This window comes from Hevea brasiliensis, chromosome 1 (genome assembly GCF_030052815.1).
Source record: "Hevea brasiliensis isolate MT/VB/25A 57/8 chromosome 1, ASM3005281v1, whole genome shotgun sequence".
Lineage (NCBI taxonomy): Eukaryota > Viridiplantae > Streptophyta > Magnoliopsida > Malpighiales > Euphorbiaceae > Hevea > Hevea brasiliensis.
In genome coordinates, this window is record NC_079493.1 from 109,122,562 (window position 1) to 109,266,740 (window position 144,179).

Sequence of the window (144,179 nt, forward strand, 5' to 3'; positions counted from 1 at the left end):
ACTAGAAATTGTTTCTAGTGTCCTGTTTACATCTCTAATCTCTTAAAAGGCAGAACTTGAATTTCTAATTAATAGAAAAAGCTTTAGAGGCTGTTCAAGGGCTACCATAGGTGTTCTTGGTGTGGACAAGCTAGAGGGACAACATTTGGTGTCCTGAAGACGAATCTCAAAGGCGCAGACACGCTGCAGTGCATCAAGAGGTTAGTGTAATCGTTCTTGATTTAATCTAGGGTTCTAAAATTAATCTGATTAATTTTAAAATCTTAAATGGCAAATACATATCCAAAAAAATATTAAAAGAGTTTTAATATGTTGTTTATCATTGAAATCAAATAGATAAAAATAAATCTTGCATGGTGCATGTGACCCTAGGCGAAAATTTTTGAATTCAATGGTATAATCTTGTGTTTTTCATGCTTCCGTTCCTTCACTTTCTCCGCTGCTTTCATACCTTCTAGAAAGTTATCCTCGATTGCCTTCCATAGACCTTGTAGGATCAAGAAAGATTTAATTTTAATCTTCCACAGATTAAAACTCGATCCACTATCAAACTTCTCCATCTCATACTTTGTTAAAGACGATGCCATTTGTAAACCCTAGGTTTTATGCACAAAGCTCTGATACCAGTTTATTATAACAAGCACGCAAATCTAAGGCACACACACAAATCGCACAATCACACAGTATTAAAAGGAGAAGAAGAATAACACAGAATTTAACATGGTTCAACTGTAAGGTCTACGACCATGGGCAAGACAAGAAAAAAAGTTCCACTATGATGAAAAAGAGCAAGATATAATCAATCAAAACTCTTAAACCTTAACCCCATTGTATTTCTCGAATATCTCACAACTCTATTGCAAATGGTAGAATATTACAATATTTATACTAGTCCATACCACCACAGATCTCACTTTTTTATGCCAATCAGGTAGTATCGCAAAACTTTCAGATCGGATCACAATTCGGGTCCATGAGAAAAAAACATATCCCAAAATTCAAAGCCACAAAAAAATAACAGTATCCAATTGGTCATGAACTTCCACTGACATGTATCATGGTGATGTTCAATTGTTGCTGTAAGAATTAAGCAGAACTTGGTCCAAATGTTAGCTCTTTATTATTTGGTCTATAATTTGAATAGATATTACTAGGTATACATAATGATACAAAGGTTTCAATTATTAAGTGGTAAATGATACAAAGGTTTCAATTGTTAAGTGGTAGGCCAAGAGGAATTTCAGCACAGAGAAAAAAAAAGGTTTTGAGTGTATGCTGAAAGTTTTTGCATTATTTATAAGTGATTAGCAAGGATAACAATCCAGTGCCAAATTTTTCTTTGATTTCCGGAGTCTTCTAAATCAAACAATCTAATTTTCATCAAGAATTTGATAATGGGTGTCCGCTTGCGGAGGATCATTAAATCTAAACAAATTGTAAGGCGGATTCTCCTATGCTAAATAAATTGTAAGGTGGATTCTCCTATCATAGGAAAGTTCTGTTGATGTTTCCAAAGGCAACTTTGTTGTCTATGCTGGAGAAACTCAAAAGAAGAGATTCATTGTTCCAATAGCATCCTTCCTTTCAGAACCTGCTAAGTCAAGCTGAAGAAGAGTTTGGATTCAATCATCCTATGGGTGGTCTCACAATCCTATGCGGTGAACAAGTCTTCACTAATCTCATTTTCTATTTGTAGAAATCTTTAGAGATGATGAAATGATGATTATATCTATAGGGCTAGTTTTCTCTAACTTAATAACCTATGTAGCAATTTTGGATTGAGAAATGGAAGCAAATATATTCCATTTTTTATTGTTAAAATCATGTGTATATCATAGTTATGCAAAATCAATTTGAAGCCAAAACATCTTCAGCTTGTTTCCATTTCTCTCCTCATTTTTCTTGAGTTCTGCTTTTTATGGTGGTCTTGAACATGTAATTGCAAGGATGTTCTGTATATATATATCGCAGTTATTTAAATCTGTTATTGAATTAGCTTATCTGTTACTTCTAAAACTCGAAATGTTTACTCTTCTGTTATTCCATTCAGCTCAGCAAAACCCAAATCTCTCTCTCTCTTTATATATATATATATATAATTTTGCTACGTCAAATACTTTCAAGTCATGGTACCCAAAAAAGGTGGTCAATCATGATTCAAATTAAACATTATTGCAGGTGATATTTATTCTTCAAGAAGTGGTGGCATTTCAAATGATCCGGGCAATGCTGGTAGCTCTAACTGGCTAGGCTGGTGATGGGGAGTAGTAATCGACAACCTTCATGACTATGAGGATTGTAATGTCTGTTTTATATCAAAAGGTGGAAGAAAGAGAAAACAACAACAACAAAGATAGGCTGTAATATTTGTTTTTCACATTGTGTTTTATCCGTAATTTATATGCAATGATTGAATTCACAGAAGATATCTGTAGTATATCCATGGGATATATCTCCAGTACCATTCGGAAAATGCATCGTATCATTTCTTTGATCAATCATGCAAAAGATATTTTCTAGTCCCTCTTTCAAATAAAAGTACCATAGTTTGGCAAAATTAGTTGGTTGATGATGATGGGGATCTGATGGTGGGGAAAGGCTCATGTGAACTTCAGGGTGTCTTGTTAGAAAAATTGACACACTAAAGTTATCATTAAATACATTTGAATTGCTTCAGGCAAGGAAGATTTTACTGTCCTGAACAAGTGCAATATCCCACCATTTTTTTGTAACCTTTTAGTTCATCAAGTAGCTAAACAAGCTGCTGTGAAGTTCACATGAGGGATCTACTTTCTTCAGAGTACCATCACAATTGGATGCTTGGAGCATGTCCCTCCAGTAAAGAAAAAGAATAGAAAAAGACAAAACCTTGCTTAAATAATTAGTATAACTAGTAAAACTCTTTCTCAATTTCAAGTGGATTTTTTAGGCCTCCCTGGAGGTGGTAGGCCATGATGTTTCAGAGAAATGAAAATTGGTGAATCATCCTTTATTATTAATGATTAGGTTGAAGACAAAACCATGTGCCCCTTCATGAGGTTCACTAGACCTTTTCCAAACCATTCGCAAGCTTCATTAGACGATTTCCACTATACCCTTTGTGTATATATTCACATAAACAATTTGATTGAAAAGCAACACAAGTCCTTACTTTCTCAAGCATCAAGAGCTTCTTTCTTTTAAAATTCCTTATTGAACTCTCTTGTTCATCAATACTAAAATATGGGTTTCCGCCTGCCTGTTATTCTTCTTTCTAAGCAAATTCTTCGAAGGTTTTCTTATGCAAACCAGACAGCTTCAGTAGCCATGGATGTGCCAAAGGGATACCTTGCAGTCTACGTTGGAGGAAAGCAAAAGAAGCGATTTGTGATTCCGATATCATACTTGAACAAATCTTCATTCCAAGAATTATTAATCCAAGCAGAAGAAGAATTTGGATATGATCATCCAATGGGTGGTCTTATAATTCCCTGTAGTGAATACATATTCATTGATGTCATTTCTTGCTTAAATTGTTAATGAGACTGGACACTACTGAGCACAATTTTGTAAAGAATAGTTACAAGTACAATGTACATAAACGCATAATCATTAATCAATTATCTTTTATTTCTTTAGTTGACTATATATAATAGATTAGGTTCAACAATTTTCTTCTGCATGATTTTCTTGTATTGCAAAAATATTTTCTGATGACATTCCCTATGTTCTGCTTTAACCAGTGCTTTATATTTTGAAACATGGAAAATCAAGCTGAAGAGTAATTTATGCTTGATTGTACCCAATAGATGGTCTGACGTGACACTTTCATTGATCATATTTCTCACTTGAATGGATAAAAACAAGGTTGGCATTTACTAATAAACACATATTTGGCATTTCTTTGCTTCAAAAGTAGCCTTGGGCCAATGGAGCTAGCTTTATCTTTTATCGAGTTGACTACTCAGGAACACAAGTTATGACAATTCAATTTTAGCATTTTAAAAAACTTTGCACATATATCTTTGAATGAAAGGTTTAAGTCCTTATCTTCCAACCAACACACCCCCCACACTCTTCTTTTAGCCAAAAGGCCAAAATTAATCTTATAAAGAAAAAAAAACCCTTGAAGTATTTAAATAACTAAAAAAATTATATAACTATTCTATTTTTATCAATTTATGTATTAAATTATTTATTAATATTGTGACAACCCGACTCGGGAAAGCGGTCCGATAAAGGCAAGGAGTGGTATAAGAGAGTAAACTCCAGGCAGGCTTCTAGGATGGCAAGACTACCTAAGATAGTGGAATGCGGGGCACAGGAATAAATTGAATCATACATTGAAATGGGAGAAACTAATTACTAGAGGTGCCTTTTGGTGGAATGACCTGGAGAGTTGGAAGAACTCTAGAGTTAAGCGTGCTCGCTTGAGAAAAATGTTAGGATGGGTGACCTCCTAGGAAGTTCTCCATTCCACCTATGGGACAAAACCGTGAGCCTTAGGATGGGGTGGGCAAAAGCAGATAATTCCTCTAATGGTTGGAGCAGGGCATTACAGATGGTATCAAAGTCAGACCCCCTCTAGTAGATGTGTGGTTCAATGACGAACCAAGCAAAAGCTGGTGCGCCTATGATGACCCGACTCAGGAAAGCGGTTCGATGAGGGTTGGGAATGGCACAAGAAAGTAAACTCCTAGCAGGCTTTTAGGATGGTGAGGCTACCTAGGGTAGTGGAATGCGGGCACAGGAATGAATTGAATCATACATTGAAATTGAGGAAACTAATCACTAGGGGCACCTTTTAGTGGAATGGCCTGGAGAGTTGGAAGAACTTCGAAGTTAAGCCTACTCGCTTAAGAGAAATTTTAGGATGGGTGACCTCCTAGAAAGTTCTCCATTCTACCTATGAGACAAAACCGTGAGGCTCAGGATGAGGTGGGTCAAAGCGGACAATTCTTCTAGTGGTTGGAGCAGGGCGTTACAGATGGTATCAGAGCTAGACCCCCTCTAGTAGATGTGTGGTTCACGGATGAACCAGGCAAAAGTTGGTGGGCTTGTAACGACCCGACCCGGCCCGAGAAAGAGGTCCGATGAGAGTCGGGAGTGGCATAAGAGAGTAAACTCCCAGCAGGCTTCTAGGATAACGAGGCTACCTAGGGTAGTGGAATGTGGGGCATAGGAATAAATCAAATCATACATTAAAATGGGAGAAACTAATCACTAAATACGCCTTTTGGTGGAATGGCCTGAAGAGTTAGAAGAACTCTAGGGTTAAGTGTGCTCGCTTGAGAGAAATGTTAGGATGAGTGACCTCCTAAGAAGTTCTCCATTCCACCTATGGGACAAAATCATGAGGCTCAGGATGGGGTGGGTTAAAGTGGACAATTCCTCTAGTAGTTAGAGCAGGGCATTATAGATTTGCAGAATGCTTTTGGAACTAAAATGAAGTTTAGTACTTCCTTCCATCCATAAACAAATGGTCAATCTGAACGAACTATTCAGACTCTAGAAGACATGCTTAGGGCATGTGTAATAGAGTTTAAGGGAAATTGGAAGAAGTATGTATCTTTGATAGAGTTTGCTTATAATAATAGATATAATGCTAGTATTGGCATGGCCCCTTATGAGGCACTATATGGTAGAATGTAACGCCCCTCACCCGTCTATAGTTCGGTGCCGGAGCACCCTATCTTATCCTGTCCTGTCCGTTGTTAATTTTAAACTCCATAGAAAACATGTGGTAATTTTTTTTTATCACAAATTATTTCTATGGAAACCCGAGCAGAGCCTCCTCTGTTTTATTAGCATCTGGCGGGTTCCACTAGTTACCTGTTAAAAATAATTTCATATCCATTCTTATGGTCATATAACATATCATTCATTTTCTCATATAATAAGTCATTCATAAAAAAAAAATTCATATACAGAAATTCACATCTTTATTTACAATCTCAAAAATATCATTACACTTTAATTACATCACCAACTATAATTACATAATGCTTATATACAATGAACCAAAACACTAAGTCTATATATGGGCCCTACCAAAATACTACAACTGATGAGGTGAACTCTAGACTGTAGTAGATCTGGTCAACTGTAGTCGAAACACTACTGTGGTGGCTACTAATCTCCAATACCTACGAGATGGAAAATCCAACGCGCTAAGCTAATTGCTTAGTGGTGCATAATTTTAAAGAACAGTAACTAAATAATTCAAATAATAATTCTAAGTGATATTTTGCAATTCTAGGTCAATTATATATTTTATTGCACTTTCAGAATAAATTAATTATCAGGATCTTATCAGTGTATTTATTCCTTTCTCTGTCTTTTTAAAGTCATATCAGTGTCTTATCTATTTATTTGTTTTATTCTCAGTCTTTTAAAATTATATTAGTGCCCAAGTAACCGATAACAGACTATAAGGCTGGATACATGGGAGTATACTGGTTAAACAGCCGTATGTCTATCCAATATACATCTGTCATGTCAAGCACAAGGCCAGTGGGTAGGCTTTTAAAGTTAAAAATAAAATTAGGCACAATGGCCAACGGGCAAGCATATAGTCTGTAGAAAAATCATATCAGACATATATTATTGATCAATGATTACTCATGTAGGCAGTACTGCTATCTGTAGTCCCTAATTGGTATACCAATTGATCCAACTATATATATATATATAGGCCTAGGTTTACTTTGGGCAAGTAAGCATTATTAATTGTTTAACAGAATTTTCATGTCGATGTATAGTGAGAAAATGGAAAAGTGAAAAAGTGGGTCTCACATACTTATTTCATGTAATTTAGCATGTAGTGACTTATTAGGGATAAGTCAATAATTTATTTCAAGAACCTTTTTTTAGATTCAATTATAATATCTTAAATTTGCATATCAAATTGAGCAATTTATGGCCACTGTTTGGCCTCACTTCCTTCATGGAAGTTGTCCCTCTATGTCTTGTCTTTATTTTCCTTTTTGAATCATGTCATTTGGATTTTTTTAACTCAAGTTATGGCCAAATAACCATAACTGGTTCAGTTGCAAATTCTGGTTCTTAACTAAGCAGTTTTGGTATTACAATTTAGCAATTTATTTGAATAGGTTTAGAAACATTTAGGTCTAGTGTTCTTCATAGGATTTGTTGCCTTATGTCTTATGGTCAGTCATAATTTTTACTTGTAATTTTTTAAGTCATGTAGAATTAGTTATAGCCACATTATTGGGCTGGACTCAAATGTCCTATATTAATAAGATTTTCATTTAGGTCAGTAGCTTTAACCCAAAATTTAAGCTTCTTACATTTATAATTTGAGGTAGTGTCTAAAACAAAGTTAAAGCCTTATTTCTTAGGTTTCCAGACCTATATGGCACACATCAATTGAAGTTTTCTAGTGGGAGATATGCTTAAAAGATAATTCTAGATTCAATAGTCACTTATGCAAATTTCTAGATTTTGTATGCTATCTTAACTTAACTAAATGACCTAATTTTTTTGATTTTTGGGTTTTGGTCAAAATACCAATATTGTAGGTCTATGTCTTATTGAAAATTTGGCACTGATTTAATGTCATTTGGAGTTCTATGGACTAATTTATGGCCTCTTTGCCAAAACTGGTCAAGTTGCCTAGACAAAGGCAATTCTGGGCTGTTTTGGTTCTGGATAGTTTTGGTATCCCAAATTATGCAAGCAATTTGACTTGGTTAATGACATTTCTGGGCTTTGTATTCCTCACAAAAGTTGTAGCCCTATGTCTAAGCTTTCCAATGGTATAAATTTTAGATCATTTGGACCTGTCTAGAGTGAGTTATGGCCAAATGAATGAACACTGTTCATTTGATCAAAATTCTGGGTTCACAATTGGGTAATCCAGATTAGGGCAGAATTTAGGTCACTTTTTAGGCAGAATTTGAACATAGTTTCTTCATAGAAATTTGAGAATTATAGGTCTAGTTTTACCTCTAATTGGCCTCATACCAATTGGAGCCACACAATTTCACTTATGGCTCAAAACATTCACTGCCTTCAATAAACACTCAAACTGCAAGAAAATTGTACACTTCCAATTTCATTCCTCCAACTCCCAAACTACAAATTTACATTCATGGCACTTCTAATATCATCAATTCATCTCAATTCAATCAAATTTCTAGCAATTACATCAAGTCTCCAATAATCAATTCACAACCCTAATTCAAATGGTTAAGGTCAATATACACATTCAATAAATTTTCTAATACATGTAACTTCAATTACTTATCAATCAACATCACTAATCTCCATTTACATGTATGAATTAATCATACTCCTATACTTCTCAAGGCTGCCAAAATGAAGCAATTACATAAGTCTCAACAAATAATCTCAATTTGCCAATTTCAACAATTACACAAAGTCTCCATAATTATCATCAAACCCTAATTCACATTGTCAACCTCAAACATACACTTACAATTAAATTTTAATACATATAATCACCTTAATCAACATCACAATTCACCCTTTTCATACATGAATTAATCAAATTTTCTTCTTGAATCCAATTACTCATTATTTTCTTCCAATTTCTCATCATATCAACTCATCCTAAGCCCAAATCAAGATTTAAAGAAGAGAGGTGGAAATATTAAGCACTAACCTTGTTTCAAGAATTTCTCAACCTTGTGAAAACTCCAAAATTTCCACTTCTTGTTGCTGCCTATAGCCTTCCCAAGGTGTGGAGATAAAGTTTAATGAAGTGGACTTGTAATTTCATGTGGAAAATGGTGGGATTTCAAGCTTGCATGAAAACATCCATGGAGGAATTTGGGAGAACCATATTCGACCACTTGAGTGATTAACGGAAGAAGATGAAGTTAGTGAATGTGTGTTTGTCACTTTATGCCTTATATACTCCACTAAGTTTAATTTAGTTATTATAATAATAAAAGTTTTTATATTTCAAATAATACCCCTTATTTTTCCTTAATTACATTACATGTATAATTTCTTATTTTCATGAAATTTTTAAAATTTAATACCACTCATTTTTAATGGACATTTAGGTCAAATGTCAACTCTAGGTGCCAAATGACCAAAATGCCCCTCTTTGGGTTATAGTCCCACTTTTTCGATAATACCGATTAAATCCCTAAAACGACGGTTCCTTAAATTTTCATTTTTATCTGTACTGATTAACTAAATTTTCTTTGATATTTTTAATGTCATTTATACCTTAGTAGACCTTTAATTAAATCCCAAAAATTATTTCTCAAGGTTCCTCGTGGGTTTAGGGTCGTCAACTGTCTACACAGTGACTTCCCGGTGTGGTAACCCATCGCTACGGTTCCAGCTCATTTAACCTAATTGCATTTCATGTCTTTTATTTTTCCTTAATTTTTTGTATTTTCTTATCATATATTTCATCATTTTATGTCTCCTAACTATCATTTAAGTGTAGTTCCAGACATCCTGGCTATCCGGACAGACATTAGTCGTCGGAACAGTAAAATGTATGGACTACCTACGGTGAGGGTGTTACATTAAAAATATAGAACACTAGTATGTTGGATTGAAGTTGGAGAAAAGAAGCTAGAAGGCCCAAAAATGGTACGACACACTGCTGATAAGATCTAGATGATTAGAAGCAGGTTAAAAGCTGCACAAGATAGACAAAAGAGTTATGCAAATTTAAAAAGAAGAGATATTGAGTACAATAACAGAATTGCACGCTTTGGTAAGCGTGGGAAGTTGAGTCCTCAGTTTATAGGACCTTATGAGATTATAGAAAGGATTAGACCCATTGCTTATCATTGAGCTTTACCTCCAGAGTTATCACAAATTCATGATGTTTTCCATGTATCTATGTTAAGAAGATACAGAAGTGATCCCTCTCATATTCTCCAGAAGCAACCTATTGAGTGGAGAGAAGATTTGACATATGAGGAAGAACCAATGGAGATCATTGACAGAGCAAGGAAAGTTTTGAGGAACAAAGTGGTCCCATTAGTCAAGGTTTGTTGGGGCAATCATTCCAGAAAAGAATGTACGTAGGAGAGAGAAGATGATATGTTGGCTTAGTACCCACACTTGTTTGCTTCACGAGGTACGTAAATTTTGAGGATGAAAATTTTTTAAGGAGGAGAGGATTGTAATGTTCAAACCAATAAAAAAATAATAATAACTATGAAAAAGGAAGAAAGAAAAGTCAAGAGGGGAAAAGTAAAAAAAAAAAAAAAAAAAAGAGATAAAAACAGAATCAAAACAGAGCAGATTGGGTATAAAGCAAAAATAGGGGAAATAAAGCAACAGCAGGGGATTTGAAAACTCTTAACCAAAAACTCAACTCTCCCAATAAAAATTCTACTAAATTACATCACTTTCACATGCCACAAGTCCTTATTTATAGCAGATCCTTCTCATGAGCCATATTTCCCTCTCTCATCTTGTAATCTCTATTCCAAGTAAAGGAGAAGAAGGGGGAGCAGTAGCCATCCTTTTCAATTCTAGTGTCTTTGGTTCTTTCTTTGTTGTTTCTTAATCAAGGTAACACTAATAGCTTCATCCCTCGATGATTTAATAAGTTGTTGATATTCCCTTAGGTTAAAAATGAAACTAAAGAGAGATATGGACAATATAGGTAGTCAAACCTCAACTTCTCTGTACTAGGATTTTCAAGTTGAATTTTCTTTATTTTAGATTTTTAGGCTATATCATGAGCTACCATAGTTACTTAATATTATTGAATAACTTGTAGTAAAGTTTGTTCATTGAAGATTTGAGTAAAGAAATTTCATATATATGTCCTAGGATTTTTTGAGTAAGCTTAACATTAATTTTAATTCTAATTTAGGTATGTTATTTTAAGAATGAGTTAAGGGATTGAAGTTATTATTATTATATTGCTAAATTCTATTTTAAAGAATGGAATTGGTAGGAATTATAAGGGAAGTGAATGGAAATATTATGAATTAGTAAATTTGGGATGGATGGTCAAGCTACTAATGGTTTGAAAATTGTTAGGTATATTAAATCTTAAATAGAAACATGCAAGAAATTTAGCATGTCGTGTGCATAGAAAAAATAGAGTTAAATATTATATCTTTAGTATCATTAAAAGTTATAAGCTAGTGGAAAATTTCAAGTGTTGTTAGAAATAAGAAAATTTATGAGTGGCGGGATGGATTTAAGTTTTATATCTTAATTACTAGGTGGATAATGAAGTGTTTAAAGTATGATGTGGTTATTGTGGAGCCATTAATGGAGATTAATTGTAATTAAATTAGCAAGAATTTTGATGTAGTAAAGGGAAGAAATTTTAGCATGAAATTCTAAAGGAGAAAGAAGTATATATCAAATGGAGAAGGAGAAATAAATGGAAAAAAATATGAAATTTATTATATTATTTAGTGTAGGCCACAGATGGACATTTTAAATTATTTGTGAATGTGTTGTAGCTTGTGAAGAATTGGTTGAGTTCTTGGAATTTTGGAAGACATTCGATTTATACCAAAATGCCACCGAATTCTTTTTTGAATTTTAGATAAATAAATTATGCATTTCATCCTCACCTTTTTCATCTTTAGGATTTAAAAATTCCTTTTTTTAATGTATTACTTTTCCCTACACTTTTAGGAGATGACCCAGCTCCTGTTGTAGATACTAATAGTGCTCCAGTAGTCTAGACTTCCTTAGTCTTTAGTACAGGTGAGTGGATAAATGTTTAACACTGGTAATTTTTATTCAATGTATATTTATGTATATTATTTTTCCTTATGCAAAAATGGGAATGATTAATGGTAATTATGTGTTTATTTATTAAATGAAATGAGATTTAGAAGCACAGCTAAATAAATTACCGAATAAACTCAATATATGCATCGAATAGATATCTCCTCGATGACGGGTGATATAATTTCAGCTCAGCTTATATTTATACTATCTTTGGGACAGCGATTGATATACACATAGCCTTTGGGACGAATATCAGGTGGTCGCCCTTTGGGGGTGGCTCTGCAAATGTGTATGACCAATATATCTATTGCTCTTAGGCTGTTAGTGTCATCATAGAGCCCAGGATGCCAACATTGTTTTCAGGTTGCCAGAGTTTATTATATGCACCTGAGATGCTAGCATGATCTATAGGAAACATATTGTGAGTGTATGAGAATATTATTGATTTCATGATTATTAGCAAATTTATTTCTGAAATTTTTTTTTATAGCATGAAATTTGATTTTATCTCAGTTATATGAATTACAGCAAATGATATTTATTCAGCTGACATATGTTAGCATAGCACCTGATACTATTAAGTACTAAAACCTTGTCCATTTTCCCTTTGTTATTTATTTATCCACTCATTGAGTAGTTGTACTCACCTCTTATATTTTAATATTTCATATTCTTTTTTGTGATCCTTTTATCAGTAGTCCTCATTTGTTAGCATTGTCCTTTCTTCCACTTCACCAGCTGCAGAGTCTAGTGGAGGTCAGGCCAATATATTCCTTTTGTAACTTTTGATCATTTTGGATTACTGCATATGTTATTTATGTGTTTAGGCTGCTACCCACCTAAAGTCTATGTTTGTATTTTTTTTTTTTTTGGTTCCCACGGAGGGAAAAAAAATCATGTGTCCATGAAGATAATATATCTATTTGGCATGAAGCTACTTTATGTATATATGTATATATTTACATATTCTTCCAGGTTTTCTTCCAGGTTTCATATGTCCAATTAGATATATTTTAGGGGAAACTCTATCAGTTTTTCCTTATCACATTTGCCTTTATAGGGTGGAAGGCAGATGTGATAAATATAATTTAATTAAAAATTTAAAATGACTTTTGTCACGTCAAACAATTTGAATTGCAAGTCTTTTTACATAAAAAAACCTCTTATATGTGGCTTGATTTAGATACTGTCAATAATATAGAATAAATTGGATAAAATGAAAGAATACTATAACTATGTGAAGATCTGGATATATATAAATGATTTTTCCCCATCTCTTCTTCCATCAAAAGGGGGGAAAAATCTGACATTGAATTTACAAAATTGTCTTTATTCCTTTTTTCTAATGCTTCTTACAATCTAGTCAAGTAAGAAATTAATTCAATGAAAAAGTCTTTATTGAATGGAAATGTGATTCCACCCATCGGATGGTCAAAGCCGAATTCCTCCTCTGCCATGCTTAGTAATTCTTGAAAAGGAAGGCTGGTTCAAGAATGATACTGGAATTACATATCTCTTCATTTGTTTTTCTCCTACATAAACTGCAAAATAGCCTTTAAGAACACCATTTGAAATTTAATTTGATTGACAAAGAATGTGAGTTGCTTGCCTAATACCGGGCAAATGAATAGCCATAGTTACATGTAATTATTGTGATGATGAAGATAAAAAATGTGAAATAGTCACAAGGGAAGATTTTCTTTTCTTAGTTGGGAATTCATTTGGTCCATTTGAGTATATATATAGTTGTTTGAGATATGAGGAAACCTATGAAAATTTGTGATATTATCACAGGAATCTCAATGGGTATGGATCTGCAAAACAAGAAAGCACCGGGTGGATTAGTTGACCATGCTCTGATACCTAAGTCAATATTGGAAATTTGGAGAATTAGAGTAGAGTTGAGAGAATAAGGGTTGGATCTTGTGTACCTATCATTCCCATATATATATATAGGCATCAATTAGGCTCCTAGTGTTTGAGTTGTGATAGGGGTTTATTTCCAAATATCTCGGACTATCTTGTTAATAAAATCCTTATTGGTCTAGGAGTCATCTTCTTATCAGGATTCTAACTAGTTATGTAAGTATATCAGAATCCTGTCTTGAGAGAGGGGGATCTTCCATGTTCAAATGCCCCTAATACTAGTTGGCGATCATGATTCGGGTGAACATCACTTAGGCAAACATCTCTTGGGCAAACATCATTCGGATGAGCGTGATTTGGGCGAGTAGCTTCATTAGTCCCACCGAGTAGCTTCATTAATCCCCCCGAGTAGCTTCATTAGTCTCCCCACGTGTCCGAATCTTTAGGTTCGAGTATTCTAATTTTGAAATAGATGGCTGCGATGTCACACCTTATCCCTTGCAAGGCACGATATGTTCCCGTAGTATACCTAATGAATTACGAAACTACACCTATCGATAACCCATTAGTTATGCTACAAGGGATTTTAAACAAATCATAGCTTTTTATCTTATCAATTCTTTTGCGAAAAACTGCATGGGAATAGTTAAAATTCAATGTAAACATTCATTGGAAATAATGATAGACTAAATATTACAAATGTTACATTTCCATAAGTCTCAAAATAAAATACAAATAGTTACAAACTCAAAATACTTTAGTAATGCAGTGCTTTTTAATACAAACTGCTCAATATCTGTACATCCATACAAATAGTTACAAAATACATCCAAAGGAATCACAAGGGTATACCTAACGTAAATACCCACAATCAATACCAAAATGCTGCTTCCAAGTCTCTCACTCAGCAGCCTTCTCCTTTCCCTTACCTACGACAACATAAAGAAGCTATCGCTGAGTGTGGTGCACAACTAATATCTTTAAAACTTAAGGTAAAATACAATTTGTCAAAGCATAATAAATCACATTTTTCTTAAGCATGAAAACTTCACAATAGTTCTAAGTCCATAAAAGCCATTTATTAGAATAACATTTCAAATGAGAAATCACACTTCATAAATCACAATTCACAAAGTGTTAGTGTTGCCAACATCAACACACAGTTTAGGCCATGACACAAAATTTCATGATCAGTGCCGTGTTGTACACCACGACAAAGCAATCTCAACCTCACTAACCGTTATTAATGAGGGAAGAGCTAGCTAGCCAATGAGTACTCATGTAGTCTTAACCCACTAACCGTTATTAATGGGAGACATAATCACTATCAATTATCAACTCTAAGTAGCCGTTACTACTGGGGAGTTCCGAAAGGGACTGTCATGCTAACTGTGGTTTCAAAACAGTTTCCAAAAATTTCCCACTCAACAATCACATTTATAAACCAATAAACACATTTAAATTCATCATAATATCCATATAAAGGTGGCAACACCCAAATTTCTTAAATACAAGAGAAAAACTATATTTTAGTCAAACTAAACTTGTTCAAAGCAAACTCATTCAAATAAACACATTCCAAACAATTTACAAGTTTAAAAACGAAGAAAAGGTTAGTTATGCACAAACCTTCAATAATTCTCCTTCCTTGTTACCTACTTCTCCTTATCTATTCTAACTTCTTTTTCTACTGAAAATACACAAATAGAATACCTCAATACTAATCTCAATTACTGCCAAGAACTCATTACATGAATGTCTAATGTATCTTAAGTTAGCTTTGTAAATTTTAGAAAGTTTTGGTTTTCTGGTAGCTTGGTATATTGAAATTTGAACCCAATTTTTACCTAGTTTCATTCATAATTTGGTGAGGTGTTCTTCATGAAAATTGTCCCTCTAGGTCTCATCTTTATTTCTCTTTTTGAATCACCTCATTTGGAGTTGTGTAGCCAAAGTTATAGTCAAATGAATTTTACTGTTCACTTGGGACTGATTGTGGTAGCTTTGATAACTTAAATTTGGCTAACAATTTGATCGGGTTACGTTCATAATTTGGCTCCAAGTTCTGCATATGAAATGTTCTACTATGTTTTAAGTTTTCATCGGTTCAAGAATCACCTAAATTGAATCTTTCTAGGGAGAGTTATAGCTGTTTAAAGTTTACTATTTACATTACTGTTCATGTGCTAGCAGATTTATCAACTCAACTTTGCTCAGCAATTTGGTTGGGTTAAGTTCGTAATTAGGCTTTAAGTTCTTCATACAAAATGTTCTACTATGTTTTAAGTTTCTATCAATTTAAGAATCAACTAAATCAGAGTTTTCTAGAGAGAGTTATAGCCTTGCAAATTTTACTGTTCATATGGTTAATTTGTAGATTTCCAGATTTTCTGTAGATTTTGTGACTCAAATTTGATTAGCAGTTTGATTAGGTTAAGTCCATAATTTAGCCTTAAGTTCTTCATACAAAATTTTTTACTATGTTTTAAGTTTCTATCGATTCAAGAATCACCTAAATCGGAGTTTTCTAAAGAGAGTTATAGCGTTGCAAAGTTTACTGTTTATGTGCCTAATTCTGTAGGTTCCATAATTTTATCTCCAAGTTCAAGCCAAGTTTTAGGCAATTTCTGGGCAATTTCTGGGTTGGCTCTCTTCATGAAAATTCTAGCCCTATGTCTTAAGTTTCATTTCCAATTACTTTCACACCAATTGGAGTTGTGTAGCTCAATTTATGAGCTATCAAACACACTGAACTCAGTGTGTAAAATTCTGCCCTAGGTTCAAATTTTCATTTCTTCAATTACTCCCACTAACCAACCTCAATTCATATTTAATTCACCCAAAATGACTATAGTTTAGCATTGACTCATCCATAGCACTCATAGAACAAAACCCAAAATTTTCAAACACTAAAGTTTGCAATTTTTTCTAATCCTACCATTTCATTACTTCCATTCATCAACCCAATGTCAATTAAAACTAAAGGAAACTCAAATGACCATAATTTAACATTACACACACCAATTTCACTCTCTAGCACCAAAGCTCCAATTTTTCCATGAACCCTAATCTTTCATATTTCATTTTATGCAAATCTCATGCAATTTCTTTACCCCAAGCATGCACACTACTTCAACTAAGCTTGATTTCATCATCAATTTCATTAAAATATATCAAACCCTAATTTTCTCCAAATTAGCCAAAACCCTAGTTTAGGTTCAATGTATGATTCTCATGCTTCTTCATGAAATTTTTTCATAATCAAATTTAATTCAAAGCTTATATAACTAATCTAACATGAAAAGAAACTTACCTTTTGTTGATTTCTTTCCAACTTCACTTTTCTTCCAATTCTTTTTCTCCTTGCTTTTAATCTCTCAATCAAATATCTCTTTGACGTTTTCTTTTAGTGGGCTATGGAATTTATGAAGGGAATTTAAGGGAATTAAAACTTGGGAGGGGAAATCAATGAAGAGAAGAAGTGGAAGAAGAAGAGAAAAAGAGAGAGAGAGGAAGAGAAAGGAGAGGGTGGTGGCATCTTATGAAAAAAAAATGAAGAAGACATTTGTCTTCTTATATATATATTTATCTCCAAAATTAGTTTATTAAAATTATAAATTTTAATTGTGTCATAAGGATAATTAAACTTAATTTTTTATTCCCTTTTTTTTTTTTACATTTACACTTAATTTTTTCTTTTAATTAAATAATTAAATTTAATTATCAAAAACCCATAAGTCCTTCATTTTAATTTTGTCATAATGGAAATGAAAGTTTAAGTTTTCATTTCTTAAATTTTTCCTTATATATTTTTACTTGAATTTTTCTTCAATTTTTACCCCATAATTCAATTTATTAATTTCATTTAATTTAATTGATATTTTGGTCAAAAGTCAACTCTTGAGGTGAATTGACCAAAATGCCCCTCATCGGGTCATAATCCTTCTTTTTATAATACCCAATGAGTCCTTAAATTTTTTGTTCACTTGAATTTTTATTGTGTCTATCTCAATTAATTTTCCATTTATTTTTGGTCCTCAAGGTGTCTTTGAATAGTACTAGTCTCATGGTCCCTTAGGCAAATCCCACATCGGCAAAACACGGAGATGGTCTTGGGTTCAAAAAGTAATGATATATAAAATGGGGTAACTAATCACTAGAGGCATCTTTTGGTGGAATGGCCTGGAGAGTTAGAAGATCTCCAGGTTTATGCGTGCTCGCTTGAGAGAAATCCTAAGATGGGTGACCTCCTAGGAAGTTCTCCATTCTACCTATGGGACAAAATCGTGAGGCTTATGGCCAAAACAGACAATTCCTCTAGTGGTTGGAGCCAGATCGTTACAATTGTTATCAGAGCCGCTCGCGTGTCCTCTTGGGCGATGGTGGGGCAAACCTCAGCAAGGACGCTGAGTCCCGAAAATGGGGGGAGAAAGGTCCCTTAGGCAAATCCCACATCGGCAAAGCACGAAGATGTTTTTGGGTTCAAAAAGTAATGATATATAAAATGGGAGAACTAATCACTAGAGGCACCTTTTGGTGGAATGGCCTGGAGAGTTGGAAGAACTCCATGGTTAAGCGTGCTCGCTTGAGAGAAATCCTAAGATCAGTGACCTCCTAGGAAGTTCTTCATTCCACCTATGGGATAAAACCGTGAGCCTTATGGCCAAAGCTGATAATTCCTCTAGTGGTTAGAGCCCGATCGTTACATGCGATCATACCACATCATCTAGTGACGTGACTAGTCACTTTGGTGGATGAAGTATTACCTTTAGGAGTCAAACGGTTCTTATCCTTTGGGCTTCCCATAGTGCCTTTTTGATAACTGAGGTCATTAAATGACCTCCCTATATATGCTTTGGGGCAGTATCCTCTTCTCATTTTTTTCCTTTGATTTTGAATTTGATAGCTTCCTACCAATTCTTTATTGGTGCTTTAGATTTCATTAGTATCTTCCACCATTTCCTCATCATAAATATTTCAAGGTAATTATTCTTTCTCTAAGTTATGAAATCACCCCGTGACTTTCAAGAGATGCCCAGTGACGTATATGAGCTCACCCTGTTGGATGACAGTCATAGTAATGATCCTGAAGTGGCTGTGAGTACTTCCGGGCAAGCAAGTGATGGGGAAAAAACTAGTCTTCCACAGGTGGGTGAACAAGACGTTAATTTTGCCATGGGAGGTGAGAATGAACTTAGACGCCTAGTTGGGGTGTGTTGTCAGGTAGGGCGGCTCCAGCTAAGGCGAAAGATGATAACGGTCCTATTGCATTAATCAAATCAAAGTTAAAGAATACTGCAATCCATTAGATCTTGCAAAAGTATGATGTGTCGGACAACAACATGTTCCATTATGTACGAGAGGACTTTAAGTTGCATGACCTTATTGTTTGGCCTAATTTCTTTATGATTTGTGAAGAAACATTCAATGCTGGCTTCCATTTTCCTTTGGACCATTTTTATGTAGAGGTGTTAGAGTTTTCTAATATCTGCATCACCCAACTAGTGCCCAACAGTGGGAGGACTCTTATGGCTTTCAAGGGCTAATGTCATCAATACAAAATTGAGTTTGAGGGCTAGAATTTTTGCTTGCTTCTTCCAACTACTTGATCGCCTAGGCCATGAGTTTAATTACTTTAAAAAAAAAAGGGGTGTCATCTTTTCAAGGGTCTCCCTTCTTCAATGAAGAGATGGAAGAACAAGTTTTTCCTCCTGGGATAGGCCTTGGGCATTAGTTAGGGAATTTCCTTTTCTTTTGATTGTTGAATGTGAAATCCAAGAAAAAGGATATCATACTATCTGAGAATGAGCAAATCGCAATTACTGAGCGTAAAAGTTTGGTCGAGGGGCTGCATTTTCCATGGTCGGCGAACATTTACTAGGGTATAGTAGAGAGTGGGATCCCTATTTTTAGTTTGATGATTGGGGATAGGCCTACTGGGGATGCACTTACTGGGGGAGAGCTTATTGGGGAAGAGCCTCGAGAGTCTAGTTATGAAGGTATTTTTCTAAACTAGCCCTCTACACCTAGTAGACTTACTAATTGTCTTTTATTTATATAGGTATGATAGAGTGTTAAGTGAAGAAGAAAGAAGAGCATTAACTGTTCACATCTCGAAGAAAAGGAAAATTAGGAGAGGAGCTTTACTGGCCAAGCCCCCTTCCTAGCAGGCGAGGGATAAACATCAATCATCGGGGGCACTCTATGTGCCCCAAACCACTGACATAGGGGATGCACTTCCTAGTGATGATCATCCCGATCGCCCATGGATGTCTTCACTACTTTCCTTCCTAATCCCCTGGCTCAGATGATGACTTCGCAAAATTCAAAACTATAAAAGACAATTATACATTGACTAGTCTGCTAGCTAAAAAATTGTTCCTTCCTGATGATCGCCACCATTTTGACCAACAGGATGATGATGACCTCATCCTAAAGATGGCAAGTTACAATCTCCGAGCATTATCCACTGCCCAAATGATTCATGAAAAATTTAAGCTATTGAAAGGAACTTATGAAGAGATGCAGTCTCAACATAACTTTATCAAGATGGCAAAGGAAGATGTTAATCACCAAAACTTAAAGCTTAAGAGGCTTCTTGAAGCTGTGGAAGGGCAAGTAGGTGAGATGGAGGTTGAGCTTGCATCTGTAAAGCAGCGCACGCTAGGGATGTTGAATAGTTAAACACCCAGATGAAAGACCAAGAAGAGGCCTCTATGGACAAATTGACTAATACATATTTGGACTTGTAGATAACAGTTATGGCCGATTTATTTGAAAAGCATCCTAGTAAGGACTTTAGCTGCATGAAGGACTCACTTCCTAGGGGTGCTGATTTTGTTGCCTTGAGTGACGAGGACAATGAAGTTTCAGATGATGACCCTGGGGATGCTCAGCAAACTTGTATTTTTGGTGTTTGCATGCCTTTTTTTTTTTTTGGGCTTTTGCCCACCTTTTGCACTTGTGTGAATATTTTATGGAATGAAAATAGTTTTTTCCTATCCCATGTGCTGTCTTTTTTCCTTGATCTTTTTATTTATTTATTTCTGATCAAGAGGACATGGGCTTGATTTAAGCCAGTGGATAAATGCCTTAGTTAGGGTGGGTGAGTGATCATCGGCCTAGTAGGTAGATGGATAACAAATGAAATTAGCCTGGTAAGCAGGTGGATAAACACCTTAGTTAGGATGGGCGAGTGAGTGAAATTAGCTCCGCAAACAGGCGAATAAATGCCTTAATTAAGGTGGGTGAATGAAATCAGTACAGTAGGTAAGCGAATAAATACCTTAGTTAATTTCAGAAAAATTCATTGAGGGACCATTTATAATTCTTTATTGAATTGAGTATATGCCATAATTGCTGAATTACAAAATGAAAAACTATAGGTTAGTGATGCCCTTAAATAAAGCAAGACTACTGATAGAATTTCTTTAAGTTGCTAACTTTCTAGGATCTTGGGACTGCCCTACCATTGAGTTTAGTGAGTTTGTATGCACCAGGGTTGATGATTTTAGAGATGAGATAAGGACCTTCCTAATTTCTTTCAATCTTTCCAGGTCTAACTTTTCCTTTGACCAAATTGACTCTTCTGAGGACTAAGTCTCCCACAATGAATGCTTGCCCTTTGACTTTGGCATTGAATGCTCAGACCATAGTTTGTCTGTACTTGGCCATCTAGATGAATGCTTTATCTCTCAAACTTTCCAGTTGGTTAAGAGTGAATATGAGGTCTTTAGAGTTAGTTGCTCGCTACGGATTTGCTGTTCTGGTACTGAGTACTTGGAATTTAGCTAGGATAATTGCTTCTGCCCCATAAGTTAAGGAAAAGGGGGTCTCCCTAGTGGTTGATCTAGGAGTTGTTCTATAAACCCATAGCACACTTGGTAGTTTATCTAGCCATCTTTCTTTTACATCATCCAGCCTCTTTTTGAGGCCTTGAAGGATGGTTTTGTTAGTTATTCTAGTCATGCCATTTGTTTGGGGATGGAAGATAAAGCTAAAGTCTAGGCTAATCTTCCAGGATGAACAAAATTCTTAAATTTTTTTTATAGTCAAACTATTTGCTGTTATCGGTGATTTATATTGGGGATCCCAAATCTGACAAAGATGCTTTTCTTGCAGAAGTTTATTGCCCTATCGGCTGTTATTCTGGGCATTGCTTTAGCCTTTGTCCACTTTGTAAAATTGTCTATTGCCACAATCAAATATCTCTTTTGCCTTGCAGCTTTTTGGAATGGTCCAATGATGTCGATACCCCATTAATGGAAGGGCTAAGGCTTCCAATGGCTACTTGTTTTTTAGTTGGGGCATGAGGAATAAAGTTATAATCCTGGCACTTTACTCAAGCTCATACTATTCCCCTAGCGTCTTCCAATGCACTAGGCCAGAAATACCCTTAACGGAATGATTTCTTGGCAATTATTCTTGCTTCCTTATTGTTTTTGCATATACCTTCATAAATGTTCGTTAGGACACTGAACCCCTCTTACTAAGTTATACACTTTAGCGAAGGTGGAAATATGATCTTTTGTAGAGCCATCGATTGATAAGTCCATACTCGGACACTTTGCGAACCAATTTGGCTGCTTTAGTGGGTCTTCTAGTAGTGTGCCATCAGCCAAGTAATAAAAGATTAGACTCATCCAAGTCTCTCTTATTCTAATGGGAAGGCTTTATTCCTCATTAATTGTTGGAATTTTGATTTCCTTAAAAGGAATTGGGTGGGTCAAGTGTTGTTCTCCCGCTACTACAAATTTAGCTAAGACATCAGCCTCACTATTCTCTTCCCAAGGGATTTGGAAAACTATTACTTCCCCGCTTGCCAACTAGATTTTGGCAATAAACTTCTTGATTTGAGTCTCATACTTTGCCAGGTTCTAGTCATTAATTTGAAAGTTGCCTTGGCATTGATTGGCAACTAACTGGGAGTCAGAGTGTATTACAACATGGGTGGCTTTGACCTCCCTTAAGATTTAAAGGTCTAATAGTAATGCCTCGTAATCTGCCACATTGTTGGTAGCGTGGAAGACTAGCTTGGCTACATATTATAACTTTGTTATATACAGCCCCTCCAGAATAATTCTGATTCCTACACCATCTTCCCTTGATGCACCGTTTACCCAGACTTTCCACTCTTCTCTACTATCTGCTTTTTTTAGTTCTATGGGAGTCAATTATGCCATAAAATCTACTAAGGTTTGAGCCTTTAGTGCAGGTCTTATGCTATACTAGATGTCATAAGAGTCAAGATAGACTGCCCGCTCCTGTATTCTTCCAGTTGTGTTATAATATTTTTTGTAATGGATAATTGCTTCTGAATTCTATTGTATGTGGCTCAAAGTAAGGCCTTAGCTTTTTTGCAGAGATTAAGACAACAAAGACAAGCTTCTCCAGAGTGGGGTAATTTAATTCTCCCCCTTTTAGTACTTGGCTTGTGTAGTAAATGGGAAATTGTTCTCCTCCTTCTTCCTTGACCAGAATAGAACTAATATTTTCATTAGCAACTAAAAGGTACAAATATAAAGTTTCACCTGGCCAAGGTGTGTCTAGGTGTGGAGGTTGGGTAAGGAATTTGTTCAACTCATCGAACGCTAATTAACAATCTTCTCCCCACTTTATGTAACACCGTGTTGAAAAAAAATTTGAAAATATATTGTAACACCTACATTCTAGAAGCCTTAAGTTTAACAAGGGATAAAAGAGGGACAGTAAGGTAATTAAAGAAGAGACAAAAGAAAAGAAAAAAAAATAAAAATGAAAAGAAAGGAAGTGGAGCAGAAATGGGAAAGGGGAGGAAGATAGGAAAAAAAAATAAAAAAAGGGAGGGAGATGAGATGGTGGAGAGCTTCAACTAGCTTTCTCTTCTCCTTAAAGTAGTTGCTACAACTTTAAAAAAGGCCTAAACGAGTAGCAATGGTAGCAACAAGTGGAGAAACATCTTCTTTTAATGAGAGGAAGAAGGAAAACAGGAAAGAAGGAGATGATAGGCAAATCAATGTCAATCTTAATCAAGTAACTTCATTGCAAGCTTTAGTAGGCCATTTGCATTCTTTTGAGACCAAATATTGTTTGATTTGGAAGTGTATTGAGGGAGATAGGAAGAAATTCTCTCTATACCTTTCCAGTGTTGATTTGGAGAAATGAAAACAAATTTACTCTAATGATCACCACCAATGGACTCCTTAAGTCAAGGTGCTTCTATCAATAGTTCCCATTGAGGTTTTGATGAACTCCGGCCACCATAGCTGGTGATGCTCCGACTAGGCTCCGACGAACCCATGAGGCAGAAGTTCCCTTATTCCTTCTAGAGTGGAGTTTGAGTAATTTGAGGATTAGGATTTGAATGGGTAAACTCTAATTTATTTTAAAATTTTCATTTTATTTAAGTTTATAAATTGGTTTAAACGATTTTATTGGTAATCCGAGAGATTTATTTGATGTTTTAAAAAACTGAAAGTTAATGAATATGCTTGAGTCATAGGCATGAGAAACAAATTGGATATTTTGCTTCTTTAAATAGTGAGTTGATGAGTTCTTATATCTTGCCCATGTTAATTATGAAATTTTTCTAATTAAAATTATGAGAGTTAAGAAAAGAATTTTAGGCGATATAATGCTATGAAAAGAAAAATGTAACTAAAGAAATGCTTTTGTAGATTTCTTCATGTGTTTTGGTTGCATGCTTTATTTGAGTTCCCATATTGTATGACCTATTTATTGATTTATTTAATTTTCAAAGTGTCTTTTAAGAGGCCTTTGAGCTAATCATTATGTATTTATTGTTATAAGCTCAGTAAGATGTACAATTTATGTATATTTGCCATTTTGATTTCTCATTTCTTTTAGTTTGCATTAGTTTTACATAATTCCTAGACATTTCACCCCTTTTTTATGGATTCTAGATCAAAATTTAGGCTTTATATTCTTATGTTTCATTTGTTCACTTTTTTACCGTTTACACTACATAGTAGATGTAATTTCTTTATACTAGGCTAGTTCTCAACATTATGAGAATTTACATTATTTTAAATCAATTTCAAGCCTCCTAAATATGGGGAGTATAATGTGCTTCTTAATGTTAGTTTTTAAAACTCATCCCATTTTCCCTTATTCATTTATTGTTGCCTTGTTGTTCCACCCATTTTGATAATTTATGAAAAATAGGTGACATTCATGTCTTAATTCTCTCACACCTTACTTGTAAGTGTTATAACTAGTAATTGAGTAAGTTAACTAGCCTAGCTACATCATTATTTTGATTCATTATTAATCATTAATTTTTACCCTTATTGTTTTACTGCTAAGTTTAAGATAATGTTATGTATGACTAAAGTAAATCTAAATACATGAGAACACCCAGCTGTGGAATTTCAAACAGTGTTAAGAATTGATTAAGCCACCATACGAGTTGGGTATAATTAAATTAAATTGGTTGTGGTTGTTTCATTGATTTTCTTTATCCTATGATTTAAAGTAAATTGAAATGTGAAGAGTGGTAAAGTAATCCATTATTATTAAAATGTGAATTAAAGATTAAGAAATTTATATGAGTGAAGGCGTTATACCATGGATTGTTGTATAGTGTTCTAAATAGTGTTATGTGTAATGACCCAAACTAGAGGCCATTACCAGCGCTAGGGACCGGATCAGCTTAAGGCTGCCGAAACTTGTAGCAAGCCTAAAACTTGACAAACATGGATACATTCCGGTATCTTACTATTTAAACATACTTCAAACCATTGCACCTTAGTATTTTCATTCATACATAAACATCCAGAGCATAATAATGGTTCATAATTTATCCATAGCATAATAATGGTTCATAATTTGAACCTTAACATACATAAGATCCAAAGTATAATGGTTCAATATGCATAACACAACATATACATCACCATACTTTAAAATATTACATATTTTTAATTTTCTTTAATAACCAGCACAGTACTATCCATTCATAAATTACATGTTCATCTACCCATATATCATACATAAAGGGAAAGTTTAAAGCTGCTCCTGATGCTTTCTCTTTAAAGCACTCTTCTAGTTCTGTAACGCTACACTTGAGGGTTAGGGGAATGGGGTAAGCTTACACAAACTCAGTGAGTAAACTAACCATTAATAATTATATCATTCATTCACACATGTGCAATGCATCATTCACATGGGTTTTCATATCACAAATATTTCAAGTAAGATGGACATTATCATCAATAACTTCCCAAAAATTTCCTTTTAAACATGATCTGTGTCATTTACCCTAGGCAAACTTACAAATCTCCCTTGAAGGGCAAGTTAAAGATCTCCCCATGAGATGTACTTATGGATCCATAACATATGTAACGTTACACAGTCATAACATGGGGTGAGTTAATGGGTCATCCAACATTCATCAACGCACACAAAACAAATTGTTCTATATGCATACATCTTAAATAAATATGACATGATGTATGAGGATACTCATTAATTATCTATAAATAGTTTCTATTTTATTAAGGTTAAAGTTACTCACCTCTTGTAGCCTATCAACCACCTTAGTGGAATGGGAGCTATCCTTGGATCCTTACCCTTTCGAGTCCCTCAAGCCTGATCTTGTAAAATTGGACCTTAGAGCATTATACAAGGTTTTAAAAATCTATATATATCATTAGCATCCTATTCTAGGCCCTTAGGAACCATAAATCACGTTTTGAAGCTTAGAAAAGAAGGGAGAAAAAGTCAGGCAGAACACACTTTGGCTACCGAAGTCTTAAGCTTTCGACAACACTTTTGTCCAGTGCTGACTTCGATTGCCAAAGTCCTAGGTTTAGATTACCAAACCTAGAAATTTTTAGATTTTTTGATAAACTACATGCTTCAGTTGTCAAAACTCTGGCTTTTGGCAACCGAACCTGAAAATTTCTAGAATTCTTGAGTCGAAAACCTACAAATTCCTTCTCCCATCAACACCCAAACTCATTTCAAGGTTCCAAAATAAAATCTCATAAGATATATGCACATCTTTGAGCCTAAAACAACTTGAAAAAATGCTTAAAATCCACATACATTAATCAAAAACTCAAATCCTAGGTTTCCCTCAAACCCATAATAGCATATACATGGATTTCTTCAAATCCATCAAGGGAAACTAGCAATTTAAGGCCCATAGCACTTAAATATAACTATTTTAACAACCAAACATGAGATTTCCTCAAAAACTATTTAAAACAACTTTTCATGAAATTAAAGTTATAGAAACCTCATCTCTCATCACCTTTCTTAGATCTACCCATCAGATCAAGAAGAAAAAAAAGTTACCCCTTTTCTTGGAGCTTGGAAGTGAGTAAATCAAATCTTTAAAGCTTGAAACTACTCTTTCACACTTCTAAATGGAAGAATAGACCTCCAGATCTTCAAAAATCTAAGGAAATCTCTTCAAAGAGCACCTTGCATGCCCTAGTAGTTGAGAAAGAGAGGAACGAAGAAAACCCTAAGTGTTTTTAGTAGAAAAATAGGCTTTTGACCCCTTTTATACTCTCTTTGTTGAGGAACTTTTGGCTGTCAAATGTTTAGCTTTTTGTTACCGAACTCGTTTCTGTCCCAAAGAGCTTTTGGGCGAGAAAAAGGGGCTTCAGCTATCGAAACTCCTTCTGCCAGAAACACTCACTTAAAATTTTTAAAAATAAAACCTTTAAAAATTTTTCTTTCTTAAATGCGTTTTGAACACAATACATATATATAAATATACTTTAACATCTTATCGCCACTCCCTTGTCAGTGAAGTTTTACTTTTCACTAGAATATTACATTAAAGACAGATATTTCAACATCAAAAAATGGTGGGTATTACATTCTCTCCCCTTTAAGAACATTTTTCCTTGAATGTTAAAAAAAACACATAAAAAGTAAATATAACATACCTAGAAAATGTGGCGATAATATTGTATCATAGAATTGTGGGTTTCCCACACGCACACTTCCATGTTGTATTGGTTCCATAATACCTTGACCGTAGGTATCTCCTTGTTCCTCAACTTCCTTACTTGAGTGTCTATAATCCAGACAGGTTATTCCACATAAGATAGATCTTTTGAAATTTCCATGTCTGGTTCACTTATAACCTTGTTCGAATCTGATGCGAACTTCTTCAACATAAAGACATGGAATACAAAATGGATTCTCTCTATTTTTGGTGGCAAAGCTAACTTATAAGATACATTTCTTACCCTTTGTAACACTTTATATGGTCCAATGTACCTTGGAGCTAGTTTGCCTCTCTTTCCAAATGGGATGACACCTTTCATTGGAGACACTTTCATAAGCACCATGTCCCCTTCCTTAAAAACCACTTCTCTTCTATGGAGATCTGTAACACCCTCACTTTAGCTAGTCCGTGCATTCTACTGTTCCAGTGACCAATGTTTGTCAGGACAGCCAGAATGTCTGGAACAAAAATTAGAATAGAGTGAGGAGTCATAAATAGACCAAATAATAGTAAGGAAAAATTTTAGAAATGAAATACAATAAAGTTAAATGAGCCGGTGCCCCGGTGATGGGTGACCAAATGGGAAGTTGCGGTGAAGACAGCTAGTAACCCTAAACCCGAAGGGAACCCTGTGAAATAATTTCTGGGATGCCAGAGAAGAGTTACAGTGCCCTAGGTAGCATTAGAATTCCAAGAAAATGTTAGGAGAATTTTTAAGATTGGTATAGACAGTTTTGGTTCCTTAAGCCAAACAGAGGGCATTTTGTTCATTTCGTCTTCAAAGATGATTTTTTTGCCAACTTGTCCAATTAAGTAAATAAATTATATGAAATAAAATATGAATAAATAATGCTAAAAATTTAATTGAAAATAAGTAGAAAAGAAAAGAAAAGAAAATGAATGAAAATTAGAATTATGACACCATGATTATGTCATTAAAATGCCTCCACCCAATCACATTGTGACACATACTTATAAACCTAATTAAAAGAGATAAAAATGAGTTAAATTGAGAAAACAAATTCTGCTCTTTGTCTTCCTCCTTCAGCCGATTCTCTCTCTCACTCCTCTCACCATTGTTAACCAAACTTCTCACTTAAATCCTTAGCTAATCTTCCCCCATAACCCTAGGATCCCTTCACTAAAAATGTTCCCTACACCTTGAGGAAGCTTTGGGAAGCAAAAATTTGAAGAAAAATTGAAGTTTTACAAGACCCAAACTTAGTTCCAAAGAGGTTAGTGCCATATCCACACTTCTTTCTTTCTTTGATCATTGTTAGTGTAGTGAATTAGGTTAAATTCTTATGAAATTGAAAGAAGATGATAAATAATTGAAGGATCAATTTTTGGAAGCCATGAATTAGGAAAGTGTTTGATGAGTTTTGATGCAAATAAAGATGTTTATGGGTGGCTTTGATGGTGATTATGAGACTTTGAACATAAATTGATGTGTGTGAAGTAGGATTTGAATATTTCAGAAATTTTGAGTTAGGGTTTGAATTAATTTTGGTACCTTGGTGTTATGGCTTGAGATTAATCTTGTTGAGACTGTTTGTTGATCATTTGAAGTGTTATGAATGATAAATTGTAGTTGAGAGTAAGGAGGATTGAATATTAGGAGTGCTTCTCTTATGCAGGAAATTTGGACCTATGAGTCCAGTGTCTTGTTTGAGTTATAACTGAAGTTGTGTGACTCCAATTGGTGTGAGGCCAATTGGAGATGAAACTAGACTCAAAATACCCCATTTCTCATGAAGAAATCCTACCTAAATTTTATCAAAATCTTGGTCAATTTACTGTCCCAATTCGGGTATTCAAATACTAAACTCAGAAAAATGACCAAATAAACAGTACATGTTCATTTGGCCATAACTCCCTCTAGACAGGTCCAAATGACCTGAAGTTTATACCACTGAAAAGATTAGACATAGGACTATAACTTTCATTGAGAACACCAAACCCAGAAATGCCTCTAACCAAATGAAATTGTTGACTCAAGTTAGGATATCAAACTGACCTGCACCATTCTGCCTAGAATTTCCTGGATTAAAGCTCACCCGATCAGTTTGGCAAAATGGTCATAACTTGGTCTACCAAAACCAAAATTCAATGAAACCAGTGGCAAAATTTCTATAAGACATAGATCTACAAAATTGGTCTTTTTACCAAAATCCAAAAACTAAGGGAACTAGGCCAATTAATTAGGTTAAATTAGTATATGAATTCTGGAAATTTCATAAGTGATAATTCAACCCCAGAACACTCATTTAGCCATATCTCCCACTAGGAAGCTCTAATTAGGATAAGCCATGCTGATCTGGAACCCTAAGAAACAGGGCTCCAACTTTGTTTTAGACATAGTCTTTAAACTATGAACATAAGAACCCTAAAATGGAGGTCAAAGTTACTGACCTAAACCTAGACCCTGAGGACACAGGGTACCTGAGTCCAGGCCAGTGATTTGGCCATAACTAATTCTACAAAATTTGAAAAATTGTAATTAAAATTTTTCAGGGACCATAAGATATAGGGTAATAACTTTTATGAAGAATATTAGGCCTAAAAATGATTGTAACATGTCCAATTAATTAGACAAAGACAGACTCCAGAATCTACCTAATTTTGGACCCAGAAAGAGATAGTGAGCCAATTATGGTTATTTAACCATAACTTGAGTTCTAAAACTGCAATTAATATGATTCAAAAAGGAAAACAAATACAATACATAGAGGAACAAATTCTATGAAGGGAGTGTGGCCAAACAGTGGCCACATCCTGGTCAATTTGCCATGTACAGACAGTGCACCAAATCTAAACCTAAAGAAAGGTCCATAAAATAAAATGAATTAGAATAAATTGTTAAGCATAAAAATAACATGAATTAATGAAATTATAAATATTTAATAATACTATTCTGCCCAAAGTATGCCTAGACTCATTTATATAGCATGGATCGGTTGGTATACCAATTAGGGACTACATATTGCAGTACTGCCCACAGGGATAATTATTGACGGACAACATATGTCTAAGATGATTGTTCTACTGGCTTTATACCTGCTCGATGGCCATAGTGCCAATTTTCATTATTATTGGCTTATGCCTACCCGCTGGCCTTGTGCCTGATATGACCGTTGTGTACTGGGTAGACATACGGAATGTCTGACTAGTATACTCCCGTGTATCAAGTCTTTATAGTCTGTCATAGGTTACTTGGGCACAGAAAAAAGTAATAAGCCTTAAATATAAATAAGTACATGAGAAAATTATTTATATGAATTTTATAAGACTGAAGATAAGGTGTATGCACATACGTGAGAAGGCCATTAATATAAATTTCATAAGACTGAATATGAGATACAAGCACAGAAAAGATCCCTATTGACTTAAGTGCTTCCAAAGTTCTAGAAAAATATATAAAAGACTTTAAATACATAAAAATTGATATTTATTTATAAGGTTATACGTGAAATAATTATTTTAAATTGTTTAGTTATTTTTCCTTATTTATGCACCACTAAGTGTTATGCTTAGCGCGTTGGTTCATAAGGTATTGGAGAGCAACAGCAGCAGTAGGGCCTAGACTGGACTTGCACCAGATCTGCTACAGTGTGAGTTGTCACTTCATCAGTCGTTTTGGTAAGGCTCATGTACATATTAGATTTTGCATTTTGGTATTGTGTGTAATTAAATGATGTAAATAATTTTGAATTGTATATAAATTGTAAATTATTGTATATGTAAACTTTATATGAATGAAATGTAATTTATTTTCTTGAAATTGATATGAGCATGAGAAGTGATATGATAAATGAATAGATGAAATGGATAATATATTATTTTAACAGGTAACATGAAACCCACTATGCACTAATAGAACAGAGGGGACTCTATCTGGGTCTCCATAAAAATGAAATGGGATAAATAAAAAAAAAAATTTCTACAAGAGTGATAATAAAGTTAAATGGATATTAAGTTAATATTGTAAACGATAAGACAGGATAGGGTGCTCCGTTACCGAATGTAACACGCCTTACTCGGCTACACTGTAGACAGGAGAGGGGTGTTACAAGATCTACGTAATTTTTCTATCTACTAGCTGCTATCTTCAACCTTGCCCTAAGGGCATGGCTTGATTGGTGACTTCCACCAACTCTATTCCTGCTAAAGCTCTTTCACCTACTTCTTCCCAATAAACAGGAGACCTATATTTCCTCCCATACAGAGCTTCATATGGTGCCATTCTGATGCTTGAGTGATAGCTGTTGTTGTATGCAAAATCAACTAGGGAAAGGTACTTTTTCTACGATCCACCAAAGTCAAGTACACTCATTCTAAGCATATCCTCTAATGTCTGTATGGTCCTTTCTAACTGTCCATCTATTTGAGGGTCAAAAGGCATGCTAAAGTCTAACTTAGTGCCTCACTCAATTTGAAGATAGCTCCAAAACCTTGATGCAAACTGTGATCCTCTATTGGAGACTATTGTTACTAGAGCTTCATTTCAACCTTATTATCTCCGCCACGTACACCTGAGCCAACATATCCACCAAATAGTTAACTCTAATTGAAATGAAGTGAGTAGTCTTAGTCAACCTATCCATTATAACCCATATTGAGTCATGTTTATTTGAGGCTACTGATAACCTGACAATAAAGTCCATGGCGTCATTTTCCCATTTCTACTCTAGAATAGGTAGTCGGTTGAGCATTCATATGGCCTTCTAATGCTCCGGTTTCACTCTCTAATAGACCTCACAAGCAGTCACAAACTGTGTAATCTCTTTCTTCATGGAAGGCCACCAATACACCTTCTTTAAATCTTGATACGTTTTGGTGGCTCCAGGGTTCACACTATACTTAGCATTATGAGCTTCCCTCTTAATGTCTCCCTTGAGTTGGATGTCATTTGGTACACAAAACCTGTTGCCAAACCTTGACCCTCCTTTTCTGTCAAAATGGAACTCATTTCTCTTACCTTTTCTGTACTGCTTCTGCTATTTTCACCAACTTAGGGACTTCATGCTATTTCTCTGCTATTTACCTTAGATGAACTGGTGTCACCTTCATCTGAGCTATCTAGGTACCTTTGGCTGATAACTCCAACAGCAATCTTTCTCTTATCAATTGGTGCAACACCTTCAAAATGGGCCGTCTTTCAACTGATATATATGCCAAACTACCAAATGATTTTTGATTGAGGGCATCTGCAACAATATTTACCTTTCCTGGATGGTATTGGATTGTACAATCATAATCACTGAGCAGTTTTACCTATCTTCTCTGTCTGAGATTTAGCTCTTTCTACTTGAAGATGTACTGGAGACTCTTGTGGTCTATGAAAATCTCACATTTTACTCCATAAAGATAATATCTCCACATCTTTAGAGCAAAAACTACGGCCGCCATTTCTACGTCATGAGTAGGATAATTAGCTTCATGTTTCTTTAACTGTCTTGAAGCATAAGCTATTACTCTTCCCTTCTGCATGAGAACACATCCCAAACTCACTCTAGAGGCATCGCAGTAGAAAGTAAAATCTTCATTGCCTATGGGCAAAGCCAGTACTAGTGCTAAAATCAGACACTCTTTAAGCTTCTGAAAGCTCTCCTCACATTCATCACTCCATTTAAACTTCTTATTCTTCTAAGTTAATCTAGTCATTGGAGCAGCTATCTTAGAGAAATTAGGTATAAATCTCCTATAATAGCCAGCCAAACCTAGGAAACTCTTGATCTCTATCACTGTAGTTCTAAACGATACATCCTAAATAAATATGATATGATGCATGAGAATGCTCATTAATTACCTGTAAATAGTTTTCATTTTATTAAGATTAGAGTTACTCACCTTTTATAGCCTATCAACCACCTTACTCGAGCAGGAGTTATTCTTAGATCCTTATCCTTCTGAGTCCTTCAAGCCCGATCCTATAAAATCGGACTCTAGAGTGTTATACAAGGTTTTAAATATCTATACATATCATTGACATCCTATTCTAAGCCCTTAGGAACCATGAAACCATGTTTTGGAAGCTTAGAAAAGAAGGGAGAAAAAGTCGGACAGAACCCACTTCGACTGTTAAAGTCCTAAACTTTCGCTGTTGAAGTTTAGGCTGTGAAAAACACTTTTCTCCAGTGCTAACTTCGGCTGCCGAAGTCCTAAGCTTCGATTCTTAAACTTGAAAATTTTTTAAATTTTTTGAGAAACTGCATTCTTCGACTATCGAACCTCTGGCTTTTGGCAGCCGAACCTGAGAATTTCCAAAATTCCTAAGTTGAAAACCTACAGATTCCTTCTTCCATCAACACCCAAACTCATTTTAAGCTTTCAAAACACAATCTCATCACATATACACATCTTTGGGGCCTAAAATAACTTGAAAACATGCTTAAAATCCACATACATTAATCAAAAACTCAAATCCAAGGTTTTTCCCAAACCATCATAGCATATAAATAGATTTCTTTAAATCCATCAAGGAAGGCCCCTAACACTTAAACATAGTTATTCTAACAATGAAACATGAGATTTCCTTAAAACTTAAAAATTCTTTTCACGAAATTAAAGTTATAGAAACTTTATCCCTCATTAACTTTCGTAGATCTACCCATTAGATCAAGGAGGAAAGAAAGTTACCTCTTTTTTTAGAGCTTGGAGGTGAGGAAACCAAATCTTCAAGGCTTGGAACTACTCTTCTACACTTCTAAATGGAAGAATTCACCTCTAGATCTTAAAAAATCTAGGGAAATCTCTTTAAAGAGCTCCTTGTATGCCCTAGTAATTGAGAGAGAGAGGAAAGAAGAAAACTCTAAGTGTTTTTGGCAGCAAAATAGGCTTTGGACCCCTTTTATACCCTCTCTATTATGGAACTTTTGACTACTGAATGTTCAACTTTTGGTTGTCAAAGTTGTTTTTGTCCAAAAAAGCTTTCGGGCAGGAAAAAAAGGGCTTCGACTGTAGAAACTACTTCTGCTAGAAACAATCACTTAAAATTTTTAGAAATAAAACCTTTAAAACATTTTTCTTTCTTAAATACATTTTGAACACACACATACATAAATGTACTTACACATCTTACCGCCCTTGTCAGTAAAGTTTTACTTTTTATCATAATATTTCGTCAAAGATAGATATTTCGATATCAGAAAATAGTGGGTATTACAATATGTGTGAAGGTGCTATACCATGAATTATTGTACAGTGTTCTAAATAGATTGATTCATAATGGAAACCATTTATGAGTAAGTATAAACATGCCATCTACTAAAAAAGAAAAGGATGTTTGGAATAAAATTTTAAGATAAATAATAGTGTTATAATTTTCTTACGCAGTTTTGAAAAATGTTAAGTGAAATTATCAAACTTTAAATTTTAAAGTTTAAGAGCTATATCCACCTGATCCTCCATTTTAAAATGGAGGTACATAGCAGCCCTTGAGTGCAATCCAAGGTATATAAATTTTTGTTTTCTTTATTTTTAATGATTTCTTTTTCTCTTGTCTTTTCTCTTATACATGTTTGGGTTGGAAGCACAATTGAGTTTGAGTTTTTCCCTTCGGTAACATTATTTTATTATTTAAATGATGTCACTTACTAGATATACTCCTTTATTCATTTTGATGTCTTTTATATGCTAAACATTTGATTTAATTGTGTAGTATACTAGAATGACTTTATCTATGGATATTTATTTAGAAATTTTCAGAAGCTACATAGATTATGTACATATTTTAGCTAAAAATCAGTGTTCTGTACTAGCATACCTTATTGCTTTGTTTTAGTATCTTAATATATAAATTGATTGATTTTTATTCATTTATTTAGTTATTTGTCGTTTGAGAAAATTATGTTCATAGAATGTATTTATAGTTAGTTAGTCAATTGTCTTGAGGAAACTCTGATAGTTTTGGTTTCAGGTTACATATGTTCTAATTAGGAAGGACAGGTGTGACACTTTAACTGTTTCCTTGCTTTCAAAGTCTTGTAAAAGGGGAGGCATCTTTTGGCTAAGCATGACATGAAATAACCCAATGTGGTGATCTGCCCATTCAATTTCTACACTTTTTTAATGCTTTTGGGTGGCTACATGTCCATGATGGCTTTTATTTTTTTGGGATTAGCCTCTATTCCTCTTTCTGATACCATGTATCCCAGAAATTTTCTAGCCCTTATCTTGAATGTGCATTTTTCTAGATGTACTTCATCCCACCTTGTATAGGACATCAAATGCCTTTACTATATCTTTGGCATGGTTTTCCACCCTTCTATTTTTTATGATCATGTTGTCCACATATACCTCTACCACCTTACCAATCAAGTCTTTGAACATCATATTAACCAGACTCTAGTAGGCTGCACCTGCATTTTTTTAGCCCAAATGGCATTACTCTATAATAATGCACCCCATCATCTGTAATAAATGTTGCTTTTTCTGCATCCCCAAGCTTTATTAATATCTAGTGGTATCCAAAGATTACATCAACAAGTGAACATACAGCGTGTCCTACTGTGGCATTTACCAAACGGTCGATGGTGGGCAAAGGGTAATTGTCCTTGTTAAGATTAGTGAAGTCTACACACATCCTCCACTTGCCATTAGCTTTTTTGACAAGGACAATATTGGCAACCCAAGTTAGTTATTGAACTTCAAAAATTAAACTAGCATCCTTTATTTTTTTTTTACTTCTTTTGATATTGCCTTTTGCCTGTCAGGGGTAAATTTTTCTCTTCTTTTCCTGCACTGGTTTAACAGTAGGATCAACATTCAGCTTACATGTCATTATTGCTATATCAATACCCTTTACATCTTCTGGTGTCCAGGCAAAAGTTTGAATTCTTTGAGTAAGAGTTTGAGTCACATCTTATTTGGCTTGCCCTTCCAAGGCTATCCTTAACCTGATTTTCTTTCTTTCTTCCAATTCCACCATTGATACGGTGTCAGTCGGTTCGAGAGATACTTTTTCTAGTTACTCCAATAACTTGATGGACAAAGTCATTTGGGTAACCAACTTGGTAGACTGTCTATAACACTCCTGGGTAGACTCTGGCTGCCTCTATAAATGGCTATACCTCTGGTTGTAGGCAGTTTTAAGCATAGCATTCCCATGTTGATTGATATTCCACAATCACTTAGTATTAGTCTACCAAGGATGGCATTATAAAAGAAAGGGATTTTTACCACAGTAAACTAAGCATACAATTCCTTATTGTGCTTCTCATCCCCCAAGATTACTGTGAGGTTGGTTGTCCCTACCATTAATATTGACTTATCTCCTAAACCGACTAGTGGGTAAGGGACCTTGGATAGATTTTTTAGCTGAAGGCCTAACTTTTCATACACATCCAAAGTGAGGAGGTTAATCAAACTTCCAGTGTCTATCAAGACTCTTCTTACTTTGTATTTGTTGAATCTGGCTTTAATTACTAAGGGATCGAAATCTGGGGGAGTGATCTTATCTTCTTTAAGACTAAAGGTAATGGAAGACTAGCACAATTGTTTCATGACCATAATTTTTATTGATCCATCGAGAGCCTAGTCTCTCTTCTTCTCCCCTTTAACTGTGGTAGGACCACTAACAATCACGTTTATTATTCTAGTTGGGTCTTTGTCATCGAACTTATTCCTCTCCCCCCTTTGGTTCTATTATTTTTTAGACTTTTTTTCTGTCCCTATGGTCGCCCTTTCTGTCCTTAGAGCTAAATTCTCGATCACCCTTCCTTGTAAAGTGCTTAAGTGTACCATCCCTTTCGTTTTTTAGTTGTCTACATTCATCCATGGTGTTCCTACAATCATTATGAAACCTACAAAACTTGCTTTGGTCTCTTGATTTAGAATACCTGGGGTCTAAATTTCTAGGCCATCTTACTGATTTCCTATTCTTCAAGATCCATATCAACACTCAGGATTGGGACTCGTTCAGGGGGGTATAGTTCTGAACCTATCCCTTTCATTATTAGTTTGGTGTGAGTGACCTTCAAAGTTATTCCTCTGTTCTTTGCCCGGACCTTTGCCCTTATCAAGCTTCTCGATCTGCCTTTCACCTTACCTTTCATCATCCAAGTGAATGTATGTTTTAGCCCTTTCCATTAGCTGGTAATATGTCCATGCAAGGTTTATTTTATTAAGAAATCAACAAACTTGATAAGTGCATAATTTATTAATTTTACTCCCATCACATTTAGTATTTTTAGTGTGTTTTTATGTTTAATTCAATTGGTTAAAATATATTTATCATCTAGTTATATTTTTAGATAGTTGTGGAATAATTGTGTTAAATAGAGAAATTTTCAGCATTTGACTTTTGCTGTATTTTTCAGGTGTTTCTAAAGTTGTGGGTCTCCAAATTGAGTGCTGTTTAATCCAGTGAAAAGCTAAGATAGAGCACTTCAAATGATAAAGAGGGACCAAAGCCCAAATCAGTCTCCAAGATTGACAAAATGAGCTATGGATCTATTGCAAAAGCCTAGATTTGATGTGTCACGACCAGTTTTAGTATTTATTTTGTATCTGGAGTTTTAGATGTTTAAATGAAGCAAACCCAAGCCTAATTGAATCTTAAGAGCCACCTCTACAATTTCTATGAAGGGCTGGATGTGAGATAAGGCCATCTTAATTATGAAAAATGGTAATGAAGTTGTCACTATGGGCTGGACAATCTGTCTAAACTAGTCCCAGTTTTTAGGCCATAACTTGGGCTATAGACCTCATATTTGGGCAAATTAGTACCCGTTGGAAAGCTAAGAAATAGGGCTACAACTTTCCTGAAGAGGGCAGAGCCAGATTCGAAAAGAAAGTCACTGAAAATCGGCCTTGATTTTAGAAATGTGAATGCATGCTAAAAATCTACCTTTTTTTGAATTTCAAAACTTTTCCTAGTTTGGTTCCTATCTTTGGGATTAGGTTTTTGACTATAAATACGTCTTTGGGTAGCAACTAAAAGCATCCCAATTCAGACCTTTGTTCTCCATAGAACACCTTCGTTCTCTATTCTTTCTTTTTAGATTTCTTCTTTATCTTTCTTTATTTTTTCTGCAAGCCATGAACATGAGTAGCTAAGTTTTTAATTCAGTTCAAGGGATTCAAGTTCTTATGTATGATTTGTGAGACCAGGTTCTTAATTTAATTTATGTCTTTTTAAATATCTATTATTTTCTGATTTAATTGTTTTTGATCTGTTGAATGATTTGCTAAAAAGACCTATTAGTTAATTATTTGATTTGATCAATTGCTAGTTCATCCTCATAATCCGTAATTATTGTGTAAGATTGAACATGAGTAGCAATTAGGTTTTATTGATTATGATCCAAGTTTTTGATAATAACCTAAGGAAACAATAGGGTGGATTAAATGATTAATGCTTCATAAATTATTATTCAGCTTAACTACTTCCTTTTCCTAAAGTAGTTATTAATTTGGTGAGGATTGCTTAATACCAACTCAGTTAATAATTAGAGTCAATAAGAGTGTTGGACTCGAATTGATGAGTATAGGGAAGTCAAGGGTTTATCTCGCTGTTTGGTAAATCTACATTAAGTATTCAATAAGATATAATTGTATTTCTTTTGTCTATGATCAAATCAATGCATTAGAATGTGAATTACCTTGGACTGAAGTTTGTTTAATTGGAGAGTTTCTTATTTTTAAATCTTAATTTTGGATTTTTTATTTCTTCTTTGGATTGTGAATTAACCCCCCCCCCCAACCTTTGTTTCTTTTCCATTACACAAGCGCACGAAATTTAATAATTCAGTCTCTAGGGTTCGACCTGGATTCACCACTTACAGCAGAAAATATTTCAAACTTGGTGATTTCAGTTAATTTAATTTCTAGTGGATTCGACACCCATAAAGAATTTTGGCGCCATTGCCGAGGACTGAAATTCATTGGATTTTGTGTCTTCTGTGTTAGAATGTTTTGTTATTAATTTTGTTTGTGAGTTGTTTCTATTTTCAAGTTTTTGAAAAAAAAAATATTACGGTGTTACTGTTTAGTGTTACCGTTCATTAAGAATTTTTGTTGAATTTGGAGGGCGGCCCATACCTATTTTGAAGGAAACGATGCTCTGATCGAAGCCCCACCCTTTTGAGGCCAAATTCGATTGTTTTCTAGGGTTTTGAAGTATTTTTCTGTTTTTACTTTGATTTCTTTTTTTTTATGACAAGAATTTCTCAATCTGGTGAGTTGATCTTTGATCCAGAAGTAGAAAAAACAGCTAAACGGTCGAGAACATTGGCTAAGCAAGCTAGGCAGATTCTGAGTACATCCGAAGGAGTCCAATCTCCAAAGGAGTTAAGTTCGGATTCGGAGTTAGAGTCAAATTTCGAAAACGAAACCATGGCTGCTAGAACTTTGAAAGAGTTGGCTACTCCTGATCTAAACTAAAAGCCTTTGTGTATCCAATACCCTGCTTTAAATGTTGCTTTTGAGTTGAAATCTGGACTAATCCATTTATTGCCTAAGTTTCATAGTCTTACAGGTGAGGATCCACATAAGCATCTAAAGGAATTTCATATTGTGTGTTCCAGCATGAAACCTCAAGGAGTTTCAGAGGATCAAATCAAGCTTCGAGCTTTTCCCTTCTCACTGGAAGGCACAGCTAAGGATTGGTTATATTACCTTCCTTCTGGATCTGTCAACTCATGGAATGCAATGAAACAGATATTTTTGGAGAAGTATTTTCCTGCTTCCCGTGCTGCCAACATAAGAAAAGAAATTTGTGACATCCGACAATATAATGGAGAGAGTTTGTATGAGTATTGGGAGAGATTTAAGAAGCTGTGTGCAAGCTGTCCCCATCATCAAATAAGTGAGCAGCTGTTGATTTAGTATTTCTATGAGGGACTTCTACCAATGGACCGCAGTATGATAGATGCTACTCACGGAGCAGCTTTGGTTGACAAGACACCAGAAGAGGCAAAGAGGCTGATTGCTAACATGGCAGCAAATTCTCAGCAGTTTGGAATGAGAATGGATCACACACCTATGAAGGTTAATAAGGTAAGTACATCTAACCTTGAGAAACAGATTTTTTATTTAACTTCTTTGGTGAGGCAATTGGCTGTAGGGAAAATACAAACTATTAAGGTATGTGGGATTTGTTCGGATTCAGGTCATGCTACTGATATGTGTCCTGCGTTACAAGAGGATGAATCAATGCAACATGCTAATGCAGTAGGACATTATGGACAGCCACAACGCAGGTATGATCCCTATTCGAATACTTATAATCCAGGATGGTGAGATCATCCCAATCTGAGTTATGGGAACCAACCGATGCAAAACCGATACCAGCAGCAAAGACCACAAGTGAATCAACCACCTCCACCTCCGCCTCCCTCAAATCAAGGTATGTCACTTGATGAAATTATTAAGACTTTGGCTAACAATACCCAACAGTTTCAACAGGAGACCAGAAATAGCATTCAAAACATAGAGTGGCAGATTGGTCAATTAGCTTTATCTGTGAGTAAGCTGGAAGCTCAAGGTTCTAAAAAGCTTCCATCACAGACAGTCATGAATCCCAAAAAAAATGCGAGTGATATAATGTTGCGAAGTGGGAAAGAAGTTGATAATCAGACTCCACATGAGCCAATGAAAAAGAAGAAGCAAGGAGAAAAAGAGTCTGAATTTGAGGTAAATACTGAACCTAAACTGAATAAGGTTAATAATTTTGTTCTTCCTCCATTCCCATGCAGGTTGGCTAAGACTAAGAAAGAAGAACAAGAGAAAGAAATTTTGGAGACTTTCAGGAAGGTAGAGGTGAATATACCTTTACTGGATGCGATCAAACAAGTTTCCAAGTATGCTAAATTCCTTAAAGAATTATGCACTACAAAGCGCAAGTTAAGGAATAATGAGAAGATCAGTGTGGGGGAAATTGTGTTAGCATTAATTCAGCGAAAATTACCCCCTAAGTGTAAGGATCCGGGTTCGTTTTTTATTCCCTGCAAAATAGGTGATTCTAAATTTGAAAGTGCAATGGCAGATTTAGGAGTATCTATTAATGTTATGTCAAATTCAGTTTTTCAAACTTTAAATTTGGGTCCTTTGAAAGAAACCAATGTATTATTCAGTTAGCTGATCGTTCTAATGCTTACCCATTGGGAGTAGTTGAGGATGTGTTGGTGCAGGGTGGAGGATTGATTTTTCATGCAGATTTTTACATTCTGGACATGGAGGATAGTGTTCCCACATCAAATTCAGTTTTGATTTTGTTTGGAAGACCTTTCCTAAAAACTGCCAAGACAAAAATTGATGTGGATGAGGGTACCTTAACTATGGAGTTTGATGGAGAGACTGTCAATTTTAATATCTTTGATTCCATGAAGTATCCTGCTGATAATCATTCTGTTTTTTCTATTGATGTTGTTGATACATTTGTGCAGGATGTTTTTAAGTTAAGCATGGAGGATGAGTTAGAAAGAAAATTACATTTGCATGAATTAGAGGAAATTCTCCTTAAAGCTTATGAAAATTCTAGGATCTGTAAAGAAAAGACAAAGGCATTCCATGACAAACTAAGGAAGCAGTTTGTGATTGGGCAAAAAGTTTTATTGTATAATTCCATATTGAAGCTAATGCCAGGCAAGTTACATTCTCGTTGGATTAGACCCTTTGTTGTTACTAATGTGATTCCTCATGGTGCAGTTGAAATTCAAAGTTTAGGAACTAACAAAGTGTTCAAGGTCAACGGTCATGAACTCAAGCTATTTTATGAGGGGTTTCAAGAGCATTCAGTGGATTAAGGAGTTTTGACATGTCGAGCTAACGACGATAAACAAAAGCACTTCTTGGGAGGCAACCCATGGGTGGCTTGTAAGCCACAATCAGATTTATTTTCTTTCTCTTATTTTATTTTATTTTCTCACATTTTTTTTCTCTTCTTTTGCATTTGGGCTTTACATTGGGGACAATATAAGTTTTAAGTGTCGGGGAGGAGAAATTTATTACTGCAATTTCTTTTTAATTATTAAAAAAATAAAAAAAAATAGAAAAAATAGAAAAAATATAAAAATAAAAAAAAATAAAATCTGTTCTCATAAGCTTGATTCATGATTCTTTATTAATTCTCGGAGAGAAGTGTTTTGTCCTTGAAATGACTTTTCTATTTTAGATTGAAATTTTGAGATTTTAGGCAAGGTAATAGTAACTTTAATGATGGATTTTCTCTCTTCTCCATACCATATAGCAATTTTTTCTGCATAAATCATTTAGGTTTGATTAAATGGTGAAATGATTAGTTATGTGTGCTTTAAACTAATGTCATGCATATTTCATAACTTTGTTTAATCTATCACGACACTTTATAATATGTAGATACATAAATTGGGGGAGATAAAAGGTTGAACTTGAAAAATTGCTCCGCTATTTTAGTTAAGCAAACTAACCAGGGATTTTCATGAACCCCATGTCAATTCTCAGGCCAAAAGCTAGCTAGGATATGAGCAAGGTACTTTTCTGAAGGTGACGATTGAAATAAAAATAAAATAAAAAAAAAAAGAGTAACTGTGACAAGAGAGAGTACCAATTTCAAATATTAAAAAAAAAAAATTTATCTCCCCTAAGATTTGCAAAGAGCTATAATTGTTGTGCCTTGATAAATTAGCCTTGTGTTTTGTGTGTATTGACTTAAAATTTTATGGAACTTTAATTGTGTGAGCTTAATTAATTTCAAACCTTTTGTTTTGTGTTGAAAAATTATTGATATATTGGTATGGTGTTGATAGAATTTGTTGTCATGGTTATTACCTTACTTGCCTCTTCTTTCAAATTTTTAATATTTTGTTAGAGAATGTTGTGATTGGGTGAAGTTAAGGAACTTCTAAGTGGAGTTGATTGAGAGTTTAAGTCATGCTTGAGGACAAGCATGGAATAAGTGTGGGGAAATTTGATAAGTGCATAATTTATAAATTTTACTCCCATCACATTTAGTGTTTTTAGAGTGTTTTTATGTTTAATTCAGTTAGTTAAAATATATTATCATTTAGGCATATTTTTAGATAGTTGTGGAATAATTGTGTTAAATGGAGAAATTTTCAGCATTTGACCTTTGCTGTATTTTTCAAGTGTTTCTAAAGTTGTGGGTCTCCAAATTGAGTGTTGTTTAATCCAGTGAAAAGCTAAGATAGAGCACTTCAAATGATAAAGAGCGACCAAAGCCCAAATCAGTCTCCAAGGTTAACAAAATGAGCTATGGATCTATTGCAAAAGCCTAGATTTTATGTGTCATGACCAGTTTCAGTATTTATTTTATATCTGGAGTTTCAGACGTCCAAATAAAGCAAGCTCAATCCCAATTGAACCTTAAGAGCCACCTCTACAACTTCTATGAAGGGCTGGACGTGAGATGAGGCTATCTTAATTGTGAAAAATGGCAATGAAGTCGTCACTATGGGCTAGACATCTATCTAAACTAGTCCCAGTTTTTGGGCCATAACTTGGGCTGTAGACCTCGGATTTCGGCGAATTAGTACCCATTGGAAAGCTAAGAAATAGGGCTACAACTTTCCTGAAGAGGATAGAGGCAGATTCGGAAAGAAAGTCACTGAAAATCGGCCTTGATTCCAAAAACGTGAATGTAGGCTGAAAATCTGCCTTTTTTTGAATTTCAAAAATTTTCCTAGTTTGGTTCCTATCTTTGGGATTAGGTTTTTTACTATAAATACGTCTTTGGGCAATAGTTAAAAGCATCCCAATTTAGACCTTTGTTCTCCATAGAACACCTTCGTTCTCTATTCTTTCTTTTTAGATTTCTTCTTTATCTTTCTTTATTTTTTCTGTAAGCCATGAACATGAGTGGCTAAGTTTTTAATTCAGTTCAAGGGATTCAAGTTCTTATGTATGATTTGTGAGACTAGGTTCTTAATTTAATTTATGTCTTTTTGAATATCTATTATTTTCTGATTTAATTGTTTTTGATCTGTTGAATGATTTGCTAAAAAGACCTATTAGTTAATTGTTTGATTTGATCAATTACTAGTTCATCTTCATAATCTGTAATTGTTGTGTAAGATTGAACATGATTAGCAATTAGGTTTTATTGATTATGATCCAAGTTTTCGATAATAACCTAAGGAAACAATAGGGTGGATTAAATGATTTATGCTTCATAAATTGTTGTTCAGCTTAACTACTTCCTTTTCGTAAAGCAGTTATTAATTTGATGAGGATTGTTTAATACCAACTCAGTTAATAATTAGAGTCAATAAGAGTGTTGGGCTCGAATTGATGAGTATAGGGAAGTCAGGGGTTTACCTCGCTATTTAGTAAATCTAAGTTAATTATTCAATAAGATATAATTGTATTTCTTTTGTCTATGATCAAATCAATGCATTGGAATGCGAATTACCTTGGACTGAAGTTTGTTTAATTGGAGAGTTTCTTATTTTTAAATCTTAATTTTGGATTTTTAATTTATTCTTTGGATTATGAATTAACCCCACCCCCCCCCCCCAACCTTTGTTTCTTTTCCATTACACAAGCGCACGAAATTTAATAATTCAATCTCTAGAGTTCGACTTGGATTCACCACTTACTGTAGAAAATATTTCATACTTGGTGATTTCAGTTAATTTAATTTCTGGTAGATTCGACACCCATCAAGATTGACATTGATGAAACCTTTCTTCAGGGCTTCACAAGCTGTGTCATGGTTTATTTGTTCCACCTATATGGTTTCAAAATTGAACCGCTCTATGTAATTTTAGAGGCTCTCCCTTTCTTTTTGTTGGATTTTTTTGTTGGTTAAAAGATAGTTTTTTGGGTTGGATGCAAGTGATAAATTTCTATTTGAAATCATTTGCTAGTTGGTTAAAGTTTTGGATGGAATTTGCTGAGAGGTGTCGATACCACTTTTGTGTTATACCGATTAGGGTGGATAGGAAGACCCTGCAGAGGATGAAATCATTAGCATTCAAGAGGTGCATGGTGGTTCAAAAGTTAGCAAGGTGACTGTGAGGATCAATCTTTCCATCATATTTGTCCAAACTTAGGAGTTCGAATTTTGCAGGGAATGGTTTAGCTAGAATTTCCTCTGCCTGACGGGAATAGTCTCCTACCCTAAAGTCATCTTCCTAGGCAATCTCTTTCTATACTTTTTCAACAACCTAAGCCAACCTCTATTCAAGACCTTTCTTGGCTAAATTGACTTTTGGATCCTCCCTATTTCTCCTTTTTGAATCAAATTTTGGTCCTTCATTAACTCGAACTGCTGCACTATTTTTTGGGGTCCTAAAATTATCCAGTTGGATGGCCTAGGTTTTTTAGGCCTAAGTTTTCAGCTTCCAATTCTTTGATTCGTTGCAGTATATGTTCTGGTATGAGTTGCATCAAGGCATTATTTGCAACAATGGCACCATTGTTGGTACCATTATCCGTGGGCAGTGTTTCAACATTTGGTGGTTCAACTGGTGGATCTAATGCCATGGTTTGGTGGAGGTGACAACAATTACAAGAAAATTAATTGGTGGTTTTCCACAGACAACGCGCCAATAATATTGTTATAAGAATCTCCACAGGTATAGATCCACTGAACAAAAAAGCACTGGGTGGGTTAGTTAACTACCTCTCCGATGTCTAAATCAGCATTGAGAATTTAGAGAATGAGAGTAAGGGTTGGATTTTGTGTGTGTGTGTGTGTGTGTGTGTGTGTATATATATATATATATATATATATATATATATATATATATTCTTGCTAAGCAAATCCTGTACCAATTTCTGTCTTAAAAAAAAAATCTCTTAGAAAAAGAGATTCATGGTGCCAGTATCATATCTGAATCAACCTGCAATTAAAAATCTACTCAATCAAAGAAGAGACATACATGTCCTTACGGTTAGAAAAATAGGGTTTTTTCCCATTGTGAAAATCTTACTTTTTCGACAAGTAAATTCATTATTTGAGGCTATGCAAGTATTTTATTGCTTCCCTTCTCAATCTGTTCTCTCTCATGGCCAATTAATCACTACTCAATATGAGTTTGTAGTCCTTACATGCATATTCCAGCACCCTTTCCTTTAGGAAAAGACAAATTGGATATTTCAGCTTCAGCATCTTTATAGGAATTACAACTCAAATTGGGAGCTTCATCCGTACTGTTTCAGTACCCTATATTTCCTTGCATACAGGATCAAATCCTAATTGACCAAGAAGAACCTTCTCATCAGTGACATGCTGCCTATTAGTGACCCCTTTTGTTTCCTCTCCTTGAGCAAAACACAATTCCAATGCATCTTTATAAGTAAAGGCTGCAACATTTTCCATTTCAGTTTCATTATTTAAAAAATTGACGGATCAAATTTCGGAGAAGGTCAGATATCAAGTTATGTCATGTATTAGTCTTTCCAGCTGTGCAACACTAGTAGCTACTACTTCTGATAAGATTAATTGGTATCTCTTTGAACAGATTGAGACACCGATAGTACCGGATGTCTCATACGGTCACTAGCACGTAACATATCATCATATGAACTGATGACTTGTTTATCTTTTTTGTGTCTGTTAGTGAAGGGGTTCTATAGACATGGTGTTGGTGCTGAATGCTGAAGGTCAATGAATTCATTTGGTCATGAACTTCCACTAGCATGCGTCATGGTGATGAGCTGAATTTGATCCGCATATTAGTTCTTTATCATTTGATCTTTAATTTGAATGGACTGGCAAGCATATGTCATCATACAATGCTTTCAATTGTTAAGTGGTAGGCCAAATTGAATTGCAGCAGAGAAAAAAAAGGGTCTTGAATCTATCTTAATCTTCAAATTAGTTGGGAGGCAACCATGTGATTGTTTATGAAATATATCTCTGGGGACCACATTGCAATTTCCACCCAGTCGATTTGAGTGTATGGCTAAAGTTTTTGCCTTATATATAAGTGATTAGCAAGGACAGCAATCCAGTGCAAAATTTTTCTTTGATTTCCGAATTTCCAAATTCAAACAATCTAATCTTGATCAAGAATTTGATAATGGGTATTCGATTGCCAAGTATTGTGAATGCTAAACAATTTGTGAGGCGGATTCTCCTATCACAGGAAAGTTCTGCTGATGTTCCTAAACGCCACTTTGCTGTCTATGTTGGAGAAACTCAAAAGAAGAGAATTCCAATATCGTACTTGAAGAATCCTTCCTTTCAGAACCTGCTGAGTCAAGCTCAAGAAGAGTTTGGATTCAATCATCCTATGTGTGGTCTCACAATCCCATGCAGTAAACAAGTCTTCACTGATCTCATTTTCAGCTTGTAGACATCTTCAGAGATAATAAATTGATTATCATACCCATAGGACTAATTTTCTCTAACTTATTAACCTATGTACCATATTTGGATTGAGAAATGAGAGTAAATATATTCCATTCTTTTATTGTTAACATCATTTGTGTATCATATTTATGCAAAATCAATTTCAAGCCAAAATATCTTCAGCTTGTATCCATTTTTCTCCTCCTTTGTCTTGAGTTCTGCTTTCATGGTGGTCTTGTACATGTAATTGCCAGGATGTTCTGTAGATAATCTAAAGATGGAAAAAATATACATATTGCAGTTACTTAAATCTGTTACTGAACTAGCAAAACCCAAATGTTCCATTACTTGTTTAATTTGCAGTAAAGTTGAACCTTAAAAACAAAAAAAGCTCTTCATTGAATATTCTAATCTCTTAATGTCTTAAATATATATTAAAACTAGTCATTTTTCTCCCGTATTATACAAATTATTTATTATATTATTTTAATAATGTAATTTAATATTTATTTTTTTATATTTTATATTTTAAAAATCATACTAAAAAATTTTTTAAATAATAAAATTCTTAATTAATTGCCATTTTATTTTAACGTCAATAAATAATTTTTTAATAGCACTGATATAACTTTCTATTTAATAAAACATGTAAAAATATATACATTTAGTTTTAAATTTCTGAAATAAGATGAGTAGATTATTTTATATTATTTTTATATTACACCATTAAAAATAAAAAGTACTTAAATTTATTATAAATAAAGGCAAAACCTAGAGATTTTAAAGTATATATATATATATAAGTAGAGTTTTATAATGATCGAAATTGTAAAATTAAGAATTTTAAAATTCTAAATTGATAGTAAAATGAATTTTAGACAATTATTATTTGTTTGTATGAGATAAGATTTTAGTAGTTAAAATTTGAATATATTTATATAAAAAATAATAATTTTTAGTGTTATAAGCTATTTTTTAAATAAAAATAAAAAAAAATTAAGATAAAAAAAGGCTATGCCAAATGACAATTTTTTAAGTTAGTATACTGAGTTAGGTGGTTTACTCTTGTGAAGTCATTTTTAAGGTTCAACTTCAATATATATGTAGATATGTATTTTTGGTTTCTTATATTTGCATAATCATATTATAAAATGTTGTTAATGATAAAATTTTTATTTAATTATAATTGTATTTCAAATGTTAATAAATATATAAGTTGATTAATAGATTGTTTTTTAAATTACTTAACATATACCAATAAAATGATAAATAAAGTAAAAAAAAAAAAAAAAAAGAAACACATTTATGTTATATGACGATTTTTTATGTATGATTATGAAAATTCTTAGACATTAAATATAAGAAAAGTATTTAAAATTATTTTAAATTTTATAAATAATTTGTATTGAATAATTATTTAAATATATATTAAAATAATTTTTTTAGAAAATAATTAATCCTTTTTTAATCTAACTGAAAATTTAACTAAAAAATTATTTTAGATGTATAATATGATTAAAAGAATTTTATGATATCTAAAATTATAAATTTAAAAATTTTAAAATTCTCAAAAGATGTAGTAAAAGTAATTTTGAATAATTATTATATTTTCGTATGATATAAAATTTTAGTAGTTGAATATTTAAATAAAAAAGTTGATATTTAATATGATAAGTTAATTTTTTATATAAAAATAAAAATGAGACTTACGTCACATGACAATTTTTTAAGCATCTTATTAAGATAATAGGCACAATTTTAATTATAAAGACAAATAAAGGCTCAGCTTTATTATAAACTAGCATGTATCCGCGCAAGTTATGCAATTTGTATACCAATATATATTAGTTTAGTAATATTTTGTTTAAATCAATGACTGAATTAAAATTTTGAAATGGTGGCTCTAGTGAGTAATCTTAATATTGAGAATCAACATTTTTATTATATTTTTAATTGTTTATATTTATTAATTTTACACAATTATTTAATTAAATAATTTTCATTATTATTTGAAAAATTAACCAAACAATGAATGACACTTTAGTTTGATATTGAAAATTTTTATATAATATTTTACTGTCAAATTATCGTCGAAAGATGTATAATGTGAATAGGCACACATGCACATAAAAGATATGCATATATATAAGAGATATTGAACTCTTTCTGTTTTTTTTTTTTATGTGCAATGATTGAATTTATAGAATATATCTATAGTATATTCATGGGATATATCTCTAGTACTATTCGGAAATGCAGGATATATGATTTGTTTGATCAATCATACCAGTCCCTCTTTCAAATAAAAGTACTATTGGTTTGGCAAAATGAGTTGGTTGATGATGATGGGGATCTGATGGTAGGGAATGGCTATCCTGAACTTCAGGGTGTCTTGTCAGAAAAAATGATGCATAAAGTTAAAACAGATGGATACATCTGACTCATTCTCATATGAGTGTAATTTCATTGAATACTAAACAAGCAGCTGTGAAGTTCACATGAGGGATTCCCTACCTTCTTCACAGTCCCGTCACAACCGGATGCTTGGAACGTGTCCCTCCAGTAAAGACTAAAGAAAAAGATTGCAAAAGACAGCACCTAGCTTGCTTAAATAATTAGTATGAACCTGTCAAACTCTTCCCAATTTCAAGTGGATAAATCTTTTAGTCCTCCTTGGAAGTGGTAGGTCATGATGTTTCAGGGAAGTGAAAATATATGAATCAATCCTTTATTATTGATTATTAGGTGGAAGACAGGACCATGTGATCCTTCATGAGCGTCACTAGACCTTGTCCAAGCCATTCACTAGCTTACGTTAGAGGATTTCCACTATACCCTTCAATGTTTCTGTATATATACACACAAACATTTAGATTGAAAAGCATCACAAGTCCTTACACTCTCAAGCATCAAGATCTCCTTTCTTTTGAAAGTCCTTATTGATCATTCTTTAGTTCATACATACAAAAATATGGGTTTCCGTCTGCCTGCTATTCTTCGTGCCAAGCAAATTCTTCAGAGGTCTCCTTCTGCAAACCAAACACATGCTGCATCAGTAGCCAGCGATGTGCCAAAGGGCTACCTTGCAGTCTATGTTGGAGAAAAACAAAGGAAGCGATTTGTGATTCCTATATCATACTTGAGCAAAGCTTCATTTCAAGACTTATTAATCCAAGCTGAAGAAGAATTTGGATATGACCATCCAATGGGTGGTCTTACAATTCCCTGCAGTGAAAACATCTTCGTTGATGTCATTTCTTCCTTAAATTGTTCATGAGATTGAACACTGAACACAATTTTGTAAAGAATTAGAGTTACAAGTACAATGTACACAAAAGCATAAGCATTAAGCACTTATACTTTTATTTCTTTAACTGACTATTATAGATTATGTTCTACAATTTTCTTCTGCATGATTTTCCTGCATTACAAATACATTTTTTTCACCAGAGGCAAGAACCATTATGATTTTCCTGCATCATGCCCTGAAAGGGAGAACAAAATATGGAAACATCTAAGGATCTATAGCAATTATGCAAATTGTTCATGCAAAGCAAAATATTTCTGATTCCACTCCCTATGTTTCGCTGCTTTAACCACTCCTACTTTTGAAACATGGAAAGTCATGTAACACGCCAGTTCTAATTGCGTAAAAGTCATGGTTATGATAATAGATGTATATGTGGAATAGGAGCTAGGGAGAAAATTTTAGAAACAAGTAGGAAAAGGAAAAAAAAAAAACACTATCTACCAATTTTGGATTGAGAAATGACAGTAAATAAATTCCATTCTTTTATTGTTAACATCATGTGTATATCACAGTTATGCAAAATCAATTTGAAGCCAAAATATCTTCAGGATGTTCTGCAGAGAATCTATATATATATATATATATATATATATATATATATATATATATATATATATAGATTCTGTTATTGAATTAGCTCATCTGTTCTTGCTAAAACTCAAAATGTTTTATTATGTTATTCCACACAGCTCAGCAAAACCCAAATGTTCCATTCCCTCTTTAATTTGCAGTAAATTGAAACCCTCAAAAAAAAATCCCAGCAAAACCCAAATTAATGTTCCATTCCCTGTTTAATTTGCAGTAAATTGAAACCCTCAAAAAAAAGAATCCCTTCATGGAATAATCTAATTTATTTATGTCATGGTTATATAACACTTTCAAGTCGTGTCACCCAAAAAAAAGTTAATCATCATTCAAATTACACATTAATGCAAATGATGATATTTGTTCTTCAAGATGTCATGGCGTTTCAAATGACATAATGATGAGATCAGTAGTTGGCAACCTTCATTAATCGCGAAGCTCGTTTAATTTTCTCACTTGACACATCTAAATGATGATATAATGGGATGTTGCTGTCACATTTTTTTTATTCTTCCCAATTATAAGAGGTTTTAATGTCTACTTTTCTATCAAAAGGTGGAAGAAAAAGAAAACAACAAAGATAGGCTGTAATATTTGTTTTTACATTTGGTTCTATTAATAATTTTATATGCAGTGATTCTCATGTAAGATATCACGCAGTATATCAATGGGATATATCTCTAATACTATACGGAAATGCAGGATATATGATTTGTTTGATCAATCTTACAAAATATATATATATATATATATATATATATATATATATATATATATATATATATATATATATATTTATTTATTTATTTATTTTCTAGTCCCTCTTTGAAATAAAAGAACTATGGTTCGGCAAAATTAGTTGGTTGATGATGGTGGGGACCTGATGAAAAGGAATGGCTCATGTGAACTATGGTTTTCTTGAGGAAAGGAATATTAATTTTGTGGTCCTGAAAAAGTGAAACAAGCCACCATTTTTGAAACTTTTTAGTTCATCAAGTAGCTAAACAAGCTGCTGTGAAGTTCACATGAGGGATTCCCCACCTTCTTCAGAGTCCCATCACAACTTGATGCTTGGAGTGTGTCCCTCCGGTAAAGAAAAAAGATTGAAAAAGTCAGCACTTTGCTTTAATAATTAGTATAAACCTGTCTGTTATGGTCCCGGCTAACGGATCTAGTTATGGGTCGATGGGTAGTAGGAGGGGTTGGTGTTTGGGTGTTTGGGTTAGGGTGTTTCCTTGAGCGACCTATGGTGGAAGACAAGAAAAAGTCAGACTCGTTAAAGGGAGCCTGAAACCTCAGTCAAGAAGACTTAAATTGGGTTTTAACAGTCTGTTTTATTCCATCAGATTTGCTGAATATATACAAGTGCAGAAATTACTACTCCCTACATACAAGGAGCACTACTTCTATATGGAGGAATAACCCCCCACTAACAACAAGAAAATAGGAAAATGGAGGAATACCCTCCTACAATGCAGGAATGTTGAAACAGAATCAAAACAGAAAGAGAACAACTACTGCTGACTAATTCAGCCACTCAATTACTGGTGACTTGGATTTAGGACCATGGGTATAACGGGAATATACTTGCAAGGGTTTGGTAACATTACTTCCCACCCCCAATGGAAGCTTGTCCGCAAGCTTAAAGTCTGGAAACTTGTCTGTTATATGCTAGACCCTTTCCCACGAAGCATCTGCTGGTGAAGAATGACTCCAATGAATTAAAACCTCTGGAATTCCTCCTTTGATAGGATGGACAGGATCCTCCAAAAGAATGGTAGGTGGTAATGTTGGAGTGACAGGCTGACCGGCATGATAGGGCTTGAGATAGGAAACATGGAAAACAGGGTGGATCTTGGACTCTGCTGGAAGGTCTAGTTTATAGGCCATGGTGCCAATGCATTCCAGAACCCGAAAGGGTCCGTAAAACCTTGTGATTAGTTCTTTTTGCAACTGACTGTTGTCTATACGCCTTTAAACGCAGCAGGACCATGTCACCAACTTTAAATTCTAGCGAGCGGTGGGACTGATCATAAGTGGCTTTCATCTTGTTTTGGGCTTGTAACAGATTTTGGCGAAGTAGGTGCAGCATGTCATCCCGTTGGCGCAGAAGAGTATCAACCGCTTCAATTGAAGAACTACCATGCAAGTAAGATAATAGTCGAGGAGGTGGTCGACCATAAACAGTCTCAAAAGGTGTGGATTTAAGTGAGGCATGGTAGCTGGTGTTGTAGCAGTATTCAGCCCAAGATAACCAATCAATCCACTTTGATGGCGATGAACTAGTGAAACAGCGGAGATACATTTCAACAGTACGGTTCACAACCTCTGTTGTGGATGGTAAGAGGAATCAAACACGACTTGGTCCCACATAAACGGAATAATTCTTTCCAAAAGGAACTTGTGAAAGTCACATCCCTGTCACTGACCATAGTTTCTGGCAACCCATGTAATTTAAAAATGTTGTCAAAGAATTTGCGAGCAACACTTACAGCGGTGTACGGGTGAGTGAGAGCCAAAAAATGTATGTACTTTGAGAACCGATCAACAACAACCATTAAAACATTCTTTCCGCGTGAAGTGGGAATGCCTTCTATGAAGTCAATGGAGATATCAGCCCAAATTTGAGTGGGAACGGGCAAAGGTTGAAGGAGTCCCGCCGGTTGTAGTGTGTCAGTTTTATGCCGTTGACATACATCACAAGAACGCACAAAATCCCTTACGAAATTTTTCATCCCCTGCCAATAGAAATCTCTAGTGATTCTGTATAATGTCTTCTGGTAACCTTCATGACTTTGGTTGTGAAGAGCACTAACAACCAGCTGAATTGATGGGGAATTGGGAGGCAGGTAAACTCTGTTATTGTAGAAGAGTAACCCATCCCGAAAAACCCATTTTGAAGCGACTGTTCCATTGGTAATTGCAGAGATTTGTTGCTGAATCACTATGTTCCTTCCGAATTTCATCAAACAAAGCGAGTTAAGGCATGGAAACGACCATAAGGATTGAATCATCGGCATTCCGTCGAGAAAGAGCGTCGCCACCACATTAGATTTGCCACCGTATTCAACAATAAAGAAAAACCAGGAGCTTGCTAATCCAATGTTGTTGAGTTCTTGAGAGATGGCTCAAGCGTATATTTCAATGTATAATGATCTGTCCGAACAATAAATTCACGTCCCCACGGATAGGAATGCCAATGCTTTAGTGCCTTCACTAAGCCAATCAATTCTCGCCGTAGTTTAAAGATTTTGATGACGAAGCCGCTGAAATATGCGTTGTGTTGTAACAAGATGCTCCAATCCGCGTCACATTCTATAACAAAAGTTAGATCAAAATTCGGTAGAAGCGGATTGGAGTAGATGTCAAGTGCCTTTAACTGGAATGCATCGATAGCGTGATCGGAAGTTGTTTTTACGCATAGCGGTGAGGCGACAATGATGCCGGCACAAACTTGCGATAATAACCTGTGAGCCCTAGGAATCCATGTAACCCACGAATGGTGTTGGGCTTTGGCCATTCTAATACAAAGAACTTTGGGTGATCCACTGCACTCCTTGGGAAGAAATAATATGACCCAAATAGGAAATCGAGATTGACCGAAGACACACTTCGACCGTTTCAGACCAACTGGTTACCTCAGAATAATTGGAAAACCAATGGTGGATGTGTTGATTGAAACCAAAATATCGTCAAAAAGACGAGTACAAATTTTCGTAAGTAAAGTTGGAATACCTCGTTCATTAGGGCTGAAAAGTTGAGGAGCATTGGATAATCCAAACGGCATCACCAGAATTCAAAGTGTCCGTGGTGAGTGCGGAAGGCGATTTTCTCTATATCGGGATGCATCCCCACCGAAAGTAACCCGCGGCGAGCATCTAACTTTGAGAAGAACTTAGCTCCACCCAATTCCTCCAATAATTCGTCAATAACCGAATAGGAATTTGTCTTTGATGGTTTTGGCGTTTAATTCTCTGTAATCAACACAAAGGCACCAGAACCATCACTTTGGGAACCGTAATCACCATGAGAATGGGGACGGATTATACCTCGTAACATTGCCATTGCTTTTCAATTTCGTCCTTCGACCATGAGGGTAACGGTATGGTCGAACTACCACAGACCCGGGGATTAGGGAATACGATGATCACAAGATCGGAGCATTGAATAAAGAAGCAAATTCCGCCAATAATTTACGGAGTTGGATGTCCATGAAATCGCATGTTGTTCGGAAGAGCTTAAAGAAGTAATACTGCAATGTCACTAAGTGGCCTGTTGATAGAAGCTCATGCTCATAACGGTGAAATCCAATGGGTCCCAAGGTTCGAAGCCAATTAACCCCCAAAACCATATCGAAATTGGTTAAGGGTAAAACAAACAAATCAACCATGAAAGAATTAGACTTCAGAAGGACCGGAATTCCCTTACAAATACCTGGGCTAGTAAGTTGCTCGCCATTGGCAACGTGTACCTTTAAACCATTCATTTGTTTACCACATTCGGTTCCTCAACTTTTGCGACAGAAACAAAACTGTGAGTGCTCCCGGAGTCGATGAGGATCAAGACTTGCCCAAGCATCCAACTGCCTATCAACCTCATGGACTGGGGATTACGAATCCCAGTAATGGCATTCAAAGAAATTTACGGATCACCGTGAAATCCTCTACATCTTAGTCTCTTCCAAATCAATCCGAACAATTTCTTACATTGATGGCCTCGAACAAACCGCTCATCACAATTAAAACAGAGTCCTTTCTTTCGCCTCTCCTCCATTTCATCCCTCACTATCCGATTGGCGTGGTTGTCGTGGAATTGCAGTATCCTCGCGGTGAAGAACGTGGAAACTTGCGTTCATACAGTAGAAATGCTCATAGCATTAACCAAGTCGTGGGATGGTGAAGCTCCACTTCAACCGCAATGGAGTCTTGTAAACCACCGAGGTATAATTGGACCTTGTGTTGAGTGAGAGTTCGGCCGAGACACAAGAGCCTCAAACTGATTTTGATAATCCGCGACCCCATTTGCTTGATTTAGCTAATTCACCAAGTTTGTTGATTGGAGGCCCAAAACGGAGGTTACATTGGTGAGAAAACTCACCAAGAGGGATTGAATGTCATCCGCATGTACCAAAGTTGGGCAATTCCTTCGAGATGGTATGAAGCTAAACGACCATCTCTTCTTCCGAGTTTGTTGGTCTTGAAAGAAGTGTTTGCAACGGTTTAGCCATCCAAAAGGGTCATCTTTCCCATCATGGCGCGGAAAATACTTTGTGAATTTGGTACAAACGAGCTTCCTCCATTTTTCAATTCCCTTATCTCTCCGTAAGCTTGACTTCCTTTGGAAATCCTTTTAGTGGATTCCCATTCTGAGTTAGAGCATCGAATTTGGCGTGCAATTCCTTGTTGGATTGTTGCTCGGCTAATAACAAGTTAAAGAGCTTAGCCATGGTCTTGAGCAGAATCTCCCATAACTGCAGCTCGATACCAAAATGGTCCCGCGGATCTAGTTATGGGTCGATGGGTAGTAGGAGGGTGTGGTGTTTGGGTGTTGGGTTTAGGGTGTTTCCTTGAGCGACCTATGGTGGAAGACAAGAAAAAGTCAGACTCGTTAAAGGGAGCCTGAAACCTCAGTCAAGAAGACTTAAATTGGGTTTTAACAGTCTGTTTTATTCCATTAGATTTACTGAATATATACAAGTGCAGAAATAACTACTCCCTACATACAAGGAGCACTACTTCTATATGGAGGAATAACCTCCCACTAACAACAAGAAAATAGGAAAATGGAGGAATACCCTCCTACAATGCAGGAATGTTGAAACAGAATCAAAACAGAAAGAGAACAACTACTGCTGACTAATTCAGCCACTCAATTACTGGTGACTTGGATTTAGGACCATGGGCATAACGGGAATATACTTGCAGGGGTTTGGTAACACTGTCAAACTGTTCTCAATTTCAAGTGGATCATTTTGTCCTCCAGGAAGTGGTAGGTGATATCTGATAGAAATGAAAATTTGTGAATCAATCCTTTATTATTGGTGATTAGGTTGAAGACAAGGCCATGTGATCCCTCGTGAGCATCACTGGACATGGTCCAACATGGTCCAAACCATTCACTTGCTTACATTAGAGGGTTTCCACTATACCCTTTACACTATTGGGGAAGGTTTTGGAGGTAAGATTTGGGTTTTGAAAGTAATTAAAATTAGTTAATATATTTGGGAGCATAGTTGTTTTGATGAAGTAAGGTTTTTGAGAGTTTTTACTTCTTCAAATTTACTAAATTGATGGATTTTGAAATTTTGAATAAATAACAATTTTATATTTCCTATATTATTCTCTTTATTATTTTTTTAAATTAAATATTTTATATTAACTATGTTATCCTCCAACAATGCTGAAGTTGGAATGTTCAAAGGATCAAAGATGGATATTATTTCAAATTTTTTTTTTATATAAATGTTATTTTTCATCTTGTTGGGTTATTGCACTTCTTGCTGCATTTGCTTAGATTACATTTTCTTATGTTTATTTTTAATTTTATTTGAAAAAATGGTATGAAATTTATTTTAATTTTTTTATTTAGTTTTTTCTTAAATTTTATTTGAAAAATCATATTTATTTAAAAAATAAATATGATTAATTTAATATTAAAATATATCTCTTTACATAATAAAGATATTTTTATAATATCATACTTTATTTTACCTTCTCATTTAATAATTTCAAATAATATCAAATTATTAAACCATCATTTGCTGTAACTTCTACCCATACAAAATAAAATTAAAAAATCTTACCTCAGTTTCCATATGTACATATACACACAAATTAACATGCAGATTGAAAAGCAACACAATTCCTTACATTCTCAAGCATCAAGATCTCCTTTCTTTTGAAAGTCCGTCTTGATCTTTCTCTTGTTCATCCATACCAAAATATGGGTATCCGTCTGCCTGCTATTCTTCGTGCTAAGCAAATTCTTCAGAGGTCTCCTTCTGCAAACCAAACAGCTTCAGTAGCCATGGATTTGCCAAAGGGCTACCTTGCTGTCTACGTTGAAGAAAAGCAAAAGAAGCGATTTGTGATTCCGATATGATACTTGAACAAACCTTCATTTCAAGACTTATTAATTCAAGCTGAAGAAGAATTTGGATATGATCATCCAATGGGTGGCTTTACAATTCCCTGCAGTGAAAACATCTTCATTGATGTCATTTCTTCTTTATAATTGTTCATGAAACTGTACACACTTTTGTAAAGAATAGAATTACATGTACACAAATGCATAAGCATCTTCAACAGGCTGTTGTGTTCAATTTTCTTCTGCATGATTTTTCTGTAGTACAAAAATATCTTCTGATTCCATTCCCTATGATCTTCATTTTCAAAATTGAGGATCAACTTAACTATTTGTATCATTCATTTTAAAATCGATTGATTCATTCAGAATTGATCGATTAATTTAAAATTTTTCTCCAAAATTAGATGAATAAAATTAATTTTTTAAAAAAATAAAAAAAAAATATCTGAAAGTATCTATGATATGCAAAATAATTCAAAATCCTTTTATATGGCCATTTAATGAATAATGCAAATAAAAAAATGAAATTGATTAAATTCAAATTCAGACAAAAGAAAAAACTTAAATTAACCTATATATAAAAAATAATCCAAACAATTGAATATCTACTCATTTTGCTCTTCATAATATTTAAATAACTAAAAGTTATATATTTAGAGAGTATTTGGCATAGCTTATGATAATCAATTTATAAGTATCTAATGCTTAAACAATTATGTGTTATCAAAAAAATTATGAGTATATTTATTATTAAAATAATTAAAAAAAATAATAAATTGAATTTATGATGAATATTAAATATTAAATTAAAATAATATAATAAAATATTTGATCGAATTGACTTGTAAATACATAATTTATAAATATCATAATAAAAAATTAGATCTCCAACTTAATTTTTTTTTTAAGTTATAAGCTTAACTTTAATTTTTTTATAAAATTTATAAACTCAATTTATAATTTTAAATTATTATAAATTTATTTATTTATTTATTTTTAAAGATTATAAATTAATTTAATTAATTTATATAAAAAAATTAATTTGTAAGAGATGGGATGGTCCAATTTTCACGTGAAACTTGAGAAATAATAGAATAAGCGGACGTGAAATTCAATTAATTGGACCTTATACGGGACCCATGAAAGGTCCATCGCTGACCTGCAACTTTCATCGCAGAAGGAAAATAGATGGATCGTTGGTCCGTTGGAGATTGATACGTACCATTCAGATTAGACTCCGCATGAATGATTGCCCTGTATTTTCCCAATCCGAGACAGGTTTTGATGAGAAAAGGCGGTGGCAATGGCTATCAAATTTAATGAAATTTGTAAAAGATTCCACAAAACCTGCATACCATTTTTAGCCAAAAATGACTTACCAAAAAATTTTCCCTCAATTATTAATTAAAAATAATAAAAAAATATTAAATTTTTATTTAACAAAAAATAATTAAGTATTATTGCTAAAGAAGAACATGAAAATTACAAATTAACTTTTTATCTACTCATTACTATTATATCTAGACAATTATATAAGATATTTTATATTTATTCTAATTTTTTTAATATATAAACTTATTGTACTCTTAGTAATAATACTATTGTTATATAAATGTCCAATATTATGGGACATGTGAATTTATTTTATATTCATTATTATATTGTTTATTGGTATATATGTTTGTCAATTGTTATAAATGTATTAGCTATTAGATTTTTTTAATTCTGCAGAAAATTATAATGTGTCCTGGCAAACTCCACCAAGAGGCCTCTTCACCACTTATCTATACTTAGATTTTCTCACTCCCAACTCAAGTACCCAAGTCATCACATTATACACTTGCAAACCAAACTTTACCTTCTTCTCCTTTATTATTTCTGCTATTTTTCAGCTCATAGCAATGGCTATTAGCTTTGCTGCTTCTTCAAATTTACTAAATTGAAGGATTTTGAAAGTTTGAATAAATAATAATTTTATATTTCTTATATTATTCTCTTTATTGTTTTTTTAAAATTAAATATTTTACGTTAATTATGTTATCCTCGAATAATACTAAAGTTGAAATATTCAAAGGATCAAAGATCGATATGATTTCAATGTTTTTTAATAAATATTATTTTTCATCTTGTTGGGTTATGGCACTTCTTGTTGCATTGGCTAGATTATATTTTCATATGTTTAATTTTTAATTTTATTTGAAAAAATGGTATGAAATTTATTTTAATTTTTTTATTTAGTTTTTCCTTAAATTTTATTTGAAAAATCATATTTATTAAAAAAAATAAATATGATTAATTTAAATATTAAAATATATCTCCTTACATAATAAAGATATTTTTTTAATCTCATACTTTATTTTGCCTTCCCATTTAATAATTCTAAATAATATCAAATTATTAAACCATCATTTACTGTCAAAATAAAATTAAAAAATCTTACCTCAGTTTCCATATGTATATATACACACAAATTAACATATAGGTCGAAAAGCAACACAATTCCTTGCATTCTCAAGCATCAACATCTCCTTTCTTTAGAAAGTCCTTCTTGATCTTTCTCTTGTTCATCCATACCAAAATATGGGTATCCGTCTGCCTGCTATTCTTCGTGCTAAGCAAATTCTTCAGAGGTCTCCTTCTGCAGACCAAACAGCTTCAGTAGCCATGGATTTGCCAAAGGGCTACCTTACTGTCTACGTTGAAGAAAAGCAAAAGAAGCGATTTGTGATTCCGATATTATACTTGAACAAACCTTCATTTCAAGGCTTTTTAATCCAAGCTGAAGAAGAATTTGGATATGATCATCCAATGGGTGGTCTTACAATTCCCTGCAGTGAAAACATCTTCATTGATGTCATTTCTTCCTTATAATTGTTCTTGAAACTGAACACAATTTTGTAAAGAATAGAATTACATGTACACAAAAGCATAAGCATTAATCAATTATTTTTTTTATTTCTTCAACAGGCTATTGTGTTCTTCAATTTTCTTCTGCATGATTTTTCTTTAGTTCAAAAATATCTTCTGATTCCATTCCCTATGATCTTCATTTTCAAAGTTGAGGATCAACTTAACTATCATTCATTTTAAAATTGATTGATTCATTCAGAATTTATCTGATTAATTTAAAATTTTTCTCCAAAATTAAATGAATAAAATTAACTTTTTTAAAAAAAAATTATCTGAAAGAATCGATGATATGCAAAATAATTCAAAATCCTTTTGCACGGCCATTTAATGAATAATGCAAATAAAAAAAAAAGAAATTTATTAAATTCAAATTCAGACAAAAAAACACTTAAACTAACATATATATAAAAAATAATCCAAACTCAAATGAGCCCAAACAATTGAATATCTACTCATTTTGCTCTTCAAAATATTTAAATAACTAAAAGTTATATATTTAGAGGATGTTTGGCATAACTTAAAATACTCAATTTATAAATATCTAATGCTTAAGTAGTTACGTGTTTGATTAAAATATTAAATAATAAATAATTAAAGTATTTATTAAAAAAAATCTATAAATATATTTATTATTAAAATAATTAAAAATAATATTAAATTAAATTTATAATAAATTTTAAAAATTAAAAGAGAATAATATAATAAAATATTTAATTAAATTAATTTATAAATATAAAATTTATAAATATTATAATAAAAAATTGAGTCTTCAGTTTATTTTTTTTCTTTTAAGTTATAAGTTTAACTTTTATTTTTTTTATAAAACTTGTAAATTCAATTTATAATTTTAAAATTATTATAATAAATAAGTTAATTTATTTTTAAAATTTATAAATTAATTTAATTAGTTTATATATATATAATAATTTGTAAGAGATGAGATGCTCCAATTTTCATGTGAAACTTGAGAAATGACAGAATGAGGCGGACGTGAAATTCAATTAATTTTACTTCATAGAGGACCCGTGAAATTCAATTAATTCAACTTCATCGCTGGCCTGCAATGGATCATAACAATTGCGGTAGGTTGGAGATTGGTACGTACCATTCGGATTAGAAGTTGCCATCAATGATTGCCCTGTACTTTCCCAATCTGGGACAGGTTTTGATGAGAAAAGGCGGTGGCAATGGCTATCAAATTTAATGAAATTTGTAAAAGATTCCACAAAACCTGCATACCATTTTTAGACAAAATGCCTTATCGAAAATTTTCCTTTCCATTATTAATTAAACATAATAAAAAAATATTAAATTTTTATTTAACAAAAAATAATTAAGGATTATTACTAAAGAAGAACATGAAAATTACAAATTAACTTTTTATCTATTTATTACTATTATGTCTAGACAATTATATAAGATATTTTATATTTATTTTAATTTTTTAATATTTAAACTTATTATATCTTTAGTAATAATACTATTTATACTGTTATATAAATGTCCAATATTATGAGACATGTGAATTTATTTTATATTTATTATTATATTGTTTATTAGTATATATGTTTGTTAATTATTACAAATTTATTAGATATTAGATTTTTTTTTTTAATTATGTAGAAAATTATAATTTTTTTTAATTTTATTTTTAAGGATAATTTAGAAAATAAAGACAAATGAATTTTAATTTTAAATTATACTAAATATAAATTATATAAAATTTAATTAAATACTATATTTTAAATTGTATCATATCAATAGAAATAAAATTTATTTCAGATAAATTTCAAAATTTGTGGTCGGAATTCAACCAACTCTATGTTAATTTTCCTAAAAAGAAATTGCTTGCCAGGATCATGTGATTCTGGGGTTACCTTAGTCTCCTAGCAAACTCCACCAAGAGGCCTCTTCACCACTTATCTATACTTTAGATTTTCTCACATGCCCTTTTTTCTATATATACACATTCATCATCCCATTCCCAACTCAAGTACCCAAGTCATCACATTATCCAATTGCAAACCAAACTTTCCCTTCTTCTCCTTTATTATTTCTGCTATTTTTCAGCTCATAGCAATCGCTATTAGCTAGCTTTGCTGCTGTTGCAGATGCTAAGCAAATAGTTCGCCAATCAAACTTGCTTCCGAATCAATCTACTTCTAGTTTTACAGATGTTCCAAAGGCTACTAAGCAGTATATGTTGGAGAAGGCCGAAAGAAGAGATTCATAGTTCCAATATCATTGTTGAATAAGCCTTCATTTCAAGAATTGTTAAAGAAGGCTGAGGAAGAATTTGGGTTCAATCACACAATGGGGAGCTTTTTTCCGATTCATGGCGAAGGAAAAAAAAAAATTTCTCCATGCAGGGTTTGTGGAAAAATTTTTCCCAACTAAAGGTAAATTGCACACAAAAACGCAGCCCAAAGGACTGCATGCATTGGAATTATTGTTTAGCCATTGCTTTTTTTTTTTTTTTTAGAATTTTTAATTATTTATAAGATTCTTTATAGGTGAAATATATATATATATATATATATCTTGCAAGAATTTCTCAACATATATATGATTAAATATTTTCATATTTTTAATTTACTCAAAAATTTTAATTATGATAATTCAATCTTAATTTCATTTTATGAATTTTTCTAAATTGAATTTTCAACTCCATTTTCTTACTAATTTATGAATACCATAAGTTTATATATATATATATATATATATATATATATATATATATATATATATATATATATATATATATATATATATATATATATATATCTTGCAAGAATTTCTCAACATATATATAATTAAATATTTTCATATTTTTAATTTACTCAAAAATTTTAATTATGATAATTCAATATTAATTTCATTTTATGAATTTTTCTAAATTGAATTTTCAACTCCATTTTCTTACTAATTTATGAATACCATAAGTTTAGCACTTAGGATAGAGTTGATAAAAGAAAAGTACAATTATACTATAATACTCAATAAAAAAAATTATATTCATCAGTTGGGGGTTGAAAAGTTGGCCGCATGATCGGACATAATTAATTTTAAATTTCTTATAGTAATATTATTTAATTAATATTAAATTAAAATATCTCAACTACCCACCATCAAATAAAATCAATCTATAATTAGAGTGATGAAGATAAATTAATATTAGAAAAATACATCCAAATTCAATAGTCACGATTTAAATTTAAACTTCAAAATAATTTCAAAAATGTATTAAAATAAGTAAATTTATAAATTTTTATTTTTTTAAAATTTCGCAGATATTATAATTCACCAAACAATGACGTTAAAATCTTAGTAATTAAGTTATATATATATATATATATAAGTTTAATATTTTATTTATTAATTATTTATGTAAAATTAGGAAATTTCTTTTCTTTTTAAGTTTTCACTATAATAAATCAAAATAATTTCAAAAATGTATTAAAATAAGTAAATTTATAAATTTTTATTTTTTTAAAATTTCGCAGATATTATAATTCACCAAACAATGACGTTAAAATCTTAGTAATTAAGTTATATATATATATATATATATATATATATATATATATATATATATATAAGTTTAATATTTTATTTTTATTTATATTTTTCATACAAGTTAGAAACTATTATGTAATTAATCACTAAAATTTATTATAGTGAAAATATTTTATTTATTAATTATTTATGTAAAATTAGGAAATTTCATTTCTTTTTAAGTTTTCACTATAATAAATTTTAGTGATTAATTACATAATAGTTTCTAACTTGTATGAAAAATATAAATAAAAATAATAATATTAATAATATATATATATATATATATATATAAAGAGATGGACCCATTTCTTCTGAATTAAAAAAATCTTTATTATGGATAGTTAAAAATTTTATTAAAACTTGCTAACTTATATGCCGATAATAATAATAATAATAATTTTTAAGAGAGATGGACCAACTTTATTGAATTGGAATTTTAGGGATAATTAAACATTCTAAATTGAATTTTCAACTCCATTTGCTAACCCATCCCATGCCTGTAGGTTTTTACCTCAATCCACCATTTTGAATGTTGGTTTTGTTCAAAATTTTAACACTTCAACAGAATTTACCCTGACTTGAGAAAAAGCTTGCATGGAAAAAAAATTTTTTTTTCTTTCACCATGAATTGGAAAGAAAGCTCGATTCCCTGCAAAGAAGACGTCTTTATTGATCTTACTTCATGTCTGAACGGATCATGATATGAAAATCATCAAACACAATTTTGTAGATTGTACACATTGTTTTTTTTTATATAGCAACTGAAAACTAGAAATTCTATGTGAGAGGAGATGTCAATTTGAAGATACTAATTGGGATTAGATACATGGAATTGTCTTCTGGATCATAATTGAGATTCAATTCCAAATGCCACATTTGAAAGATGGTCTTGGAGCTTTTCTTTTTATTTGTTGTTTGATTTTTTTTTTTTTCATTTACACTAAAAAAATACAGATTAGTAACATATTTTTTCCATTGCTAATCAATAAAAATCCGTTGCTAAATGATTTATTAATGTATTAATTTACAACTAATTTCTATTCGTTGTAGCGAATCTCATTGCTAATTCACTTAGCAACAGATTTTAGCCTCCATTGCTATTAGTAATGGATTTGGCATTGGATAATTCCATTGCTAATAGCAACAAACAACGTTTTCAGTTACTAATTTAAATAATTTAAAAAAATAAAAAATTGGCAAAAAAATAATTTGTTATTATTTGTAACTAATTTAGTAACGAACTTCCATTGCTAATTTGAACTAATTTATAATCCATTGCTAATTTGCTTGTTATTTAATATTACATATATTTAATTTTAATATTAAATTTTAATATTAAAATTTAAAATTTTATGTAATACCCCATACCCAGTCAATAATAAGTTGAGTCAGGAATGCCACAAACTGTGTTGAAATGCATAATATTTTATTTAAAACATTTTTTAAACAATAGAACAAACCATGTTTAACATCATTTTAAATCCATCCATAATAAAAATAGATCATTAAAAAGATAAAATTTGCAATAACCATTATAAATTACATAAAAGATAACAAGTTTGATACAAAATGATTTACTTGATTACATAAACTATTTCTAATGTACATGCCAACATTTTACAACTTTTCCAAGGTTCAATGGAAAAGAAAATTACAAAATATTTGATGTGCTTCGTAGCTGATGCAAACTACTGTAGCCCCTCCATTGGCGACTGCTCTTTGCTACCTGCGCGTGGGGAAAATCCAATGTGCTAAGCTTATGCTTAGTGGTGCTAAACTCATCCATAAAAGAAAAATATGCAAGCATGAAACTAATATGCAGATTGAAACAACAATTTCTATAATGTTAACAGCCATACATATTCATGAACAAGATGCAAAGAGATAAAGAAAACATATCATATGACAAATATTAATCAATTTACATCATATTACTTATGTCTCAGCCCATATAAACTCTTAGCAGGATCGCTTAACTAGATGAGAAAAAACTATAACTGTAGGGCACGGAGTGCCAGAACTGTAGGGCTTAAAAGCTAAGAACTGTAGGGCACCATGTGCCAATATTATGTATTATGTGGTTGCAATATTGCTAAGTCTTATGGCATGCCACACATTATATTAACCTACGACTTCTACCGAAGTTTACTAGGATTAAGAATACATATTACGTTCTTTTACAATTATCAAGTTCATGTACTTATTTCATATGCTCATCTTTGCCATACATAGCCAAAATTTCACTTAATTCATTTCAAACAAAGTTTATTTCACAATTTGATGAGAAATACTCAAACAAACCTACATGAAAAGTGTGTAGCTTAAAAATCACTTTCTGCAGAAAAATTGACCATATGAATAGTAACATTCAAAATTTTACCAAAATTCATAGAGACAGAATTTTAATGCCAAACTTTTCAGAAATTGACTTTCATATGTCTATTTTGATTTCCAATTAGAATCATGGAAAAATATATTTTACAACTCAAGATATAAGCAGAAGTATATAAGTTGTTCAGAAATCTATTTCAGTGTACACAATAACAGAAAAGTATGAATTCCAATAAGAAACAGCAAAATTAATTCATGGCCATAACTACAAAGTTTTAAAGATCTCTTTAAGCTTTCCAAAGCTGTAAGAATCACCCTATTTGGAGTATTCTAGTTCAAGTTATAAATTTTTAAATTCGAGTCCCCTGTTGCTGGAATCTGTCAAACTAGTTCTAGAATTGAGTAATTAAATATTTTGGCTTCAAAATCTATTCTATCATCAAAATTAAGGCTAACACTGAACTATAAAGTTTTAGGGCACTTCAAAGTTTTATTTGCCGCAAGAATCACCTCATTTCAACTTTCCTAGATCAAGTTATGAATTTTTAAATATGACTGTCCAGTAGCCTCACCCAACACAGATTTCAGATTTCAATCCCTCAAACCCTAATTTCATCTAATTAGCAAATAACAAGAAATTACACATAGAAACATGGTAATAAGGATGAGTTTAAGTACTAACCTCTAGTAGAATCACTTAATTCCACTTCTCTTTAACTCTTCCACTCAAAACCCTAGAAGGATATGCCTACCTTCAACTTCTTCAAAAGTTGGTTTTCTTCTTCTTTCTAAGGCTTGAATTGATGATGTTTAAGGTAGAAATCTGCTAGGTTAATCTTCTTGGTCTTCTTCTTCTTCAATTTGGGAGAGTTTGGCTATGGAGGGATGAAACAAAATGGGAGAAGAAGGTTTCAATTAGGGCAGCAGAATGGTGAGGTGGATAAGGCCAAATTTTCTTTTATCCAATGGTTAAAACAAGTTTTTATCCAATGGTCCTAATCCCCCTTATACATTCTACCCCAAAACTTTCTTATTTACTTCAATTTAGTCCTTATTTCTTTTAATTTACCCCTCAACTTTTTAATGACATCTTCAAGTCCTTTCTTCCTTACAAAAAAAAAATGTACATATAATTCTTTATAAATAACTTTCATGTTAAAGTTCCAATGTCAATATGATAACTCTTGCAACATAAATAGATAAAATTTTAGGGTAGAATTGAGAATGTTACATTTTAATATTATAACTAATTTATAAATTTTAATTGATACATAAATTTTTACTAATAGTTATTATGGATACATTATAATAAGAGTAAAAAGTATTATTCAAAAAAATTAAGGTGAAAAAATGAATTGAAGGAAAATTATATTAATGAAAATGGAAAATGAAAGGTAAATAATAAAAGTGAAGAAAATGATAGGAAAAGTGAGAAATGAAAGAAATGATAGAAGAAAATGGAATGGAAGAAAAGTGAAGAAAATAGAAAAGGGAAGGAATTAATGATAGAAAATGAAATAAAAAGGAAGAAAATGAAGGAAAAGTGAAAAAAATGAAAGAAAAGGGAAGTAAAAAATTAGATATTTGGGAAGAAAATTAAAGTAGATAAAGAAAAATTAAAGATATGGGAAGAAAAGGAAATAAAAGGGAAGAAATTGATGATAAAAAATCAATATAAAGTGTAAAGAATGAAAGAAAAGTAAGAGAAAATTATAGAATAGGGAAAAAATTGAAAGAAAAGAGAAGAAAGATTGCAATAAAGAAAAGAAAATACGTGAATGAATGATATGACAAAGGGAAATGTGGTGTTTGAAGAAATATATATATGCAAATTAGTAATAGATTTAGCAATGGATTGTAAATCCGTCACTAAATTTAAATATTAAAATTTATTTTTTCCACTAAAAAACGCAACAGACTCCGAAATTCTGATAAATTCGTTGCAAATTAGCAACGGATTTCGGAATCCATTACTAAATTTAATTATATACACTTTTGAATTTTTAATGGTGAGATTTTTTTTTTCTTGTAAAATTAGCAACAAAATTTAAAATCTGTTGCTAATTTGATAAAACAATTTTAATAATCGTTTACAAAATATATAAAATCATTTTTTTTAATTTACTAGAGTAGTAACGATTAACAAATCCGTTGCTATTAGAAATAAATTTTATAAGTCCGTTACAAAATTAACAACAAATTTTTAAATCCGTAGCTAATAATAGCAAATTAACAAATCTAGTTGCTAAATTTATATTCAAACAATGTTGATTTGCAATAAATTTTAATAACAAATAAAATATTGCTCCATATAATTTTATTCTAAAATTGCAACAATATAAAAAATCGATTGCAAAATTCATTGTTTTTAGCAATGAATTTAAAAATCCATTGCTAATTCTCATTTTTCTTGTAGTGTTAAGATTAGGCATCATTTTGTTAAATAGAAACTTGCAACCTATATGGACAATATTTGATCCATACATTCTGATAAAAGGGTTGCTTTTTTTTTTTTGTTTTAATCGAAGGATAAAATGGTTACTTAGATATCTATCTATAACTATATAAATATAATAAAACTGCAAACTTTATCAAAACATAATAAGTGACGCTTTATTAGAATTTTTTTTTCATATTTGTCTATTTTACCCATATTCTACTAATAATTTTATAGCATCAATTGATGACAAACATATAAGGCATTTAATATAAAAAAATAATGATAATAGTTATTATTTAATTAATACTAGGAAAATTAAGAGTCATAGTTATAAATTATATAAACCAAAACCACCTTTTTGTTGTCCACTATAATTATAAAATTATGTACTTAATTTATTATAATAAAAAATTATGACAATAGATACAATTTAATTAATACTAGGAAAATTAAAAGTTATAGTTATAAACTATATAAATTAATATCACATAATAAAAATCAAATTACACACCTCCTAATGCAATAGAAGATACAATGTCCAATCAAAATTTTTTCTCAAACTTGCCAATGATATTTTAGTAACCCAAACGTTGGAAAAAATTGAAGAATAATTTGCATAAATATCACTAAGATAATCTTCATCTTATAAGAATTTATTTATATATATTTTATTGGCATCTTATTATTTATTTTTTATATTCATTTTCAATTTATATTTATTCTTTGTATTTTTTAATATATTTTCACAATTGTTTTACAAGCTATTCTTAGAACATTTTAAATACAAAAAAAATTAAGTATAAATATATTGGAAAAGCTATGTAGCCATAATTTTATTCAGTCAAATAATATACCAATAATAATTATATTCGCGCAACGCACGGGCAAAAACTTGTAAGATGATGTATTTTAAAATAAAATAATGCAACATATCAAAATTAAAATGATCTATTTCATGGCAAAGAATATTTAAGCTTACAATCATATCAAAATTGATAGTTTCATTATCTAACCTAATATTAATGGAATCCAAGCTCTTACTATTCGAAATTTGGGAATCCAATCATCTATTGTCAGATTCAATTATTGTATCAAGCTATAAGTATTTCTATCCATCTTCTTAGTTTTTCTGTAAGGAAAAAAAATTAAGGACTTGGAAATCAATAACAATGTAATGTTTTCTTAGTAGCTCAATTTAATAATTTTTTTTTAGCAGCTAGACAATAACGTTAAAGGCAAAATTCTTTAACAAATTGCTATTCATGAGAAAAATGTTACAAGTGGCATTCTATTTTATATATATATATAAGTCCATTTTGTCTCTATTCCCCTAACAATTTTACATTAATTGATTACATATAGTGACTTGCAAATACTATAGACCTATAAGGCATTTAATAAAAAAAAATTATGTCAATAATTATAATTTAATTAATACTAAGAAAATTAAGGATCATAATTATAAATTATATAAACTAAATCAAACTTTTTATTCTTCAATATAGTTATAAAATCATGTACTTAATTTTTTATAATAAAAATTTTTTTTGACAATAGTTACAATTTACTTAATATTAGGAAAACTAAAAGTAATAGTCATCAACTATATAAACAAATATCACACATAAAAAATCAAATCAGTTATCTCTTAATGCGAATAGAAGATATAATGTTTTAATAAAAAAAATTTTTGACAATAGTTACAATTTACTTAATATTAAGAAAACTAAAAGTAATAGTCATCAACTATATAAACAAATATTGCACATCAAAAATCAAATCAGTTATCTCTTAATGCGAATAGAAGATATAATGTTTTATCAAGATTTTCTATCAAACCTACCAAATGATATTTTAGTAACCAAGGTATTAGAAAAAGATGATAAACAATTTACACAAATATCACTAAGGTAATCTTCATCTTATAAAAATTTATTTATATACATTTTGTTGGTATCTTATTATTTATTTTTTTGTATTTATTTTTAATTTATATTTATTCTTTGTATTTATTTTCTTTATATTGTCACAATTCTTTACAAGGTATTCTAGAAATAATTTAAATAAATTAAGTATAAACATACAGGAAAAACTATAAGTCATATTTTTATTCAATTAAACAATATGCTAATAAGCCTAGTTTTGAATATGTAAGTTTTACAATTCTGGCATATTTTTGAGGCTTCAAGAGGCTAGCATGTATCGAAACTAAAATGGGGATTTTACTGTTCCTCCACATGACATGTGTGGCTACAATTACAAACAGTCACTTCACTGACAAAAGTAATTTAGTAGAAAATAAAATGGGGATTTTATTGTTCCTCCACATGATATGCAAGGAGCATTCCTTTGATGTTGGGCATGTTGATCTACAGTATTCATGCCAGGTTTATTTGGCTACTTATGTTGATACCTTATCCTGCGGCAGCAGTCTTGCTCAAATGCCGTGCCTTAGCACTCACATTCCCAATTTGTCATTGCTGAAAGCTACTTGATTTCTGAGATTTAACAAGTTCAAAAAGACTGGAGTTGAAGGCCAATTTCAGGGGTGAACTATATGGCTAGTCCTAGAAACTTGAAATGTCCAACAAAAGTACTAGTCTTTACAGTTTCAGGATTTCATTTGTTTCCAAACTTAACAGCATATTCTTGCTCTGAAAATTTTGAGTCACTTTCCTTGATTGTGTATGCAATAGAAGCTGAAGCACATGTCCCAAACACCTCCCTGGCCTACAAATTAAAGTTGTTCTAAATCCTATTGTGAATGTATATCACAACATTGATATTAAAGTCAACCAAAAAACTCTCTCTGAGCGTTTTTTTTTTCTTATTTTCAAAATATTCAAGAAATAAATTGCCCCCTACTTCAGTCTACAAAAATTTCGCTTTCCATGCTGATTTTGGAAATATTTTTGCTTTAGTTCAAAATTTGCTGACTTCTGATATATTAGTGTTGGATTTGAAGGAGAAAAATAAAGAACATTTTATTGAATAGAAAGAAACTCTTTGTATAACTCTATACACAATCTTAATTGATGTACTGTTATATAGCACTTAACTATAACAAAATAAAATAAAAATCTCATCTAAATTTCAACCATTAGTTAAGATTAGATCACTACTTAAAGTTTAAAATGTAACAATTTAAAAAAATGAAAACTAAATCAAATATGTTTGAATTAGATTTAACATTCTCTCTCTTAATTCTAACATAGACTCAAAATAATTTATTTATTTATTTTTTATTTATTTTTTTGATTGGAGCACTTCTCTCCATCTGGCAATTTGGGTGTTGGAGCACTTCTCTTCAGCCGATAAATTTGTGTGTTAGAGCACTTCTCTCCAACTGACAATTTTGGTGTCATTCTCACAATTTGTTGATGTACTTCTCACCAACATTTGCTTCTGATTTTCTTAGAGCACTTCTCTCCAAACTTCAAAAAAGAGATTCTTCCTCTTGTGCTTAATTTGCTTCTTCATTTTTAAACCTACATTTTTTTAACAAATGCCCAAATTTTTTCAATTAAAACATTGTGGTTTGCCTTTATGCCAATAATTCTTTTCTTCATGATTAAACTTTTTACAAATACCATATTGTGAAAATTTTTTCTTTGCAGATGACTTTGCTGCTAGAAAGCCTCCCTCAATTATTCCTTCTTGTCTGATTGCTCTTCTTTGCTCCATAGCCTGCAAAGCATCTATTAATTCTGCAATAGTTATTTGTGAAAAATTTGCATGAACCTCAAGTGAGGAAATTTTTTGCTGAAACTTCTCACGGAGGCTAACAAATATTTTTTCTACAATTCTTTTGTCAAGAAATTCTTCACCAAGCAGTCTAATTTTGTTGGCTATGGACACGAGCTTAGTGCAATAGTCTTTGACATTTTCAAACTCTTTCATTTTTTGAATCTCAAATTCTCTTTTGAGATTTAAAATTTGCATGAACCTTGTTTGATCATTGCCTTCATACTCCTTCTTGAGTAAATCCCAATCTTCTTTTGTATTTTCACAAGCCATAATCTTTATGAAAATGGTTTCAGAAACTAAAGATTCTATACAAGTTTTTGCCATGTATTCCTTAGCTCTCTCATCATTTTGAATTTTTATGTGAGCAAGAGTTGAATTTTCTGGTAGTGGAGTAGGATCAGTATTATTTTCTACTGAATCCCATAAATCAAAAGCTTGTAAATAGGACTTTATTTTGATAGCCCATATTTGATAATTTTCTCCTGAAAAAATATGGTTGAAGACAAGGAGAAATTGATTAAGGCCATTGGTGAATCAAGGATTTAAAGGTTTGCCCATAGGATAACCTGACTCTGATACCACTGTTGGATCAAAAATTAATGTGGAAGAATAAAAGAATACTTTTATTGAATAGAAAGAAACTCTATGTATAATTCTGTAGACAATCTTAATTGTTGTACTGTTTATATAGCACTTAGCTCTAACAAAATCAAATAAAAATCTCATCTAAATCTCAACTATTAGTTAAGATTAGATCACTACTTAAAATTTGAAATACAACAATTTAAAAAATAAAAATTAAATCAAACATGTTTGAATTAGATTCTAACAGATCTCTCAAACTCTCTTTCTAGCCCTCTCAAGTTCTCTCTGCACTTTCTCATTCTTCCAGCAGCAAACTCTTCCTTCTTATAGTGAAATTTGTTTTCTTTTGTCAACTAATGCCATTCTTGCACCATGCTTAGGTATGGCTCTTTTCTTTTCTTGTACATATAGATATTCACCAACTAAAATCTCATCAACTCCAACAATTAGTTTCCCTTCGTACAACTAGGCTTTGCTTTATGATGCTTGACTATGACTATTCTGCATTCTTTGATCCCAAAACATTAATGTAGTTGCCGCAAGCATGTCCCTTAATTAACCGAAGAATCAATTTATGAACGTAACTAATTGTCTTAGCATGTGCCTAATTCAAGTATTAGTCTCACATCTGCTTTAACAAAGTGGCCATTCTTCTGAACAATATCCAATCTTTATGAGGACATCAATTGGCTTATCTCTTTGGTAGACATTGCATAATGGATATGAATCCTCATTACCCAACATTTTGTTGATTAGTCACAAGGCAAGACCATGTGAAGTCCACATAGGCTCTTTCCAAAGCAGACTCTAACTAACCATTTCTACCTACTCAATAGATATGAATTCATCTATATATATCCACACCAGGCTCAAGTACCTAGCAACAAAAGTCAGCAAACAACAAACCATCCTCCTTGAGTTCTTTTTCTTGACTCTCTTCTACAGATCCATCAAAAGAAATATCTTGGCTAGAAATCTGGCTGCTGTTCTTGCCAAGCAAATCATGCACCGATCTACTTTTGCTGCAAACAAAGCAACTTCAATAACTTCGAGTATACCTAAAGGTTACTTAGCAGCGTATATTGGTGAGACAGAAAAGACGCGATTTGTAATTCCAATATCGTATCTGAAGGAGCCTTCATTTCAAGACTTGCTAAGTAAAGCAGAAGAGGAGCATGGTTTTGTTAACAGCTAGTGAATTGAAATATGAAACTGTAATATACAAAATGATTGAGTAGACACATTTGTATTGAAAAATTATCACCAAACTAAATGCATAGTAGGTCCCTGCCTTGCGCAAGTAACTTTTCAATACTCAAGAAGATAGATCTTTTTCACAACAATGTAAAAACTCAATGAATTCATACATTGAAATCAATTGGTAGCCATGCTAATACTGTTCATTCAAAACGTCTGTTTTTCATTGCTTATTAACACAGATTCAGTAAGTCTGTAATTTCCTTATTTACAGTATCGAGGTGCTTATTGTAGTGGACAACAAAATTAGACCACATGAGGGGCCATGTCAGAATTCTTAGAAAATGGGGCGTCCTGGAACCCATGCAAGTTCAAAAACAGTGGCTGGAAATCTTTGCTTCAAAGTTCAAAAGCCAACGTGACCTTTGAAATGAGGTGGTTCTACAAGGGAGAAGCAGCCACCTTTGAAAGGAGGTGGCTGGAAATCTGGATGAATAGAGAAGTGGCATTTCGTGTGGTGTGTGATCACAGATCAGAGACAGAGGCACTTGAAGTACACATGGCTTGTCGGGCTAATTTCAATTGTACTCTTCATTGGGGTTTGTCTTCCAAGTTCATGCCCCACAGCCATAAATGATTTCCTGCCTAGAACTTTATAGAAACATTTCAGGAAATAACAAGATTTTCCTGTCAACTTCACCTTAATTTACCTGACAAGGAATTGCCAGAGAGGACCATTTGATCCTATGGTTACGTACCTATGTCTCCTAGCAAACTCCACCAAGAGGCCTCTTCACCACTCATCTATACTTATAATAGATTTTCTCACATACACTTTTATCTGTATATACACATGCATCACCCACATCCAACTCAACTCCCCAAGTCATCACATTATCTACTCGCAAACCAAAATTTCCCTTCTCCTTTATCATTTCTGCTATTTTTCAGTTCCCAGATAGTTAACATAAACAAATAGCAATGGCTATTCGCTGTCCTGCTATTACACATGCTAAGCAGATACTTCGCCGATCAAACTTGCTTCCAAATCAATCTGCTTCTAATTTTACAGATGTTCGCAAAGGCTACTTAGCAGTTTATGTTGGAGAAGGCCAAAAGAAGAGATTCATAGTTCCAGTATCATTGTTGAATAAGCCCTCATTTCAAGAATTGCTAAGGAAGGCTGAGGAAGAATTTGGGTTCAATCATCCAATGGGTCGTATCACAATTCCCTGTAGAGAAGACATCTTTATTGATCTAACTTCATGTTTGAACGGATCATGATATGAAAATCATCAAACACAATTTTGTACATTCTACATATATTTTGCCAATGAGATATGAAGATAATTATAGTCCTTCTTTTAATCAATAGTGCCTGCTACTCTGATCATTTCCAGAGACAGGTTAGCTTTCTCTGATTTATTTTCCAGTCATTTCCACATATCAATTTAACCGTAAATGCTGAACTAACAGGTCTAACTAAATCTATAGCACATCTCCATAGCACTATTCTTGCTAAGCAAATCCCGTGCCAAAGTATGTATTAACTACAAAAAAAAAAAAAAAAAAGCTTCCGTAACAGCAAAGGTTCCAAAAGGATTTATTACCGTCTATGTTTGAGAAACTTCGCGGTAGCAGTATTATATCTGAATCATTCTGAAATTAAAGCTCTCCTGAAAAAATCTGATGAAGAGTGTGGCATTGATCATCCAACGGGTGGCTTGCAGTAACTTGTAAATTCATTATTTGAAGTTATATAAGTATTTTATAATTGCTTCCCTTCTCATCTTGTTTTCTCCGTGAATCACGTAAATGTCCCTATGTGAGGTTTCCCCGTTCCGGAAACGTTTCCGACACGGAAACGGCTGGAAACGCAGAGAAAACGCATCAGGGCCGTTTCCGGTGGTCATGCGTGTCGGGAGCAGGAAACGCGTTTCTTTAAAAAAAAAAGGTTGAAAAAGCTGCACCAGCTGCGTCATAGACAACAGCGTTTTAGAAGGAGGAGGAGGAGGAGGAGTCGACGACTCACCCGGTCGGCGCAGGTGGCTGGACCATCGACGGCGCAGGTGAAGTGAACTGAAAACCCTAAATGTTTTTCCCTTCTTTTTTGTATTATGTTCCATCTATCCTCAGCTCATGAACTATTTTATATTCCTGCTGTCTTCGGGTTGAATCCTCTCACACAAACGTATCCTGAAATTCATAAGTATATGCAATTAAGGAATAGTTTTGCAAATTTATATTATGGATGAGCAATCATATATCAAGTTCAATCAGGAAGGATATAATATATCAAGTTCAATCAGGAAGAATATAATATATATATATATATATATATATATATATATATATATATATATATATATATATATATATATATATATATATATATATAATCTGCATTCAATTTATCCTGTAGGTTGTTCTTCCTGCAATGGCTGGTCATCATTTATTGTCGAATATTAGATCATGTCACAAGTATGTCCCTAATCTAAACATCACTTAGTCAAGCATAGTCCTATTCCAGGTGGTCACTTAGTTATCCTTCTATATCAACATTACTCAACCTTCCATTTTCAATGCTTATTAGCAGGTCCCCCGTTGGGTTGTCCCGGCAGTTGTAGACAATGTGAAAGATATGAATCCTCTGGCCCCTAATTGAGTAGTTGGAGGACAAAACCATGTGATGCCTTCATGAGCTAAGACCCCTAGCAGACACAAGCAAATGGTTCTCAGCCAGAGACTCATTTTGCAGGATAGCCAGCAGGAATCAATTCTTCTATATATACCAACTAACTGATCTTGAGCAACTTAAGCATTCACATTCTCTGGTGATTGTTTTTCCATAAGCATCAAAATTCTTCTACTTTTCTTAACAGAGATACATCAAGAAACATACAGTGGGAGTCAATTTGCCTGGTGTTCTTGCTAAGCAAATCTTCCACCAGTCTTTATTGCCTGCAAGAAAAGCATCTCCAACTTCATTTGATGTCCCAAAAGGATTTATTGCAGTTTATGTTGGGGAGGCCCAAAAGAAGAGATTTCTGGTACCTGTATCCTACCTGAATCAGCCTTCATTTCAAGATTTGCTTAGCCTGACAGAAGAGGAGTTTGGTTTCAATCATCCAATGGGTGGTTTGACAATTCCCTCCAGATTGGATACTTGCAATGCTGTCATTTTATACTTGAATAGATCATAAGAGACAACACTTGAATAATTTATGGCTGGAATTGCCAAATTCAATTGTAAATATGTGTTTTTACGGGATTAAACAATTTTACCCAAATAAGAAAATTTATTAGTTATAAATTGTTGCTTTCTTCTTGCACACTCAGTGTTTTATGGTTTTCATAGTTCCTTCTCTTTTGTCAAACCTATTTCTTGTTTGTTAATTGAATTGGATTTTCACATCATCCCCATAATATAGTTGAACTGACTAATTGACAAATTACACCTAGTTCAATGGCAGAATTTATCGATTCATTATGAAATATATTTATATTAATCAAATTAGATTTTCCCAGCATAAACATCTTCAAATTTAGCAAATTTGAGTTCTATTATCATCTGAAAGAGCCTTGAATTCAAACTTTGCTAAGTAAAGCCGATATATTGGATTTGATTATCCAATGCTTGGTTTGAGAATTGCTTGCAAAAGACGATACTTTCCTTGATGCCATTTCTAAATTGAGTAGATCGTAAGTGAAACCATAAATCACCTTTCATTATAGAGTACACCATTTTACAACTAAGAAATATCTTTATATCTAGATTCTAGCCATTCTTCCTACACAATCGATGCTTTTCTCTTTTTTAGCTTTCTTTTTTTTTTTTTTTTCTATTATATGTTTGGAACTTATTTTTGACAGTCATTTCAATGTCTTTGTTACATCATATACCCATAATGACAGAATGGACCGATATCAAAGCTGAAAATCATCTGGCATGCATTGCCTTTATTAAAAAATTGAAGCATGTACTCTAATTGTCGTCAGCAGCATTATTCTGGCTCTCTTTCAGACTATAGAACATATGCTGTGTCTTAGCACCCACATTTCAATTGCTGAAAACAACTTGATTTTCTGAGATCTAATAAATTCAAAAGGCATGTGGATTTAATGGCTAATTTCAGGCGAGAACTATATTAATGGCTAGTGCTAGAAGCTTGGATTGTCTAAGAAAAGTACTAGTCCTTACAGTTTCAGGATTTCATTTGTTTCCAAACTTCCTAGCATATTCTTGCTCTGAAAATTTTGAGTCACTTTCTTCTTTCGAAATTATAAAATACTTCCTGTCTTCCCTTCATTGTTTATGCAATAGAAGCTGAATCACATGTCCCAAGCATCCCCCTGACCTACAAAAGTAGTTCGAAATCCTACTGTGAATGTATGTCAACATTAGTTATCCTATTGTTCATTTCTAGTCTTTAGCTTGTCCTCCATTGGTTTATCTCTTCAGTTGTAGGTCATGGTGTTGATCTTAGCTTGTCCTCAGGCCCCCTAACTCAGTGATTGGAAGACCAGACCCTGGGATCCCATCATGACCTAAATCCCAAGCAGAACCGGAAAATAACTTTTGCCTTGAGCATGTCCAAAATCGAAGTGGCACTTGTTTTTTGCATTGTATAAATCAATGTTGAGTACCCATCTGTCCATTTCCAATCTTCTGCTAGTCCTCCATTGGCTTTCTCCATAGTTGTGTTTGTACGCCTTTTGTTCTTCAACAATTGAAGCAAAAGAATTACTTCAGTCCCATGTATCTATTGATTGCTGGGAAAACAGGACCATGTGATACCCAAAGAGCTTTGTTATGAGCAGACCACCCCAGACAATGGATCTTGTCCACTAACAAATGATTTTTTAAGACCCTCCCATGTCCCAAACATACAAATTCTCATACTTGGGTCACAGGCAACTCAGCTCAAGTGTTCACATCCTCCACTGGAGCCTTTTCCTTTGAACAACAAACCTCTTGATTTTCTTCCACACAGATCCATCAATAAAATATACCATACTATGGCTATTCGTTTACCTGGTGATCTCGCCAAGCAAGGACTCCGCTGGTCAGTACAGTCTATAATCAAATCTGCTATGAGGTCTTCAGATGTACCTAAAGGTTTCGTACCCGTTTATGTTGGTGAGGCTGAGAAGAAGAGATTTCTGGTTCCAGTCTCCTACTTGAACCAGCCTTCGTCTCAGTATTTGCTAAGTAAAACTGAAGAGGAGTTCGGTTCACCATCCAATGGGTGGATTGACAATTCAAGGCAGGGGAGACACCTTTACCCATATCACTTCAAGTTTGAATAGATCATAAGAGAAGGCTCTTAAAGCCATTCACTGAAGAGTGTGCAATGTAAGTACCTTTTTACTCTTTCTTTTTAATCTGAAAAAGCTTTATGGTCAGGATTAAAAAAATTTCACCAGGTATATGAGAAAAATCAAATAGATTTTGTTTCCCCTTTCCTTGCTAGTATATTATTTTGCTCCTAATGCAACTCTTCCTTTGCTATATGCAAACAACTATGTGTCTGAATTAATTGATCTGAAAGACAAAAACTTAAAATTAAACCAAGTGACAGTGAATCAAAATTTAATTCTTAACCAATCCTTTGCTCGCCACTAGTCAGTTTCCAGAATCCAGCTGCTCCTTGAGTCACTAAATTTTTTTAACTGTGAATTGGGATTATGCTCACTCTGAACACACCATAAAAAAATTCAGTTTCAGCTGAGCAGCCAAGAGATTGACATTAAAATCAACTAAAAATCTATCCGAGTGTTTCTTGTTCTTTTTTTATTTCCTATCCTTTTTTCAAAATATTCAAGAAATAAATTGTTCCCTTGCTTCAGTCTACAAAAATTTATGCTTTGCTTAGTTTCATACCAATTGCCTCTCATTATTTGCTTTCCATGCTGGTTTCACATTTTATGTTCATTGTTGATTTATATTTTTTCCTTTAGTCCAAAAATTGCCCATTTTTTCTAACACTAATATCTTTTAACCATCCTTGTATTGTGACATGCAATTGAAAGTTTCTCAGGCAACCAAAAGATTAGTGAGAAAAGGCAAGAAATTAATTAGTTGGATACAGGTCATAAATTGAAATGAAGTTACATATGCAGGGAAGAATGTAATTCAACATATATATGTGTTCTCATTGCTCTCTTAAGAATTTCCCAGTGGTTTCCCTTCGTACAACTAGGCTTTGCTTCATCTTGATTGGCTATGACCTATGTAGCACGGAAACAGAAACGCGGACACGGGGAAACGCGGAAACGGACACGGGGAAACGGCATTTTCAAAAATATAGGAAACGGAAACGTGGGGAAACGCGTAAATATAAAAAATATAGGGATATATTTATAAATAAATAAATATATATATATATATATATATATATATATATATATATATATATATATATAAAGTCCTAATTATAACAAATTTAAATATTAAAAAAAGAAAAAAAATAATAAAATTAATTATTTGATTAATTAATTAGATTATTTATATATTTATAATTATAAATAAATGAAATAATAAATATATAGAATAATAAAATTAATATTAAAATACTGAAAATAAAGGTTTAAAGTTTTGATAGAGTGAAAATTGAATAAAAAAAATAATAATGATTAAAAAAAATTTTCAAATAGGAAATAATGTATTAGGATTCGGGGAAGGAGAGCCATCCAAGAAGGAGCAGCGCGGCAGCGCCATCGGGGACCAGTCACCTACCATGCCGGCACGTTGCCCCCACCAGGTACACCTCCTCCTTCTCCTCTTCTTCTTCTTCTTCTTCTTTCTTTGCCTTCTCCTTTCTTTCTGGAGGTGCGCGACTTTTTTTTTTTTTTTTTTTTAAGAAACGCGTGTGAAACGCGTTTCCGATTTCAAGGAATTACGGAAACGACCCGGAGACGTTTCCTCGCCGTGTCCTAACGTTTTCGGCAAGGAAACGTTTCCAGAACGGGGAAACGCTGCCGCCTCCCATTTCCGTGCTACATAGGCTATGACAATTCTACATTTTTTGAACACATAATATTAATATAGTTGTCGCAAGAATGTCCCTTAATTAACAGAAGAATCAATTTGTGAACGTAACTAATTGTCTCAGCATGTACCTAATTCAACTACCGGTCTCACATCTGCTTTAACAATATGTCCATCCATCTGAACAATATCCAATCTCTAGGAGGACATCAATTGGCTTGTCTCTTTGGTAGACATTGCATAATGGATACGGAACATCACTACCCAACATTTGGTTGATTAGTCACAAGGCAAGACCATGTGAAGTCCACATAGGCTCTCTCCAAAGCAGACTCTAACTAACCATTTCCACCACTCTGTACATATGAATTCATCTATATAAATCCACACACCAGGCTCAGGTACCTAGCAACCAAAGTCAGCAAACAACAAACCATCCTCCTTGAGTTCTTTTTCTTGATCCTCTTCTACAGATCCATCATCAAAAGAAATATCATGGCTAGAAATCTGGCTACTGTTCTTGCCAAGCAAATCATGCACCGATCTGCATTAGCTGCAAACAAAGCAACTTCAAGATCTTCAAGTAGACCTAAAGGTTACTTAGCAGTGTATGTTGGTGAGACAGAAGAGAAGAGATTTGTAGTGCCAATATCCTTTCTGAAGGAGCCTTCATTTCAAGACTTGCTAAATAAAGCAGAAGAGGAGCATGCTTTTGATCATCCAATGGGCGGTTTGACAATTCCCTGCAGGGAAGAAACTTTTATTGGTGTCACTTCTAGCTTGAGTAGATCACAAGGGAAGGCATATTAATCTGATCTCAGAAAACAATTTTGTGAGGCAGTAATGGCCATATCAATGTAAATACTTTCTTTGCTATAGAATGAAAATGATTGTCATATTATAAATATGTGTGTGTGCAATTTACACTTTTTTTTCTTGTCTCCCCTCTTTTGTTAACAGGGAATTGAAATATAAAACTGTAATATACAAAATGATTGAGTAGACAATTTCGTATTGAAAATTATTACACCAAACTATATGTATAGTAGGTCATTGTTTGTGTCCCTGCCTTGCTAAAGTAACTATTCATTTCTCAAGAAGAAAGATCTCTTTCACAACAATGTAAAAACTTAATGAATTCATCCAATTCAAAGCAATCAGTGGCCATGCTAATACTGTTCATTCAAAACGTCAGTTTTTCATTGAATATTAACACCGATTCAGATTTTATAATATTTTAATTGATATAAATTTTAATATTTTTATTAATTATTTTTGAAAAAATTTTATTAATTTTTCTAAATATTTATAAAATGATACTATTACCCCTCAAATTTTTTATTGGTCTTTAATAATTTATAATTTATATATTATAATATAAATTAAATATTAAATTATTTTATTGTCGTTAAATAATTACTAAATTTTAATTAAAAATTAATATTCAAACTTTAATATTTACAAATTAAAATTATTTTTTATTTTTATTTTTCTCTCGCTCTCCTTGTATGGGTAAATTTTTTTTTTCTTTATTTTCTCTCTCATTGCTCTCTCTCCATTATTTCATTTAAATTAAAAAATTATATGATTTGCATATATATAAGTAAATAAAATTAGTAATGTCAAATCTCATGTAAATTTTGGATGGATGAACTTAAATATACATTTATTTTTATATGATGTATTTACTTTATTGTTTTATTAATCTCTAATTTTTTATATCTATTTAAATTTAATGATTATTTTTTTTTAATCTTATATTATTATACCATATAATCCAGCTATTTGGAGTTTATATTTATTTTGTGACTTTGAATCAGCAAATTTTATATAAGGATTTAATAAAATGTTTTGATGCCAATTGATTTTTTTTATTTTTTAAAATAATATAATTTATATTATGTAATTATATAATTGTAATGCTTTTATTTATTGTAGAGATTTTATTATAATTTTTTGAATTAATAAAAAAATTCTTATAATTTGATATTTTGTTTTATTTTATTTTTTATATATTTTACATTATATATATGTGCGTGTAAGTGTATAAATAATTTTATTGATATATTATTTTTAGCTCGGCCCCTTCAATAAAAATTTTTTGGCTTCCTCCCTGCGCAGATTATTTCCTTATTTATAGTATTGAGGTGCTTATTGTAGTGGACAATAAAATTAGACCACATATGAGGGGCCATGCCAAAAATCTTAGAAAATGAGGTGTACTGGAACCTAGCAAGTTCATAAACAGTGGCTGGAGATATTTGCTTCAAAGTTCAAACACCAGCCTGACCATTGAAACGAGGTGGTTCTAAAAGGGAGAAGCAGCCACCTTTGAAAAGAGGTGGCTGGAAATCTGGATGAATAGAGGATGAATAGAGAAATGGCGTTTCTTGTGGTGTGTGATCACTGATCAGAGACAGGGGCACTTGAAGTACACATGGCTTTGTCGGGCTAATTTCACTTGTACTCTTTATTGGGGGTTTGCCTTCCAAGTTCATGCCCAAGAGCAATAAATAACTTCCTGCCTAGAACTTTATAGAAACATTTCAGGAAATAACAAAATTTTCCTGTCAACTTCTCCTTAATTTACCTGACAAGGAATTGCTAGACAGGACCATTTTATCCTATGGTTACCTATGTGGCCTAGCAAACTCCACCAGGAGGCCTCTTCACCACTCATCTATACTTACAATAGATTTTCTCACATACCATTTTATCTATATATACACATACATCACCCATACCCAACTCAAGTTCCCGAGTCATCCTTCGACCGAAAAAAAAAAAAATAACGTCCCCTAGTCATCACATTTTCTACATGCAAACCAAACTTTCCCTTCTTTTCCTTTATCATTTCTGCTATTTTTCAGCTCCCAGATAGTTAACATAAACAAATAGCAATGGCTATTCGCTTTCCTGCTATTGCATATGCTAAGCAGATATTTCGCCGATCAAACTTGCTTCCAAATCAATCTGCATCTAATTTTACAGATGTTCCCAAAGGCTACTTGGCAGTATGTGTTGGAGAAGGCCAAAAGAAGAGATTCACAGTTCCAGTATCACTGTTGAATAAGCATTCATTTCAAGAATTGCTGAGGAAGGCTGAGGAAGAATTTGGGTTCAATCATCTAATGGGTGGTATCACAATTCCCTGCAGAGAAGACATCATCTTACTTCACGTTTGAACAGATCATGATATGAAAATCATCAAACACAATTTTGTACATTGTACACATTCTTCTTTTTTTACCAATGGGATGTGAAGATAATTATAGTCCTTCTTTTACTCAATGGTGCCTGTTACTCAATGATCATTTCCAGAGCCAGGGAGTTTTCTCTGATTTTTTTCCAGTAGTTTCTAAATATCAATTTAATTATTAAAACCCATAATGCTGAATTAACAGATTTAACTAAACAATGTAGCACATCATCCAATGCTTAGTTTGAGAATTGATTTGCAAAAGATTATCTAAATCATTAATGACAGAAATGGCTGATCTAATAGCTGAAAATCATCTGGCATACATTGCCTTTCTTACAAAATTGAAGCATGTCATCTAATGCTTAGTTCACAAGGTATCACTTGATTTGTTTGAGCATTCCTTTGATGTTGGGCATGCTGTTTTACGGCATTCATACCAGGTTTATTTGGCCACTTACATTGATAGTTTTTCCTGCAGCGGCATTCTTGCTTAAATGCCGTGCCTTAGCACCCACATTCCCTATTTTTCATTGGTGAAAGCAACTTGATTTTCTGAGATTTAACAAGTTCAAAAAGGCTGTGAGATTTAACAAGTTCAGGGGAGAACTATAATAATGTCTAGTCCTAGCAACTTGAAATGTCTAACAAAAGTACTAGTCCTTACAGTTTAAGGATTTCTTTTGTTTCCAAACTCACTAGCGCATTTGTTATTTTTGTGTGGCCTGAATGTTGGATATGCCTTCATGCATCCGAATTGTGATCTGACTGGAAAGTTTTAGGCTGCAACCCCATTTGAATAAAGAGTTAGGTATGTAATAATAGCAGAGGGGCACGGCCCAATAGGCCTGGGCCCCAAGCCCACCATTGATTTCATTGGAGGTTATTGGTCCATGCCCCAAGCCCACCATTGATCTCGTTGGAGGTGCAGGGAAGTTGTTATAATATTCTACCTTTTGCAGCAAAGGCATGATATATTCGGGAAACACATGGGGTAAGGTTTGAAAGTTCAAAATGATTGTATCTTGCCAGAACTTTTTCTTTCGTCTTGCCCATTGACATAAACTTTACGGTAGAACCACATAAATCTTGTGTTATTTTTACTCTCTTTTCTCATATTGTTTGATTGTACGATTGTGTGTGTGATTTAAATTTATGTGCCTACTATAACATCATTCTTGTTCTAAAAATTTTAAGTCACCTTCTCCTGAAATTATAAAAATACTGTTGTTGTATACTAGCAAAGACAAGAAAAAATGACTTGGAAAGTCTGATTCTTCATTTAATAAAATGCTTGCTTGAATACAAGTGCAAATGTAAATGAATTACAAAAAAAAAAAATTGCTAAAAACTAGCTAAAGTTGTCCACTAATAACAGAAAAAAAAATGTCATCAGCTACATTAAAAAATAGAATAACAAACTGAAACTAAAAGCCTAAAAACTTGGTCTTCTCCTATGATTCTGGTAACAACTTCAGCAGTTGCAGGTCCTGAAACACTATCATCACTCCTCCTGGATCAGGAACTGCAAATTCCAAGCTTCTCTCGAAGAAGCTCAAATCTGTTCACATGAAAAGATTTGATGAATATATCAGCTATTTGCTCTTCTGATCTGTAATATAGTAACTTCACCTCGCCACCTTCTTGTATTTCCCTAAGAAAATACAATCTAATATTAAAATGCTTGGTTTTCCCATAGAAAACTGGATTATGGGAAATGGCTATGGCAGCCTGATTATCCACAAACACCTCAATACTACCTTTTTGCTCCAGATCAAGATCATTTAAGATCTTTCTTAGCCATAGGGCCTAGTTTGCTGCTGTAGTAGTAACAATAAACTCTGCTTCGGCAGTTGATTGTGCTATAATGTCTTGCTTCTTTTAGCACCATGAAAAACAACCAGAACCAAAATTAAAGCAATATCTAGAAGTGTTTTTAATATCATCCACTAATCCTGCCCAGTCACTATCAGAATATCCCTGCAACTTGAAATTCTGACACTTTGTTTACTTAATGCCATAATCCAAAGTTCCTTTCACATACCTTATCACACTTTTTGCTGCTTTCATGTGCATTTCACTTGCACAATTCAAGAACCTGGATAGCACACTCACACTTTGCAGAATATTTGGTCTGGTGGCTGTGAGATACATGAGACAGCCAATAATACTTTTATAGATTCCTTCATCTACTTTGTCTAAGCTGTCATCTTTCAGCAACTTTTCTTTTGGATTCATTGGCGTGTTCATTGCTTTACACTCCTCCGTCTTAAACTTTTTCAGTATTTCTTCTGCATATTTCTTTTGACAGATAAACATAGCATTTTGGGCTTGTTGAATCTGCATCCCAAGAAAATAAGACATCTCTCCCAAGTCTGTCATCTCAAACAATTTCTTCATTTCTATCTTAAACTCCTCAATTAACTCAGGATTGCTACCTGTCATAAGAAGATCATCAACATATAGTGAAATAATCACAATATCAGAATTTGATTTCCTGACATAGAGTTGATTCACTTATGACTTTTTTTTAAAACCCAAGCCTTGCAGATGATCATCAACTCGACTATACTGAGCCCTTGGAGCCTGTTTTAAACCATACATGGCTTTTTTTAATAGATACACTTTATCTTCATGTCTTTTTACTGCAAAACCTTGAGGCTGCTCCACATAAATCTCCTCCTGCAGAAAAACATTTAGAAAAGCAGACTTAACATCTAATTGAAAGATCCTCTAGCCTTTTTGAGCAGCAATGGCTAGTAGGAGTCTTATAATGTCAAGTCTAGTAACTGGAGCAAAAGTTTCTGAGTAATCAACTCCAAAAATCTGTGTGTACCTTTTAATAAGAAGTCTTACCTTGAATTTGTTGACAGAACCATCAGCATTCAATTTAGTTCTGTAGACCCACTTCACACCAATGATTTTTCTGTCTTAAGGCTTATCCACAAGCTACCAAATCTTGTTCTTCTGAATCATTGCAAGCTTTTCCTCCATTGCAGCCTGCCACTTGGGGTTTGAAATAGCCTCCCCAAATCCAGCAGGCTCTAAAATGGCCATGTTGCATCTCTGATATATTTCAGAGAGCAACCTTGTTCCTCTCACAGGCTGATCATCTATGTCTTCATTAGCATTCTGTAGACCATATGGAATTTGCTTTTATTTACCTTTCTCCCAATTCCATTGTTCATCCTCCATGAAAAATACATCCCTGCTTATCAGGATCTTTCTTGTATCTGGTTGGAAAATCCTGTAAGCTTTGGAGACTGTGCTATATCCAATGAAAACACCTGGTTCAGCCTTCTTATCTAACTTGTCTTTCTTTACCTGTGGAATGTAAGAGAAACACAAGCACTAAAAATTTTTTAGATTTTTTAAGGAAGGTTTATATCCATTCCATGCCTCAAAAGGTGTCTTGCCCTCTACAACTCTTATAGGCAACCTATTCAAAACAAAAACAACAGTGTTAGCTGCTTCTACCTAGAAACACTTTGGAAGGCCCTTCTCACGCAATAAACACTTGGACATTTCCATTATTGTTCTGTTCTTCCTCTCACTAACCCTATTTTGTTGTGGAGTTTATGGGGCAGTGAGCTGGTGTTCGATTCCAGCTTCTTCACAAAAACTATTAAATTGATTAGATGTGTACTCAGTACCATTGTTTGATCTTAGCACTTGCATTCCGCAGCCACTTTGATTTTCCACCACAGCTTTAAACTTCCAAAACACTCCTGCTACTTCAAATTTGAACCTGAGAAAATAAATCCAACACATTCTTGTCATATCATCAATAAATGCTATGTAGTATTTGCTACCATTAAGAGATGTAGTTTTCTATGGTCCACATAAGTCTATATGAATTAGCTGGAGCTTCTCAGATGCCCTCCAGGTTGTCTTAGCAAAAGGTAGCCTTATTTGCTTGCCTAGCTGACATGCCCTGCAACTTGAGAGCTCCTCCTCTAGAGATGGTAGTCCCAGGACTAAATCATTCTTTTGCATGTATAAGAGTGCCCTGTGATGGAAGTGTCCAAGCCTCTTATGCCAAACTTCTACTGTTGTCACTTGGTTAGGATATGCAACTTATTTTTCCTTCATTGGATTAAAGGAAAAACTCTTGCCATTCATCTTGACATGAAAGACCTCTTGCCCGTTTGCATCAATAATCATACACTTCTTAGCCTCAAAGATGACCTTAAAGCCACTCTCTAGCAACTGGCCTACACTTAGCAAATTCTGATCAATCTCAGGAACATAAAGTACATTTAAGATAAGCTTAGTACCTGAGTAGATTTCAATTGCTACTGTTCTTTTCCCTTTATAGCAATATAGTCACCATTGCCTATTTTGACTTTTGAGGTTGTAGTTCTATCCAAGTCTCTGAAAAGTTCCTTATCACGAGTCATATGGTTTGTACTGATTCACTTGAATTGTATAAATGTTTTTAAGCACATTTGTATTCTAAATCATAGCATTTAGACAAGTATTTTCATGCATAATAGTTGATTTCGTTAGTTTTCATAAATTCTATTGCCAAGCCCTTAATTATATATTTTCTGCGTTATTTCAGGTGTTTTGGTAAAGCCCCAAAGGATGGATGTGCAAAAGGAAAGCTTAGAGAGGTAAAAAGACAAAGAATTACTACTGATACAAAGTACACGGCTCGTGTAAAACAAGCACCAGACCCGTGTAACTCCCTGCCAGAAGAAAGCCAAGAGAATCGATGAGAAACACAAGTACACGGGTCGTGTAAGTAGACCCTTGTAATCTGCAGGGACCCGTGTAAGTCTCTGCCGAGCGCAAGCTTGAAGAACCTTAGGGGAACAAAAGTACACGGCCCGTGTGATCAGGCCCGTGTAGTTAGCACATACCCGTGTAACTTTCTGTGCCCAAACAAGACTACGCGATTCTACTCTAGCAAGTTACACGGCCCTACTTTGCAGGACCCGTGTAGTGACACACGGGCCGTGTATTATGCTACAGCCTGTTTTCTGACTGGAATTCCCCTCCTGTTTTCTGATTCGAACGAAACTCCTAAAGCCTTTTGGACTCAAAATGACCTAACCCTAGAGCAACCAATATAAATAGAGAAGAAAACACCAGGAAAAGGGGGTTGGCCACTGTCATCGGGAATGCTGCTGAAGGTTGTTGTTGTCGTGCTCTACATCAATACCAAAAGAAGTCTTTCAGCTGAAGCTCCACAAGATCGAAGCTGAAACTCTCTTTGGTTCCTTTGTTTCATCTCCTTAGACAGAATTTTATTATTTTATTTCTTTTGCATAACTCTCTTTTTATTGTTTTTACTTTTTATCATGACATTTGCTGAACTCACCATGAGTGAGTAGTTTTCTTATTCTGGATTTGGGAGAGTAGCTCTTGTAATTATTATTATGGATGAACACTGAGTTTTATTTATTGGATTTGAGATTCATTTCTTGATTTAATTTCTTGTAATCTCAATGCATGCTATGTGTTGGTACCCACTTAGATATGATTATAGATGTTAATTGAAGGACTGAAAGGTGAAGATTAACATTAGAAAATCGAGATCTTAAACCTAGGAATTCTGACCTAGACATAGGCTGATACCTTTGTGGAACCTAAAAGTTGGTCAAAGGTCTTAAAGGATTTTAATTGATTTGATCACCACGAAAGTAGGGTTCGAGTTAATTAGAATACACCCTAGATGCCTTGAGAGAGGATCTAGGATAGCTTAGGACTGATTTCCATCAAGGAAAATGATCCTCAATTCAATAAATAAACGAGATAACATCCCTAGTATGATTCAAGTGTGAAATCTTAATTCCAGAATTGCTTCAAATAAATCATTTCGTTTTAAGTTTACCATTTTAGTGTTTAAAGTTAACAAACTTCATTCCCTAAGTGTTCGATAGCCTAGACAGTCAAGATTTCTGTGTAGATTGGTACTTGCTAAACAAAATTCCTCGTGGGAACGATACTCTACTTATCACTTTATTACTTGTTAGCGATACGTGCACTTATGGTAATTGCAAAATAGCAAAACAAGTTTTTGGCGCCATTGCCGGGGATTTTTATTTTTAGTAATATCAAGCGATAGGCGATTTAGCTGATTTAGGCAATTATATTTATTATTTAATTTTATTTTACTGGTTGTATTTCTTTTCTTTTCTCTTAGGTACCCGATCTGGTATATAACCAGAACAAAGCCAGAAGAAATTTTGGACTGTGATCCAGAAATAGACAAAACTCTAAAAGCCATCAGCAAGGAAAGGAAACATCAAGAGCACGGTTAAGGAGATCCTGAAATCCCAACCATGGCCGATAATAATGACAGACCAAAACTCTTGAGAGATTACGGAGCTCCATCTGTCCAAGGATTTCAGCCCAGTGTCACTAGACCCACAGTGGAAGCTAACAACTTTGAATTAAAACCAGCATGGCTCCAAATGATCCAACAAACCCAGTTTGCAGGTTCACCAATAGAGGACCCACACTACCACCTCCAATGTTTTCTTACCTTATGTGATACATTCAAGATGAATGGAGTGTCTGATCAAGCAATAAGACTCAGAGCATTCCCATTCTCCCTTTGAGACAGGGCAAGGAAGTGGTTACTTTCTCAACCGGCTGGAACATTCACTACTTGGGAAAATCTCTCCCAAGCTTTTCTAGCAAGGTATTTCCCACCTGCAAAGACTGCAAAGCTGAGACTTGAGCTCAACACCTTCAGATAAAAGGAGGGAGAATCACTCTATGACTCATGGGAAAGATATAAAGACCTACAGAGGGAATGTCCACACCATGGCATAGAAGATTGGCTATTGGTGCAAAATTTCTATAATGGATTACTACCCTCTACAAGGAGCACAGTTGATTCAGCTGCAGAAAGTGATCTAATGGAGAAAACAGTGCCACAAGCACTTGAACTCCTAGAAAAGGTTGCATACCATAACTATGAGTGGTCAAACGAAAGAGGAAATGCAAGAAGAACTGTAGGAGTCCTGGAAGTAGATGCCCTAAGCATGATAAATGCCCAGTTTGATAAGCTCACAAAGAAACTTGAAAAAATGCAAGCCAACGCAGTTGGTACAAATAGTCAACATGAGGGCAGCTACAAAGGAGGATACATGAATTCAGAATACAGCAATTTCAACGAACCTACAGAACAGATGAACTATGTGAACAATGGAGGAAACTTCAACCAAAGGCAGCCAAACAATCCGTATTCAAATACTTACAACCCTGGATAGAGAAACCACCCAAATTTCTCATGGTCCAATCAGCAGAACCAGCCAATAAACAAGCAACACGGGTACAAACCTCCAGCACCCCCTGGATTTCAGAACAGAGGTCAGAACCTTGCACAGCCATCGCTACCTCTCCAACCTCAATAACCTGAACCGAAAATGACCATGGAAACTATGATGGAAGGATTCCTAGCAGCTCAACAACAATAAACTGAATTGATTAAATAGCTAACTTTCAGAATGGACCAACTCGCTACCCATAATAAGATGCTAGAGAATCAAATTGCTCAGCAAGTAAGTTCTTCAAGTAAGACTGTTGGCAAACTGCCCAGTCAACCAGAAATGAACCCAAGGGAGCATTGTAAGGCAGTTACATTGAGGAGTGGGAGAACTCTAGTACAACTAGAGGTAGAATCGACAGAGGAAACCATAGAAAAAACTAAAGACCAAGCAGAGAAAAAGGAGGAAGAAGCTAAGAAAGATCAAGAAGAGGAAGCAATGAAGACAAAGAAATTACCAGAACCATACCAGCCTCCCCTACCTGTTCCTCAGAGATTTCACAAAGCCAAATTAGACAAACAGTTTGGGAAGTTTTTGGAAGTTTTACAGAAACTTTACATTAACATCCCCTTCACTGAAGCACTTTCTCAAATGCCATCTTATGCCAAATTTCTTAAGGAAATTCTATCAAAGAAAAAGAAGCTAGAGGATTATGGAACAGTAGCTCTAACAGAGGAATGCAGTGCCATTCTGCAAAACAAACTGCCTCCAAAGTTGAAGGATCCAGGAAGCTTCTCCATACCCTGTATCATTGGTAACAAGAAAATAAACAAGGCCCTCTGTGATCTTGGAGCAAGCGTCAGCCTAATGCCTCTATCAATATGCAAAAAACTGGAGATCGAGGAACTGAAACCCACAACAATCTCATTGCAATTGGCTGATCGATCCATTAAATATCCTGTAGGGACACTTGAAAACATCCCTACCAAAGTGGGCAAATTCTTCATTCCAGTGGACTTTGTTGTCCTTGAGATGGAAGAAGATGTCCAAATTCCCATCATCTTGGGAAGACCATTCTTGGCAACCGCCGGAGCCATCATAGACGTCAAAAATGGACGATTAACCCTCAAGGTAGGAGAAGAAGAAGTGGAGTTCAACTTGTTCGACACAATGAAACACAATTTGAACCTGATGAATGCTTCAAGATTGACATAATTGACGAACAAGTTAAAGAGGAATTTCATCAAACACATCCTAAAGATCCTCTTGAAGCATGTATTGTATGCAGCCACACAGTGGATGATGAAAATACTGAAATAGCAGCATGTGCACAATAGTTGGCAGCTCCTCCACCCCTACCTTTAGCTAAGGCTTCCGAGATGGAAGATTTGAAGGAGGAACGAATCGAAGGTAAGCTCCAGGAAAACGCCGAACAGGTAGAGCTTAAACCTCTCCCATCTTCGCTAAGGTATGCATTTCTGGACTCAAATTCTAAATATCCTGTTATAATCAATGCTAGCCTGTCTAAGTTAGAAGAGGAAAAATTATTGAGAGAACTTAGGATCCATAGCAAAGCATTAGGATATAAAATAGAAGACCTGAAGGGAATCAACCCTTCGATTTTCATGCATAGGATACCCATGGAAGAAAATAGTAAACCCACAATCGAACACCAAAGAAGACTTAACCCAAACATGAAAGAGGTAGTCAAGAAAGAAATTTTAAAACTTCTAGATGCAGGTATCATATACCCAATTTCCGATAGTAAATGGGTTAGTCCAGTACATGTAGTTCCTAAGAAAGGTGGGACAACTGTTATCCGTAATGCAAGCAATGAACTAATCCCTACTAGAGTAGTCACTGGTTTGCGAATGTGCATAGATTATAGAAAATTGAATGGTGCCACCAGAAAAGACCATTTCCCCCTCCCCTTCATTGACCAAATGCTAGAAAGATTAGCGAAACATTCTTATTTCTGTTACCTAGATGGGTATTCGGGATTCTTTCAAATTCCTATTCACCCAGAAGACCAAGAAAAGACAACATTCACTTGTCCCTATGGAACATTTACATATAGGAGAATGCCTTTTGGCCTTTGTAATGCCCCTGCTACCTTTCAAAGGTGCATGATGGCTATCTTTTCTGATTATATTGAAGATATTATAGAAGTTTTTATAGATGATTTTTCTGTCTATGGAACTACTTTTGATGATTGCCTAGCTAATTTATCCAAGCTGTTGCAAAGATGTGAAGAGTCAAACCTAGTCCTAAATTGGGAAAAATGCCACTTTATGGTAAGGGAAGGTATAGTTCTGGGACATTTGATATCAGAAAGCGGAATTGAAGTAGATAAGGCGAAAATTGAGATCATTGAAAACATGCCACCACCAACGTAAGTCAAGGGAGTACGAAGCTTTTTGGACCATGCAGGATTTTACAGAAGATTTATCAAGGACTTTTCCAAAATAGCTAAGCCACTTACTAACTTGTTAAACCAAGATGTTCCCTTTGATTTTGATGAAAATTGCCTTGTCTCCTTTAACAGAATCAAAGAGGCCCTGATATCGGTACCAATAATGCAGCCACCGAATTGGGAGCTACCATTTGAGGGTATGTGCGACGCGAGCGATTTTGCAGTTGGAGCAGTGCTCGGGTAAAGAAAAGATAAAAAGCTCTATGCTATCTATTATGCTAGCAAGACACTCGATGATGCACAAATCAATTATGCTACCACAGAAAAGGAATTCCTAGCAGTGGTATTTGCAATGGACAAATTCAGATCTTACCTCATCAGGTCAAAAGTCATTGTATTCACAGACCATGCTACAATCTGATACCTTATGAACAAAAAGGAAGCAAAACCAAGACTGGTTCGATGGATTCTACTCCTGTAAGAATTTGACCTTGAAATAAAGGACAAAAAGGGATCTGAAAATGTAGTAGCTGACCATCTTTTTAGACTAAAACTAGAGTACATGGAAGATTTCGAAGATTTGCCAATTGACGATTCATTTCCTGATGAGCAATTACTTGCATTCTCCAAAGCTCCATGATACGCTGACTTTGTTAATTTTCTTGTATGCAAGGTACTACCTCCAAACATGACTTATCAGCAAAGAAAAAAATTCCTACATGATGTGAGATATTACTTATGGAAAAAACCACTACTATACAAGAGATGTAATGATGGGCTGATAAGACGGTGCATACCAGAAGAAGATATGGAAAGTATCATTTATCATTGCCATTCATCACTATATGGAGGACATTTAGGCACTTCAAAGACCGCAGCTAAGATTTTACAAGCAGGGTTTTACTGGCCACATTTATTTAAGGATGTAAGATCCTTTGTGCTAGCTTGTGATCAATGCCAAAGAACAGGTAATAGTTTAAGAAGGAATGAAATGCCATTGCATGGTATACTTGAGATAGAATTGTTTGATGTATGGGGAATAGACTTCATGGGACCATTTTCCTCTTCCCATGGAAACAAGTATATCCTGGTTAGAGTTGATTATGTATCAAAATGGGTAGAAGCTATTGCAACGCCAACCAACGATGCAAGAGTGGTTACCAAGTTCCTTAAGAAGAACATATTCATAAGATTTGGCACACCACAAGTGATAATCAGTGATGGAGGAAGCCACTTCTGCAACCAATAATTCGAAACACTATTGAAAAGGTATGGAGTGACTCACTAGGTGGCCACACCTTATCATCCTCAAACCAATGGTCAAGTAGAAATATCAAACAGGGAACTAAAGCAGATCCTGGAGAAAACTATAAACAGATCCAGGAAGGACTAGTGCATGAAGCTAGATGATGCACTATGGGCATATCGCACTGCATATAAAACCCCAATTGGCACAACACCCTTCCGACTGGTTTATGAAAAATCATGCCATCTCCCCGTTGAAATTGAGCATAAAGCCTACTGGGTAATTTAGGTACTAAACTTTGACCTCAAGGCTGCTGGTGAAAAAAGGCTCTTACAACTAAATGAGCTGGAAGAAATCCAACAAAATGCATATGAAAATGCCAAAATCTTTAAGGATAAAACCAAAAGATGGCATGACAGGCGCATAGCAAGGAAAGAGATAAAAGAAGGAGATCTTGTCCTCTTATTCAACTCTAGATTGAAACTCTTTCCAGGGAAGCTGAAATCAAGATGGTCCGGACCTTTCAAGGTCACCCAAGTCTTCCCGCATGCAGCAATAGAGGTATGGAGAGAAACCTCATGTGCATTCAAGATCAATGGGCAGAGGCTAAAGCCTTACTTTCAGGGAGAACCCATAGAAACGGGAGTAAATTGCACTCTCAGTCATCCTATTGACAGACCATAAACAAGTAAAGTCCAGCTAAAGACTATAAACAAGTGCTCTTTGGGAGGCAACCCAAAACTTTTCTAAACTTCTCTTCTTTTCTTTTTATTCAATATTAAATTTTTATTTCGTACTCATTAGCATTTCATTTTGTAGGATTCTTGAAAAGGGGAATAGAGATCAAAAGAGGAAGGGAATCACCAAGTCAAAACCACAAAAGGGAAAATTGAACAAAAACCGGGGAAATAAATCTACTGCTAATCTTTGCATCCATTTCATGTGTTAGAATTATAAACTTTTCATTTGCCAAGGATTTGAGAAACCAAAAACTTACACGGGTCGTGTACTGATAGTATACGCCCCGTGCAACTTTCTGGAAATCTATAAATTCCATGCAATCTCAACCCTTCGGGAGGCAGAAAATTACACAGGTCCTATATACCAAATGACACGGACCGTGTAATGTCTCTAGCAGAATAACTGAGAGACAGAAGGTTACACGGGGCTCCTTGAATTTTATACGGGCCATGTAACATATCCAGTAAAGAAATTCGAGAGACAGGAAGTTACACGGGTCCCATAGCTCATTTACACGGGCCGTGTACTACGATAGATTTGAAAAATTCCAGGTAGAAATTTGCACGACCCTACATGGCGGGACCCGTGTAGTGATACACGCCCCGTGTATCTCGTCGCAGACGCGACTCTTGGGGCACGAAATGCGTGAAACGAAGAGTCCTAACGGCTCTTTAAATACACCCCTAGCATTAAAACCCTTCATAAACACAAAACCCTTCATCTACTCCCTTCCTAGCCTATAAAAACCTCTCAAATCTCATCTCCTTTCACCAAAATCATACTCTTCTCCTCCCCAAAAACACACCCATGGCTCCTGCAAAGAGATCTGCAAGAAGAATCGGCTCTTCTTCACGACAAAGAGGAGAATCCTCACCTTTTCCAACCCAGCCTCCAACCTAACGCCCAAGAACGAGGGAAGCCACTCAACAACCATCTCAACAAGCCCCACCCCCACCACAACCACAACCACAGCCCGCTCCACAACCCGAAATCTCTATTCCTTGGGGATTTCGAGACGACGCCCACAAAGCAATGTGTACCCGACTTCATTCACGAAAAATATCCTCCACCAAATACATAGACTTTTCGCTTTTAGAGCAAATCGGGTTGCTAGAAGAAATCAATGGGCTACTTGACAGCATTGGGTGGACAAGGTTCGCCCAACTCCAATTTTCGGCCTACAAAGACACAACGCTGGAATTTTTGGGCAGCTTCAAGGCCAACTTATTGCCCACCGACAGGGAAGACAGGGGCAAAATCGAGTTTCACCTACTTGGTGTAGATCGGGTAATGAATATGGACGAATTCAACGCCATCTTCAGCTTTGATAGTACCGGCCACCAAAAAATCCCAAGAACCCGCATGCTGTACAACAACATAAACTTTTGGGATTCCATTGCACCAAACACAGAGCCCTACAACTCCAGTAAATCCAAATCAATGGGCATCACTAGTCCGGCATTGCGATACATGCATCGATTTGCCGCCCTCACCATAATGGGCCGTAGCGACAGCCTCGGCGTTGTCAACGCCAGTGAGTTATTTTTCCTATGGTGCATGGTCACCGGGCAGCGGTGCAGCACTGGCTTTTTCCGGTGCAACCATCTCCGACGCCTTTGCCATCAGCCTACTGGGCACATAGTGCTTGGAGGCCTTGTCACCACCATTGCCCTCCACTTTGGCTTTATTCGAGGACATCACAGACTAATCTTTGTTACTGGAACATCGAGAATTGATCAGACTATTTGCATATCCATGGGGATATGTAAGAAGGTGGGCAACAAATGCTACTTAGTGGACGCCAAAGGAAACACCATCCCTCGAAGAGACGAGGCAAGGGAGGGACCAGGTGAGACTTCACAACCCCAAGAAGAAAGGCAAGAGCGGATTTTCGAAGAATCCCCTGTCCGAGTGCCTCCATACACACCACCACCGACAGACCCGATCCTTGCATACCTGCAGTGCATGGAGAACACAATTTACGGCAGGATGCGAGCTATTGAGGACAGCCTCCAAGAAGCACATAACAAGCTGGACATTCTAATGGACAAACTAAATGAGGAGGATGAGGAGGAAGAGGAGCAAGAATCACCATCATCATCATCAGAGGCCTTTTAGAGATAGGACTATAGGATATGATCTTCATTATAATATCTTATATGCCCTAGTCCTAACTTAAAACCATAGGTCTCTTTTATTTGCTTTATGTTCAAAAATTTTTCATGCTTAATAAATATTATGCTTCCTTAAAATTTTTTACGCATCATCCAATCTTGCACATTATATTGACATCGAGGACAATGTCTGATTTGAGTTTGGGGGGGGATACATTTGCACTTGCATATCATTACATGCAAATCATTGCATTGTTTAAATCCAGCTACATTATTCTTGTGTGTCAAATTCAGCTACATGAAAATGTTTGGATTGTAAATTGTGAAACTTAGCACTATAACCAAAATTTTTGTAAGCTAATAATTGGACTCCACGGGAAAGAGGAATGAACATATCTAGATGGGCAAAAAGGGATTCTAACATGTTGTTTGTGAAGAAGCAAATCTCTTTTATGGAACTAGACTGGCTAAACCTCTTCATAACTATTAATTTATCACATTAAACTTATAAAATTAGGAGAACAAATTTTGAAACACAAGCAAACTCAAGAATTGCTTCACTAACTCTAGAACATATCTCTCGGACCGATCAAGGCGAAATCCTAGCATACGTTTGATGAAGAGATGATTAAGGCATTCTTTGATATAACCTTACTAAGCCTTAGCCACCCCTAATTAAAATATATCCCTTGTAGCCAACTTGAAGCCTATATTTATCCCTTAGAATTTATTACTTACCCATATTATTTACCTAGCCCCTAACCTAAACACCTACCATACCCTTTTGAGGAAGCAAAATGCATAAAGAAAATGAAGAGAGGATGTGGAACTCAAGAAAGAATGCGAGTGCAAATAAAAAAAAAGTCGCAAGAAAAGTGTCATGGAAGCATTGTTGATAGTATAAAAAAAAAAAAGCCAAAAGCCCTTCCTTTTCACACAAAATATGTAGAAATAAACTCAGCATACTTAGATTTTATGCACACATGCTATCCTCATATTTGCATTCCCTAAAATCCTTTCATTGGCAGCCAAGTCATTACCCCCTTAGCCCCATCACAACTCTTTTAAAGACCTTTTGATCTTTTGAAAAGCACATGCTATATTAGTGGAGACAGAAAATTGAGATATGCCTATGGAGTTAGAATTGAAACACCTCATCTCAATTACTTACGAAAGAGGCAGAATTGGGGGAGTTAGTGTTTCTTAATTCTATCCCGATAAAACAGGTTGTTTGTGACTTATTAATGGTCTTGTATAGAGGAATAATTAGTCGAAACACCATAAAACGAGGTGAAGTTCCAAACAGGCAGCTGTTAGAACCCTTATGCCTTGAAAGAGGGAAATCGGTATGAAGGTTGGAGGAGTTCAATTCTATGCTTATTAAATTGATGGTTGTATTCCTAAGTATCCCCTGAAATATGCTTTAAACCAGAGTTTTGTTTTGCTTGAGGATAAGCAAAAGTTTGAGTTTGGGGGTATTTGATACACTTGAATTGTATAGATGTTTTTAACTACATTTGTATTCTAAATCATAGTATTTAGACAAGTATTTTCATGCATGATACTTAATTTCATTAGTTTTCATAAATTCTATTGCCAAGCCCTTAATTCCATGTTTTCTACGTTATTTCAGGTGTTTTGGTGAAGCCCCAAAGGATGGATGTGCAAAAGAAAAGCTTGGAGAGGTAAAAAGACAAAGAATTGCTGCTGATACAAAGTACACGGGTCGTGTAAACCAAGCACTAGACCCGTGTAACTCCCTGCCGGAAGAAAACCAAGAGAATCGATGAGAAATACAAGTACACGAGTCGTGTAAGTAGACCCGTGTAATCTACAGGGACCCGTGTGATCAGGCCATTATAGTCGGCACATACCCGTGTAACTTTCTGTGTCAAAACAAGATCGCACGATTCTCCTCCAGCAAGTTACACGACCCTACTTTGCTAGACTCGTGTAGTGACACAAGGGCCGTGTACTATGCTACAGCCTATTTTCTGACTCGAATTCCCCTCCTATTTTCTGATTCGAACGAGACTCCTAAAGCCTTTTGGACTCAAAATGACCTAACCCTAGAGCAACCAATATAAATAGAGAAGAAAACACCAAGAAAAGGGGGTCGGCCACTATCGTCGGGAATGCTGCTGAAGGTTGCTGTTGTCGTGCTCTACATCAGTACCAAAAGAAGTCTTTTAGCTGAAGCTCCACAAGATCGAAGCTGAAACTCTCTTTGGTTCCTTCGTTTCATCTCCTTATACATAATTTTATTATTTTATTTCTTTTGCATAACTCTCTTTTTATTGTTTTTACTTTTTATCATGACATTTGCTGAACTCACCATGAATGAGTAGTTTTCTTATTCTGGATTTGAGAGAGTAGCTCTTGTAATTATTATTATGGATGAACACTGAGTTTTATTTATTGGATTTGAGATTCGTTTCTTGATTTAATTTCTTGTAATCTCAATGCATGCTATGTGTTGGTACCCACTTAGATATGATTATAGATGTTAATTGAAGGACTGAAAGGTGAAGATTAACATTAGAAAATCGAGACCTTAAACCTAGGAATTCTGACCTAGACATAGGCTGATACCTTTGTGGAACCTAAAAATTGGTCAAAGGTCTTAAAGGATTTTAATTGATTTGATCACCACGAAAGTAGGGCTCGAGTTAATTAGAATACACCCTAGATGCCTTGAGAGAGGATCTAAGATAGCTTAGGACTGATTTCCATCAAGGAAAACGATCCTCAATTCAGTAAATAAACGAGATAACATCCCTAGTATGATTCAAGTGTGAAATCTTAATTTCAAAATTGCTTCAAATAAATCATTTCATTTTCAGTTTACTATTTTAGCGTTTAAAGTTAACAAACTTCATTCCCTAAGTGTTCGATAGCCTAGACAGTCAAGATTTCTGTGTAGATTGGTACTTGCTAAACAAAATTCCTCGTGGGAACGATACTCTACTTATCACTTTATTACTTGTTAGCGATATGTGCACTTGTGGTAATTGCAAAATAGCGAAACATGTACGACCACTATCAATTAACCAACTTTCACTCGAACTACCACTTACAAAACAGGTAGCTATAAACAAATGTTCTTCCTCTTATTGATCTGCAATTTGAGCTTCATTTGATTATTGTGTCGCCTTTTCCTTACAAATGATCTTTGCATGGCCAAGTTTGTAGCATTTTTTGCATCTCATATCAGGTTTTCTCTAGCACTTGAAGTGTGGATGATTCCTTTTTCCACAATGCTGACAAGGTGGATATTTTCCCCCTTTGTTGCTACTGCTAGTGTTGCTGTCACTTGTAGTAGCTTCAATTGATGTAGCATTGTTATTCTTTCATTTTTGTTTCTTGCCTTTGACTCTAGAGTTGGATTGTTGCCTTGCTTGTAAAGCACCTTCAAGAGTTCCTTCATCCCTCATTAGCCTTCTTTGTTCCTGTGCTTGCAAGGCATTTAATAGCTCTGCCAAGGTAATCCTTGATAGATCCTTTGCATTCTCTAGAGATGCAATAGTAGCTTCAAATTTCTCCAGTAAGGTAACAAGAATTTTATGTACAATTCTATTGTCAGAAAGTTCAGCGCTAAGTAGCCTTACCTTGTTTGCTAGACTGATAAGCCTATCTGAGTACTCTTTGATAGTCTCAGATTCCTTCATTCTTTGTATCTCAAATTCTCTCACCAGGTTCAGGACCTTCATACCTTGAATCCTCTCATCTCCTTGATACTCTTCCTTTAGAAAATCCCATATTGCCTTGGCTGAGCTGAGTGTTATAATTCTAAAGAAGATGGTGGGAGACACTGAAGCATAGAGGTTGGCCTTGGCCTTAGACTTCCTGGTCTTTTTCTCCTTGTGATTTTTGATCTGAGCCAAAATAGGATTACCTGGTAAAGGAGGAATTTCATAGTCCTCCTCCATAGCTTCCCAGAGATCACATGCATCCATGTAGGCTTCCATCCTGACTACCCAAACTTGATAATTTTCTCCTTCAAACACTGGTGGAGCAATTGCTGAGAATGAGGTTTCTCCATTCATCTTTCTACATGTTTTTTTTTTTAATGGGGGTTCAGAGATAGTGTTTGGGGTTCACTCAGTTAATAAATTCACAAGCTACACACAAGTCCCTTAAGAATAAAAAAGCTATGATACCACTGTTGTTGTGTATTAGCAAAGACAAGAAAAAATGATTTGGAAAATCTGATTCTTCATTTGATAAAATGCTTGCTTAAATACAAGTGCAAATGTAAATGAATTACCAAAAAAAAATTGCTAAAAACTAGCTAAAGTTGTCCACTAATAACAGAAAAAAAAATGCCATCAGCTACATTAAAAAACAGAATAACAAACTGAAACTAAAAGCCTAAAAACTTGGTCTTCTCCTACGATTCTGGTAACAACTATAGTAGTTGCAGGTCCTGAAACACTGTCAACAAATACTTCCTTTCTTCCCTTCATTATGTAAGCAATAGAAGCTAAATCCCATGCCTCAAACATCTCCTGACCTATAAAAGTTGTTCCAAATCCTACTGTGAATGTATATCAGCATTAATTATCATATTATTCATTTCTAATCTTTAGCTTGTCCTTTATTGGTTTATCTCTTCAGTTTTAGGGCATGGTGTTGATCTCTGTAGCTTGTCCTCAGGCCCCGTTGCTTAGTGGTTGGAAGCCTAGATCCCGTGATGCCCTCATGACCTAAATCCTAAGCACACCCAGAAAATAACTTTTGTCTTAAGCATGTCCAAAATCAAAGTGGTACATATTGAGTATCCATCTGTCCATTTCCAATCTTCTGCTGGTCCTCCATTGGCTGTTCTCCCTAGTTGTGCTTGTAGGCCTTTTTTCTTCAACAAATGAAGCAAAAGAATTACTTCATTCCCATGTACCTATTGATTACTTGGAAGACAGGACCATGTGATACCCAATGAGCTATGTTTTAAGTAGACCACCCTAGCTAATGAATCTTGTCCATTAACCCATGATATTTTATGACCCTTACAAGTCCAAACCATATAAATTCTCATACTTTGGTCACAGCCAACTTAGCTCAAGTGTTCACATCCTCCACTAAAGCCTGTTAACAAACCTCTTCATTTTCTTCCACATAGATTCATCAACAAAATATACTATACTATGGCTCTTCGTTTACCTAGTGTTCTAGCTAAGTAAAGACCCCGCAGGTCATTACAGTCTACAAACAAATCTGCTATGAAGTCTTCAGATGTACCTAAAGGTTTTATGGCAGTTTATGTTGGTGAGGTTGAGAAGAAGAGATTTATGGTTCTAGTCTCCTACTTGAACCAGCCTTCATTTCAAGATTTGCTAAGTAAAGCTGAGAGGAGTTCGGTTTTCACCATCCAATGGGTGGATTGAAAATTCCATGCAAGGGATACACCTTTATCCATGTCATTTCAAGTTTGAAAAGATTATAAGAGAAGGCTCTTAAAGCCATTCCTTGAAGAGTATGGAAATTTTTTTGAGAAATTGCAACTCAATGTAAATTCTTTTTTTTTTTCTCTTTCTTTTTAAGCTGAAAAGCTTTGTGGTAAGGTCTAAAAAAATTTTACCAAATGAGAAAAATTAAATAAAATTTGTTTCCCTTTTCCTTGCAAGTACATTATTTTGCTTCTATTGCAACTCTTCCTTGGTTATATGCAAACAATTATATGTCTAAATTAATTGATCTGAAAGACAAAAACTTAAAACTAAACCGAGTAACAATGAATCAATTATGATTCTCAAACAACCTTTTGCTCATCGCTAGTCGGTTTCCAAAATTCAGCTGCTCCTTAAGTTACTATAAATTTTTTAAAATATAAATTGGGATTATATTTCTCTTAAATTACAAAGTACACTACATCTCTCTATGCACATTATGTAGTGCTTATACTTTCTCTGAGCACACCATAAAAACTTCAGTTTCAGGTGAGCAACCAATAAATATTGACTATCTGAGTGTTTCTTCCTTTTTTTTCTTTTTCTTTTTTCCTTTCCTCCTTTCAAAATATTCAAGAAATAAATTGCTCCCCTACTTCAGTCTATAAAAATTTATGCTTTGTTTAGTTTCATACCAATTACTATGAGGCAACCTTTCATTATTTGCTTTCCATGATGATTTTTGACATTCTTTTGATATCCTATGCACATTTTTTGTTCACTGTTGATTTATATTTTTAGCTTTTGTCCAAAAATTGCCCACTAATATCTTTTTACCATCCTTTTATTATGGCATGCAATTGAAAGTTTCACAGGCAATCAAAAGATTAGTGAAAAAAGGCAAGAAATTAATTAGTTGCATACAGGGCATAGATTGAAACGAAGTTATATATGTAGGGAAGAATGTAATCTAACCTATGTATTCTCAATGCTTTCTTTAGTGTTTCCCAGTTATTGGTTTACCTTAGTACAAAACCTTAGTACAAAGGCTTTGCTTTATCTTGATTGACTATGACAATTTTACATGTTTTGAACACATAATATTAATGTAGTTGTCGCAAGAATGTCCCTTAGTTAAGAGAAAAATCAAATTGTGAACGTAACTAATTATCTCAGCATGTACCTAATTCAAGTACTGGTCTCACATCTACTTTAACAATATGTCCATCCATCTATCCATTCTCTAGGAGGGCATCAATTGGCTTATCTCTTTGGTAGACATTGCATAGTGGATATGAAACCTCACTACCCAACATTTTGTTGATTAGTCACAAGGCAAGACCATGTGAAGTCCTCATAGGCTCTTTCCAAAGCAGACTCTAACTAACCATTTCTACCCACTCTATACGTATGATATAATCTATATATATCCACACACCAGGCTTAGGTACCTAGCAATCAAAGTCAGCAAACAATAAACCATCCTCCTTGAGTTTTTATTGTTAATCCACTTCCACAGATCCATCAAAAGAAATCTCACAGCTAAAAAACTAGCTGGTGTTCTTGCCAAATAAATCATGCACCAATCTGCATTAGCTATAAACAAAGCAACTTCAAGATCTTCAAGTAGACCTAAAGGTCACTTTGCAGTGTATGTTAGTGAGACAAAAAAGAAGAGATTTGTGGTTCCAGTATCCTTTCTGAAGGAGCCTTCATTTCAAGACTTGCTAAATAAAGCAAAAGAGGAGCATGTTTTTTTATCATCCAATAGGTAGTTTGATAAATCCCTGCAGGGAAGAAACTTTTATTGATGTCACTTCTGGCTTGAGTAGATCACCAGGGAAGGCTTATTAATCTGATCTCAGAAAGCAATTTTGTGAGGCAGTAATGGCCATGTCAATGTAAATACTTTCTTTGCTATAGAATGGAAAAGATTATCACATTATACATTTATGTGTATCAGCAATTTTGTTCAACTTACTTAACAGTGAATTGAAATATAAAACTATAAAGTACAAAATGATTTAGTTGACAAATTTGCATAAAAAAATTATTAGATTGTATAGTAGGTCAGTGTTTATGTCATGCCTTGCTAAACTAACTCTTCATTTCTCAAGAAAATAGATTTTTTCACAACAATGGAAAAAACTCAATTATATGAATGTCATCTATTCAAACCAATCGCTAGCCAAGCTAATACTGTTCATCTGTAATTTGCTTATTAACTATATTGAGGTGGTTACTGTAGCAGACAACAAAATTTGACCACATATAAGGGGCCTTGTCAAAATTCTTAGAAAATGATGTCTCCTGGCTGTGGCACCCAAGTTCAGAAAAGGTGACTGGAAATCATTACTTCAAAGTTCAAATACCAACCTGACCCTTGAAATGAGGTAGAATTTCAAAAGGGAGGAGCACTTGCACTTGATTCTGTAAGGCTTAAAATAATTTGAATTACAGGTCTTTTTACATAAAAAACCTCTTATGGCTTGATTTAGATACTGTACCAAACAAGGCTTGTAGTAATTTAGAATCAAATGGATAAAATAAAAGAGGACACTAATAATGTGAAGATCTGGATATATAGAAGTGATTTTTTCCTCGTCCCTTCTTCCATCAAAAGGGAAAAAAAAATCTACATGATTTACAAAACTGTCTTTGCTCTTTATTACTAATGCTTCTTGCAATCTAGTCAAGTGACAACTTAATTCAAAGAAGAAGTCTTCATTGCATGGAATTGTGAGCCCACCCATTGGATGGTTGAAGTCGAAATCCTGCACTGCCTTCCTCAGTAATTCTTCAAATGAAAGCTGGTTCAAGAATAATACTGGAATTACATATCTCTTCATTTGGTTGAAAATGCTGATTTGGCAAAATAAACAGTTTCATTTAAAACTTTTTCAAATAGTACAATGAGCAGACGTGAAATTCAATTAATTATGCTACATAAGAGGACCCATGAAAGGCCTCTGGAACTTTCAGCCAAGAAGGAAGACAGATGGATCAGAGAAAAAATGTAGTGGGTTGGTAATTAGTTCCCCCATTCAGGTTAGACATTGCTAGCAATGATAGTCCTTTACTTTTACTTTCCCAATCTGGGGCAGGTTTTTATGGCAAGCAATGGTGGCCAGGTAGGACATAGTTTCATGCACTCTTCACTGGGGTTTGTTATTATTTTTATGTGGCTTGAAATTTGGATATGTTTTCATGGACCCGAATTGTGACTCAACTTGAAAGTTTCGCGCTATTACCTGGTTAAGATAAAAAGTGAAATCTATGATGGTAGCGAAGGGCACAGGTTAATAGGCTCAGGCCCAAAGTCCATCACTGATCTCCTTGGGGGCATAGGGGCAACACCTCCGCAGTATGAACCAATATAAATATTGTAATATTCTGCCATTTACGGTAGAGTTATGAGATATTCGAAAAACAAACTAGGGTTAGGATTTAAGAGTTCTGAGTGATTGTGTCTTACTCTTTTTCATCATAGTGAAACTTTTTCTCTTGTCTTTCAACAGGAAGAAATCTAAGGTCAGATCTAAGTCAAGAATAAAAAAGGCTATCTGTTTTGAGTGTGGGGAGCAAGACCATTACAAGAGAGATTGTCCCAAGTTGAAAAATAAAAAGGGAAAGCAATTAGAAAGTTCTATGAATGTGTTGACAGGTTTAGCGATTCTAATGGTGATGATAGTGCTGAAAAAATTTTATCCGTGAGTTCAGATCATGGACAGAATTTTTAGATTCTTGATACTGATGCTACTTATAACATGTGTTTACACAGAAACTGGTTTATCACTTACAAATAGATAAGTGATAAGGTGTTTTTGGGAAATAATCGTGCATTACTTGCAGAAGGAATTGGAAACATCAGATTGAGGGTGTTTGATAGAGTTATCAGAACTATAGAGTGTAGGTATGTTTCAGGACTGAAAAGGAACCTGATTTCTCTTGGGACACTTAGCTCTCATGGATTTAGATACCATGCAAAGAATGGAGTTCTCAAAGTGTGCAAGGGCTTTATAGTAGTCATGAAAAGCAGTTTAGTTTTAGAATTATATTTTTTTTAGGGCAGTATAGTTTCAAAGGCAGCTGCAGTAGCATCCGAAAGTAATAATCATAATCAAACTCAATTGTGGCATCTATGTCTTAGTCCTATGAGTGAAAGAGGTTTATCTGTGTTGAGCAAGCGAGAATTGTTGGAAGGGTAGAAAATAGAATCTATGGACTTTTGTGAACAATATGTATTTGGCAAACAGGACAAGGTGAAGTTCGACAAAAAGGCAATGTGCAAGACCAAAGGAACGGGGGATTATATCCACTCAGATCTATGGGGTCCTAATAGAATCCCTTCCAAGAGCGGTGCCAGGTACTTTATGACTTTGATTGATGATTACTCTTGGATGGTATGGGTGTATTTCTTAAAAACAAAAGATGAGGGATTTTCAACCTTTGTAAAGTGGAAGACGATGATTGAGAAGCAGACAAAAAAGAAGGTCAAGTGTTTTAAAATTGATAATGGGTTGGAATTTTGCAATCATGAATTTGATGCATTGTCACACCTTACCCCTCTGTAAGGAATAACATGATCCCGTAGTATACCTAATAACTTACCAAACTTCACCTACCGATAACCCATTAAGTACACTACAAGGGATTTTAAAACCATTTTCTTACTTTTTGAAACTGGTGAGTATTTTTGGTAGAAACTAAAAACATTTAATTGAAGTTGAAAAGCTATGTAAAATTTTTGACCAATTTTATTTTTTTGCAAATTCTGAAAAAATTTTGGCAGAGTGCTGGCAGTAATTGAGAAAAACCAAAAATTTACCTGTGGAAAAATACTTCTAATAATAGCACTTCATCAAATCTCAACCACCAAATCACTCAGTCAACACAAATCTATCCAATCTCCACAATTCATAACATTTGCAAGACAGTTTAGCAAATCCATTCACATTGCATTTAAAATATTTGATTACATTCACAATTTAGTTCACAGACATAAAAAGCCAAGAGACCATATTATTACATATGGCTGTACAACTGCTCAGTTACAAAAGTACATATGACTACAAAATTATTTACATCAAGAAATTACAAGGGTATAATCAAATACCCGTACAAAAGTCTCTGGGTAGTCCCCACAATCAGCAGCTCACTCTGCTGCTTTTTCCTTGCCTCTATCTACGACAGTAAAAAAAGCTATCGCTGAGTATAAAAATATTCAATGGTGCACAATAAAATGTAAAGGCATAATATAAAACATTTATGAACAATTCACAGTTCAAAATTTTCACAATCATATTCCACAAATTTTTTTTAAAGCGTCTTTTAGCACAATTTTGGTCAAACAATTTAATAAACACAGTGTTGCCAATCCATACACAACTTAAGTCATGACACAAAATTTCCGATCAATACCGTGTTGCACACCACGACAAAGCGATCTACAATTTCACTAATCGAAATCAATGAGGGAGGTGGCTAGCTAGCTAATGAGTACTCATCCGATCTCGACCTCAGCTGGTAAGCCACAGAGGGAGGAAAATAAATGATCTCAACCCCATAAATGAAGAAGGAATAATGTGATACTGTCATGCTAAATGTGAATCCAAAATCAATTTAAAACAATTATTTCTAATAGTTTATGAGAGATCCCAAACAATTTCCAAAATCATTTTTGCAGTCACAAAGTGGCAACACAATTCATAAATAACACAACAATTTCATAAAGCATAGCAATTCAAATTTTCAATTGGAAAACAATTACATAAATTTATTGTGCACATACCTGACGTGAGTCGCCTCTAGGCCTTGACTCAGTCCTTTGTCCCTTCCGGGTCTTTTTCAGCTGAAACACACAATTGACAGTGTTTCAGTATCTAATCTCACAATAAATCCAATAATTAATTCATATATGCTAAATTCTAGCCCCAATATGCTTAAACTAACGCTCTTGAAAATTTTCATTTCGGGGTTACTATTCATGATACTATTCAAGTTAAAATGTTGACTTTCTTATGCTTAATAGGTATGGGAAATCCAATTACACCCACATACCACATTTTGGATGCCTAATTTATTGGTTTTGATTGTTTCTTTAAATTTTAGGTCTCTTAGGTACAATTTCAAAATTTTCAAATTTAATGTCCTGTTTTGTACTATTCCATTGATCATATTGCTGTGGGAATTTGGAAAAGTATTCTTCATAAATCTTGTTCCTTATTGTCTTAACTTTACTTTCCTTTTTGAATCACTCCATTTGGAGTTTTGTAGCCCAAGATATGGCCATTTGAACATAGCTGGCCGGATTGGTTTAACCCAGATTTCTGGGCACCTAATTTGGTTCTGGCAGTTTTGGACCATTAAATTTGGGTGGCAAAATAACTTAGATATGGGCAGAATTTGTGTTGTTATTCTCCATGAAAGTTGTAGTGCTATGTCATACCTTTCCAATGCCACAAAAATCAGGTCATTTGGACCTGTATAGCCTAAGTTATGGCCAAATGAACAGATCATTTGGTCATTTTGGTACAGTGGCAGTGCACTACACCAAAGTTTGACCTAATTGTTCACTATGTTATGGTCATTTTCTGGGCATGATTCCTAAATAAAAAAATGTGCCATTATGTGTCTATTTTCATCCTTAATTGGCCTCACACCAATTGGGTTGATAAATTTTTAGTTTTGGTCCCTGAAAGGGACCTAGGTCAAGCTGCTAGAATATGAACACTAACCAATCCAAATTACAATTTGGTTCTACCAATTCACACACACCACAAATGGTCCCAATTGACCATTTCTCAACTCAACTAAGGTCAATTGCATCAATTGACCAATTTCTCCAATTTTTCCCAAATTTTCAAAATGTTCAAGAACCCTAATTACATAAGTTTAAAATCTAATGAAATCAAATTGTATATCCATGATCTATATACATAATTCAACCTAAACAACCATTCAAATGCATCAAATTCATTCAATTCAAACCCCACCTATGGCTGGCCAAATTCCATATTAATCCCCCCCATGGTTGTTTTTGTTTAAATTTAAGTGACAATCTAAGTTAAATTAACTTAATACATGTGCATCAAACTAAAATTTCAAATTATATTTCTTACCTTTACTTTGAACTTCAATCAATCAATTTCTCCTCTCTTTTCTTTTTTCTTTTCCTCTTCAATCTCCTTCTCTAGTGTAGATTAGAAGCTTTTTAGGGTTTAGGGTTCAATTGGGAAAGCTAGAATCAAATTATGCAAGCTCGATTCCTTCATCAATGGTGGCCATCAATGGTGGTGAGGGGTGGACACATTCGACCAGCTGGATAGGGAGAGAGAGTGAATAGTTTTTCTTTTTAATTTTTTGTGTATTTTTATGTCTTTTATACATATTTTGACTTGGTCAAAATTGATGGGAAAATAAAATTAATTTTGACATCACAAATGATGTCATCCACATGATGCTAGGGGTGTGCAGTTTTCGGTTTAAACCGAAAAACCGAACCGAACCGATTAATTCGGTTCAATCGGTTCGGTTTTAAAAATTAATCGGTTCGGTTCGATTTATAATTTTGATAATTTCAGTTAATCGGTTCGGTTATTTTCATAAAAAAATCAAAAAAACCGAACCGAACCGAAATTATTAATATATATAGGAAATCAAAAAAAATCGAATCAAATTGAATCGAACCGAATCGAACCAAATCGAAATCAAAGAAAACTGAACCGAACCTAAAGATTTTTGAGTTTTGATTTCTAATTTTTTTTGTTTTTATGTTTTTATTATTTGGATTTAATGTTAAAAATATGAAATTTTATAAATTTCGGTTTGATCGGTTTAAAATCGAACCGAACCAAAATTTATCGGTTCGATTCGGTTCGGTTTTCTCTTATCAATCTGTTCGGTTCGGTTTTTAAAATTTTTTATTTTCGGTTTTCGGTTTTATCGGTTCGGTTCGGTTCGGAACCGAACCGACCGTTTGCACACCCCTACATGATGCAATAAAGCTTTTTCAATTTCTTTTTCTTTTTCCTTTATTTTTCAATAGTTTCTTTAAATTAATTCTCAATTTCAAAATTTTCGTTTCTCCGATTTTATTGGACAATTAGGTCAGGAGTCAGCTCTAGGGGTGAATTGACCAAATTGCCCCTCGTTGGTTTAATCCAGTTTGCAAGTTATTCAATATTTCTTCCGAATTCCTGACGTAATTATTTGACCTGCTTAACAATTTTTTTCTGTGATTTTCTCTTTTCCATTGTGTTTGCAATAGTCCTAAGGACCGCGGCGTCATATTTTCCTATTCAAAATTTGGGTTAAGACTGACCTCGCAGTCACTTCCCGGGAAGGTCACCCATCGCTGTGACTCCCAGCTCATTTAACCTTTTTATGTTCTATTTTTCCTATTTATATTTACCTATCTGGCAATCACTAATTATTTGCATTCAGGGCTTATCTAGATATCTTATACATGGTTCTACTTCCCTTAATTGTCCGAACCGACACTGATCACCGGAACAGTAAAATATATTAAGCCATGCAAATAGGGGTGTTACATGCATTCTGCAGTAATGAAGGTACAGTGAGACACCACACTTGTACAAGGACACTACAACAGAATGGTATTGCAAAATGCATGAACAGAATGCTTTATGATAAAGCATGAAGCATGCTCTCACATTCAAGTTTGGGAAAGGATTTCTGGGCTGAAGCAATTAATATAACCCATTTCTTAGTTAATAAATCTCCATCTACAACTATTAGGTGCAAAACTCCTTTTGAGATCTGGTCCGAATCACCTACTTATTAATCTCAGCTAAGAGTGTTTGGTTGTCCTGCTTATGCTCATATGAGAGACAGTAAACTTGAGTTGAAGGCAAGAAAATGCATATTTCAAGGGTATGCATTAGGAGTGAAAGGCTATAGGTTGTGGTGCAATAATCCAAAGTCTCTAGGATTAATTATCAGCAGAGATGTGACATTTAATGAGTCTGCTTATTGAATAGTCAGAGGGAGAAGTCAATAGCAGAATCAGATCACGGTGTCAGAAAACAGGTGAAGCTTGAAATTGATACTTCAGCAGTTCAGTATAGTGATTCAAAGGATGAGGTGCAAGATCCTGATCAACAAGAGGATGCACCTGATCAATAGCAACATGAACCATATAGCATTGCAACTGGAAGAGAAAGAAGACAGATTAGACTCCTACAGAGATATGCATATGCAGATCTAGTTGTATTTCCTTATTAATTGCTAAAACAGCTGATGTGCATGAACCCAACAATTACAGAGAGTTATTTCTTATTCAGATGTAGATTAGTGAGTCAGTGCTATGGGTGAAGAAATTAAGTCTCTTCACAAGAATCAGACTTGGGAGCTTATAATATTGCCTAAGGGACAAAAAGTGGTAGGTTGCAAATGGGTGTTCAAGAAAAAGGAAGGCACTCTAGGGGTTAAAGCACCTCGATATAAGGCAGTGCTGGTAGTAAAAAGCTTTACTCAGAGGGAGGGGATTGATTTTAATAAAGTATTTTCTTCAGTTGTGAAGCATATTTCTATTAGAATCTTTCTTGCTATGATTGCTCTTCATGATCTAGAGCTTGAGCAACTAGATGTGAAGACAACATTTTTGCATTGTGAGCCGGAGGAGAAAATTTATATGAGTTAGCTTAAGAGATTTGTCATTCCAGATATGAAAAACCATGTTTGCTTGCTTAATAAATCTTTATATGTTCTGCAATAGTCACCTAGGCAGTGGTACAAAAGATTTGATACATTCATGGTTCGTAATGGCTTTATTTATAGTTCACATGATAGTTGTGTGTATCATAGGAAGCTTTCAGATGATTCCTTTGTTTATTTATTGTAGTATGTGGATGACATGCTTATTGCTGCTAAAAGCATGTTATAGATTAACATTCTAAAAAAGCAATTGAGTGATGAGTTTGAGATGAAGGATTTGGGTACTGCAAAGAAGATATTAGGAATGGAAATTACTAGGGATAGAAGTGTTAGGAAGTTTTTCTTATCTTAGTAGGCCAGTATTGAGAAAGTGCTTAAACGTTTCAACATGAATAATGCTAAGCCTATGATTGTTCCGTTTACTGCCCATTTTAAGTTATCTACAGGCATATCACCAAAAACAGATGAGGAGATGGAGCACATGTCCAATGTTCCCTGTTCAAGTGCTGTTGGTAGCATCATGTATGCTATGGTTTGCACCCGACCTAACATTTCACATGCAGTTAGTGTTGTGAGTAGATACATGGCATGTCCTAGGAAAGAGCATTGGTAGGTAGTGAAATGGATTCTGAGGTATTTGAAGGGTACTACAGATATTAGTCTAACATTCGACAGAGCCAAGCTAAGTGATTTAGTTATTGGCTATGTAGATTAAGATTTTGCAGGGAACTTAGACAAGAAGAGATCTCTAACATGTTATTTTTTTACTCTCTCTGGAAGTGTTATCAGTTGGAAGGCAATAGTACAAGCTATAGTTGCATTGTCTACCACAGAGGCTGCATATAGGGCTTATCAGAGGCAGTAAGGAAAGCTTTATGGTTAGGTTTAGTGGGTGATTTTGCATTGATACGGAATAAGCCAATAGTATTTTGTGATAGCTAGAGTGCAATACATCTCACAAAGAATCAAATGTACCATGAGCAAACTAAGTGCATTCATGTCAAATATCACTTCATTCAGGACATTATATCTCAAGGGACTATAGTTGTGCAAAAAGTCTCTACAAATGATAATTCAGCAGATATGATAACCAAGGAAGTCACATTCAGTAAATTTAGACATTGCATAAACTTGGTTAGTGTTTGTAATGCTTAGTAGTGCCCTTATAAGGGCATATGGCTAGACAGAGTGTTTGTGGTTATTTTGTTAATGATGGAGGGAATTCAAGCCAAGGGGAAGAATTGTTATTTTTATGCGGCTTGAATTTTAGATATGTCTTTATGGACCCGAATTGTGACCGGACCCGAATTGTGACCCGACTCAAAAGTTTTGCACTGCAGTCCAATTAGGATAAAAAGTGAGATTGTGGTGGTAGCGAAGAGCACGGGCCAATAGGCCTAGGCTGAAGCCCACCACTTATCTTTTTAGGGGTGCAGGAGCAACACCCCCATGGTATGGACCAATATAAATATTATAATATTCTACCATTTATGGTAGAGTTATGAGATATTTGAAAAACATACTGGGGTTAGGGATTAAGAGTTTTGATTGATAGTATCTTGCTCTTTTTCATTATAGTGAAACTTTTTCTCTGGTCTTGCCCATGGACGTAGACCTTACAGTCGAACTACGTAAATCCTGAGTTATTCTTCTTCTCTTTTTTTATACTGTGTGATTGTGCAATTGTGTGTGTTCCTTAGATTTGCATGCCTATTATAACATTTGTCTTCCAAGTTCATGCCCAAGTGCCATAAATGAATTTCTGCATATAACTAAATAAAAAAAATTTTAGGAGATAATGAGATTTTCTTGGCAACTTCTCCTTAATTTTCCTAACAAGGAATTGCTTGATAGGACCATGTGATCCTTGGGTTACCTATCTCCTAGAAAACTCCACCAAGAGGCCTCTTTAACACTCATCTATACTTATAATACATTTTATCACATACCATTTTATCTATATATACACATACATCACCCCACACCAAACTTAAGTCCTCAAGTTATCACATTACCTACTTACAGATTAAACTTTCCCTTTTTCTCCTTTATCGTTTTTGTTATTTTTTAGCTCCCAAAGAACTAACATAAACAATTTGCAATGGCTATTCACTTTCTTGCTATTACACATGCTAAGCAGATACTTCACCTATCGAACTTGCTTCCAAATCAATTTGCTTCTAGTTTTACAAATGTTCCAAAAGGCTACTTAGCACTATATGTTGGATAAGACCAAAAGAAAAGATTCATAGTTCTAGTGTTATTGTTGAATAAGCCTTCATTTTAAGAATTGCTAAGGAAGGCTGAGGAAGAATTTGGGTTCAATCATCCAATGGGCCGTATCACAATTCCCTGCAGAGAAGACATCTTTATTGATCTTACTTCATGTTTGAATGGATCATGATATGAAAATCATCAAACAAAATTTTGTACATTTTACACATTTTCTTTCTTTTTTTTTTTTTAACAATGAGATATAAAGATAATTATAGTCCTTCTTTTACTCAATAATGCTTACTAATCTATGATTATTTTTAGAGCCAGGGCAGTTTTCTCTGATTTATTTTCAAGTAATTTCTAATATCAACATATCAACTTAATGATACCTAACAGATTTAACAAAACTTATAGCACATCTTCATAGCACTATTCTTTCTAAGCAAATCCTATGCCAATGTCAGTATTAACTACCAAAAAAAACCTGCTTTAGTACTAGCAAATTTTCCAAAAGTTATCGGTATCGTATCCAAATCAACCTAAAATTAAAGCTCTACTGATAGAAGCTAAAGAAGAGTTTGGCATTGATCATTAAACTGATGGCTTGCAATAATTTGTAAATTCATTATTTGAATTTACAAAAGTATTTTATTACTTCCCTTCTCATTCTGTTCTCTCTCATGGCCAATTAATCAATACTCAATATGAGTTTTTAATGCTAGGAAAATAAAATTTCTCTAAGCAACTAAAAACTAGAAATTCTGTGTGAGAGGAGATGCTAATTTGAAAATAATAGAGATTTGACACATTGACTCGTCTTCTGGATCATAATTGTTATTCAAATCCAAGTGCAAAATTTCAAAATGGCCATCATTTTATTAACCTTGTTAGCAAGGCTAACAAAATGGCTACATTAATCACCATTTGATTATGTCTCTTAATTAATGGAAGAATCAACTTATGAATGTAACTTGTTGTCTCAGGATGTATCTAATTCAAGTATTAGTCTCACATCTGCTTTAACAATATGTCCACCCATCTGAATAGATATCCAATCTCTATGAGTACATCAATTAGGTTATCTCTTTGGTAGACATAGAATAATGGATATGAATCCTCTCTACCCAACTATTTGTTGATTGTGCAAGACCATGTGAAGTCCACATAGGCTCTTTCCAAAGAAAACTCTAACTAACCATTTCTGAATAATGGATACGAATCCTCTCTACCCAACTATTTGTTGATTGTGCAAGACCATGTGAAGTCCACATAGGCTCTTTCCAAAGAAAACTCTAACTAACCATTTCTGCCTAATCTATACATTTGAATTCATCTATATATCCACACACTAGTCTTAGGTACCTAGCAACCATCCTCCTTGAGATCTTTTTCTTGGTTCTCTTCTACAGATCCATTAAAAGAAATATAATGGCTAGAAATATGGCTGTTGTTCTTGCCAAGAATCATACACCGATCTGCATTAACTGTAAATAAAGCAAGTTTAAGATCTTCAAGCATAGCCAAAGGTTATTTAGTGATGTATATCAGTAAGATAGAAAAGAAGCAATTTGTAGTTCCAGTAACATATCTAAAGGAGCCTTCATTTCAAAACTTGCTAAGTAAAGCAGAAGAGAAGCATGGTTTTAATCATCCAATGGGCGGTTTAACAATTCCCTGCGGTGAAGAAATTTTTATTAATGTCACTACTAGCTAGAGTAGATCATAAGAGAAGGCATTTTAATCTAATATCAAAAAACAAATTTGAAAGGCAATAATGGCCATGTCAATGTAAATGCTTTCTTTACTATAGAATGAAAAAGATTATCACATTATATATGTATATATGTTCAATTTTTTATTTTTTATTTTATTTCTTTCTTTTATCTTGTCATTTTTAACCTTGATTTTATCTTTCTTTAGCACAAAATCATAGACCAAACTATTCACAACGTTCTACTTTACAACACTAAGATACCCGGTGTTATTGACAGTAATTTCGACCACATATGTATGGACCCATTTATGAGATTTTAATCGTCATTGCTCGTTGGATGTCTTGGCATATGAAATTTCATGGCTGGAAATGATGATATAGTCATCTATCCATATTAATTGCCTTTATAACAATATTGCCTCTCAAAGGGATTATTAGTGTCACTCACTTCATATGCTTGAAGGCATATCAAAAGTTAATACGGTTTATTTATGTTCAAAGGTAACAAGCGACTCAAGAAAACTCCCAATAAAATACCATAGCTGATGATTGGTGCCATATCTAAGTCTTGTGAGTTAACCATATATCCATGGAAATTCTTAATCCGACATTGCGGTACATGTCACATCATTTGTAACACTCCAGATTCAACTAGTTCAAATAACTTTCAAACCCAAATCACATGGTTCAAAATGGTTAATTCAATCTTTTTTCTAAAGTTAGTAATAAATTCATTAAAATATAGAAGCCTACATGATATAGTACACCCTAAAAGTACAAGTTTTCAAAAATTCTGCATCATTTAAGATGGGGTCGGATTCGGATTCGTCATTTAGGGTAATCGAACAAGGTGTTCGGATAAAGAGCAAGGTGTTCGGATAGAGGACAAGGTGTTCAAATAGAGCATAAGATATTCAGACAAGACACAAGGTGTTTGGATAAGATATAAGATATTTGGACAAGATATAAGGACTTCAGATAAGAAATGACTATCTTAGAAATCAGATGCAGGTTTTTAGGATGCACTATATCCTATATGAGAATATCGCCTAATAAGGTGTGGTATTTTTATAATATATGAAGGAATATAGTTGGATATGGGTTGGCATGATACCAAGTATAGTCGAAAGGCATTATCCCTTGCTTTATAAATAGGAATCATGACAATAGCAAAGGTATGCAATTTATTCCTTTAGTATTTTTAGTACTTGCTTCCTCTTTAAACATTTACTAACTTGAGCATTGGAGTGGCCTTTCTTAGGACATCAACCTCACATCTTCTCTTACTATATGTTGCACATCGTTTGATAACCCAAGAACCACATGTAACATCAATTAGCACCATCTGTGGGAATAATCGCCAAGCTTATTTGGCTAATTCCTTATTTTTCAATTATATTTGCATTGTTGTTTATTTTCTTCAGTTCTCTCATTTTCACCGCCATTCATTAATTGATTTCTGATTTATTTAATGGCTGAAATAAGAATGCATTCCTCCAGGGTGGTCTCTAAAACTACCACTAATAATGCAGGCACTTTAACAAAAGGTGGTGAAGCCCCTATGATCGTTCATACTCAGGGAACCTTGCCAGTCAGAGCCTCAGATTCATCTCAAGATCCTATGTTCCTAAAGATTAAAGAAATGGAGGCTATGTTGGCATTATTAAGAAGGGAGTATGAATAATTTAACAAGGGAAGTGCGCCAGCAATACTAGCACCATCACCTCCTCCTCCTCCTCTACCAGTAGTAGTTCCTATACCTTGTGATGATCATCCATAAGAAACCAAATCTAGAGACAATAGGGGCAAATCAAAGTTAGAGTTCTCTAAGGAGGAGGAATCTGATAGTGAAGGAAGTGCATTGAGCCAAAAGATTGCCAAACGATCAAGAAGTATCAAAAACATCCCAACGATGATGATTTTATATTGGGTGATAGTTCCCCTTTTTGTAAGGAAATATTAGCTAAAGTTTTCCTACCTTAGTTTAAACTACCTACTCTGGACAAATATGATGGCACAACTAATCCCAAGAGTCACCTTGCTAATTTTTTAACTACTATGTTACTGCAAAATGTTAACAGTTATATTTTATACAGGGTTTTTCTGACCATATTGACAGGACTCACCCAAAGTGGTACCAGCAATTGTTAATGGGATCAGTGGAAAGTTTTGATCAACTGGCAAGCTATTTTAAGGAAAAGTTTATCAATTGCATTCCCCCACGAAAGCTCTCTTCTGATTTCAGAAAGATTAGGCAGTTGGAAGGGGAATCTCTCTGAGATTATATTTCAAGGTTTAATACTGAAGCCATACAGATTAAAAATCTCAACCATTAAACAACATATGAAATAATAAAAGAGGGATCCAAGAATTTTAAGTTTATTGATTCTTTAATAAAAAATCCAGTGTGGGATTATCAACAATTAATGGAAAGAGAATAGCAATATATTAGGTTAAATGATGAACACACTGCCCTCAAAGAAGAAAGGAGGTCAGCATAGAGTAATGATAGACAATAGAAAAAAAAAAAAGAATTTATGGTGGCGATAAGCAATCATACAACTAAGATTAGGATTTGGATAGGACAAAGGAATGGTACCAAACTTACACACCTCTCAACGAGTTAAGGGCGAAAGTACTCATGTGGATTTAGAAGACTAGTCAAGATATCAAATGGCCAAGGAAGCTCAAGCCGAATAATGCTGGAAGGAGAGATCAGAACAAATATTAATTTCATAATGGTCATGGTCATATAACTGATGAATGCAGGCAACTCAAAGATGAAATCAAATGATTGATTAGGGAAGGAAATCTAAAGAAGTTTTCCAAGGATAATAAAACACATAACAGGCAAGAGGAGAGTTCAATTAACAAAGAGCTAACTAAATTCAATCTAAACGAACCTATTGGCATCATAAATGTCAATGTAGGAGGACCAAATGATTGCAACTATAGGGAAAAAAAGACCAGTAGAAAGCAATAAGGTTCTTTCAGTAGAAAAAGAGGCTTTAAATTCAGATCTAATCACTTTCAAGGAAGCCAACTATGAAAAGGTAAGACGCCCTCATACTGACCCTTTGGTGGTAAATATTTTGTTAAATAGGTACATTATTAGAAGAACTTTGGTAGATACCGGTAGTTTGATAAATCTTATAACCTTCGAGGTATACGAGAAGCTCGATTTGCAAAAAAAGGATCTCACCAAGGTGGGATATCCATTGGTTTGGCTTGGGTTACAAAATAATACCAGTCACGAGAATGGTTAACCTCACTATTGGCTTAGGAGATGGTACCATCCTAAAAGGAACATTTATGCTAAATTTATGGCCATTGACATTCCATTATCTTACAATGTTATTTTAGGTAGACTTATCTTGAACAGCAATGAAATTTTGATCAACATGGATTGTCTTTGCATGAAATTACCCACACTATGAGTCATTGCGGTAGTAAAGGGTAGCCAAAAGTCAGCTCAGGAATGTTATAAGCAGCCCATGAATGCAGCCATTAGAACTACATTTCCTATTAATCTTTTAGAAAAGCCAGAGTCCCATATCTCACCTAAACTAGAAGACAAGGTTGAAGAAATATAGTTATCTCCAAGTAAGAAAATAAAGCTTAGCATAGCTTTACAGGGATCAGGCAGAGAAGCAGTAATTAAAGTTTTGAAGGGTGAATACTTTTGCTTAGAGTACAGAGGAGGTAAAAGGTATTGATCCTTCGATAATGATGCACAGCCCAAATGTCGATCCAACCTTTAAGTCGGTCTAGCAAAAGAAGAGACAAATTGCACCAAATAGGTAGCAAGTGGTGATCGATGAGGTAAATAAATTATTGAAAGTAGGAATGATCAGAAAGGTCAAATATCCAACATGGGTGGCTAATGTGGTTTTGGTTAAAAAAGCTAATGGTAAATGGCAAATGTGTGTTGACTTCACTAATCTCAATAAGGCATGTCCTAAAGATTATTACCCGCTGCCTATGATAGATCGCTTAGTAGATACAACCTCGGGACATGCTGTTTATTCATTAGTGGATGCTATTTCAAGTTATTTACAAATCAAGATGGATCTAGAGGATAAAAAGAAGACTACATCCATCACTGATTCAGAGGTATACTACTACAAGGTGATGCCATTCAGTCTAAAAAATGTTGGGGCTACCTATCAGTGCTTGGTAAACAAAATGTTTGAAGAACTGATCAGGAAAACAGTGGAAGTTTATGTTGATGACATGATCATTAGAAGCAATATAATGGAAGACCATGCCAAAGATATTACAAAAGCCTTCAACATCATCGACAAAGTTGGTATGAAGTTAAATATAAAAAAGTGTACTTTCAGAGTCAAGGTCGATAAGTTTCTAGGATACATGGTAATGAAAAGAAGAATTAAAGTGAACCTAGAGGAGATCTGAGCTATCATGGACATGCAGCCACCTAAAAGCATCAAAGAGATCCAAAAGTTGAATGGTTGGATAATAGCTTTAGGGCAGTTCATGTCTTGTTTAACTCGAATATGTTTGCTTTTCTACCAAGCACTAAAAGTAAGGATGCAATTTAAATGGGGCAAAGACTGTTAGGTAGCTTTTAGCGAATTAAAAGATTTTTTAACTAACCCACCTCTCCTTGACTTGCCCAAGTAGGGCACAGTTTTGTTTTTGTATCTTACAGTCACTAAAGAAGCAGTGAGCTCCATTTTGGTTCAGGAAAACAATGGTGAGCAAAGACCAATTTATTACACCAGCCAGGTTTCGAAAGCTACAAAACTCAATTACCCAGCTCTGGAGAAGCTCACCTTTGTAATGTTATCAGCAGCCATGAAGCTGAGACCATATTTCGAGGCTCATATAATAAAAGTTTGAACCAATTATCCATTATGGAAGATCTTCCATCCGTTAGAGACATCAAGTCGACTAGTAGCATGGTTGGTTATATTGGGCACCTATGACATCAGATATGTAACACCCCTAACCTGTCTACAGTATAGCAGAGTAAGGCGTGCCACACGGTGTGCCAAAGCACCTAGTCTGTGATTATCTTATTTTTTGAATACTCAATTTGGTTTAGGAAACCATTATGTAAAATTTACATCATGATTGTTTATTATTTTATGTTTTGATAAAACTGAGTGTTGCAAGATTTTTAATACAAATCCGGCAAAGTGCCATCTATATTTTGAACAAACAGTCCTTCTACACCTGTTAAAAATAGTTTAATATAATATTCTCAAAATTCCAAATTTGTACATAATCTCAAGGTCTCAGTATTTCAGTAAAGTCAATAGACTTTCACAGTAGTTAAACAGTCCCATAGTACAGTCCATAATATTTATAATACATCCAGATAATCCTCATGTTATTTAATATGTACAAATTATTACAAACCTTAAAGTTTCATAATATTACATATTACAAGGCCAAATTTCAAAATACAAAAGATGTGCAAAACACAAGAATCCCTAAGTCCTACCATGTATGCAATGCAGTGTAGATGACTCTAGACTCCTGTGCAGATCTGATGTCTTACCCCGTCGTAGGCCGGCTGGGCTCCCCAGCTGTGTCTCCAATAACTACGCATAGCAAAAGTAACGTGCTACGCAATTCTGCTTAGTAGTGCCAATTATAAAGAGAAATACACTAAAATAGAATAATTTAATCATTTATGAATTTATGGTGTCAATATTCTTTGCAGTCTAATATTTTAGTAATCTTCACTAAGATTATTCTTTTATTGCCGTTTATACTTTTATTTGCTAATATTTCATTTTTACTTAATTTGGTTGTACTGTATGTCACTACACTTAATTTAGTTGTCTAAATTTAATAATGCTTAAATTAACTGCCCATGTAGCCTATACACTGATCAAATTGGATCAACGGTTGAAATAGCACCGGGTACCTAGTACCTCGAGCCGTCACACCATCAGTCACAAAGTATCTCTTAGTGTGCAAACAGTGTGGCTAAGAAGCCATATAATCAATCAGGCAATAAGCCAAGTATAATAATACAATCCATATAGCCATAGGCTATTAAAATCCGTATAGCCATAGGCTATTAAAATCACAGTGTGGCATAATAAGCCATAAAACACAATATGGCATGAAGCCATTTACAGTACAGCTGTCAGTATCCTATTGGCATGCCAACCTATCCAAACAAGTCAACTAGGTAATACTAGGGCATTTATAAGCTTAAATATTTAATTCTTTATTTTTAGGGTTTCTAGGTCATTATGCCTTTCACTGGTCAACAAAAATATTGACCCTTTTTATACATCATGGATAGGTTGATTCTAGTATCAACATATCATAATTTGTATTTCAATATGATGCCAATATAGTACAATTTACAATTCTCACAAGTTGCCATTTATTGCCAATTTATTTCTAGGCTTTATTGTATAGTATTGTTAATTTTTCAGTTTTGGTATGCTAGATTGATCTAGCTAAATGTCCTATTTTCATTGGTTTTTAGCTTCTAGTCAAAGAAGCAAATTTATAGCTCTATGTCTTATTGAACTTTTGGCACTGATTTCAGGTCATTCTGAGTTGTATGATCAATATATGGTCAATTTACTAAAGTTGGACAGATTGCATTTTTAATGCAAAGTTAGGTCGATTTTAGGTCAAATTCAATTCTGGCAGATTTGGTACCCTAGCTTGGGCAAGCAATTTGACTTGGTTCTGGTCATTTTTGGGCTTTGGTGTCTTCATAAGAGTTGTAGTTCTATATCTAAGCTTTCCATTAATATAAATTTCAGGTCATTTGGACCTGTTTTGAGTGAGTTATGGCCAATTGAATGGCTACTGTTCATATGATCAAATTATGGGTTTGCAAAGTTATAATTTCGGATTAGATCAATTTTAAGGTCAGTTTCTGGACAAAATTTTGGCAACATTTCTACATGAAAGTTAGCCTATTTTATGTCTAGTTTTACCTCCAATTGGTTTCATACCAATTGGGGTCCTAATTTTGCACTTATAGCTCAATTTATCTACTACTAACAACAACACAACCTGCATATGAAAAATGCACTCCCAATTGGCAATTCTCTTCCTCCCAATACTATAATATTGCAGTCATGGCACTTCTATACCATTCATCACAACTCAATTATGTCAATTTGGGCAGAATAGACAAGTGTTCAATGCACATATTACAACTCTAATTCTCAAAGTTAAATTCAACACAATATTTATATAAAATCACTTACTTTCTTGCATACAATTCCATTCTCAATTCACATACGCTGCCCCTAAACCATCAATGCCATAATTCATCAATTAAATTCAATAAATTAAGCACTAATCCATACTACTCAAGGCTGCCAAAAATGGCAGTTTGCTAAAGCTTTCACAATTGCTTTCCAAATCCCTAAATTCAATTGTTCAATCACCATACATGGTAATTAAGTTGTTAACACTTCAATTTAACTCAATCAACCCCAATTCCCACTAATTAGATGTAAGAAAGACTCAAGTAACTTGAGCTTCCATGGCTTCCTTAAATAGCATAACTCAATAACTCATCAATTCTATAAATTTTTATCACCAATCAACTCACTTCAACCTAATATCCAAGTTTACTAAAGAATGGGAGGAAAATTGGACACTTACCTCTTGAAAGCTTTCCCCAAACCTCACCAAATCCTTCTTTTCTTGCTCCCAAAAGCTTCCTCAAGTTGAGTGTGCAAGCTTTAATGAAGAAACCTAGTGAAAACAATGGCTAAATGTGGAGTGCATAGAGCATTCTTCAATTTCAGCTATGGAGGTTGCAATGGTGTTTGTCTCGGTTGGTTTGTTTCCAAGGTTGAAGATGAAAATTTCTATCCCAAATTGGCTTATATATGTGTCCCAAAATCTGAGTTAGTGGAGCACTAACCATAAATTAATGATTTAATTACTTAAAGTTTCATAATTTACACATTTGCCTCATTTCTTTCACTATTTATATAATGTATCACATTTTTATTTTTCATAATATTTTCAAAGTGTAATACCACTTATTTTTAATGGACATTGAGGTCAAAAGTCAACTCTTGGTGTTAAATAACCAAAATGCCCCTCTTCAGGTTGTATTCCTAATTTTTCAGTAACACCGATTTTTGTCATTTTCTCAATTTTTCATTTTTCTTTGTACTAATTCATTAATTTTTTTTGGACATTTCTAATGTTAATTACACCTCTATAGGCCTTTAATTATGTCTCAAAAATTATTTTTGAGGGTTCCTCGCGGTCCTGGAGTCAGCAATTGCCTCCGCCGAAACTTCCCGGTGCGGTCACCCATCGCTACGGTGCCGGCTCGTTTAACTTAGTTTCATTTCCTCTCTTTTATATTTCCTTAATTTTTCTTGTATTTTCTTTTTATTTATTTCATCATTTTATGCCTGTTTACTATCACCGAAGTGTAGTTCCAGACATTTTTTACTATCTGTATTCTGGCTATCCACATTTTGACTATCTGTACTCTGGCTGTCTGCCCGGACAACCTCAGTCATCGGAACAGTATAACATACAGATTATGTAAGTGAGGATGTTACAAGATACACCTTTAGAATGGCTTTAAAATCTCAGGCATTAGCTGATTTCATTGCAGAATTAATGCCATCACTAGAAACAAATGACTAATTAAAGAAGAACCAGAAAGTTGAGGTAGATGGAGCTATAGGAGCTATAAGGGTTGAATCGGAATTATAATGGAAGGTCCTCACAACATCAATCTCAGATATACAACTCGGTTAACTTTCTACACCATTAATAATATCACAGACTATGAGGCATTCTTGATGGCACTACGCATAATGAGAAAGATAAGAATATTGAATATTACCATTTTTTATGACTTATAATTAGTTGTTAATCAATGTTAAGGAAATTTTCAAGTCAAGGACCCTAATCTGGGTAAATATGAGGTAAAAGTCTAGAGGCTATTGGCAGAAATCTAATCCAACCAAAGTGAAATTACAATTCTTCAAATTCCCAAATTAGAAAATGATGAAGCAAATGTAATGGCCAAAATGGCTGCAACAGGTGAGCAACACTTGACCCAACCACTTCTCTTCAAGGAGATCATTTTCCTGACTATCGATCAAGAGGAATCATTGCCAATTGACATTAGAAGTACATGGATGACTATATTAGAAAATGGAACATTACCCAATGATCCTCTTGAAGCAAAAAGGATAGTGCAGAAGGCTTTTGGTTACAGTGTCTTAGATGGATGGCTTTATCAGAGGTCCTTTTTGAGGCCTTGGTTTAGATGCATAACTCCTGAGGAAGGAATGGTGATCTTGATTAATGTTCATAAAGGTCTGTGCAATAGTCATAAGGGTGGTCAGACCATTGGCAAGAATGCTTTTCAATAGGGCTACTCTTGGCCTTCAGCAATGGATGATGCAAAGGAGTTGGTACAAAAATGTAAGAAGTTTCAAGAACACAGCTTCATCCCATAAGTTCTAGCTGAAAAGTCGTGTGCTATTGGGAGCCCATGGCCATTTTATCAATGGGAAATCGACATCTTTAGCCCATTTCCCAAAGCTTTGGGGTCTCGCTAATATGTTATAGTAGTTATTAATCATTTCATGAAATGGGCTGAAGTATAGGCTACACAGCTCATCATTACTGATAAGGTGATCACTTTTATCAAGCAAAGGATTTTTTATACATTTGGCATTCTTAAGGTGGTCATTACTAATAATGGCATGCAGTTTGAGAGTAATAAGTTTAGGGCTTTTTGTTCAGAATGGAATATCGATCTTTGGTTTGCCTCTAATTATCATCCTCAAACTAATGGGATGAAAGAAGTTACTAACCATACCATTTTGAATGGTTTGAAGAGGAAACTGGACAAAGCTAAGGGAAGATGGCCTAACAAACTACTATATTTTTTTATGGGCATGCCAAACTACTCCAAGAATAACAATGGAGGAGACACCATTCTCTTTAGCCTCTGGTTCAAAAGCTATTATTCTAGCAAAAATCAGTGTACTCAGTGCTAAAATTAAGAATCTCAAGGTCGTAGCAAATGAGGAAGACCTTATTCAACCTATATCAAGTGGAAGCCCTAAGACAATGCATTTGCATTCGCATGGCAGAATATAAACAAAAGATGGCTTGGATGTATAATTAGAATGTTAAGCACAAGTCTTTCATGGTAGGAGACTTGGTAATGAAAAGAGTGGATGTCTCAGGAGGAGTATCCGAGGCTGGTAAGCTAGGCAGTAATTGGGAAAGTCCTTAAGTTGTATCTAAAGTCATTCGCCCTAGATCTTATAAGCTTGTGTATCCTAGTGGTGGTGACCTTCTACAGGTATGGAATATCTGTAACTTGCAAAAATTTTATTAATAAAGACTTTTGCACTTCTTTCATTTTTAACAAGCAATTATCAAGGCGACCTCTCGCCCATCTTAAAGCCCCAAAGAGGCACTAAGGCAACCTCTCGCCTATCTTAAAGCCTTAAAGAGGCATTGAGGTGACCTTTCACCCATCTTAAAGCCTTAAAGAAGCACTAAGGTGAGCTCTCACCCACCAAAAGCCCTAAAGAGGTCCCAAGTCGACATTTTGCCCATCTAAAGCATTAAAGAGGCACCAAAAGTAATATCAAGGTCAACTATTAACAAAATTCACCTATGGAGTTTGGGTAAAAATTCATTATACCGAAGGTATTACTTAGAGATTAAAAACATTAAAATCTTTATTTGAACTGAAGGAGCGGAAGCATGTAAATGGTTAGATTAGAACATTGAATTCAAAAAAATTTCTTCTAGGGTCTCATGCATCATGCGAGATTCATTATGTACCTAATTGATTTCAATGTTCAATTACATATTAAAACCCTTTTAATATATATTAGGATCTACATTTGCCATTTAAGATTTTTGAATTAACAGATTAATTCATTAGAACCTTAGATTAATACAAGAACTTGTGCACTAACCTTTTGATGCACTGTAGATGTGTTTGGTACCTTTGGGAAGTACCTAGGACCCCAAATGTTGTCCCTCTAGTTTGTCCACACCAAGATCACCAATGGCAGCCCCTTGAACAGCTTCTCAAGCCTTGCCAACTAATTAGAAATTAGGAATTTGCCTTTAGAGAGGTTGCAGATGTGTATAGGACACTAGAAACAATTTCTAGTAATTTTAATTCAAAAGAATTTGGTCAATTCTCTTTGAATTGATGAGAAAAGGTGAAGAGGAGAGGAGAGCATAAGGCTGGTGGCACCTTGAAGAAAATAAGAAGAGAGTAGCTGATTTCTTTATTTTCTCATAACATCACATTATATAATTAGGTCATCACCTAAAACCCTTGCCACATGTCATCACCTGATTGCATCTTAATTTTAATTGACCTAATCACATTAAGCCAAGTGTCAAAGCTAGACTTAATCTTGACTTTGAGCATCTTGCATGATAGGAAGACAAATGACAAACCATGATGCCATGTGTCACCATCTCATGGTGCCACATGTCATCCTGTGAAATGACCAAATTATCCTTGTGTTGTAATTTTGAGTTTTCAATCAAAAATAATTATTTCTCCTCTTCTAATCAATTTATATCAAATATAAATTAATTAATTGATCTTCATTAATTAATTTCTCACAATTAAATTCATATTTAAACACTTTAAATATAAATTTAACTTATACTATACATCCAATAACCTAGATTTGGTTTCAAGCCATGCTAAGGACTTTGCAATCTAATTGCAAACCAAACCTATTTAATTAATCAATTAAACTCTTTAATTAATTAATTAAATCACATTTAACTTGGTGATTACTTGTGTATGTGTGTGACTCACTAGGCTCATCACTAATTGGTAATGAGATATGACATCAACTCTTAATATCATTAGAACTTTTTCTTACCATAAATGATTTCTCTAAATCATTTTAGGCACCTCATAGACCATGGTTAACACCTAGCATAGCATGCCATGGCCACCCAATCAGTAATAAAGAATGCCTTAAATGAACCTATAATCATATGTTACCATGCACTAGAATCTCTCTGTTACAAAATCCCAATTCGAGCTAGAGTCATAGTTTATGTCAAATCCCATTTGCTATGAATATTATGTTCTCTTTTAATTCTAATTCTTGATTAAAAAGATTTTCTCATCAGAAACTCTTTTTCTAATTAAACCTGTCTGTCCTGGCTAGGAACTTGAAATATCAAGAACAATTAAATGAACATAGGATATTTTCCCTATTTACTTAGGGTAACAAATTCCATCTTGATCAACACCTACCTCCATATATAACTAGTAGGAGCCAACACATGCCCATATACCCATACATAGTACAAGTATGAAAGCAGTATCAAACTCAAACCACCTATATACAAGATAACTGTGTTATCTCAGGTCTAAAGATTATATGCACTGATATGATTTATGATAATGCATTGACAAGAGTAAACTCCATGTGCTTATCATAAGTGTCACTGGTTCGGCCTACTTATCATGTATAAGTGCCTATCATGTTTGTTATATGGCATGAGACTCACCATTCCATCTTATTTATATCTCATATAAATACCTTGGGAACAAACATGAATACAATCTTTATGGATAAGTCATGTCCTATGTGAAGTATCCTCGATTGTGAACCAATTTATGATATTTTGTGCTAGAAATACTGTCATTCATATTCTTAACAACTTAAGAATAGAATTTCTAACAAAATATCAATGAACCTTTTCTATTACACATAAATATATTATATAAACGGAAAAGTAAAAATGTCTTTTTATTAATAAAATATGCACAAGATACATACTAAATGATATGCTCTAGGGCATACTACTAACATGAACTCGTTAAGTTTGGATGTTAATCTTGTTTAGTTCAGACATTGATTTAGTTCATTTGAAAAATTTTGCCAACTAATGGAGTTTGGGAAACAACATGAAAGATAAAAATGCACTTCATTAATAAGAAAAAGTTTACAATTTAAGAGGTGGGGTGATTAGTCCTGATTTGATCAAATACATAAGGATTTTGGGATCACGTAGCCACCCCACCCTAACTCTCCTCAAAAGCTAGATCATCCATCTAGGAGAAGTCTTCATTGGGATATCTCTTGACTAGCTCCTTCATTAAATCACCATGTGCATCCACATAAGCCGTTGCCACCCTTTCATTTGCTTTAGCCTCTAAGGTTTGAAGGTGCTTCTCTAATTTAGTGGCTCTTACTTTTTCTGTCTCTAAGGCAGCCTTCTCAATTTTTAGCTCTTCCTGAAGTTGGTTAATGGTTGCATCAGATGACTTGGCAGTAGTAGAGAGCACTTCAAGTTGAATGGTTTAGGCATTGAGGTAAGCTTTTAGGGCTTGGTTTCTTGATTTAGCTTGTTAAAAGTGCCCTTGATTTTGGCACACTTTTTCCCAGACTACGTGATCAGTGGTTATGGCTTCCAGCTTCAAACTGGCGGAGTAGAGTAGTAAATCATCTAAACTTTTTGGTTCCATTTGTTTCCAATCTTCGGACTAGCAGATGGTAGCACTAACCACTCGAATTAAGTCCTTGTTGTTCTTCACTATCCTATTTTCTCCAATGGACTATGCCAATATCTGCGAGCCAAAAAGGTCAGAATGGTACAGCTAAGTACGGGACCAGAAGAGGTTAAGGGAGCTACATTCTCATTTGTTAAATGAGTGGGTTTGGGTGGCAAGCCCACAGTAAGAGGAATGGTTGGAGCTATAGAAGGAGGCGACTTTTTGTTTCCTGTCTTTTTGGCTGGTGGAGTTCAACCCATTTCTACTGCTCATTTCTTTTTCAGCTCTCAGATGAACCGAGCAATCTCTTGCTTTTGGTTACCCACCATTCCTACATAGAAAAATAGTTAGTAAGTATTAAAGTTCATGAGATACAAGAATAGGTTAATACCATATGTGGAACCAACGTCAACCATTTAAGAGGCGTATCCATTTTTGCAATATTGGTGCTGAACCACCAATTCAGTTTGGCCTTCATAACATTGGCAACTTTGAAGTGATATCTTTTTCCTTGTTCCTTTAGCTTGACTATTGAGACGTCTTCTTCAGATTCAGACTTAAAATTCTTTTTGTTTTATCAATTGTATAAATCCAATTATGGGGAATTCCTTCCTAACATGTTCTCTTTTTGCTTCAGAAATAAAATAGCATATTTTCCTATTCTTTAGGGAGGAAGGGAGGTATGTAAACAGTTGGCAATTCATTTAAGCTTGAAAAAACTAGAACTCATTATTTTTCTTACCTCTTTATTTTTTCGTGAACCTAGGCAATATAAACTAGTAAACACTTTCTCAGTAGCAACCAATTGCTTGGCTCGACACATGGCCCGAAAACCCACCAATAAATGGTAGGAGTTGGGATGGAGTTGGGTGATTGAGAGTTGATAGTAATGGAGTACTTTGACATAGAATGGGTCCAATGGGAACCTTAATCCAGCTTTTACCTATTCTTCATAAATGATTACCTAATCTCCTCCTTCAAAGTGGTGGTTGGCTTGTAAGTGATCTTTATAGGCCTCCGTTTCATATTGTTTTTCAGGGATATGATAGATGGTCATGAGTGTGGGCAGTTCAATCGGCTCGATTCAAATGCAATCTCATCGATGCTAAGTAGTTCAACCACAGTTTTCTTGGACTTTTTCTCCTTTAAAAATGGTTTGATAGGTGTAATGCCACCTTCATAGCTGGTACCAGTGGCATTGCCACCTTCGTTATTAAGACCAGCCACCTTCTTTTTAGTTGTTGAAGGCTAATTTTTGGTCACCATTGCCCCTATAGACTCATCAAATCTACTAGAATAGTCGATGAAAAAAGGTTTAGAGGTCTCTTTTATTTCTTTCCTAATCATTTCAATTGAAAAAGAAAATAAAAATGGAGGAATAAAGCAAGGAAAGCAAGGGTTATCGATCTGTGCTCGTTAGAGGTTCACTAGAGGGTAGAATCAAAAAAAGAAAACCAGTTTCACGATACGATGAGGAAGGTATGAGGAAGCAAAATGACTTTTATCATATAGCGGGCATTTATATAGATGGTAATAGGGGCTCTCAAAATTCGAATTAACCACCAAAAATGCATCAAATGCTAAAAGGGTAGACGACCTTTCAGACTATTGAGGCACAACCATCAAAGGTCATTAATGCTACCGCACTTATGATGCACGTGGCCTAATGCATGGAAAAACTCCACAGTAAATTAAACCTATAGATTCAAAATAAAAGGGGGGACTAATAATATAGTATGCCCCAAAAGTACAAGTCTTCAGAAAGTTTAGATCATTTAAGATGGGGTTGGAATCAAATTTGTCATTTAGGATAATCAAATAAGGTATTCAGATAGAAAGTAGGGTGTTTGGATAAAGGACAAGGTGTTCGAACAGAGCACAAGTTGTTCGAATAAGACACATGATGTTCGGACAAGATATAAGATGTTCAGACAAGACATAAGGAGTTTGGATAAAAAAAGGACTATCTTAAAAATCGGATGCAGGTTATTGATATGTGCTATATCCTCACCGATAATATTGCCTAATAAGATGTGGTATTTCCATAACACACGGAGGAATATAATTGGATATGAGTTGGCGAGATTCTGAGTATAGCGAAAAGGCGTTATTGCTTCCTTTATAAATAGGAATCATGACGATGGCCAAAGTATGCAATTTATTCCTTTAGTATTTTCAGTACTTGCTTTCCTTTTTAAGCATTTACTAACTTGAGCATCAGAGTGGCCTTACTTAGGCCACTGACCTCATATCTTCTCTTGCTGTAGGTTGTCCAAGGATCATTTGAATAACCCAAGAACCATAGGCAACATCATTACAGAATCAAGCCTGCAATCCAAATATAGAATAACCTAGAACAAACAAATGAAACATCCTAGGCCCAAGCAAACTAAAGCCCGATAAGCCTAATCACCTAAAAACTTTTAAAAAGAAAAACACTAAAGCTTAAATTCTATCAGCCATAGGTGATCTGACTTGTGAGATCTGAAACCAACAACAAGGAAGGCAGAAGACTATAATGTCGATTAGAAAACACTTAGGCTAACTAAAAAGAATAGAAAAGCACAAATACTCCACCCAAACAAAGAAATAAAAGTGCCAATAAAGCTATAAGGAGCCAACCCTTTCTCTCTCTCTCTCTCTCTTCCTATTTGTGTCTCTCTTCATCTCTTTCTCTCCCCCTTTTCTCTCTCCTTATTTTCATCTGCCTAGCTTATGTTTCTTTCATGGTCTATCCCATGTATGTCTCTTTCTATATTTCTCAAATGAAATTCCAAAATCCAAAGTAAATTGCAAGATTCATAATTTCATAAGAAAGAGAGATGAAAAATGAGGAAAGAAAGAGGCAGAGTGAAAGAAAAAGGAAGAGAAATATAGAGAGACGCAAATAAGGAGGAGAGAGAGAGAGGGGGGGGGAGAGTGAGAGGGAGAGAGAGAGAGAGATAGGGCTAAAAGGATTTTATTTGATTATTTCTCTCTCCCTCTCCCTCTCTATATATTATAATTATATTATTAAATAATTATAATATTTAAGGATTTCTTTGTAAAAAAAAAAGGAGAAAGTACACTTCCTATCTCATACTTTTGCACTTTTGGCACTCAGGGCCTGACTTTTCCTTCTTCTTTTTTTTTTTGGCAATTCAAAAGTTGAGCTTTCAATTTTTTACACTTTAAGTGTCAAAATTAAAAAAGTATTAAAATGCTAATGTGGCACTAACATCAATGCCACATTAGCTTTTTTTTGCCACATCAACACTTAGTCAATATTTTTTAACACTGTTAATCATTTTATCTTTTAATTACTAATGGTTATAGATCACAAATCATCAAATGCAAAAAATGAAACCTTGTCTCATTTAATAAAAGTTCTAAACCACAAAATACCTAAGTGTATTTTCTCAAAAAAGCATTAACCTTTTGTTGCCCATCATCGCATTAACCTTTTGTTGCCGATACTCGAGTAGGTCCCACATATAAATAGATAATTATTATTTTTTATTGGTAAGGTATATAAATGCTCTGGCATAAGTCAGAATTTTTCTTAGGTAGTGTTTGGTTTAATTGAACAAAAAACATAGAATTCATTTCAAATGAATCCCACAGTTTGGTGTGACATAACTTGAAATGTAGAGTTCAATTGAATTCTATATAGTTTATGTTTTGTATAATTTGATAATTGAAATTCATATGTCTCCACCTCTTAAAACTCTTAATAATAAAATTAAAAAAAATTTATAATTTTCTACGCTATTAAAAAATCTTGTATTTAATAAATTTATAATAATTAACAAAAGATTTATATAACAATATAAATAATGACAGTGTATAATAAACTTAACTATTAAAAGTTAGTACAAAGTATAGAATATTTTATATAGTTGCTCAAACATATTAATAGTAAATAGATAGAAAACTAGTTTATGGTATTTATCTTCTATTTTAGTATGGAGTTTGATATATCATCGCAAGCCAAAAAGCCTTTCAACCAAAAGTTCATTATTCTTCAAGAAGTTAAGCAAAAGATGAAATAAGTAGAAGGAGAATGATTGAGTGAAAATTTTTTGATCAGGGTATTTTTAGACTTCAAAATATATTATTATATAAGTTATATGGAATTCATTTCAATTTTTTTCAAAATTGATAAAAATAGGTATTAGTTTTTTTTTTTAAGACAAAATTGGTTTTAATTATAACCAATTCTATATAATTGAATTCTTGGAATTGAAATTTATTTTTTTTTTTCAAACCAAATGCACTAAATATGAAATTCCACAAAATTTTATGAAATTCAATGTTTAGTTTAATTCAATTCTATAAAATTTTATGAAATTCAGAATTTAATTGAAATGATTCATTTGAAATGAATTTCACTATTTAGTATGATTTGTCTTAATGCATAATTTAATTGAAATTTATGTAATTTATATTTGGTATAATTTTATTATTGAAATTCATTTGCTCTCATTTTGTAAACTACTCTCAAGAGTAAAATTTAAAAAAATTATAATTTTATACTCTATAAAAAAAAACTTATATCTAATAAATATATAACAATTAACAATATATTAGTAAATATAAAATAAATTTACATATCTCATAATATTAGAGATTTATTGTAAAAGATTTTTCACATTATAAAAGTAAACATTTATTTCTTTAACAAAGTAAAAAATATGGTATACATTAATATACCTGATGATCTCTTAGTGCGATTTACTAGTTACCACTGCCTCGCCTGTCGCCTACTACTTGACAAAGAATGAAAGCTATCACGAGCCAATATCTCAGTGGTGCACAACATTAACAAAATGCAACTTTAAATCACAAATCATAAGTCATATAAATAGTGGATACTTAAAACCATAGTTAAATTCAAAGACAGTGAATGTCAATAAGAATTTAAACTCCATTTCACAATATCACAATAAATATCAATAAATCATACACACACACAGCTTAATTATGTTGCCAAAGTTCAATTCATCTCAAAAGCCGATGCTTGTGAGGAATTCAATTCATCTCAAAAGCCAATAGCTAGTGAGGAAAAACATAGCTACTAGCAATAATATGAGTACTCATTCTATTCGTCCTCAACAAGCACACACCTCAACACTTCAGCCAAAGAGGGAATTCAATTCATCCCACTAGACAAGCTAGCGAGGAATTCAATCAATATACATGATAGCTGTGGTTTCAAACCATTTACAATGCTTTTCAATCAATAAGTATCCATCAAATATCATTCAAATAATTTTTCACAATTTAAAACAATGATATACAAATAGTCATAATTTATTTCAATTGAAAATTCAAAAGAAATAACTGTTGTGCACAAACCTCTGATAACTATCTCTTGGCCCTGACTCAGTGTTTCCTTCCCCTTCCCTGAGTCTTTGCTAACTGAAACACACAATTTGAAGTGTTTCAGTACTCATTTAAACTGTCTCTAACAATAAGGCTTAATAATTAATTTATTGAATTCTATTATTTCCTTAGTCAACCTAAGATGTTGACCCTCGATGCATTTTAGGTGAATTAGGTTTTAATGTTACCAATATGTCTGTAACACCCTCCCTGTACCAACTCCGTACATTCTACTGTTCCGGTGACCGGTGTCGGTCCGGACAGCTAGAACGTCCGGAAAAATATTTAAACTAAAGTCAGGAACCATAATTAACACAAATATTAATAAGAACAATTTGGTAAAAATTTTAGAAATAAAATACAACCGAGTTAAACGAGCCGGTGCCCAAGCAATGGGTAACCAGAGGGAAGTTGCGGTTCTCGCAACGAGGAGCCCTAGACCCGGGGGAAAAATTATAAAATAATTTTTGGGACTCCAGAGAAGGATTACTGAGGTTCCCATGGCATTAGAATGCCAAGAAAATACCTAAAAAAATTTTTCAATCGGTACAGACAATTTTGACCCGTTAAGCCAAACAGAGGGCATTTTGGTCATTTCGCCTTCAGAGGTGATTTTTGGCCGACTTGTCCAGTTGAGTAAATAATTAATATGACATAAAATATGAAGAAACATTACTAGAAATTAAATTGAAAATGAGTAGTGGAGGAAAGGAAAGAAAATGAGGAAAAAGCTTATTTATGACATCATGGTGATGTCATTAAGAAAATTTTGACCAATCACAATTAAGCCATCAATTGACTAACTAATAAAAAGACTAAATGAAGACTAAATAACCAAAAAATTGCAGCAGCCACCCCCCTTCCTCATGCAGCCGAAACCCTATTCCCATAGCCACCCTCCATTAAAGCTTTTTCAAGCTTTAGATTTCCATCATTTCCACCATATTTCCCTAACCCCTTTCATTAAACCTTGACCATATCATTTGGGGAAGCTTTTGGCAGCCAAGAAGAAGAAGGAAAGTGAAGTTTTGAGCTTGAGAAAAATCTCCCTACAAGAGGTTAGTGCATGTATGTAGTTAAAACTCATTAATTCCATGATTGAGGCTTGTAATGGATGAGAAATTGTGAAATAAATGAAATAAATTCATGTGTATGTCCACCAAAGAATTTGGCAGCCCTAATAGAGGAATGGTTTTGATTGTTTTAATGGACTTAAAGTGAGCTAGAAATGGTGTTTAAGGTGTGAATATGCATGGATGTTGAGTTAGGGTGCTAATTGAGGTTTATGGGTAAATAGCATTGGACATTAGGGTTTTGAGAAGAAAAAAATTGACTTGGCTTATTAAACTGTTAAAGAACAATCTAATGGTCAATAAGTGACCATTTGAGGTATGTTGACCACAATTTGGACTGAAAAATGGTATGGCAAAGTCAAGGTGTAAGCTGCCCTAGGACAGCAGCAAATAGACTGAAATTTCAGTCCGATTACAAAGCCATAACTTTGGCTGTGTTAGTCCAATTGGTGTTTGGCCAATTGGACATAAAACTAGGCTTATAATGGCACATTTTTGCTGAAGAAACCATGCCCAAAAGACCAAAGCAAGAGGACCAAAACTTGGCCCCAATCCGGATACCACATCGATTCTGCGAAATTGACCAAATGAAGCGAATCGTTCATTTGGCCATAACTCACTGTAGATATGGTCAATTGACCTAAAAGTTTTACAGCAACAATTTAAGACATAGACAAACAACTTTCATGAAGGAACCTATCCCAAATTATTGCCAGAACCTAACCCAAATGGCAGTGGCGATCCTTTCATGTTATCAGAGATATGGTAATTTCTGCAGATTGGCAATCCGGCCAGCTTGGGTTTTTGGGCCATATCTAGAGCTAAAAAACTCCAAATGGAGTGATTCAAAAAAGGAAATTCAACTAGACAAAATAAGGAACAACTTTCATGTTTTCCATTTTTTCAAATTTCCACTGTAACAGTGTGTAATGGAGCAGTAAACTTAGGCTCCAAAACTAAAATTTTCTGCCCTCTTGGTTTTAAGTTAGAAATGGAAATGGCAATCAATTCCAACAAGTTTTAAATACAAAATGTGGTATGTTTGGGATGTTAAAACCAATACACCTATTTTCTATCCAAAAGTCAACATTTTTGTTGACCAATGAGGTGAATAGTGACACCAAAACTTGAAATGCACAAATTGAAGAATTTAAAAGTTTCAAATGCCCTAGTATACCTAACAAGATTGGTTTGGATAGTTTGGCATGCCAATAGGGTTCAGTTAGCAAGATCGCACATGGCAATATGCGTTACGTGATTTCATGGCTTTTAGCCATTCGACTTTGCATTGAGATTTGGCCTTGTGCACGAAATTATTTACTGACTTGGTAGTCGCTCATTGCACCGAGAGATGCATATGTGACCGATGGTGTGACGGCGAGGTACTAGATACCCGATGCGGTTACCCATTATCCATCCGATGCGTCTAGTGTAGGTTACTTGGGCAACCAAATGAATGAAAGTGAACAAAGTTACTGAATTAATGTATATATAACCATACTAAACAAATGAATCATACACATTCACTATATACTTGTTTTCTTGCTATTTTCTTTTATTTTATTATTGCACCACTAAGCATTATTGCTTAGCGCGTTGCTTTTGCCACGCGTAGGTACTGGAGATACAGATCGTGAGCCCAGTAGACCGCAGACTGGGTGAGTCCATCCTGCAGTTCTGCACAGTGTCCGTGTCACCTCGTCACCTGCAGTGCATTGGTAGGACACTAGATGTCATTTTGTCATTTTGTAATTAATTTTTATTTTCTCATATGTATTTGGGATTTATGTAATGTATTTTGAGGTTCATGTAAATAATAAAGATTTATGGTTATGTATGGAAGTAATTTGAGTATTTAATTGTTGTTTATATATGAGAACCCTGAGAAAGGGATGTTTGAGAAATGAAAAGGTTGTTGAGACCTGAAATTGAAAAATTGTTGAGATCTTGATATTGAGTTTAGTGATGATATTGGAGTTGAGAATGAATGAATTTGTTATTGGAAGTGTTTTTAACAGGTTCCGAAGAACTGTTTTCTCCATTTTTAGCCGGTACTCCGCCGGATTTTCTATAAAATTTTCGGAACCTCAAATAAATAAAAATTTTGCTAAATGGCTTAAATAAAGTATATTTCATGAATTATATGCAAAAGCATGATATAAATTAATTAAGGTATATTAGAGTGTGCCGATACACCGTGTGGCATTACTTACTCAGGTATACTGTACACGGATAAGGGGTGTCACAATGTCACATTTGTAGCCTTTCAGTATTGGTACATGTTACCAAATTCATTTCTAAGTATGTTGCATTTTATTGTAATTTACTGGATTTCGGTATACTAATTTGACCTAGCTGGATGACCTAGTTTCCTCGATTTTCGGGTTTCGATCCAAACTACAAACTTGTAGGTCTATGTCTTATTGCACACGGGGCAAAATTTCAGGTAATTTTGAGTTGTGTAGACCAAGTTATGGTCAATTTACCAATGCTGGACAGAATGTACCAAAATGGTAGGTTTAGGTCATTTTTAGGTCACTTTTGGTTCGGCCAGTTTTTGGACTTGAACTTGTACAAGCTATTTGGCTTGGTTCTGGCCATTTTTGGGCTTTGGTGTCCTCATAAGAATTGTAGATATATATCTAAACTATTCATGGTAAAAATTTTAGGTCAATTGGACCTGTTTTGAGTGAGTTATGGCCAAAACACTAACTGCTGCCCAAATAGTCAATTTTCAGGCTTTTAAAGCACTAATCCGGATTTGGTCATTTTTCAAGTCACCTTCTAGGCAGAATTTTGGTAAGCTTCCTTCATGAAAGTTGGCACATTTTGTGCCTAGTTTCACCTCCAATTGGTCTCATACCAATTGGAATCACACACTTAAGGTTCTAAGCCAAAACATACACTGTCCTATTATACATTGTTCACAATTTACCAATTACACATCCTATGCTTACCAAGTCACTCTTCCATGCCAATTCTGGTTTGTACTATAACATTAACACATTTAGCAACTCATTTTTTATCATTTTGGCAGCTTATAACTATTCTCAATATGTACACTATAATCCAGAATTTTCCAAGTCCAATTATAACAATTAAATACATGAATGCACCTCATTTACATGTCCAAATTCAAACCTTAATACACAAATACATGCTGCCATCCATAACAACATAATTCAACAATATAATTCCATAAACCAAACCATGAAACAACACATTTTGATCTTCTTCATAAGGCTGCCACAAGTTTCCACATAACCATCAATTGCCATTTTCACTTTTTAAGCTTCCAAATCATACCTTACACATGGAATTCAAGTATAATACAATCAAATATTTAAATCATAATCCAAACCACTATTTACATGCAAGTATAAACTGTTCTTATTGAAGTATAAAATGTTCTTATTGAAGTTCCATTAACTCATCAAACTTCAAAAATCCTTCCACAAATCAACTACTCACAACACCCATTCAAAGTTTAATGAAACAATAATTAAAAATACATACTTATCACTTTTGAAATTCTTCAAAACCTCACCAAAACTTAATTTTCTTACTGCCTATCTACTGCCCAAGTTGTGTAGAACAACTTTAGTGAAGAAATCAAGTGGAAAAGGGGCTTACTTCATGCTTGCATGGAGCTTGGAAAAGATTCGGTCATGGAGGTTTCTCTTCCTCTTGGTTTCGGCTGGTTTTGGCAAGGTGAGGAAGATGAAGTTATTTTCTGCCACAATATGTTTAGTGGTCCACTTAAGTGGATTTAGTGGAGCACCATTAAACATTTTAATGTTTGTTTATTCTAAAGTTTCCAAATTCTCACATTTAACTCCTATCTTTTGCTATTTAAATTATGTACCATCAATTTAATTTTTCATGACATTTTCTAAGTGTAATATCATTTATTTTTAATGAAAATTTAAGTCAAAAGATAACTCGGGGTGTCAAATTACTACAACGCCCCTGTTTGGGTTGTATTCTCAATTTTTCGGTAACACCGAGTTTTGTCGTTTTCTCGATTTTTCGTTTTTCTTTGTACTAATTATTTAATTTTTCTTTGATATTTCTAATGAAATTTATACTTCAATAGATGTTTATTTAAGTCCTAAAAATATTTTCCAGAGTTCTCCGTGGTCCAAGGCTAGTCAATGGTCCACGCCGCAACTTCCCGGTGCGGTCACCCATCGCTATGGTTCTCGGCTTGTTTAACTTGTTTACATTTCATTGCTATTATTTTTTTTTTATTTTTCTTGTATTTTTTTTTCTTGCATTTCATTATTTTATGTCTCCTCATCAATATTTAAGTATAGTTCTAGGCATCCTAGCTGTCCGGACAACACTGGTCACCGGAATAGTAGAACGCACTATCGAACGTAGGGGTGTTATAGTCTAGGTGGCAAGCCCACAGCAGGAGTTGGAGCTACAGAAGGAGGCAATTTTTTGTTTCCTGTCTTTTTGGCTAGTGGAGTTCAACCCATTTTTCCTGGTCACTTCTTTTTCAGCTCTCAGATTAACTGAGCAATCTCTTGCTTTTGGTTACCTATCATTCCTACATAGAAAAATAGTTAGTAAGTATCAAAGTTCATGAGATACAAGAATAGGTTAATACCATATGTGGAACCAACGTCAGCCATTTAAGAGGCGTATCCATTTTTGCAATATTGGTGTTGAACCACCAATTCAGTTCAGCCTTCATAACATTGGCAACTTTGAAGTGATATCTTTTTCCTTATTCCTTTAGCTTGACTATTGAGATGTCTTCTTCAGATTCAGACTTAAAATTCTTTTTTTTTTTTTATCAATTGTATAAATCCAATTATGAGGAATTCCTTCCTAACATGTTCTCTTTCTGCTTCAGAAATAAAATAGCATACTTTTCTATTCTTTAGGGAGGAAGGGAGGTATGTGAACAGTTGGCACTTCATTTGAGCTTGAAAAAACTAGAACTCATCATTTTTCTTGCCTCTTTATTTTTTCGTGAACCTAGGCGATATAAACTAGTAAACACTTTCTCAGTAGCAACTAATTGCTTGGCTCGGCACATGGCCTGAAAACCCACTAATAAACAGTAGGAGTTCGGATGGAGTTGGGTGATTGAGAGTTGATAGTATTGGAGTACTTTGACATAGAATGGGTCCAATGGGAACCTTAATCCAGCTTTTAGCTATTCTTTATAAATGATTACCAAATCTCCTCCTTCAAAGTGGTGGTTGGCTTATAGGTGATCTTTATAGGCCTCCGTTTCATAGTGTTGTTCAGGGATATGATAGATGGTCATGAGTGTGGGCAGTTCAATCGGCTTGATTCAAAAGCAATCTCATCGATGCTAAGTAGTTCAGCCACAGTTTTCTTAGACTTTTTCTCCTTTAAAAATGGTTTGATAGGTGCAATGCCACCTTCATAGCTAGTACCAGTGGCATTGCCACCTTCGTTATTAGGACCAGCCACCTTCTTTTTAGTTGTTGAAGGCTGATTTTTGGTCACATTACCCCTATAGACTCATTGGAGCTACTAGAATAGTTGACGAAAAAAGGTTTGGAGGTCTCTTTTATTTCTTTCCCAATCATTTCAATTGAAAAAGAAAATAAAAATGGAGGAATAAAGTAAGGAAAGCAAGGGTTACCGATCTGTGCTCGTTGGAGGTTCACTAGAGGGTAGAATCAAAAAAAGAAAACTAGTTTCACGATACGATGAGGAAAGTATGAGGAAGCAAAATGACTTTTATCATATGGCGGGCATTTATATGGATGGTAATAGGAGCTCTCAAAATTCGAATTGACCACCAAAAATGC

General features: G+C 34.1%; 10 protein-coding genes, 1 non-coding gene and 1 pseudogene across 11 annotated transcripts; 10 read left to right on the top strand and 2 right to left on the bottom strand.

The window, feature by feature from the left end:
* Nucleotides 1-3,222: 3,222 nt before the first annotated feature.
* On the top strand, nt 3,223-3,519 carry LOC110641039 (auxin-induced protein 15A-like). The gene has a single exon (XM_058146825.1). It carries the CDS (start codon nt 3,223-3,225, stop codon nt 3,517-3,519), a length of 297 nt encoding a protein of 98 aa, XP_058002808.1.
* A 36,712-nt stretch (nt 3,520-40,231) lies between these two features.
* Nucleotides 40,232-40,338, bottom strand: LOC131169660 (small nucleolar RNA R71). The gene has a single exon (XR_009140553.1). It is a non-coding gene; the product is annotated as a small nucleolar RNA R71 (small nucleolar RNA).
* Nucleotides 40,339-47,438: 7,100 nt separating this feature from the next.
* On the top strand, nt 47,439-47,887 carry LOC110641045 (auxin-induced protein 15A-like). The gene has a single exon (XM_021792640.2). The coding sequence runs from the start codon at nt 47,500-47,502 to the stop codon at nt 47,773-47,775; it is 276 nt and encodes a 91-aa protein (XP_021648332.2). The 5' UTR covers nt 47,439-47,499; the 3' UTR covers nt 47,776-47,887.
* Nucleotides 47,888-50,615: 2,728 nt separating this feature from the next.
* LOC110641029 (auxin-induced protein 15A) lies at nt 50,616-51,145 on the top strand. Its single transcript, XM_021792624.2, has one exon. It carries the CDS (start codon nt 50,743-50,745, stop codon nt 51,046-51,048), a length of 306 nt encoding a protein of 101 aa, XP_021648316.1. The 5' UTR covers nt 50,616-50,742; the 3' UTR covers nt 51,049-51,145.
* A 3,615-nt stretch (nt 51,146-54,760) lies between these two features.
* Nucleotides 54,761-55,186, bottom strand: LOC131183262 (uncharacterized). The gene has a single exon (XM_058153797.1). It carries the CDS (start codon nt 55,184-55,186, stop codon nt 54,761-54,763), a length of 426 nt encoding a protein of 141 aa, XP_058009780.1.
* Nucleotides 55,187-58,494: 3,308 nt separating this feature from the next.
* Nucleotides 58,495-58,899, top strand: LOC110641044 (auxin-induced protein 15A-like; annotated as a pseudogene).
* Nucleotides 58,900-61,276: 2,377 nt separating this feature from the next.
* On the top strand, nt 61,277-61,671 carry LOC110654939 (auxin-induced protein 15A-like). Its single transcript, XM_021811086.2, has one exon. The coding sequence runs from the start codon at nt 61,333-61,335 to the stop codon at nt 61,621-61,623; it is 291 nt and encodes a 96-aa protein (XP_021666778.1). The 5' UTR covers nt 61,277-61,332; the 3' UTR covers nt 61,624-61,671.
* Nucleotides 61,672-75,161: 13,490 nt separating this feature from the next.
* On the top strand, nt 75,162-75,518 carry LOC131183263 (auxin-responsive protein SAUR19-like). The gene has a single exon (XM_058153802.1). The coding sequence runs from the start codon at nt 75,162-75,164 to the stop codon at nt 75,516-75,518; it is 357 nt and encodes a 118-aa protein (XP_058009785.1).
* Nucleotides 75,519-76,125: 607 nt separating this feature from the next.
* On the top strand, nt 76,126-76,815 carry LOC110641040 (auxin-induced protein 15A-like). The gene has a single exon (XM_021792637.2). It carries the CDS (start codon nt 76,502-76,504, stop codon nt 76,802-76,804), a length of 303 nt encoding a protein of 100 aa, XP_021648329.2. The 5' UTR covers nt 76,126-76,501; the 3' UTR covers nt 76,805-76,815.
* Nucleotides 76,816-77,209: 394 nt separating this feature from the next.
* Nucleotides 77,210-78,932, top strand: LOC110641032 (auxin-responsive protein SAUR36-like). Its single transcript, XM_058153805.1, has 3 exons — nt 77,210-77,249; nt 77,351-77,589; nt 78,400-78,932. Exons 1-3 carry the CDS (start codon nt 77,210-77,212, stop codon nt 78,721-78,723), a joined length of 603 nt encoding a protein of 200 aa, XP_058009788.1. The 3' UTR covers nt 78,724-78,932.
* A 3,651-nt stretch (nt 78,933-82,583) lies between these two features.
* LOC110641030 (auxin-responsive protein SAUR21) lies at nt 82,584-83,530 on the top strand. The gene has a single exon (XM_021792625.2). The coding sequence runs from the start codon at nt 83,007-83,009 to the stop codon at nt 83,319-83,321; it is 315 nt and encodes a 104-aa protein (XP_021648317.2). The 5' UTR covers nt 82,584-83,006; the 3' UTR covers nt 83,322-83,530.
* Nucleotides 83,531-85,301: 1,771 nt separating this feature from the next.
* Nucleotides 85,302-85,727, top strand: LOC110641036 (auxin-induced protein 15A-like). The gene has a single exon (XM_058146864.1). The coding sequence runs from the start codon at nt 85,412-85,414 to the stop codon at nt 85,694-85,696; it is 285 nt and encodes a 94-aa protein (XP_058002847.1). The 5' UTR covers nt 85,302-85,411; the 3' UTR covers nt 85,697-85,727.
* Nucleotides 85,728-144,179: the final 58,452 nt, after the last annotated feature.

Excerpts from the sequence above, each read along its gene's own strand:
- LOC110641039 (XM_058146825.1), top strand. The coding sequence starts at position 3,223 with ATGGGTTTCCGCCTGCCTGTTATTCTTCTTTCTAAGCAAATTCTTCGA.
- LOC110641045 (XM_021792640.2), top strand. The coding sequence starts at position 47,500 with ATGGGTATTCGATTGCCAAGTATTGTGAATGCTAAACAATTTGTGAGG.
- LOC110641029 (XM_021792624.2), top strand. The coding sequence starts at position 50,743 with ATGGGTTTCCGTCTGCCTGCTATTCTTCGTGCCAAGCAAATTCTTCAG.
- LOC131183262 (XM_058153797.1), bottom strand. The coding sequence starts at position 55,186 with ATGGCCAAAGCCCAACACCATTCGTGGGTTACATGGATTCCTAGGGCT.
- LOC110654939 (XM_021811086.2), top strand. The coding sequence starts at position 61,333 with ATGGGTATCCGTCTGCCTGCTATTCTTCGTGCTAAGCAAATTCTTCAG.
- LOC131183263 (XM_058153802.1), top strand. The coding sequence starts at position 75,162 with ATGAATTCATCTATATATATCCACACCAGGCTCAAGTACCTAGCAACA.
- LOC110641040 (XM_021792637.2), top strand. The coding sequence starts at position 76,502 with ATGGCTATTCGCTGTCCTGCTATTACACATGCTAAGCAGATACTTCGC.
- LOC110641032 (XM_058153805.1), top strand. The coding sequence starts at position 77,210 with ATGAAGAGTGTGGCATTGATCATCCAACGGGTGGCTTGCA. Across the intron at positions 77,250-77,350 it reads CATCCAACGGGTGGCTTGCA|GTTTCCCCGTTCCGGAAACG; the intron begins GTAACTTGTAAA and ends TCCCTATGTGAG. Across the intron at positions 77,590-78,399 it reads CTGGACCATCGACGGCGCAG|CAGAGATACATCAAGAAACA; the intron begins GTGAAGTGAACT and ends TACTTTTCTTAA.
- LOC110641030 (XM_021792625.2), top strand. The coding sequence starts at position 83,007 with ATGGCTAGAAATCTGGCTACTGTTCTTGCCAAGCAAATCATGCACCGA.
- LOC110641036 (XM_058146864.1), top strand. The coding sequence starts at position 85,412 with ATGGCTATTCGCTTTCCTGCTATTGCATATGCTAAGCAGATATTTCGC.